This window comes from Anopheles ziemanni, chromosome 2, assembly GCF_943734765.1.
Source record: "Anopheles ziemanni chromosome 2, idAnoZiCoDA_A2_x.2, whole genome shotgun sequence".
In the NCBI taxonomy this organism is placed as follows: domain Eukaryota; kingdom Metazoa; phylum Arthropoda; class Insecta; order Diptera; family Culicidae; genus Anopheles; species Anopheles ziemanni.
Window position 1 is genome coordinate 61,896,479 of NC_080705.1, and position 139,200 is coordinate 62,035,678.

At 41.5% G+C, this 139,200-nt stretch overlaps 12 protein-coding genes and 1 pseudogene across 20 annotated transcripts; 5 read left to right on the forward strand and 8 right to left on the reverse strand.

Annotated features, from left to right (window-relative positions):
• Positions 1 to 7,067: 7,067 nt before the first annotated feature.
• LOC131294031 (phospholipid scramblase 1-like) lies at positions 7,068 to 8,544 on the reverse strand. The gene is made up of 3 exons (XM_058322078.1): positions 8,413 to 8,544; positions 8,291 to 8,345; positions 7,068 to 7,540 (listed from the first exon to the last, which is right to left on the reverse strand). Exons 1-3 carry the CDS (start codon positions 8,542 to 8,544, stop codon positions 7,068 to 7,070), a joined length of 660 nt encoding a protein of 219 aa, XP_058178061.1.
• Positions 8,545 to 12,579: 4,035 nt separating this feature from the next.
• LOC131294032 (phospholipid scramblase 2-like) lies at positions 12,580 to 14,562 on the reverse strand. Its single transcript, XM_058322079.1, has 4 exons — positions 14,499 to 14,562; positions 12,915 to 13,411; positions 12,711 to 12,845; positions 12,580 to 12,639 (listed from the first exon to the last, which is right to left on the reverse strand). The coding sequence occupies exons 1-4, from the start codon at positions 14,560 to 14,562 to the stop codon at positions 12,580 to 12,582; spliced, it is 756 nt and encodes a 251-aa protein (XP_058178062.1).
• A 2,651-nt stretch (positions 14,563 to 17,213) lies between these two features.
• Positions 17,214 to 20,204, reverse strand: LOC131294033 (phospholipid scramblase 2-like). Its single transcript, XM_058322080.1, has 6 exons — positions 20,064 to 20,204; positions 19,912 to 19,995; positions 19,809 to 19,851; positions 17,575 to 18,065; positions 17,343 to 17,501; positions 17,214 to 17,273 (listed from the first exon to the last, which is right to left on the reverse strand). The coding sequence occupies exons 1-6, from the start codon at positions 20,202 to 20,204 to the stop codon at positions 17,214 to 17,216; spliced, it is 978 nt and encodes a 325-aa protein (XP_058178063.1).
• A 1,085-nt stretch (positions 20,205 to 21,289) lies between these two features.
• On the reverse strand, positions 21,290 to 22,107 carry LOC131283605 (farnesol dehydrogenase-like). Its single transcript, XM_058312783.1, has 2 exons — positions 21,541 to 22,107; positions 21,290 to 21,463 (listed from the first exon to the last, which is right to left on the reverse strand). The coding sequence occupies exons 1-2, from the start codon at positions 22,105 to 22,107 to the stop codon at positions 21,290 to 21,292; spliced, it is 741 nt and encodes a 246-aa protein (XP_058168766.1).
• A 3,024-nt stretch (positions 22,108 to 25,131) lies between these two features.
• On the forward strand, positions 25,132 to 26,811 carry LOC131282625 (farnesol dehydrogenase-like). Its single transcript, XM_058312140.1, has 2 exons — positions 25,132 to 25,698; positions 26,620 to 26,811. The coding sequence occupies exons 1-2, from the start codon at positions 25,135 to 25,137 to the stop codon at positions 26,791 to 26,793; spliced, it is 738 nt and encodes a 245-aa protein (XP_058168123.1). The 5' UTR covers positions 25,132 to 25,134; the 3' UTR covers positions 26,794 to 26,811.
• Positions 26,812 to 27,341: 530 nt separating this feature from the next.
• On the forward strand, positions 27,342 to 28,563 carry LOC131281009 (farnesol dehydrogenase-like). The gene is made up of 2 exons (XM_058310264.1): positions 27,342 to 27,908; positions 28,244 to 28,563. The coding sequence occupies exons 1-2, from the start codon at positions 27,342 to 27,344 to the stop codon at positions 28,412 to 28,414; spliced, it is 738 nt and encodes a 245-aa protein (XP_058166247.1). The 3' UTR covers positions 28,415 to 28,563.
• A 664-nt stretch (positions 28,564 to 29,227) lies between these two features.
• Positions 29,228 to 30,059, forward strand: LOC131285052 (farnesol dehydrogenase-like). Its single transcript, XM_058313915.1, has 2 exons — positions 29,228 to 29,794; positions 29,886 to 30,059. The coding sequence occupies exons 1-2, from the start codon at positions 29,228 to 29,230 to the stop codon at positions 30,057 to 30,059; spliced, it is 741 nt and encodes a 246-aa protein (XP_058169898.1).
• A 7,871-nt stretch (positions 30,060 to 37,930) lies between these two features.
• On the reverse strand, positions 37,931 to 47,649 carry LOC131281319 (phospholipid scramblase 2). Its single transcript, XM_058310637.1, has 5 exons — positions 47,399 to 47,649; positions 44,622 to 44,808; positions 38,370 to 38,860; positions 38,142 to 38,300; positions 37,931 to 38,064 (listed from the first exon to the last, which is right to left on the reverse strand). The coding sequence occupies exons 1-5, from the start codon at positions 47,525 to 47,527 to the stop codon at positions 38,005 to 38,007; spliced, it is 1,026 nt and encodes a 341-aa protein (XP_058166620.1). The 5' UTR covers positions 47,528 to 47,649; the 3' UTR covers positions 37,931 to 38,004.
• A 2,191-nt stretch (positions 47,650 to 49,840) lies between these two features.
• On the reverse strand, positions 49,841 to 50,461 carry LOC131294034 (putative nuclease HARBI1; annotated as a pseudogene).
• Positions 50,462 to 55,651: 5,190 nt separating this feature from the next.
• LOC131281997 (RNA-binding protein 45) lies at positions 55,652 to 60,358 on the reverse strand. 6 transcript variants are annotated; one of them, XR_009188659.1, is made up of 7 exons: positions 60,280 to 60,336; positions 59,710 to 60,151; positions 58,307 to 59,161; positions 57,681 to 58,231; positions 57,444 to 57,607; positions 56,166 to 56,592; positions 55,652 to 56,107 (listed from the first exon to the last, which is right to left on the reverse strand). XR_009188659.1 is itself a non-coding variant. In XM_058311398.1 (5 exons), exons 2-5 carry the CDS (start codon positions 59,909 to 59,911, stop codon positions 57,533 to 57,535), a joined length of 1,683 nt encoding a protein of 560 aa, XP_058167381.1. In that variant the 5' UTR covers positions 59,912 to 60,151; positions 60,280 to 60,336; the 3' UTR covers positions 57,257 to 57,532. The 6 variants fall into 6 exon arrangements, 1 of the variants encoding a protein (XP_058167381.1); XR_009188658.1 differs by having other exon boundaries at positions 55,652 to 56,592; positions 59,710 to 60,065; positions 60,280 to 60,358; XR_009188655.1 differs by having other exon boundaries at positions 55,652 to 56,592.
• An 883-nt stretch (positions 60,359 to 61,241) lies between these two features.
• LOC131282330 (protein boule) lies at positions 61,242 to 98,895 on the forward strand. 4 transcript variants are annotated; one of them, XM_058311761.1, is made up of 6 exons: positions 61,242 to 61,333; positions 95,346 to 96,348; positions 97,050 to 97,203; positions 97,322 to 97,550; positions 97,658 to 97,717; positions 98,400 to 98,895. In XM_058311761.1, exons 2-6 carry the CDS (start codon positions 96,251 to 96,253, stop codon positions 98,414 to 98,416), a joined length of 558 nt encoding a protein of 185 aa, XP_058167744.1. In that variant the 5' UTR covers positions 61,242 to 61,333; positions 95,346 to 96,250; the 3' UTR covers positions 98,417 to 98,895. The 4 variants fall into 4 exon arrangements, with proteins under 4 accessions (XP_058167744.1, XP_058167743.1, XP_058167745.1 ...); XM_058311760.1 differs by lacking the exon at positions 61,242 to 61,333 and adding an exon at positions 95,201 to 95,222; XM_058311762.1 differs by lacking the exon at positions 61,242 to 61,333 and having other exon boundaries at positions 95,234 to 96,348; positions 97,050 to 97,212; positions 97,322 to 97,552; positions 97,684 to 97,717.
• A 22,116-nt stretch (positions 98,896 to 121,011) lies between these two features.
• LOC131293500 (nuclear protein 1) lies at positions 121,012 to 122,419 on the reverse strand. Its single transcript, XM_058321580.1, has one exon. It carries the CDS (start codon positions 122,159 to 122,161, stop codon positions 121,973 to 121,975), a length of 189 nt encoding a protein of 62 aa, XP_058177563.1. The 5' UTR covers positions 122,162 to 122,419; the 3' UTR covers positions 121,012 to 121,972.
• Positions 122,420 to 123,888: 1,469 nt separating this feature from the next.
• Positions 123,889 to 132,051, forward strand: LOC131283100 (vesicle-associated membrane protein 2). The gene is made up of 5 exons (XM_058312670.1): positions 123,889 to 123,908; positions 125,927 to 126,059; positions 126,156 to 126,314; positions 126,451 to 126,502; positions 131,867 to 132,051. The coding sequence occupies exons 1-5, from the start codon at positions 123,889 to 123,891 to the stop codon at positions 132,049 to 132,051; spliced, it is 549 nt and encodes a 182-aa protein (XP_058168653.1).
• The last annotated feature ends 7,149 nt before the right edge of the window (positions 132,052 to 139,200 follow it).

Below are 139,200 nucleotides of genomic sequence, written 5' to 3' on the forward strand. Positions count from 1 at the left end.
AACTCAGACGATTCACTTCGTAGGTTATTTTGACCGCTACACTCGCTGGTATTCTGCCACTGAAAGAAAGTTCGAAACGATCAACTCTCCCCATCTGTTGCATAGGCCTCCGTCATAAGCTTGAGGCAACTAGCTTGATGGTAATAGAGAGTCAGAGACTTCGACAATTTTGTCCCGGCAGATATCAGTAATCCTTCCCCCTACTTTTCTTTAAAAACCGTTACCACGCGGGATAGCAAGCTAGGAGGTCTACCTTCGCGGGGCCTGTTTGCTAGAACGCGCCGTAACATTGGTGGCTCCAGAGAGGATCATTCACGAAATTTTCCTCAAAACGATTAGATTCTTGCTTGGGTAACCCGGACCAAGAAGAATAACATCAGCAAAAAACTCCGTCGAACATAAAAAGAGTGAAGCTAAGGCATCGGGAAAAAACCCAGTAGCTTGACTACGCCGTTACAAAAGCCACTCAAGTAAAATGTCGGTAGACCCCAAGATGGCACGACGATCAACGAAGTATTTTGTGGATAATAAGAACGGGAATTGTCGGCTTTGCGACAAACCCGATTCAACCAATACGCACATGGTCCAGTGCGACGAGTGCGACCGTTGGTTTCATTTGACTTGCGCAAAGTTAACGAAGTTGCCTACAGCAGAAGAAGAATTTATGTGCATCAAGTGCAACGCCGACCGAGCCAAAGCGGTACCCTTACCACAAGATGAAGCAGGACCGTCCAAAGAAACTAAACCTAAACCCGCTGAACCGCCAATTACCACAATAGCCGACCTGGTAGCAGCATTGAACGTTGGTAATACGGTCACCACCAACCACTTGCTTCGAATGTCGCTCAACGACCTGCCCCATTTCGATGGCAATCCGAGAGATTGGCCGGCATTTGACAAGGCCTTCAAGGAAACCATAGAGGCAGCTGGATTCAACGACTTAGAAAATATGAATCGACTACAGAAATGCCTGAAAGGGGACGCCCTGAGAAACGTCAAGGCTCTTTTCTTCGATCCGGGGAATGTCAACATCATAATCGAACGCTTAAGAACTCTCTTTGGTAGATCAGAGCAAGTCTATCAAGAACTCTTAAGAGAAGTTCAAAGGAAGGCGGATCCGAACCGGATACCAGACTTGAGCCTCGCACTGGAGAATCTAGTGGCCAACATACAAACACTTAACAAACCATCCTACCTTAGCGACCACCGGCTCATCAACGAGCTGGCCAGCAAATTGCCACAAGACAAGCAGCTCCAGTGGCTTAGAAGGACGGACGAACTAGAAACACAGGGAGAGATGCCGACACTACTACACTTTAGCGCCTGGCTGGCAAACATCGCAAGTAACCTTCGTCGACTACCCAAGGCAGTCGAAAAAAGACCATTGAATTTGCACGAATCAACAAAGCCAGAAAGGAAAGCATGTACAAAACAAGAACGCAGCATTAAACAGAAAAAGGAACGAAAAACATGCTCAAACTGCAACGGTGGTCACAACATTCTAAATTGTGACCAATTTAAATGCAAGACACCTTCAGAAAGATATGAAATAATAAAAAGAGAGAAACTCTGCTCAGGCTGTCTCCGATCCAACGGGCACGACGAAGAAACCTGTTGGTACGCCAGGGAATGCGGCATCAACGGATGTACCGAGAAACATCACCGTATGATACACCTCACGACCGTGCAGAATGTACCAACAAACTACCACGACATCAGCCAGAGTCCAACAAACGTATACGTTGGCGTTCATGTTGAAGTAGAACCAGAGCTTCAGAGAAAACAACCTACGTTCAAAAGGCGAGAAAGTGAAAAGTCAGAGAAGACCGCTATGCCTCAAGAAATCATTATGAGTAAAAACTTCAGAAAAAGGGAAGCATGCAACGCAACAGCAGAACGTCTCCAAGAGAATCAAACTAAGGACGACCCACGTATTAATGAAAAGAAAAAGAAACAAAAAGATTATGAAAGTCATGCAACACGATTCGAGGACTTCATCAAAACATCTGTCTCGAGATTCAAAATGGATAGTGCCGAAATGTTAGATGCAATGGACAAGTTCTTGCTCACTTATCGAACTACGCCGAATCGACCACATGAATTCTCATCGGTAGCAGACAACCAGATAAAGAGCATACAGCATTCACCGCAGGCTATCCCATCAAGTATAGCATCTAGCAGAGCTTCAGTATGTACAACTAGGCACAATGTTCAGCGAAAAGACTTTTCGACTGCGCAACTCAACAATCTGCACTGCGCAGCCCAACTGAAGGATGAACCCGCCAACGCCACAAGACAACCAAGCAGTGGAGACAAATGCAAGACGACCATCAAATGTCTTGATGAACCATCCAGCAACGTATCAATTATCAAAACACACGTCGCTCCGGGTGGACAAGTACAATCGGTGGAGGTTAAAACAGCCAGCACCACCCTCAAAAGCCCAGCCGTCGAAGTAGCAGTTGTGGATTTAGAACAAAAAGAGCACATACTTCTACACTCTATACCTACCCCGACACCTCTGTGTGAAGAATCGTCAGCCAAGAAGAAAGTAGAACGAATCGCACCATGCAACTGGGCCCAAAAATTGCTCCTGACACTACTAGTACTCAGCGTCGGGATCACGGCAGCCGTCAACATCAAGCCGGCGAACGAAGGCGGAATCCTGTTTAATCATCTAGGCAGCTGTTTAGTTCAACGAGGAATTATACAAAGACGCATCCCTTTGGACATCTCGCCCAGAATCGACATAGGCCACATACACCAACTCCGCTTCGATCTGCGATCAGTGTACTCAAAATTCGCCAGCAAGAACCAACTACCGGACGACACACTGAAGGAGGCCGTCGCGATGGTAAGTGTACAAAGCAGAGCTGCAGAAAGAGAAATACGCTTTACATCGCGAGTAAAAAGAGTCGGAGGCATCCTAGGGTTTCTAAAAGATTTGTTGGTAGGTGGAAATGACGTGGAAAAAGAAATTGATGAAATGCAATCGGCAGAAGAAATCAAATACAAAAGAATATTAAGCACTATCACAACGGTGAATGAAAAATCTAAAGAATTAGAACAGAAATTCAAAGACAAAAGCGATAATTTGTTATCAAACATAATGCAAGCTAATTCAGAACAACAAGATATCTCCACAAAGTTACACATTGTAGAGTTAATCTTGCTAGCTCATCAAGTAATCGATAATATTTCTGAAAAATACAGGATGCTTAGAACCAGTCCAATTCAAGAAGAAGAACTAAAAAGACTATACAACCAAATAGAGAAAGAATTACCAGAAACCGTTCGGATAATTCGAACACATCCTTCATTCTCCATTGAAGAAAGAGAGCAATCACTGGCTATCATATTAAAGACAATTTTGGTGGAAACGATTCCCTTCGAGGTATTCCAAGCCTATCCCGTTCCAGACAGGGCAAGCAATTCGATCATAGAGATAGAAAAAACGAAAATAGCAGTGAATGATAATTGGGATCATTTCTATCCAACCCACCTAAGCGAATTGAATCAAACTCATTTCATTGTAAACCATCCAATAATTGAAAGGCGTATAGATTGCCTAGCAGAAAAATTACTTTCCGTAAACGAGTCAACGCAGTGTACAACAAAAAAGTTAGAAACACCATATGCGAAATTAATTCATATGAAAGAGGCCAACTCCGTGCTTTACTACACGGACAACATTGAAAGCATTAGATTACATTGCGGTAATACGAATATAACACTTGACAACTATGCAGCAACTGTGGAATTGGATGATAATTGCATAATAGAAACCACTAATGAGACTGTAAAAGCCGATATGTCATTCAAGAAAACAACAAAAACCTACTTTAAGAAGCATAAAGAAATTCAAGAACCGGAAGTTGTCGAAAACACGGAAACAAAAGCCGTAATTGAAAACACGGAAATAAGTTTCACGATGCTCCACGTCACCGTGATCGGAATAATTGCAATAATCCTAGTTATAGTTAGCATCACGATAATAATGTACACGCAAAGAAAATGTACCGTTAGAAAAATAGAAGCGATTGAAGCAAAACAAGAAGAAAATGCAGAAACAGAAATGACCGAGTTCATTAACAAACCTCGATTCGGGCCAAAACTTAGAGGTAATTCACCGAGTTGAATTACGAGGGGGAGAATGTTGCTGCACCAACGAGGTGCTCAACGGAAAAGACTCAAAAACAAAATAAAAACGGCCAGTTTGAACCCGAACGGAACTGCACCATAAAACCCAAGAACCTTATAGCGCTGCCCCCTTGAGTCGAACCACAACATAGGAAAAAACCCACCATAAACTGTAACATCTCAGTACCCGGTATGATCGTTGGTCCAAATAAAACCTTTCGAAAAGGACACGACGTACCGGAAACGAGATGCCTAGAATAATAGATAACAAACGCATAGGACAATTTCGCATCAGTTTAGGGTAGATCAGAAACAATAATTATCGATCGGCGCCACGAAACGAACCCGACATGTAAATTCTCGTTACCTCTCGCGATCCGGAACCCAAATAAACAAGAAAGCAGGCAAAGGGCACGGCGCGCCGGTAACAGAATGTTTTAGGCGATACAACGCATAAAAAAGTGGGTAGAATATTCAGGGAAAAACCGATCGGTAAAAAACCCAAAAAAGGATCACCGATCCTTTTCACCACGCACATACATTTAAGTAATCCGAACTTTGTACATACACAAATACCATGAAGAAATTCTGGTATATAAACAGAAACAAATCATAGAATAAATCAGTGTTAAGTTGAAACTCAGACGATTCACTTCGTAGGTTATTTTGACCGCTACACTCGCTGGTATTCTGCCACTGAAAGAAAGTTCGAAACGATCAACTCTCCCCATCTGTTGCATAGGCCTCCGTCATAAGCTTGAGGCAACTAGCTTGATGGTAATAGAGAGTCAGAGACTTCGACAATTTTGTCCCGGCAGATATCAGTAATCCTTCCCCCTACTTTTCTTTAAAAACCGTTACCACGCGGGATAGCAAGCTAGGAGGTCTACCTTCGCGGGGCCTGTTTGCTAGAACGCGCCGTAACAATTCTTATGTTGCATTTTCGTTTATTTATGGGTGGAAAACTTTTTAGAACCAGTTACTGCTCTTACCCATATTTGGGTGACGCGGTACGGAACGTGTTAATTAAAATGTGTTTATAATATTTGTTGAATCGATTGTTTTCAAAGGGCAAGCAAAAACTTAGCTTCCCAAATAACTTATTTTTAATTGAACTATAATTTTTATGTTGCATTTGCATTTATTTATGGGTCAAAAACTATTTAGAACTAGTTACTGCTGTCACCCATATTTGGGTGACGCGGTACGGAACGTGCTAATGGACCGGATGGTTACATCCATTACTGGCGAGATTTGAGACGTTAGCACGATTTTTCTCTAGCTGCAATTTTGAAGGTGATTCCGTCATGATTTGGGCTGCGTTCAGTGGTCTTAGTAGAAGTGAATTGGCGGTTATACCAACACGTAAGTCAAGACAACGCCAGTGCATACATCGTGAGTCAGCATTATGCATGTCAGCATTCGTCGATCATCGCGACGCGGCCTCCGGATCATCGCGACGCGAACCACCACATTATGCTGCGTTGCAGCTTCCCATAGCGACGCGGACCACCCGCATTATGCAGAGTCGCAGTTTTGACAACAAGCAATGATACAGACCGTGAACCGATCACCAGTTGACCTGTGGTCACAGCTTTGCGCAACCCCATGCGTTTTTGATCTGTCAAACGAGCACAGCTTTTTGCCAAAAATAATACTTTAATGTTTGAATATACCTCTTGCCTGAATTACTCGACGGTCCAATCCACAGAACGAAGCGGAGCTGATGAACGCCATCGCAGGAGCAGCTTCGTTAATTACTCCATCTGATTGCCCAGGCTATATGTGCAATATGTGGTCATATATCACAAAATGCATCAGAAAGGAAGCAATTAGGGAGTAAATATGCACCAAACACAATGTACAAATGTAAATAAGAATGTTTTTGAAAAGGCGATCTTTATGAAAATAAATATTAAAGCTCTTTATGGAAATTAATATTTTCATTTACAATTTTCAGAAAGAATTTCCCAAGACATTTTAAAGAACTTTCCAGCTAAACAAAAAATATTCGAAAATATTGATACGTAACGGAAAATTCAAACCACGAAATGAAGCATCCACCTCTACAATCGACTCTTTGAACAAAAGCGCTCACAAAAGGCTCGGAAAAATGACTGCCGCTAAAAGGTGCGGCGAACGGTCTAATAGGTGCGGTCAACGCGCAAAGGGTGCTCCCATTATCTTAGAAGGGTCTGTCATCTTCTTAATGCTTTGGCTGGAGTCGCTAAACGACGCTTGCGTTATCTTAATCCGGCGATCGTATTAATGTTTTGGACGGTGTCACTAAACGCTTTGGCCATCGCGCTAAACAGTGGTAAAAGGTGTAAAACGCTCAAGAAGAACCTGTGATAGCTATCCTAGGGTGCAGTGTAGTTTTACTTTCATACTCTCATATTTTCAATTCACATGGTAATTATGTCGCGACACTTTTGTTATGAGTTTTGTGATGAATAGTGCAGTAGTAGTTGTTGTGAACTCCTTATCGGTGTATGCTTGCTCTCCACTTTCTTTTTTGGAAATTGCTACTGCCTCCTGGCACTAAATGACTGCTGAAACTTCTTTGTTGCATGGAATGAAGAGCATCAGTTGGAAACAACTTACGCTTTAGTTTACAACCAGAAAGGGCGAGGTCTCGTCTTGCCATATTTCCTCTCAAAATGCAAATAATGCTAAAAAATCGGAAATAAAAGGATATGAGTCATGGGAGTCGAACAATTTATCAACCTTTCAAAAAAACTTACTAGCAAAAATAATGAACCCAGTAAGGTAGCCTTAACTCTGACATCTAGATCCGTTGGGAAGGTGATGCTGAAGTATTTCTCTCCAACACACTTCTTGGTCAATTTACCGATCTCAGTGCCATCCATTCCAAACACCTGCGGCGTAATTATAGCTCGATTTTAGTTCGTCGCTCTAGAGCCCACTTAAATGCCAACTTCACTTACGAAATATATTACATCCGCAGTCAAAGAAAAGCGGCCAAACGGGGTTGTGTTGCGGACGGTCAGCACCGTCTGGCCATACTGATCCATTATGTTAAACTCGACATTCCAGAGCGTCTGCTTCTGCTGGATGGTGCCGATCATAGCACCGGACTGTAATGATACATCCACCTTCTGCAAGCTACGTGGGAAGCAGTAACATGCGCAGCATTTAAAATCGCGCTGGAAGTGTAGCACCTCATTGTGGAAGTTGTCCAGAACCTTGATGTCGAATGCCCGGAGGGGACCATGTAGCTGTCGAATAGTAACTTTGGCCTGTTCCTCCGCATAGTACACTAAGTTTCCGAGTGTGTTCTTTATGTTGTACTTGTTCATAAGCTCGTTGGGACTGATCCTCGTCAGCGGTGTTTCAAGGTGCACGACCAACCCAGCAGCTCCATACAGGTTTTCCAAACCTGGAGGACAATGGGGTATGACTTGTGGCACAGTCATTAATCCAGCTGCAAATAGAAGATGATAAATCGGTAGTACACCATATTTATACAAAAACAAACATATTCTACCTAAAGACTTTTCCCCTCACATCAGATCTTTTCAACTCGAGCTTCTGTCCCTAAAGTTTATCAAATTTGCCATCACTGTTGTATCTTCATTTTCTCTGCGAAATTGATATCTTATCGGTCGAATATTATTATTGTATAGTCAAACACTTTGTTAAGGAGCTACTTTTTAATTTCTGCAACAAGAGTAACCACAACATATAAAGTCCACAACTTGAAATATATTTTTGTTCCTAATCTAATCCGTGATTTATTTTTGCAATCCCTTTATTTTCTCGACAAAACTTGGAGAGGATAAAAAACCCATGTTATGTTTTACCGATTATTTAAGTCATCATTATGAATTGAAATTATTTCATGATGAACTGAAATGATATTATGTTGCGTTTATAAGCATTTGTTTCTATAATGACAGTAACCTATTCATTGACAAATGTTCACTGTACCAATACTACTAAAATCTCACGGTTCTGTAGTGGTAAATAATATGTGAATAATAATAAAGAACTGTTTTATTCAACAGTAAGTTCAGAATTAAAAACTTGGAGTGCATTTATACGAATTTCTCGCACTGCATGTGGAAATTATTGCTATTGACTTGTGAGAAATATTGTTAATCATACTTAGAAACTAGCTTGTCCATACCCGGTTGCATCTCCGTGCTTGGTTGTGTCGTAATCGGCGGACTCATTCCGATCGGCTTTAGAACGAATGCAGGAAAGAATTCATTATTTTAGAATTTTACTTGATTAAAGAAAACAGCTTACCGATGGCTGAAGTACCACATTCGGTTGCAATAGTGGATTGTTCGGTTCCTGTTCGACCGACGAATCTTGCTGATTGCCTACCGGTTGAGACGGATTTTCTTCGTGAACTATTTCATTCGGGCTAACCGACATGTTGGAAGATGTTCAATATCCTCTGATCTGAAGTTATACGAACAAAAGGTAAATGCGTAAGATAACACTATTCTGCCGTTGGTTTTCTTTGGCTTATTAGAGTACGGCTCATACAGTAATATCTCCAGAACACAATATGTTTTGTTTTTCTGCTACAAGGTATGAAAAATGAAAAGAAGCAGGTAAAAGAGTAAATCAGGCCCCGGCCGCCATGTTTTCCATCGTGGCTACACCTCTTGTGGACGTTTAAACTGAATGTATGCAATAGGTGGTACATAAATTCGTTAATTTCGATCAACGAGTATTTAAACTGTTGTGTGTACCGTTAATTTAGGCTGCCCAATTAACCTAGGGGTGCGGTATGCGGGGGCCCACGGGCCCCTCTTATTTCACAAATTTATAACAAACTCCCTTTTTTGGTAGACCTAGGTACGGGCGGGCGCGGCGCCATTTCAAACTCATTTCTTCAGTCCAACTCATTGGTTTATGATGTCCATCATGCTCAGTTTAACCGATTAATTCAAATCATTACAGCTTCTAACGGAAATTCAACGATTCAAATATTCAAACTGAATTGATGTGCCACCTATTGCATTACTTTCAGGCGCAACCGTGGAAAAAAAAAGTTGTCGATGTTAGGATGTGATGGGGAGGACGGGGGGTGGGGGGTAGCTTCATTTGGGATTTTACCGAAAATTCTTGTTCGCATGTCACTGATGATGCAGACATGCAAGGCATGCATGTTAGGTAGCCCAGAAGCACACGAGCCAACACTACTTATAGCTCATCCAAAGGTAATCGTTGACTCGAACGCAAATGCGAGACGATTGCAATTCACTTTTATTTTTCGTGTAGAGAGTTTAGACAAAATAATGCGCATAATTTTGCTCGGGTTCTTATTTCATTTGGAATGCCAATACGCCGTCACGATATTGAGTGGCTATTTCATGACGATCTTGATGCAAAGAGTTTAACACATTCAAGTGCAGGATAATATATGCCAAATCGCAAGTATCAGTGATTCATCTTACAGTTTGCTAAAACCCGTTCGTTCAGTTGCTTGCTAGTATGAAATAACCATCTACACCATTACATTCATAACCACTACACAACTATGACTCTTGGTGTGATGCAACGGAAACATACAGAGCTCTATTCCACATTGATTTGTTTTTAAAACTCGACTGCTACACCAGCCCTTTTCCGTTGCCGAACTGCCTCCAAATATCACATATCGGCACTACGCATTAGGATTACCTTCAAATTGTATTTCAATAATATCAAGTGAGGCTGCAACAAACAATAAATTGTTTTTCTTAAATCGTTAATTGGACGACACGATCATTTGGTTCATAAAAACACGTTGTACCACCGAACTTTTTGATTAACTGATGGTATCCATTACTTGCTTATTTTCTTGGCAAACGCAACCGTTTGTTGGATCCGAACAACCGAGTATATCTTCCAAATCAAGCAGTAAGCTTGCAATGCGCTGAACAAAGTCCGTCAAAACTCACTTCCCTTTTGGATGCAGCCCGTGACTCCTAAAATGAACCACCAATCCAAACTCTACGCCACAGACGCCCCACAGGTACACTGTACGCACTCTTGGTGAATGAAAATTCCCTGATGTTCGGACTGAGAAAAATCAAAACTGTATTTACCTACGTTACCGCGGACGTCAATGGCACAACTAAAACGGCGCAAAACTTGCCAGCTTATCGCGGCTCAATGGGTTGGCGACGTCCGGTAAGATCGTGACCGGGAGAACAGCACAAGTGCATCTTATCTTATTTAGAAATACAGTAGACTTTCGATTGTCCGCGATCATTCCAGAATTGTTTATTACATTTTTTCCGTCTATCACAAACTTATTCAATGACTCGGTTACGAAAAAAATTATACACAGAAAAAAGAAATTCGATCAACTGTGCCGGGTGTAAAATAGTTCATTTACATAATGTGGAAAATTGAGTTTTTTGTTTAAATAAACAAAAAAATAATTTCCTTTTCAAATATTAATTTGAACCAATTGGTGAATGGTTGTCCCATTTGATTGATTATCCACAAATTTGGCTTACCTTTGGTAACTGCGATACTCATTGCCGCGAATGGTCGGGAGTCTACTGTACAAACAATAGTGCAAGTGTATGCTTTCTGATCTTTACGATGTGTGTATATGCACGCCATTCGCGGTTCCTAGAAATGTTGGTACATTCAGATTGAGATTGTGAGACCATTCACAAATGATCAACCAGTTGGAATCGTAAGCTGTTTACACGCATACTTACGATACACACCGTGACGATCCACGCGAGCACGATCGTAATAAGTTTCAGTTTATTCAGCATATTAAATTTGCGCGATGCAGTTTTATGTCTATGTGTGTCCCTGCATGTGCATGAAGAAACAACCGATGCTGTATGAAAAATTATTCAATTATCTAGAACAGGGGTCGGCATACATTGCCTAAAAAGGGCCAGATGATTAAAAGGAAACTGAAATCGCGTGCCAGAGGCCTTAAACACTGACTTAATGCTTTCAAAGTAGTACCCTTTTTAATAGAGTATCATCTTTCTAAAAAGTACAGTTACTTAAAAAATGGTATAACGGGAGGGTTCTCGTTGAACAATGTTAATCTTCGTTTTTGGCAAGAAATAAGCGTGACATCGTGAACAAATCCGATAAATGTGTTTTTTTGTATGTATGTTGTCTAATTTTCTTATGGCCCGGATGAAATCAGTTGGCAGGCCGGATTTAGCCCGCGGGCCATACTTTGCTTCCTAAAAAAATAAATAAATATTACTTAGTTTAATACTTAACTAATAATACTCACCCAATACCATGTCCGTTTGTATGCACGGCTGAGTCGTGATCGGCAAGGTTTGGTAATGCACAGGAAAAGTCCATCAAACATCCCTTCACTTTCGATGGGTGCTTATTTTCTAACAGTGACACCCACAATTGTTACGAATAAGCCAAAATAATACTATTTACACTAAATACTAAAAATACTAACCAAAATCAGGACTGAATTCCTTTGCGCAACTGCCGGATATCAAAGGCACAACTAAAATAGCCCACAACTCACCGCGTATCGCGTCTCAAGGGGTTTTGATGATTATGATTTGCGTATAAACGTCACCCATCGATCTTATAGGGTGCCTAGGAAAATTCTTAGTGCACCAGCTTAAAATTATCAATATGGTCATAATGCTGCTGTTGAAAAAACAAAAAAGTAGCTGACATTTCCACGTGTTATACACACTGACTGCACGATCATGTAAGTTTCTACTGGTACTGTAAACGGATCCTGTTCATTGAATACCTGTAATCAAAGACGAATTTTGAATCGTAAATCATGTGTATGAATTAAATTGAACATCTTGTTCAGTCATAGCTGGCACAAATGATGCAAATAAACACGAAATACGAAACTTTACCATATGAAAGACCTTAATGATGAATGAGTTTTAATAGTTTAATTGATAATACGACAGGAAAAGTAACAAGTGAAGTCAATATGAAACTTATCTGTCAAAAATATGTACCTCTGTTTGCTTAAAAACATATTCAATGTTTATTTTCATATATTTTCAAACAGTACATCAATTTATCAGTATAATGGCATGACCATGATATTCAAATTAGTGGCATATTTAAGAGTAAATGGATATTCGATTTGAGTTTTTCCCATTACACTTGAAGACGCCTTCAAGTTCGGGCGTTACCGGGCAAGTTAGAAATAAAACCAAATACTAAAAAATTATCATGGCATCTACAACACCCTAAAAGATCATGTGGCTGGTTCTAAACCATCATAGTGGCTTAGGATAGGTAAAACTGCAGGAGATTAAGGTTTTAAAAGTAATGCACAATTAATAATCATAATGTAAATGTATGTTGCTGCACTTTCGATTTGAGCCACTTGTGTGTCCAGACAGTTTGTTTCCGATGGTCTCTTTGCGATGCTTTATTAATTGGAAAAATTCGTATGTGCTGCTTCTTAAGCTATCCTTAAACTTTTCTGATAGCTTACAGACATAGTGGGCGGGGTCTTTGCTTTTTATCGTACATCTCGAAGAACATGTAATGCTTTAATGGCAGAAACATAAGTATGTAAGAACTGTGGGTTAAACATTTCTCCTCCGATCGGTACCACTTACCAGCAAAAACAATGTTCCCAGCAAGGTAGCCTTAACCGTGACGTCCAGATCCATGGGGAAGGTGATGCTGAAGTATTTCTCTCCGACAAACTTCTTGGTCAACTTACCAATCTCTGTGCCATCCATGGAGAAAACCTGCAGATAAATTAGAGTCAGTTTTTAGTGCGATGCTCAACAACGCAATTAGATCCCAAGTTGACTTACATAAAATATGACATCCGCACTTTCGGAACAGCGGCCAAATGGGGTACAGTTTCGAACGACCAGCACCGTCTGTCCGTGTTGATCTTTAATGTCGAACACGGGATGCCATAGAGTCCACTTTTGCTCGATGGTGCCGAGCACCGTCCCGGAAGGTAATAATATCTCCACCTTCTGCAGGCAGCACGGGAAGCAGCAACATGGGCAACATACGAAATTGCGTCGGAAGTGCAGCACATTGTTCTGGCAGCTATCCGTCACCTTTATGTCGAATGCGCGAGTGGGTCCCTGGCAACACCGAGTACATCGACTGGCTTTCTCCTCCGCGCAGTAGACTACGTTGCCGAGTGTGTTCCAGATCTTGTACTTGTTCACTAACTCGGTGGAACTGACAAACTCCGGCGGTATTTCGAGGTTCATGACCAGCCTAGCTGCACCATACAGGTTTTCCAAGCCGGGTGGACAGTGGGGAATGGCTGTCGGTGTAGGCATCACACCAGCTAAATGTAGAAAACAAGAAGAAAATCATAAATTGGTTCTTAAAAATAAAACAAAAAGGATTTCTTCACGAATTGGACCTTCTTGAATTACTTCAACTTCTGTCCCATATCCCTATGAAGAGTGCTATTCAAATTATGCATTTCTACGATATGGCTTTTTGATAAACAATTAAATTATTGATGGTTGAGATAAAATCAAGATCCCTGAGCATCAGTGGTTTCGACACCATGAAAAAGTAGAACGCGAAAAATCAAATCTGAGGCAAACTTGTTAAGTTCGCTTTGTGACCCCCTAACTTACGACATAATGTGGAATTCACTTCACTTCACTTAGAAATTTTATCCGAATTTAGCTGGTTAGATTCATCTATATATTCTTGTTTTTTGGGTACAGAGATGGCACAAACAGGTCAATGAGAGTTATTCTTGGCTGCAGTCGGTATATTTATTTGCTGGTGATGCCGAATATCGGGCATTGTCAGTGGTCTCACCGGGTGGTTTACTAGACTATGGTTTTTGTCTATGTGAAATACTAACTGATTGTTTTAAGTAATTAGTCAATAGCTTGATAATATTGTTTTGGTTTTGAGATTTGTATTAGTTGTAAAATAAACTATGATAAATAAGGTTAATTGATTTCAGACTTGCGCACATAAATTGGATCTTCGAAACTGGATCATGAGACTGATTAAAAGAGAATGATAGTTGATTTCATATGGCATGCAACCTGTTTTCTGTGTCTTTACTGGCCGGTCTACTAGCGTTATCGCAAATTTGACCTTATTTTTCATGGCTTTCAATTATAAACACGAGAAAAGCCATGACTATTTTTTCATCACTCTCAATTCTACCTACGACCTAAAAATATATTCATGAATGCCAATCAATCGAAAAGGTTTGTTTGTTTTTTCACTACGGCTATGCACGCAATGTAAAATTGTTGTCTCATAAGGCAACAATTGATTGATTAATTATCAAAAGTATTATATACGTTACACGTTACACATCAAGTACGTTAACTAGTTGAGACCAAGTCACGAATATTGATAGATACTGGTTTGAGAAAAATATTATTTGTAATACTTACTATTTTGCATGTCCACCCCCGGTTGCATCCGAATGCCCGGTTGCGTCGTGATCGGTGGACTCATTTTTTATTCGGATAAGAAAAACAATTCTCCGAGATGGTGCACTGTTGTAGTAGTGGATATCTTGCCCGACAAAAAAATCTTGCTTATTGCCTCCCAGGTGTTTGCTTTTCTTCGGGGCTAGCCAACAAGGAGGTAGAATTTCTTATTTGGTTTCAGAACTGGTTGAAGAAAACGCTTTTGAAGTTGTAAGAATCGTAAAACCGGTTTACCGTTACTCTATTTCACGCAAAAGGATGTATTTCAGATTTAGCCACCTAAGAACCTCGGTACGCACCAATTCCATGTGGATGATAGGCAATGCACCGCGTAAAGCAAGCCGAAACGTTGAATATGAGGTACTCAAAGGTACTCAGTAGAAAAATAAGTGTACTTTTATCTGCTCTTATCTATTCTTATCTGCCCATATCAGCTTCTCCTGCCGAATTGGCTCAACCATACGCTTTGCTTGATACATAATGCAGCTCGAATAAAAGAATGTTGAACATCGTACAAATTTCAGGTTCGGTTCTAATGATAAATGGCTACACTTTCGGGAACACCCACAATGTCCTCTGGAAAATTAAACTTCCAATACCGGACGGGTAAAGTTAGCACTAAACACACGCTCGAAGAAGTTACAAACAAAAACTGAGGCTAGATTCGCTTGCTTGATGTGATCGGCGGACGTCGAAAAATCAACTAAAATAGCAAAAATGCTAGCTGTTATCCTTACCCTACCAAACGAGGCACCTGATAGCCACGAGGCTAACCAACCTCATGTACCTTCTTCCTCCACATAAAAAAATCTTCATACACACACGTACAAATTCCCCTTTTTGTAAGTACATCGTCTCATGAAGTGTAAATGGCAGTACTTCAATAAAAATTCAAACCGAAGTTACCTACTTACCCCGTTGAAATTTTATTCACTTATGCCAATTAAAAACCATCAATCAAAAACAATTAAATAAAAATGGAAAGTCACTTGTATCTGTAAAAATATATAATAATTGTTCCGGAACGATAGTAAGCCCCCAATAACCATTTATGTCTTCAAATTTGTGTCTTGCTTATTTTTTACCGGGTACGTCTGTAATTGCATCAGCAACAAAATACCACTATACACATTGAAATTTAAACATTACCGGCAAAATGGAGACTACGTACAATTTACGCACGATTCCGACAGACATCCACGGAACAACTGAAACGGTCTAAACAAGCCGGCTAATTACGTTGGAAGTTGGTAGATCCATCGCAAAACAACTTTTGCTACGTTAATATTGTACACAATGGATTATTCCTCCGGGTTAAGCTGCCGACGATGAACAGCATTCGCAAAATGTTAACTTGAGTGTGCGATACTCATTTTTCCGGTAGTGCTGTTCGTTCGATTTATTCGCTACGGACAAACCCTTATTACAATTTTATTTTTTTTTTTTTTCATATTAACTAAGTCGTTAATGCGCTTTATCCTCAGTAGTTTACTCTTCGAATTATTTGCGTCGGATTTTTTATTAAAAATATAGCGTTTTCAACACCGCGTTGTCCAATGTTTCTGTAGTCTTTGTTATATTTACCTTGGCACAATCGATGGTGCTGTACGATAGTATACTTTTAGGAGACTGAATGCTTACAACATTTCACTTGTCCGTAAAAATTATTGCACATTTAAAATTCATGTCCCATCAATCTCCGTTTTATGCAAACACGTGGCGGAGTGATTTTTAAAGATACTAAATGGTTCAAAAGCAAAACGAAAAAAAAACTGAAAGTTAATATTATGAAATATATATTTCTCTTTATTCGTTTTCAAGCAGATGAAATACAATTTTGTTTTTTAACGTGATTTATATATTTTCAAAAAATACGGCAGCTTAGCGATACAATGTTTTCTGCGTGACATTGAAATCGGTCAATATTTTGTGGCGTATTTCCGGTAGGTAGATAACCGTTCTTCTTCTTTCTTATTAAATCATTTTGGCAGTTTCCAGATTTTTGTTCCATTGTAAATATTTCTTGCAAATTTCAATTTCTATTTGTTTATCACTATAGTTTATCTGTAAAATTTTGAATTAAAACCAAGTTCGAAGCTTTTCGTATGGCAACCTAAACATTGATTGAGTATTCCACGTCTTCTCCGCTCACTTACGCTAACAAAAATAGATGTGTATGCATCTTTGAAATAGATCGAGTGAATGGTTTTTAACCATCATAGACGTACATCTTAACTAATAGTGCACAAGGTTAGCGTTTCAAAAGTAATTATAAATCAAAATATGCCCTCAGAGTAAACAAAGTTTGAATATAGTTTCATGCACTTTAAATCCGAATTTCTCGACCTCCTAAACATCAATAGTAGCTAGTAGAAGCACTTGTAAACTTGTCCAAAGCTGAAACATTCGTCATAGTTTAAATTCACAATTTGTAAATTTGTTGCGGCACTTGTATCCTGAGTAGTAAATGCAACTCCGTTTCGTCACTTGTTTGTCCTGACAATTCACTTCCGCGACGTTTGACGATCCCTTATTAATTGGAGAAACTTTAAGATTCTGAACTGGTCATCGAGTATGATAATCGACATATATAGAAACTCCCATGTGGTATGGTATGAACGACAAAGCATCAGCTGATAGCGTCTTCTCAAGCTGCTCTCAAGCGTGTCCGTCTGCTTACAGAAGGCCACGGCGGGGCAATTTCTTCTTATCGTTGCTCTCGAAGAACATGTAATCCTGTAAAGAGCCAAACGACAGGGTTTGGAGTTAAGGCGGGTCAACTTTTTACCAGCCGATGAGACTTACAATTAAAAACAGCGCGCCCAACATGGTAGCCTTCACTCTGACGTCCAGATCCATCGGGAAGTTGATACCGAAGTTGTCCGCATCGGTAAAGTGTTCCTGCACGAATCCGGTCCACTGCTTGGTCACTTTACCGACCTCCGTGCCATCCTTGGAGAGCACCTGGGGGGAACATGGAAGTCGGAGTAGTTAGTGTGACGCTCTACCACCGACTGCGGATCAAATGTTCACTTACAACAAATTTGACATCCCCACACAGGGAACACTGGCAGCACGGACCGCGAATGATCAGCACCGTCTGACCGTGCTGATCCTTAATGTTGAACTCCGGGCGCAGCAGAGTCCACTTCTGCTCGACCGTACCGATGACCGTACCGGGCGGCGCCGATACCTCCAGCTTCTGCAGGCAGCACGGGAAGCAGCAGGACTGACAGCGGAGATCGCGCCGGAAGTGCAGCACCTCGTTCTGGAAGTTATCCAGCACCTTAATGTCGAAGGCGCGGGCCGTACCACAGCACATCCGGTTGCAGCAGCCGGTGTCCTCCAAGGCCCAGTACACCTTCTGGCCGAGTGTGTTCTTGATCTCGTACTTGTTCGCCGTCTCGAAGCCGGTGAACGCCTCCAGCAGCTCCACCTGCTGGTGCACGAGCAGCTGATCAACAGCAGTCAGGTATTCCAAGCCGGGCGGACAGTTGGGTATGCCTTGCGGAATAGGCATCCATCCAGCTGCAAGCGGAAAACGATAAACCATTAGGCGAACCATTCCCAAGCACCGACTTTCAGCTTAAAAACAAATCTTATTCTACACCACACAGCCACAGAGTGCCGGACCTTTTCTCCTCGTCCGTGATTAATTTCTCGAAGTTCTTTCCCCTATCCTCGGGTGCCTCCAGGACACATTCCCTCGATCCATCCGGCGAGCGCTTCCCGAAACGCACTCTTCGAAGGTACCGTCCACAGGTGGCCATTTTCTTCTCCAGCACGTGCCACACTACGATCGCCATCCGTCGGGCGACATAATCCTTTCGCTTCCCCGGTCGCTGCTGTCGGGTATTACCCGAGCACTCTTCCTCGTCCCTCACACACAACTGATCAACCGAAACGCAGCTGACGAAATATTGCTGGGCACATTTCTTCCCCGATCCCGGAGCCATCCTGCGCGGGCGAGTTTCACGCGTCCACTGACTGTCTTCAGCGGCCGACCGGGCGGGTTTGTATTCGCCGTTGGATGGAATCTATCAATTATTATCGGAAGTTTCACATTTAAAACACCCCTCGAAACAGCGCACGTACACCTTATCTTGGTACACCAGCAAAAGTGGTCCCGCGTGTGGAACGGACGAGATGGCCTGTCTTGCGAGTCGTTGAGGGATTGTGTGTTATCATTGCCGATTTTTTCCCCCACACGGCCGTATCGAGTGCATTGAGAAACAATACAAGCCATTTGACGGACGATTGTGCACGGTAGCTTGGTGTTTTAGATGTTTCGATCCCGGATTAGTTGTATAATGGTTGGCAAATGATTTTATAATTTGCGAAAGTACAGCTACTTTTTAAATTATCGTAAGAAAACATTTACAACCACATATGTAAATGATTTGTTACGAAATGAGACCATTTAATAGAATAAAAAGAACTGTTACATTTCTTTTGTATTCTCTTTTGTGTAAAGTACTAACTCTTAACTAAGCAATAAAAGTGAATCGATATGAAGTTGCCCTTCAAAAAAATGCATTTGAGGAGAAACCATAAGCTACTCGATAAATCCTTCGAATAGGAGCTGGCTCAGTTGAAATTTTAATCTACCTCATGTTATAAAAAGATCACCATAGAGTTTAAAACTAAAAGTAGAGTAATGGAGTTGTATAGAAACGCTCATTCATGATAAACAATAATGAATATATGAAGATTCAATAAATGGAACAAATATACTAAGGTTTATGAAGCAATGAATTCAACATTTTACATACTAATGTAGTTCAAAAACCGACGTATTTTTATTTGCACCTAATTCTATTCCTATTTCTATTTAGGACATGTCAAATGTAATATTGTTTGATACAAACAAAAGACGAAAGGGTATCAAACAATTTAGGAAAAATTTAAAACACAAAGATTAGAGGCTTTGTAGGATGAGAACTGACTAAGGATTTGAAAAATAATTCTAACATCACTAAACAGTGGTGAAGAGCGTAACCGCAGCATAAACGTCGGTTGAGCAGCTAGCAATGATTTAGAACCGTTCTTCAAATCATCAATATATGTCGTGGATTAGTCTATGAAATAAATTTAAAAAAAAGTTATAAAGAAAATTTTTTCGACAAAACGAGTTTAAACTACAAGGGTAGTGTATAAACAAGGATGATGTTATACACATGTCACTATGGTATTTGAGTAAAATTTATGAATACTTTTTAATTAATCTGCTTAACCATTAGCTTTATCTTTTTAGAAAAGAACGATACTTACTGACTTGCTGCTGGCCAAGCACCGGTTGCATGACCATGCCGGGCTGCATCACCATGCCCGGTTGCATCTGCATCTGCATGCCCGGCTGCATCTGCATCTGCACTCCCGGCTGCATCATGATCGGAGGACTCATACCGTTCGTCTGCGGCACCGCCATGTATCCGGGCGGTGCTGGAGGTCCTGCGTTCTGTAAAAGCAATCCACGCGAAAGGAGTTTCAACTGGTGTAAGAGGAAAATGCGCGCTACACCCTTACCGCTGGTGCCGATGGATACCCCGGTGAACCCGGTGGCAGCAGCGGATTGTTCGCATCCTGTCCGACCGACGGATACAGCTGATTACCGCCCGCTTGCTGTTGCTTCTCTTCGAGGGGGATTTTTTCCGGAGTAGCCGACATGCTGCTGGATTTTTAATGTCCGCCGATGAACTGAAATGGGGCGAATAAAGAGAGAATGGCGCAAATTAACACTAATCTGCCATTGACCGATGCACTACGGTGTGGTATTTTGAAACACTGGTGAAGAAACATTTCCAAACAAAGATTGCAATGGGAAGCGACACCGTACACCCGATACTGCAATCAATGTTTTCCTTTTGGATGATTTGTAGGTTTTGTCTGTCTTTTGTGATAGGTTTTTATTGTGCAACAATAGTACTACGATCACATATCAATGTTGTGACTATTTAGCAATTGCAGCGGCAGCCCAGGCTTACGAGAGGAATTATTTCTCCAGCTCACTTCAGCTTAGTCGCGTTAATCGTCGCACGTGTCTCAAGTTTGCTCAATGATTCAGCAGATGATACTAACGACCGGCCGGTGAACGTTAGTAGCTTCACGTGCTGTTGATTATACAATCGAGCCGATTAAGTTGAATATGCGTAATCGTGGAGACTCTTCACACGACACGTTGTTGAAGTGCATTCACAACGGAATGTTCTTATCGTTTAGTTTTTAAGGGCATAGAAAAATAATAAAATACAGGTATGTAAATTTAACAATATAATCCAATCCATTCATAAGTTTGTTGGCTTCTTCACAAATGTCATTAGTAAAATGAACAATCAATATTTATTAACTGTTTATTTTGTATTCAAATGGTACCCGATGATTCGCGTTTGATTTATTCATTTTATATTTTATAGACAAACAATTTCTGATTATCATAAGATAACGACGCGATCTGTCAGTGTCTTGTCAAACACACACAAGAAGTAACCAAGAACTCAGACCGCGTCGTCATGTATCCGCGAAGACCCTTGACGGATCGCTAGCGCCGTTTTAAACGTCGATGAAGTTCTCGAAGCGGCTGGAACTCTTTTTCCTTTTTCCCATATAAGGTTTACATGCAATTTTTTTTATAAAATGTTATATTTGGGTAAAATAAAATATTTAAAAAAAATGTGCATGTAAACCTTATACCAGAAAATTATTTGGAAAATGTTGGATACCACAATGCCCAGAACGTCCAATCGATTTGATCACTACAACTTTTCCCCCACCGGTTGAATGATCACCTCATGCACCTGCACGTGCGAGGGAGTGCCCAGAGCGTACAGGATCGCCCCAACAACGTCCTCCGGCTCAAGCATGGGGAATTCATTGACTGGGAACCCATCCGGGATCATCTCCGTCCGAACGATACCCGGGCTGATGCTCTGCAAGGATGCGGAAAACATATAGTACTGCTTTTGCTTTAATATCCCAGCCTCCGTTCCGCTATGCCAAGACATACCGTGACCTTCACCTTGCTGCTGTCATGCCGCAGCTCGTTGCGCAGCGTTTCCGTTATCGCCGTCACGGCGTACTTGGACGCACCGTATACGTTGAGGTTCGGCAGATCGATGTACTTGTGGCCGGCGATGCTGTTCACGTTCACGATGTGGCCCGCAACCGAGCGAGCCTTCATCGAGCGGTGCGCCTCGCGGGTGCACAGGACCAACCCCAGCACGTTGGTGTCCAGCACGGTGCGCAGCTCGGCCGTATTGCCGGGTGTCAGCAGAGTGACCGTCGGTTTCGACACGCCGGCATTGTTGATCAGCACATCGACACCGCCGAACTGGCGCGTCACGAACTCGAACGCACCAAGAATCGATCGCTCGTCCGTTACGTCGCACGGGTGCGCGTGAATCCGGTGGCCCACTTCCGCCGGTAGACCGGTTCGGAGTGCTTCGATGCGTTCCGCGCGTCTCGCCAGTCCCACCGTGATTAGGCCGGCACGGGCCAACGCCTGCACTGTGGCCGCACCAATGCCCGAGCTTGCGCCGGTAACAATAGCAACTTTTCCAACCCAACGCTCCATCTTGGACGGACGTTACACAGACTTTAACGCCACTTCGCACAAATCGAAGGGTTTTTATATGTAAACGAAGCAATACATATATATCTAGCAACTATCAAGTGCTCGTCAAACAGGGAACATGACGGACGAAGGTCCAGCGATGGGAAAACAACGCAGTAAACTTGGCCTTGAAAAACATTCCCTAGTCATTAAACATTAGCTCACATTAGCTTTAGCACTAGAATACATTACTCGAGCTTTTTTGCTCTACACCGACCTAGCAGAGTGATTGAGAGGTGCATCAACAGTTAACTAATATTGTTGTGAAAGCAACGGCCCGTTCGGGCGGTTCAAAAGAAACCGGTTGGAGCTATCAGGAAAAGGCTTAAGAGTTGTGGTGAGATGCTGCGTCCGTTAGCTGGTCAAGGATATACTCTAGGACCTAGAAAGGAAATAAAAGGGACTCCAGCCATCAAGAAAACACGTGTAAATTTTTTAACACTCGAGTCACTTGAATCGGAGAATAAAAAAGGACAAGTGTTTAGAAAGTAGAAAGTAGAAAAGGACAAGTGTTTAGAGAATAGAAAGAAACTCGAAACGAAAACTGTTGCAGGACGCAACAAATATACTAAAAAGTAGCCGTTCAAGACGTCGAAAAAATTTTTAAAAGTGCGGTCAAAAATACCGCTAAAAAGCATTCGGAACTGGTCAAGTTAATTCGTAGAAATTGTTTTCTTTTAAAAAACCTTTGATTTTAAGAAAAGCCTTGTTTTTGGGGAAATATTTAGTCTTTTTCGAAATATTGAAAACGAAAATTTCGATCAAAATGACCGCTATTTGGATTCTGGTGTTAAGTAAAAAAAGCCAGTTGAAAATGATTGCTCAATTACGTTTTATTAAAACCAGCTTTCTAATAGAGCGTTGATGATTTTGTTCGGATGGCCACGATCAACGATACCGAATGGCAATGGCTATCTTTTCTAAGTTATTCTTAATTATGTGGCCAGTTGAATCAACCTTCTGGTCGAAAAACTGAAATAATTAAGGCAATTTGCCTTCTTCTGCTTCTGTCGTATTTTGAAGTCCCGCAGTACGGTCCGTGACCAGCCTTCCAATCAAATGTTTAACCTTTCTCCATGGATGACAGAATACTAAAATATCCACATCAGTTGAATTCGTCGAACACTAGGTATCTCACAACATCCAACATGTTTGCTCCAGAATAATGGCTGTGCAAACAAACCGTCAAACATAGGCCCTTTACGGTTTTGGCCATAACAAATTCACTTTTAATAAAACAAATGATTGCTTATTTTATTTCATACTTGGTCAATAAACATAATAGCTAAACCCAACTCCCTTACAAGTATCCAAGCGTTTAAACAAGCATCTCGATTTAAAACGGATAACGATTTATTACATCTTTGAAACTGTACTGTATCACAACATTTGAAATTCAAACTTGATGCTACTTTTGGAGGAGTATGGTTTTGTTCTTCTTCCTTTCCATTAAAAAATAATGCTGTTATATGTTTCGTCTCTTGTTTGGTGTAGTAAATATTATTCCACCAATTTGAAAGGTATTGAGGGTCTCAGTGATCATATTTAGGATGATCTTTTAATTATTTCAATGTTGATCGATTTCATTCATTCGATTTTCATAGGATACAGCAAAATTATCCACAAGACTTTGTGACTGCTTTGCACATATTTCTTTCCTGTATTAAACTTTAGCAGCCACCAAATTGCAGCAATATTATATGTATGTTGTGTTTCAATCCGATACCTATGTAAACCCAATGTAATAGAAATATTTTGAAAATAAACGAAAGAAATAAACAAACTGTAACTGTAACTGTAACTGCTTGGCAAACGATACGAGAACAGCACTTATCCTTAGTTGTTTGACCTGGACCAGCCAAATTTTCGGTTAAAAGAATGTACATGTATTATAGGAATTATTTGCTCATGTCCACAGCGAGTTCGAGGCCCCCCCTGCGGTCGGTTAGTCCGCGCCGCGTAAAACCAGCCACAATGGAAACACCCGGCGCAGAGTAGGTTTATTTCGTTTGCTACTATTTAGCATAAACACTTTCGAACCATGTAATTGTTTACACAAGCACCGCTCGACCGTTAGACGCCGAAGTAAACATAAAAAAAGGAAGCATGATTCTCAATAATAGAAGAAAAAAACTATTTTCCTCTCCAAACAGTTACCCTGGAAGCATCAGAGCATACATTCGGGGCAAGCTACGGTATGTATGGATACATGCTGGTAATTAAAACATGATGGCCCACTGACAACGACCGATGGTTTTAAATTTGTTGCCGTTGTGTGCGTTGCGCTTCAAGCTCGACAAACGTGTGAATCTATAAAAGGGCGTTGAAAGGTTTAAACATTTACGATCACGGACCCTGGCAGTTCTCAATTGGAGAGTGTTTTTGAAAAAATTTTTTATTCTGGGGCCTTCGTAATGTGATTCCAAATCCATTTAATTTTATTTTAATTTTCAATGTTGACATGATCTTACTTTCTTTAAAATAGTAATATTTTATTAATATGGTTTACAAACCTAAAATATGTTACTTGAAATGTTGTTCAAATCCAAAACAAAGAGATTTTTTATTATTAAACCCATGTGTCGTATCAAAACGTATGTGTCACCCCCTTCTGGTAGTCTCCTTTCTCTTTCTTTCCAGCGTTACTTCAAATCACATGCATATTCAAGCGAATATATGCATATATTTTCAAATTGCCAATCTTGCCCCAACCATACTTGGCATAACTCCCCATGGGGCCTTTATCGCTTTCACCCGGGACATAAACTAAACACGACTGTAACTCACACTAGCAGATGCGTAGCAGCGAGTAAGCGGCTAGATAAGGTTTCGAGTTCACATACGGTTCTTTGATTTTGTTTTTTTTTTTCCTGTACAAATCGTTCCGAGCATCTCGGAGCCAGTCGTAAATCGATCGTCGAGCTGATCGGGCGCAAACGGCAAGTTTAACATCTACACACGCTTTAGCGGAAATATTATACCAGAACGATGGACCGTTGGGTAGGAAAAGTGGCCATAGTGACCGGTGCTAGTTCCGGCATCGGTGCAGCGACCGTGAAAGCCCTTGCCAACGCCGGGATGATCACGATCGGGCTGGCAAGGCGAGTGGAACGAGTGGATGAGTTAAAAAAGGAACTCCCGGCCGAGGCGGCCAGTAGAGTCCATGGATTCCACTGTGACGTCACCAAGGAGGAGGACATTCTGGCAGCTTTCGCCCACGTCGAGAAGGTTTTCGGTGGTGTGGATGTGCTGATCAATAATGCCGGAATAGCGAAGGGAAAGATCGGCGTCCTGCAGGCGGATAATACCGCAACGCTGCGCCAAGTGGTCGATACGAATCTGATGGGCTTGGCCCTCTGTAGCCGGGAAGCGTTCCAGTCGATGAAACGACGCTCGGTCGATGGACACATTGTGCACATCAACAGCATCCTCGGCCACAACGTTCCAGAGAACAACCTCAACATATACGCCGCCACCAAGTACGGCGTGACGGCACTTACCGAAACCATGCGCCACGAGCTCCGATTGGCCGGCACTAAAATCAAAGTCACGGTAAGTAACACAGTTGTTGGTGTGTGTTGAAGTTACGATCCTCTCTTATCTTAACCAGCTGGCGGGCAGGTGCGTGATAAGATTGTTGTATTGTTATACTTATCAAGAACATTTTGTGTAGTTTTTAGGGCAGACTCTAGTGATAACAAAATCATATCAAAGAGCTCCTCAGGATTACCTGTTTGATCGTCAAGTTGGTTGCTGTCAGACGAAACATAATGAACCGATACAAACATGGATCTTTGGGTAGGAGAAGTGGTCCTAGTTCTGGAATCGGTGTAGCGACCGTAAAAACCCTTGTCATCGCAGAAATGATTACAATCAGGTTGGCAAGAAGAGTGAAACAAATTGAAGAGCTTGAGATAGTATCTCCCGGTTGAGGCAGCCGGTAGAGTCCATGGATTCCGCAGTGATGTCACGATATTCTGGCAGATTTTGTCCACGTCACAGGTTTACGGGGGAGTGGACGTGCTGGTTAATAATGCCGGAATGGCAAGAAACAATGACGGTATACTATAGGCGAATAAATCGACAGTGCTTCGATCGATCGATAAGAATCTGATGGATTTGGCCCTCTGCAGCCGGTAGGCGCTCCCATCGATGAAACGTCGCTCTGTCGACGGACATGTCGTGTATTTAAATAGTATACTCGGTCACATGGTATTGGCGTTCAAGAGCTAGCATATAATCGTCAACCATGTATGATGTGACGATACTGACAGAAACAGTGAGCCACGAACTGCCATTAGCAGGAACTAAGATCACAGTCACGGTGAGCACGAGTGTTGGGACGAATGTTTGTCAGTTGCTGAATGTTATTTGCAAAATAAATAAGTACGATATCTTAAAGATTTCAGGTACTCTCTCTATGACGGAGAACATTTTCTCAAGTTCCATCTGTTTGTATTTTCTCATTTGCAGAGCATCAGCCCGGGTCTGGTTAGGACGGAGATCATTTCCGATCCCAGCTCAGTCGTAGGGTGGCCCATCCTAGAGCCGGAAGACATTTCGGACGCAATCCTATACGCCCTGGGAACACCGCCCCGCGTGCAGATTCACGAGCTGACCATAAAACCGGTTGGTGAACGTGTGTAAGGTGACGAACGGTGCTAGTCACGAATGTGTAGTATTGTTGGTCAAGTTTAAAAATGTAGATTTACCAAATTTTTAGAAGAATTTAAAGTAAATAAATAGAAGAAAAATGCCGCGCTATACTACAGACTATTATTTTGCTTCGACTATTGTAAAGGAAATCAACACTACTACTACTCCAATAAGACTCTCTGATTACATCTGATAGAAAACTCATCTAGACCATAAAAACCTGAACAGTGAAATCATGCAGGTGCCTGCAATGCAAACCGACGTTTGCCTCCCTTCTACACCCAGGAATGACGAACGCAACTCACCGTGACGTGCGTTGCACGTTGCTCACAACCCCAAAGTGTTATCGATAACGCACACTGAGATTAGATAGTGCAGAGATGTAATTTGCTTGTCTAAGTTTTACAGTCCATTGCTTAGATGAAGACGCCACTATTTAGGCTAGTCATCAATCGTCCGTCGTGGAAGAGTGATCGCGTCTCACAAGCGGTGTGCCTCATTTCAAGAAAGCACAACAAACATTCCCCAACACCACAAACATGGACCGCTGGGTAGGAAAGGTAGCAATAGTAACCGGTGCTAGTTCCGGAATCGGTGCAGCGACCGTAATAGCCCTTGCCAACGCCGGGATGATCACGATCGGGCTTGCGAGGCGAGTGGATCGCATTAAAGAGCTGAAGAAGCAGCTCACGGCCGAGGCGGCCGGTAGACTCCACGCGTTCCGCTGTGACGTCACCAAGGAGGACGATATTCTGGTGGCGTTCAAGCACGTCGAGCAAGTGTACGGCGGTGTGGATGTGCTGGTCAACAATGCCGGTGTTGCCCGAAGCACGATCGGTGTGTTGAGCGCGAATAATACACAGGCTCTGCGCGACGTTATCGATACGAATCTGATGGGTTTGGCCCTCTGCAGCCGGGAAGCGTTCCAGTCGATGAAGAAACGTTCGGCCGATGGACATATCCTGCATATCAACAGCATCCTCGGCCACACGGTACTACCGATGGGCACGCTGAATGTCTATCCGGCGTCCAAGTACGGCGTGACGGCACTCACGGAAACGATGCGCCATGAACTTCGGTTAGCGGAAACCAAAATCAAAGTCACGGTGAGTGTCAATATGTGTCTTATCTTATCTGACGCTTACCGAAGCACAATTGAACTATTTGAGTGATTCTTCAAAAACCATCATATTCAAAGCATTCGTGTGAAGGCTCTCAATTAATTCTTATTCAAGCATAATATTCAGTTCTTATGTCGTTCAAATGGGACATTAATTTATTTCATTGCTAGTGTTTTGTCTATCCTTCGTAATATGTATTGAATGATCCTCAAAAATCGACATACTTCAAAGATAAAAAAGCTTCCATTTGCCAAATAATGTCCGTATAACGCACCCATTTCCGCCGTTGCATAATACAATATCTGCGGTGTCATTTACAGAGCATCAGCCCGGGTCTGGTGCGAACGGAGATTATCGGCGACTTCGCGGTCGACACAGTGCCGATTCTCGAGCCGGAAGACATTGCGGACGCGATCCTGTACGCGCTCGGCACGCCGCCCCGTGTGCAGATTCACGAGCTGACCATAAAACCGGTTGGCGAAAGTATGTAAGGCGGTATCGGCGAACACCGCCAGCATCCACAATCGTCCACGCACGGTTACCCGGTTTCGCGTGTACGTGTATGGGTGTTGCATATTTTGGGAATTCGAAAAAAGAAAATGAGAAAAACTCAAGCCTCAAAAATGAAAGAATAAATAAAAACGCGAGAAAAAAAACCCCTGAGTGGTGAATTTATATGCAACGAGAAGGGAAGATTCTGCTGAAGTCGGTGCGACTTTCTATAGACGTTTCTTCACAACTCTGCGCCATCCGATGAAGGTATTCTTTTCTCACAACGCATCCACTTTCGGCTGATAGCATATTTCATTTTTTATACTAAGTAGGTGCTTAAGACTTAAACAACTTTTAGACGATTTTTCTAAATTGTGTGATTCATCCAAAATGCGTAGGCGACCAGGTTAATAAAAGCGCTAATGTATCCCAATCCTGTTCTACGTCAGGTTCTTTTCATTTATACATGTAGTTTGTATAAATTAATTAAATTCCTCAAAATAATTGAATCGAAAAAGAAGCTTGAAATCACTCAGGTCTCGTGTTGAATCGGAATAAACTTAAATAATGCCCAGGGTAACAGTATACAATCTCACCTATCTCCGATAAAGTTTAACGAGTTTGATGTTTAATCTTCGACTGGATTTTTCGATAAGTGGATCGTTTACTAGTTGCATGCATAACAGAGCCGTTATCAAAATCTCCTTCATCGGAGATAAGATAACTGTCATCAGAAGGTTAGGGTTCTATGCGAAAGTTTATACAGTTTAGTGTAATTTGGATAACGTCGGTCGGAAGTCTTTGCGGAAACGATGGATCGTTGGGTAGGAAAAGTGGCCGTAGTGACCGGTGCTAGTTCCGGAATTGGTGCAGCGATCGTGAAAGCCCTTGCCAACGCCGGGATGATCACGATCGGGCTGGCAAGGCGAGTGGAACGAGTGGATGAGTTAAAGAAGGAACTCCCGTCCGAAGCGGCTGGTAGACTCCATGGATTTCACTGTGACGTCACCAAGGAGGAGGACATTCTGGCAGCGTTTAAACACGTCGAGAAGGTTTTCGGTGGTGTGGACGTGCTGGTCAACAATGCGGGTGTTGCCCGTGCTTCAGTTCAGCTTTTCACGCCCAATAACACGGCGGAACTGCGCCAGGTGGTCGATACGAATCTGATGGGCTTGGCCCTCTGCAGCCGGGAAGCATTCCAATCGATGAAAGCACGCTCGGTTGACGGACACATCGTGAACATTAACAGTGTCCTCGGTCACACGGTTCCGCCATTAGCAAGCTTCAACATCTACGCACCGACCAAGTTCGGTGTGACGGCACTCACGGAAACGATGCGCCACGAGCTACGCCTGGCTGGAACTAAAATCAAAGTTACGGTAAGTGGAGGTCTTAGACGCTGGTATTGACTCTCCAGTACTTTCCAGTACTGTTTAAACGAATCAAAACACCCTGTCCACTCGATTGTAGAGCATCAGCCCAGGGCTCGTGAAGACGGAAGCCGTTCCGAGCGCACTTCTGAACGATGACACGCCCATCCTGGAGCCGGAGGATATTGCCGACGCTCTTCTGTACGTGCTCGGTACCCCGCCGAGGGTGCAGGTCCACGAGCTCATGTTGAGACCGGTTGGTGAGATGTTGTAATGCAGTGGTCGCCAACCTCACCACATACACACACGATTGTGCGCAGGGACGGAGTAAAGTGAAATTTGCAGCAAGAAAAATATTGTTCAACTAAAATACACCACACTTCAACTAATCGGATTAATTTCCAACTGTAGTAGTCGAATCTTTTATCAAACAGTAATTAATTTTATGTTTGGGGAGCTCTTTTTTGGTTTGTACTTTTACGCAACCCAACTAATATAGCCAGTTGAAAAAAATAGTAGCAATGATCGAACCATTTTTTATCATAACCTTAAAATATCAAAATACTTTCTAACAAAAACGATTAATTTGAATCATCTCATATGAAATGTGTGACTTTACCGTTCAATCATACCAAAACACACTAGAAAAGAATTGAAAATATGTTACAACAATATTGTTACAGAGTATGATATAAGAATTGAAAATATGCTACGAAAATATGTGAAAACAAAATTTACTTAATATTAATCAAGTTAAAGTGCATTATCATTCGCATGGTAAAAAAGGTGCAACCTTCCCCATCCCCTATCGCTACTTGCTTCCGATTAAGAACCGCATTCTGGCGCTGATAATAAAGTTACACGGCATATGTCGTGTTGTTCGGTTTCATTTGCAACTAACTGGCTCGTCTGGCGGATCGAAGATAACAGCAAATCTGGTCCCAGGCAAAAGACGCCAAATCATGTTTGTGCATTCCAAAAACAAAACACCGCCTAGCAGCCCGATGCTGTACCAGTAATGATTCTTGACTTCTGGCCAGCAGCATTTTTTTTGCAGATGGTTTATGAAAAAAACCTACAAAAAAACGATGGTTTTTGAGGCGATAGAAAGTGAATGTAAATGCTTAACCTTTCGCTAGAAGTTCCCCGCAGGCAATAAAGATAACCTCCGCATCGCACCGCAAGTGGATGAAAGTGAAGCATAGCAAGAACAAGAAACCTTCCATTACTCAAACGCAACAAACAAAACACTGCCTAATATTTTCCCGCCGCTCGCGAAAAAGGGGGCCGTTTGGGATCTAAATTATGAGCAGCACATTTTGCTTTGGCACATTTTTAAACTACGCGCGCAGCAAATTCGGCGCAAAAGCACATCCGCAAAGGCGTCAGCGTGGCCGCCGGGTGCAAGGCCGTGTCGCTTTAATTAAACCGAAAAATTCCTGCACAAAGAGAGGAAAAGTGTTGCTGAGTGGGAACCATATGGGTGCGTATGGGTGTATGGTTGTGTTTTTCTTTTCTTCATCCCCCTACCACGCCTCGCCCCAGGGAGGCACAGGCATCGTTTTCCAACCAAACCCCCAGCCCGACCGGGCGGAAGCATAACAGCATGTAACCTTCAAATGTGCACGAATATCCGAACATGTGCCGGTTCTCAACGGGCGCCACAGGGTTGGTTGCGGTGGCCAAAAACGATAGATGTGCCGATTACCGATTGGAACTGCCATAGTGGTTTGCATAGTTGTCTGTATGGACGGTCTGTGCCTGAAGTGTGCAACTATAAGCTGGACTCCATTTCGGCTGTGTGGTATTTGTTGCTTTTTTTTCTTTTTCATTCGGCAATTCGATTCCCATCGCGTGGAATATAGGGTGTGGTCCATTCGCTACTGGATTCGCTACGCGCGCCATCGGTCGAATCAAGCTGTCCATCACCGTTTGGGACATGTCCACGAAATAGTGGAAAACTAGAATAGAAAAACAACCCGACCGAGGAGCTGTCGTAGAGGAGTTGTTATCCATTTTGATAGTTCACGGACGTCGGCGGGACAGTTTGATGGAAAATCAACACCATTTTCACAAGGTAGGGCAGCAGTGGGAAGAAGGAGAAAATCGTAGCGTCCAAAAATCAAGAATGACGCATAGTCGTAGTAAATACAACTTCCTAGTTTATACTGGATTCATCTATAAATCTTGCTGGACACTATCGACCCTCACCAGAGTAAATAAGCAATAAACTAACCAGTATGTTGATGCGTAATTAACAATGATTGGGTCAATGTTATAATGTGTCTTATTTGGTAGTTCGCTAAATATATGATAAAACATGTTTATAAACATTAACTTCTTAAGAGTATCAGAATATGACAGAGTGTATTGATTAAAACACGTAATAATTATGTTATTCACTAGCATCGTCGACTTTCGCCAACGTAAATAACCTATGTTAATCAGCGTATTGATGCGTAATTAACATTGATTGACGCATTGTACCAACATTTATTTTGTGGCAGTACTGTTAAACTAAAAATATTGACAAACCATAATTTCCAAAGAGTTGCAAAAAAAGAAAACATGACAGAGTGCATTGAGTAATATATATTAAAATATAATTATGGCATTCGATCACTCGTATTTGCTTTGTTTTTAACTGATCGAAGTAATCCAATTTAATTGTTATAACCAACTTGCTGATGCTTTTTTCTTTGTCGTTTTTTTTACCAGAAAATATTCAAATCTTCCTGCCTGCTTGTTCAAAATCCCCCACCAAAAACGAACCCAGTCCTACATGGTTGAAAAGACGGAGTTAGGAAGCAAAAAATTGGTCGCTTTGCACAAGACAGAATGATTTATGCACAGGCCACCCTAGTCCTGCCTGCGCCTTTTGAGTGAATGTAAGAAACACCCGTCCGTCGAGTGTTTTATTTTTTGTTGAAAAATTTGGTAGTTTGAATATGCGTGCGGGAGAAAAAAAAAACAAAACATATATGCACTCACTGGTTGGCCATGTGGCCATTTATGGTGGATGTTTTTTTTTATTTTAAATTGTTATTTGCATTTAAACAACGTTAGTCAAAACAGTTGGCACAATAATATTGGAAAATTACACGACCACCTACCTGTTGCGAATGTTCCACCAACTGGTTACGTTTTGCTCGTGATAGATGTTTTTTGTGAATAGTTTGCAACTAACTCGCCAAAGTGTCACTTGGAAAAGTTCGCCAAAAATCACTGCACTTTGGGGGAAACTTTATTCCCACCGGCAACGCCCACGAAGATCGTACACCCGAAAAACCGTGGGATAAGCAAACTTAAAGTCACCGACCAGAGCACAAGAACACTGCACACACTCCCGGCGAGTATAAAAATTCCTCAGGAAAAGTATAAGAGGGAAAAAAAGCAGTAAAACCTTAGCCCGGGCGCACCGAAGGAGAACTGGATTCGCTTGCGTTACCGACGGACGTCGAAGGCACTACTGAAACGGCCCGAAACTCGCCGGCTTGTCGCGACCCAAAACGGGGACCCGGCGTCTCGGCCGGCCGGGCAAAAGAATCGCGGCGCGCAAAACAAGCCGAAGCCGGAGATGGAAACGCGGCGAAAGAAGAACAACACACATTAAATGTACGCCAACGAGACGCACTTTGCGGCGGATGCCACACGGACGCACTACTACCACCACCCGACGGCGCAGGCCAAGATGTGTATGCTCGCTGATGTGTGGGGCCCATCGACGGGAGCATAATCCATGGCAGCATCAACATGGAGCTCGCCTGATTGGAGCAAGCGCCATTTAATGGATGATTTGTTTGTTTTTGCTTCGTACTTGTAATAGATAATGTTTACAAAATTTCATTTAGATTTTTCTACAAATAAGACAGTTTCGTAAAAACCACAAAATACAAAATTTGTTCGTTTGTTTGTGGAAATTTTGGAAGTAATCGTATGTTTAGTTTAAACCTCGTTTTACTAGTTGTATGCAATAACTTCTTCCACATGTCCTTTACCAGAAAGAGTAAAAGGACCAATCGATGCAAACGAACACCGATTTACATCGAAGGGTTCATTATTGGCAAACAAGATCTACTTAGGCGCGATCCCCAAAACTTATGCTCCCCCGAAACGCTGCATCTGCGTGGCCGATGGTGTTGGTGTGACCGGACCGAGCAAGTCCCACACCCGCTGGACCAGTATCAGTGTGTGTTGTTCCTATTCCAGTAACAATTTTTTTGTGTTTTCCAAATTTTTTTCCCCCCGAATTCGCGATGTGCGATTCCCCAAAATAAAATTCACGCTTCGCGCACACAAAAGCCACAGCTGAACGTGCGGGTTACGTTAAAAACGCGGAAGTAAGAGGAAGAAACATCACGGACAGCACGTTAGTAGTTAGGGAAGGAGCGATAGAGCGAATAGCATTTCCACCTTCACCCACAACGATCCCCAAACCAAGCGTCATAATCATCTTCATCTGGCGGCAGGTCCGTCCACCCACAGCCAGCGCCATCACGGCCACAACAACCACGACGGGCCTACCTACCAACCCAGCTAAGGTCACATTCGCGAATATCAGGAAGGCAACGCGGTACGTTCTTTGGTAACGGGGCCGCGATGGGAAAGCGGTACGATCCGTATCGTTGCAGTATTGATATCAACTGAGAGATTGCAGTTTAAACATTTTCGCTTACCAATTATAAGTTTTTCTTTTATAAATTACGTCGTCGTACCTTAATGTACAGTTAAACAACAAACCCAGCACAAGATAAAACTTAAAAAGTTATCCATTAAAAGTACCATTGAATGTAACAAAGAGAACCATTTTGTTGAACTTCAATTGTACCAATTTTTATTTCTATGATAACTAAGGCAGCCTTTTGTCGAATACACAATTATTGTAAAAATAACAAAATAGAACTAGAATTCAATGCAATTAAAAAAGCTTACCTAGATTGCACATGGCAACGGATTATTTTCTTAATTCCATCCAGCGAGGTCGGAATAGCACCACCGCAAACAAGGACTGTAGTTTTGAGCTACATTGTTGAACTATTCGAAGTCTCTGATATGGCTGTGACATAGTGAAAATATAAGAACCGGATTGTAATGTATAAGTGCATAATATTATGAACTGTAATATACCTTCTAGTGCTGGAGAACTATTTTTAAAGATCTGTTACCCTTTACGTCCAATTAATCATTCAATTTGAAAAATACTTCTATTACCAACGTGACAAAAGCAACAATTTATTGTAGGAGGTATTTTCTTACAAGGATTTACTTTGTCCTCTCTTGGTGGCTTCTTCTTAGCAACGAAATCTTTCTAAATTTCTACTAAATAATTTTCATAAACTTCGTTAATGAAATTAGAGCCTTCTTTGATCGCTCGCAGCGACGCTAGGCTAGGCCTCGTATGCATACCATGGTTTGTCGCTAACGCGCTAGCGCTAACAACTTCATTTAAATGTTCTAATTTCTGAAAAAATTCCCGTGGTACGATCACACTCGATCGTTAGGTGGATGCAATCGTCGATTTCGTTAGCTTCTCCACCATTTCGGGACGGGACCGTCGTACACGATCGCGCGCTGGTCGCCGAAAAGGTTTGCAATTTTGTATGGTCTCGCGTCCATTGCGAACCGTCGTTTTTTGCTGTGTTTTAAATTTTCTTGTCCACACCGTTTGACGATGTTGCACAGTCGATTTTTTTTTTAAGGGAACCGATCGGCGACGATAAAACATAAAAAAAAAACTGAAAACAAAATTAAACCCATCGAGAGCGTCCCTACTGATGAATTTCGAACAAATGGAAGAAGTTTCACGCTGCAGCGTGTGCCGAACGGATTCCTACGCGCTGCCCTTTTCTGATCGAAAACCAGTATTTTTGGCAACCAAACCAGAAGGAAGGAAGGGGCACACAAAATGTAACTCAAATAAATAATAATGAAAGCATCGGGTCCTGGCTCCGACTCGTTAAAGTTGTTTTACCTTCGCGTTTATGTATGTGCACGAAGGAAATACACGCTCCGAAAAGCATAACCGGCTCTTCCGCTGGTACGGAGGAGCATGGTAGAAGTTTTATTTTTTTGTGCCAAGAAACATTAACGTTGTCGGGCAACCCTTTTTAGAAAGGGATTCTCCTTTTGATTTCGATGCATCTACTGCGAAACATATATGTATCGTCCCACTTTCAACGGTTGGGATAATTCGAGAATTGCGTTTCTCGTTTGTATGTTATCTGGGGGTTGGAGGCTGATTAAAACTTCATTCCTCACATGGTCTGGATCCGGTTTAAGCCCGCTCTCTGACATCTTGATGCAAACCAATTGGAAAGATTGTGGCGTAGGCAAGAGGATACGAAACCAAAATCTACCATTCGAATAAACTATTCAAAACCATTGTATTAAATTTTTCTAAACACAAAAGGCTTCCACTGCTTTATAACATCTGGGATGCGCTCGTGAACCTGGTAAGGGAAGCGTTACCAAAAAGCATAAAATAAAAAATAAAAACTTGTGCTTTATCTTTCATGTGTTAGTGAAGGAAACTCAACTCCGAACAAACAAACCCCTCGCAAAATGCAACCGACCACATTCAATTTAAACAACTTGCCTCCCAAAAATGGCATGTTCGCATTTGTTCGCACACAAAAAGAAGCGTGTTTCCTCTTTTTGCTCAAGATCCCACAACACATTGACACTCTATCGTAAGATGCAGATATGCATACATAATGAGGGAAGCCGACGAAACGAATACACAAAATATATAAAAGAATCAAATATCATTATTTTGTATGGGGTTGTCAAAGGAATTGTGCCAGTGTTTGCCCGTTAAGTGGCCTCCCTAACTGTACGCCGAAGGTACAATGCGGCAATGCGGAGTAATAATAAGATTGTGAATCAACAAGTGAAGTGGAAACGCATTGAATGATTGAAAAAAAAACTAAAGGAACTTTAAAATATAAATACATGAAAAAGTATGTTACATTAACTTATGAGAAAATTTTCTTTTATTTATATACTTCACATTTCGTGATCGATACATTCAGCTTAGATTTTCGATAAGCAACATTTATTTCACCACCACAATAATTCATAAAGATCCTAACAAATATGCTAGCGAAAATCGAACCTTGCTCCGCAATAAAAGTTACTGAATGTTTTCTGCATTGATTGTGTCCTAGTGATTTGGTTTGGCTTTAAGATCCTGTGCGTTTATTGTAAGTAAACGCATGAAAAATGGAGATGAGCGGTAAGCGCACAATTCCTTACAGTACAGACTACCGTACCTGGGGTTTATAAAAAAAAAACAACAGTAACAAACATTAGGCAGCGATTGCTATAGATTTACATGTAATGTATTTGTAGGACTGTGTACTGTGCGACAGTGTTTCGTTGTACGATAAATACGATTAATATGAATAAATGTTCATAGCTTGTAGTTCTGCAAAAAGTTTTTAGAATCTTAGGATCCTCGTTGGCCCTACTGTTTTGAAGAATTTAAGATTATTTTAGTAACTTGTTGTTATATCTGATCCTGGTACCGTTGAGTTTTAGGCAAAGTTTGGAGTTCAAAAGGCAATATGTTCCTCCTTTGTAATATAATAATGGAAAATTGTTACATAGTTTCAGAAAACATACCCGCGTTTACGGGAACCTTTAGTATGTGTAAATCGCTCCAAATTACTTTGAGTCCTCACGCACATGGTAAGCCTTGTTGCCAATGTGGAAAACAACCCCTATCCCCCCAACATTTCCTTTGCAACTCTTTAAACAACACTAATAAACAAAACCATGTGATCCAGAGCCAAAAAGAAATTGAATCAACTTTGATATTGAGAGATTCGATTCTTTTTACGCTTGTCGATAAAATCATGTAAAAGTTCTTTGGTGCCGGACTTAAGAACGTTTTCGTTAAACTCACCACTACCTCTCTTTTTCTGGTTGTGCATTTGGTACGTGCGTGTGTGGTTCGGTCTTTCGATGATGGCTCTCGTCGTAAAAACGTACATCTGGAATCACAGGATGGACGAACTCGGGTAATGGTGGGCAGACTTAAGTTTGTTAAGTATGTATGGTAACAATACGACTGGGAAGGATGAACGATGATGCGTGATCATCGTTGAATAATTCTGCCTTGGAACAGAAAAATGGCTCTTGTACGGGGCGGCTCAATTCCAGTTTTAGGAAGCACCGCATGAAAAGTAGTAAACATACACACCACGGATTCAACAGATCTAGAACATTCCCGGCCTGTCCTGTTCCTTGTTGCCGGACTTCTCGAAGAACATATAATCCTACGGAGAAAAAGAGAAAATCATGTACGTCATTTACCAGAATTCTTCTTATCGCATGGGAATGAGCTTATGCTTACGATCAAAAATAGTGCTCCAAGCAGGGTTGCCTTTACCCTGACGTCCAAATCCATCGGGAAGTTGATGCCGAAATGATCCGCATCAGTGAACAATTCGCGCCCTAGCCCGGACCACTGCTTGCTGATCTTACCCACCTGTGCACCATTGGTGGAGAGCACCTGTTTGTACGGAAGAGAGATTTCATTAGGATTGCACCAATGACGTACTAAACTACATGAGACGCATACCTCAAACTCTACATCACCACAAATGCTGAACGTGCAGAACGGTCCGGAAATTTTGAGTACCGTTTCGCCGTTCTGATCCTTGATGCTGAACTGCGGCGTGAGAATGGACCAGTCCTGCTCGACGTATCCGATCACGTTACCGGGCGGTGCGGTCACCTCCATGGTCTGCAGGCAGCACGGGAACCAGCAGGAGCTGCAGCGCAGCGGTCGGTTGAAGTGCAGCACCTCGTTCTGGAACGTGTCCATGATCTTCATGTCGAAGGCGCGAGCCGCCCCACAGCACATACGGTTGCAGCAGCCAGTGTCCTCCGCCGCCCAGTACACCTTCTGGCCGAGTGTGTTCTTAATCGTGTACTTGTTCGCCGTCTCGAAGCCGGTGAACGCCTCCAGCAGCTCCACCTTCTGGTGCACGAGCAGCTGGTCAATGGCAGTAAGGTATTCCAATCCGGGCGGACAGTTCGGTATCCCTTGCGGAATAGGCATCCAACCACCTGTTATTAAAGTAGATCAAAGAAGTACACAAAATATTAGATGAGTTCACATAAAATCTGGCTTTAAATAAATTGTATCTATTTGTACGTAGCACAACTTCATACATAATACTTTTTAATAACTAAACTTGTCGGTACACAGTATGAGGGGAGCTTTCAATTGCATCAAGCGTCTCCAAGCAAGAAACTGATAGTTCACACTTTTTCCTTGAAAAATTAGTCCAACCAAACTTGATAACCTAAATAAGTCAACTGCAACATAAAGCTACAAAAAACTGTAATCCCAAGCATATCGATGGGATGGATGGAGCCGATCACCGAAAGAACCAAAGAAGAAGAAAAAACAACATATACAGAAATCGTTACTGACTTAGCCGTGAGGTTCAAATTTACAGTGACCGGCACGGAAAAGTGCCCACCTCGATTTTTTTTCATTTTCGCTCAATATCTTTTTCGTAATCCAACTAAATACACTGCAAATATTTTTTGTATCTCATGTTCTTTATGAGATTCACCTATGAGCTAGCGACAATAAACATATGTTAATTTTGAGAAAAAAATTATTAAAAACTTGTACCCAAAAAAGCAGTGACAAGAAAAAGTGCCCATTTCAGTTATTCATTAGTATACACAAAAATAAGTAAAAATAAATGTATTTTGATATATTTTAGTGTTCTCTTTTAACTTTTAGAACCAGCTGAAGGCGCTTTGGCATGCTTTCTACTAGGATTTTTAGTTTTTGGGGATTTTATTCTTCTCAAGCGCGCATCAGAGCTTCAAAATTGTCGTTTTTATTCGATACATCAGTTTTGTCCACCATCGGCATCGAGAATTGCCCACAAATTCTTAACCTCCGGGCTCTGAGGAGGTCATTTCAACAGTTTTGTCCGACAAGACGGGAAGAAAGACTTCGTCTTCTTGGCAGTATGTCGAACTTGGCCCCGCCGGGCTGCGTGAAACTTGCCCCCGCCGGGAGAACGAACTTCTCTTCAAGGCCCGTCAGGATCAGTGAAATCTCCAGATTTTGTTGCAGGATGTTTATGTTTATGTTGTAATCTGCAGTTTTAACACCGTTAATGTTCCCAAGGCTCCCAACTCCACTAGACGAAAAACAACACCAGACCACCATATTGCTCCCTTCATGGCATACTGTGCCCTGTATGAGGCGAACCTGCAGCATTGCCTCCTGAACCGTTTTCCAGTACTCTAGAGGCATAGCAGCATGTTCCTCAGCAAGCTTAAGACGCTTGGCCTTATTGGTCATGTCCATATAAAGAAGCCTCCTAGCAAGTCTGCTCTGTAACCCGTATGCAACAAGCCGACGACGGATAGTTCTTTCGAAAACTGATGAGTGAAGTGTTTCCATGACCTCTCTGGCAGTAACTTTTGTATTTTTTTGATTTCACGAATGATCTTAGTGTCCATGCGTGCATCTGTTTTGCACATGTCTCCCCTACCAGGGCGATCCGCCTACGTTTAAAATTTCATTGTGATTTTTCCTACCGCTGCCTTGTGGATTTCGTGCTTTGAATGAATTACTTTAATGTAAATGAATGTCATAAAACATATTTTATGGAATGTAATTTATTGTAACACTCAAATTAATGAGACACCAAAACCTGATATTAACAAATTGTATATCTACAACCAAACATGAATTAAACACGTGATCATACATGTATAAACATCAGAAATGGTGCTAACAAACCTAAAAAATATTAAAACGCAATAAATTGGTTAGCCCTCAATGGAAAAGTTTATGCCAAACTCGAAATTTCGAAGTGGGCACTTTTTCTTGTCACTGCTTTTTTGGGTACAAGTTTTTAATAATTTTTTTCTCAAAATTAACATATGTTTATTGTCGCTAGCTCATAGGTGAATCTCATAAAGAACATATAAAACGAGTTACAAAAAATATTTGCAGTGTATTTAGTTGGATAAAGAAAAAAAAAATTGAACGAAAATCAAAAAATTTCGAGGTGGGCACTTTTCCGTGCCGGTCACTGTATGGCTTAGTTCAGTTGGCAGGTAATAGAATAAAAAAAACATAGAAATCCCAATCCCAAGAATGAGTAAAAGAGTTATTAGTTGCCAGAAAGATTTGAAACCTTATCGAGGAATCGCATCCTAAAGACGGATTGGAGTCACAACCAGATACAAAAACATCATAAACACACTTTCTCTCTAGTTTATTTACGTTCTTTATTCCCTTTATGGGATTTGGGTCACTGTTTGAGATTCGAATACCTGATTAGGTTTTGCAACCCTAATTGGGATTCGATTTGTTAGCTGAATAAAAATCACTGTAGCCACTAGTGACTCTTTTTCTCACTTTTGGGTTTCGAATTCCTACTTCGGATACGGATCCTTCCTTGGGATTCGAATCGCTATGGCGACGAGAAATCTTCTTTTCTGATTCTCTAGGTTGGGTTTCAAATCCCAATCCGTGAGGATCCGTCAGAATCAAGCAATTCAATAGCTCTTACTCATAACGCACATCACTAGTCTGAATACCGTGACCCTTTCTCCTGAAAAAAAACCAAATTTAAAGTAAATCCACAACCGAGGGATGAGGGATATTGATTAGTATTGTAAGATTGCAGCAACGACCTAACAAGTCTAAATCATGCAACCCTGTCAGACAAAATTCGAGTGACGATATGCGTACGATATTGAAAGTACGTGCCATCAAACATGTTTGTTTAGGTGCTCAGGACAGACAGTGCAGTTGTTTGGATGTTTCCTTTTTCCACAAATCAAACCATCCTCAAACCATGACACGACGATTTCTGGGTTTTTTTATGAAAACGTTTTTAACTATCCTTTCACAGGCAACTCGTGTTTACGGTCAAACACATTCCCATTTGCGTGATGATCTCACGTCCCACATCAAGGGAAAGATAAGATAACTAGCACGCTAAACCAACAGTTCCTTCCAACGCGGATCACAAACCTGCGCTCCTCGTCCGTGATCAGATGCTCGTAACCCTTCGCTTTGGCCGACTTTCGAACGCCCGGAATAAACCGTAGTATCCGGCGGATCGATGCCTTGCCCTGGCGGACGTGCAGCTGCCGGCCGAGATCGAACATCTTTTCTTCCAGGTAGCGCAGCAGAAAACGTGCCCGGTGTTGCGCCGAACTGCCACTCCTAGGAATCCTTTCCTGCGCCACACTTTCCGCCACACTCACTACTGAACCGAACTCTGGCACCGGCGTGGTCAACACAGGGTTTCGATCGAAAGACTCATCCATTTGACGAACCATAGTGTATGTCGAACTGAAGCACTAAATCACTGAACTGCAATGGGTCTACAACTAATCCTCTCGAGCTCTCGCACAGGAATGAAACAAGGTTCACACCTCCCTGGTGGATGCTGTAATGTCTGAGACTAACCAGAGTCACTCCATACGAGCAATTGGATTTAATTTGACCTTATCATTGCCTATTAGCCTGCACTACAATAATCTCCCGTCCGTTCGGTTATGTTTGGATGCCCTGCTTGCAGCAACACAACCGTTCGCCCGGTCGATCTCCACGCTACTCGGCATGATCGTATGCAGGAAGATTCCCAGATCTGGTCGGTTCCGCCAAACGAGGTGATTTTATTGTACCCAACAGGGAACGTCTTGATAAGAGCGCACTGAAGAAGGAGAGCTTGATATCATAATTTAAATAAGGCTGGATGGCATTGTAAGTGCCCTCCGCGACACAGAAAATCTTCTACCCCGTGATCCTGCAGTGCGCCATGCAGAGTAAAAAGGCAAACATTCTTGTTATTGTGAGATTTATTTAAAATCTTCGATCCATTCCACTGGCTCTAATCAGCGACCCGACAGACGATGGACGTCCACTTGCAGTAGAGAACATAGATAGTGAGTCCCGCGGGAGTTTACCCGTACGATGCAAGAGGGCATGCATGCGTGCATTTTCCCCTGACCTAAAGGGTCGACGAAGTCCATGAGTGGAACGAAACCGTTGGTAAAGGGTTATTGAACCAATTCTCAGTGGTTACCTTATCGGGCGATGTTCGTTAGCAAAGATTCCTCTTTTTACACCGGTTGATGAAGAGCAGGGGTGTCAAACGGAAATTATATTCAACGTCAAAGGCGACACGACACGTACATTTATAAACAATCAAAGGTTGCTACTCATGCTACATATAAGTCCAGTATGACGCTCTGTTGAAAATCATATTTTTTAGGCGTCAAAAAATAATATCAATAGCTCCGGAACATGACGCAAGGTACCACAAAGACTTTAGGTGGAGCCTGAACTGTGCCATTCACTGAAAATGTTTGTTTGTATACTAACAAGTAGACTTATCCATTGTTTTGATAATCTACTCAATCCAAATAACCATCCGTTTGAGTAAGATAATGTCCCAAGAGCAAAACTATTTCGAGTGATAAATAACTATTTAAAATCTAAGTAAAAACATATTGCTCCTATCAACAGATCAAAGGTTAAAACATGTTTACAAAAGTTTAAAAGAGAATATATAATATGAAAAATTGTAAGACAAATAATTCTAAGTTATAAACACATGGGAGGCAAGATATCTGACGACATTCTGAGAAAATAATGCCTTTTTCGACGGGAATCCATACTAAAGTAGCCAACATATTGAATGAAGTGAATAATTTACGACTGGAGTTGTGTAATTTAGATTCAGATGCATGAATCTGAATGATTCTTGACCTCGTAAGAGATTCATGAATCTTTCAATGCAAGATTAATCAATTGATGAAAAGTGATAAGCCAAAAATGGGTGGAGGGAGCCGTTTTTTTTTTTGCTCGCATGATCGACGCCAATGAAAGTATCGTGGCGATTCGCGAAAGATCCATGAAAGATTCATGAAGATTCATTAAGGTTTCGAAAGATTCATAAACGTTTGAAGATTCGAATCCCAAAAGATTAATGAATCCATCGCAATGAATCCTAGGTGGAAGATTCATATGCATGAATCTCGTCAAAAGATTCATATGAATGAATCTCGCCAGAAGACTCATAAGGCACAACACTATTAACAACCCCAGGATACCAAATGGCGCGGTTCAGATCCTTTACATCTTCGAATGACGTTTTGAGCAACCGCGTTGTGAAAGCTTTCGTTTACTTTATTATACGTTTAAATATGTTGATGTACTTTTCTGTTTCAAAGGTCTTCACACATCTACATTTCGGGGGCTGTTAAAATTCTCCCTAATGCATTAACAGATCCTTATGGGATCGTGTATGAAAACATAACAATATTGGAAGTAAATAAACATAACGATTCTCTAACCTAATGTGTAATTCTGATATTATGCTGACTAGACATGACCTGCACCACCGATCTATCAACTGTTTCAACATGGTGTTGACTCTAACATACGCTCCATACATTGCTACACAAGCTTTATCAATTTTCTGTAAGTGCACACATGCTCTAAGCGGTCACAACAGTTAAGGTCCGCCCTTGTGTCCGTACATTTGACTCATTGAAACTAGCTATTGTGCCACGTCTGTCCCCCTAAGCCATTTGACCTTATCTGTTACGTTTCCGGTTCCCCTTCGGAGGAAATTATGTCACACTGTAGTTGATTAATCGGTTACGTTTGGCTACGCTAGGCAACGATGCAACGAAACATTTCGTTTAGGAAAATAAATATCATTCACCCATTGTATTTTATATGGCTTTGCGAAAGCTTTGCTTCGTGAGAGGCAGATACCCGGACGCAGAAGTTATGCTTCTAGCTTAATTTATACAATCGTCTCACCTGGTGGCGCTTGGATCATCATTGGCTGCGGATGTCCGGGCATTCCCGGTTGCACGATGACCGGCTGGTAACCTCCTCCGTATGGCTGATTCGGTGCGTACATCTGTGGTGCCTGTGCGTATCCCTGTTGCTCATATCCTGGCATCGGTTGCCCATATCCGGGCTGTGCCGGTGGATACGGGGATCCCTGCAAGATCGGAAGCGAATTAACATCTTTCTTTCAATTGCTTCGTTTCGGGAGGCAGGGAAGGAAAAAAGAGACCGAGAGGGAAAGGAAGATGCAACGCAAGAAAACATGTAATTACCCAATAACCTCCTTGCTAATGGAAGCAAACAATTGCGAAATGAAGTACATCCACGACATCGAAGAAACGTCCAACACCGATAAGAAATGGATAAGACATTGTAAATGATAACAGAAAATACTTAAAATGAAAAGAAAAGCACGTGCTAATCGAAGCTCACAAACAAAATACAATCCTCATACAAATACAATAATCCTCAACAATGAAGACATTGCAATACAAACGTAGTTATCGTTATCGCAACGGATAACGGAAACCGATCGGTTGCATAACTGAGCGTGATAAGGTGTGTTAGATAAGCATCTAATTGATTTGAAGCGAAACTAGAAGATTGAGATGCAACAATAAGTTAATACCCACAAATTAGACCCAAAGCGGACATCAAACAAAAACCTTAGCAATAAGTATGACAGCAGGGTTAGGCACAATCTATCAAACCATCACGCATGTTGTTAAGAACATTGTAAATTATCTTGGTTTACTTAAAGCAACTAAATAATATATAACAATATAAAAATCTACCGTCAAATGTGAACCTCACACACAAACCATTCTATAAAACAAGCACTAACCGCAACTTAGTCATAGAACGGATTTGATCTTATTTTTCACACCTCACCTCTTCTTTTTTGTGTTCCATGGGCTCCTCTTAACACGATCGCGCTAAAAACGGTTCGAAAATGCACCAAACCGTACCGATGTGGGGTGATTAAAGTAATAAATACTTCCGGTCAAAGTGGGAGAGCTAGCAAAAATTGAACCAATCGCAAAGCGATGAAAAACTCAACTGAACATATCCCTCATCGTTCGAAAGCTATGCAACCACCATCACCACACCCGAGGCAGCCGATACGAGACAATGTTATCAAACATTCATACACCCCAGCGTTGTTGACAAACTCTGTATTTTTTCGTGTAGCGCACTTCCCGGCGAGCACGAAATGGTGCGTTGGGCAGTACATATACCATTTGTATAGATAATATCCCCTCTATAGGATGTCGATGGTGTGGTGTTTTAGCCAGTGAATCATCGGATGAATAAGTTTTCCGAGGATCGTTGTGAAATACTGTTCCGTTTGCGTCAATCTAATGCCGCATCCAATCATACAACTTATCTGAGAGACTTATAGGAACGCATATGAACTACTACAAAAATCGTCTTCTTTTCTGCACCTCATCATCAATCTGATCAATCAAGCATACGGTGATATTCATCACACAGGTGAAGATCGCGTGCAAAAGCCCCACTTGCTGATATCACTGAATTATTATCTATCCATCAGCCAATGTTCTGGCAATCCACTCGCTATGCTCGAATCGCTGTGTAGGTGCACCATTCAGCGTGAATCAACGATCATCAAAGCAGTTTTTGCTTCGAGATTTGAGTTTGTTTAATTTACGGATCATGGTACATCAGCGGCTACACACACACAAGCGTCTCTGCAATGCGCAAATGTATGCAAATAAAATGCACTCCGGTAGTAAGAGGAATTTTAAGTAGTCAAGCAAATCGACTATTTCTTTTTTATTTCCTTTTAAATGCTGTAAAATATTACAATCGTCTTCTTGGCTTAACGACCGCCTTGGTCATGCCTTCCCCCGTTAAAAAGTTAACCACGCTAATTGAATGAAGTAAATTTTCTTGTAAAGTTACATCTTTTAAGTATTTCAAACAATATTGCGACGGCCAGTCAGCCGGCCTTACGGTCCTTGGCCGAAACTTCAGCCATAGCCAGCAAAATCAATCGTGTAAGGATATTTTTCAGTTGTTGTGAGGCATTCATGACCAATAAAATGTTGGAATAGGTCCTACCTTTAGGTGTAGTAAATGTGTTTTCGATTGGTTGTAGTCGAGAGGCATAAGGAAGGTTAGCAGTGCGGAGTATATCAATTATATTTGACCCGTTCAACTTCTCCGATTCTCTTTGCGCAGGATTTACTGTGGCCAGGTATGTCCAAACCACTGACTAAATTTAAAAGAAATGCTGTATTTTCAACAGAAAGTTGTAAGCGTTTTCCGTTTTTACATGAAAAGTCGATGAAATTTGTCTATTTTTTTAATGCAAACCTTCGTCAGTCCTGTCGTACAGGGGAGGGTCTGATTACGGTTGGGATTCAAATCTACGCCATCGAGGTGGTGAGCCGCAGCGCTTTTTAACCGCTACATATATAAATATACTTTTCGGCGTTACATATATAAATTACCTTACATACATCATAAATTACCCGAACTACTTGACAAACATTGGAGCAGAATTTCATTAACACATTCCAACACCATTTGCATACTAATGGTATACAATAACATTAAAACGGAAAAAATAAATGTTCAACTCAACTGTTAGGTGTAACTAAATAACTAACAAGCAAAATTAAAAGAATGCATGAAACCAATAAAAAGATCACCGGTGAGCATCGAAACGAAACAAACATAGCGTTATTGAACATGGAAACGAATTGGCTCAAACTTACCGTGCCCGGTGGGGGATATTGTGCCGGTGGATAACCACCTCCTTGTGGCGGGGGATATCCTGCACCCTGGTCATAGCCCTGGTACTGTGGGGCGTACGGAGCGTACGGGGCCTGCGGCTGTTGCTGCATATCGTTGCTCGTACACGGTTAGTCGGTTGACAACCGAGAAGAAGGTGGCTCAAATTCCGCACAATCAGTACACGAATGGAAAAATCAACGGGGTATTCTCACCCCTGACCGGAAGACGCACGTGCGCTGTGGAAGATACAGGAAAGTAAAAAGAGTGAGAGGGTAAGATAAGAGGGTGAATTGTCAAATAGCGAGTAGCAATCAGGTTATTTTTAGGATGTTGGGAAAACCATGTGATAACAAATGCATTTTTTTCGATCTTCGTACAGTGCAAAAGTAAGCAAAACGAAGAATATTGTACTAAATCCATCGGGAGGTAGGATTTTAAACTCAACTGTTTGCTAGTGTTTGCAACAAAAATATGGTAACTAATCTTCAACAATCTTATCGCCTCTGTATATCGTACGAACAATGCCAAATCGCATGAAACGCCCAAGTCATCTCTGAATATTTGGTAAAAAATGAAATAAATAATTCGTTCAATAATGTCAAATTAATGTGGTGCGAACCTTTCCAAACATGTTACAGTTAAAATAAGACAAGAAGCCTATCAGTATGAAAAACAAAGGAATTTTATGGTTTTGTATAAAAAAGTTATGTTTCGAAAAGTTGGGGTTGGGTATTATCCCGTTTAAAGTATCTTTTTTTAACGTGAAACATTCTTCAAGGCAACTAGCATAAGTTAGGAAGATAAATATCGTTTTTCAAATTCGGTAAATTAATCTGTACACTATATATAAAATATCATATAAAACAAAAATTAATTGAAAAAAAAACAAGTTTATAGCAAAACGGGTAAAAATTGCTAGACTTTTGAAAAAAAAAGTTATACAAACCAGATTTTGTATACGTTAAAAAATGTTAAATGAATTGGTTGTAGCCAAAAATTTCAGAAAAAATGTATAACAAAAAACTTATTTGGTTGAGGTCCTGGCGTATTTAATTAGGTTCATTTAGAAAAAAGTATACCTATTAATGGTACCTATCGCGAACCAAGTTAACAACCGGTCGATAAACATATCGACCGATATAATGACAGTAATGGCGGAATGGTATCGCAACGCATCAAATTTATCAACCCGTAAAAACGCGTGTACAATTGCCATGGCTACCGTACAAATCGTGGGGAAAAAATCGAGCAGTTGTTAAAAAAGTCTTTAATTTGCATCGCGAACGAAACATTTTTTTTATATCGACCGATATATTTAACTACTGCCTCAACCCATCCGATATACTGAAAAGAGCTGTTGACCGTGGAAAGATTTATTTTAAAAAATGTAAAAATGTTATTCTGTGTTAATTTTTTGCTCTCTTATTATTTTTTAACCACTTTAGTCCATCAAAAAATTTATTTTTCTGGTGAAATTTTTTTTTGTTTTAAAATTTGTTTTTTTATTTAACCGCCTACACGGGTAGTTATTGTAGTTTTATATTCAAAAAACAATTGATTGGATTGTCGTATCGGCGTGAAACTTTTAGAATGCCTAGAAATAGTAATTTTCTATCGTTTTGCTAAAAAAAACGTTTTTAAACAAATTTAAGTAATTTTTATTTGCCGTTGTCGGTCGATACCCCTCAAACGTTCCGTATTTCTCGTACTTCGGACCAATTTTAATTTTATAGAGATGTCGGATCGATTTTATAATTTCAAAAATTCATTAAGTATATTAATTTGAGGTTCCAAAAAATTTCAACGGTATAAAAAAATGAGTATTTTTCTTTTGTACAGTTATGCATTGTGTTCCCTGTTCTTATAGATTCACGTATTTTGTTTTTTGGTTCCTGCATTAGCACCCGTATCGTGGAAGGAGACACCGTTTTCGCAATTTCCGTTCACTTCCTGCTTGCCAAGAACATCTCTAACTGTTACACCACTTCGCCTAAGACAAAGTTTTGTGATTGCCCAGTATTTTTCATTGGGGCGAAGCTGTGGCAAATTTGGTTTTGGTATAAAATGAATCTTATTGACCCTGTACCACTCTAAGACAACCTTAGAATTATGGCAGGTCAAAAACTTGATAGAAAAAAGTACGTGAATGTATAAGAAAGAAATAGAAAAATAGAAATATTCGTTGCTTAATCATCCATGGTTTTAAAGGATAAGCAGAGTCCCCTAAACAACAATAAAAAAATCATAAATATTGGGTACAAGAATATCATATGTAAATAGACAAACCCAACAGCTTCATCGTTCGGTCACCACTGTTTCATTTTTCTTCTAAGTATAAAGATATTGGGCTTGTATTGTATTATCTACAAATAGGATCATTTGCCTGTGGTCACATATCTAGAAGATCATTATCAACAAGCATTTTATAAAGAAGTGTTAAATTTAATATTTACCATTAAAGCGTTTAAACTGTAAAACCCTTTTCTATTCAAATATTGAATTGGGTTGTCGTAAAGTGCGACAATTCTGATGTGAGTTCCATCGGTGCACATAACTACACAAGGACAGGTAATTTTTTACAAAAAAATCTCCTGGCGTCTGCTTTTTCGTCGGCAGTCATATCCATGGTTATGAAATCCGCTAGTTCACGTTCCAACGCGGCTAGAGTTTGATCTAGCGTTTCAGAAAAAGTAGATTGGGCAATTGCCATAGTAAAATCGATACCAACACTTAGTTAGTACGACCCTTGAGCAAAAAATCTTTGTTCCACAATTTTTCTTCCGCCGATAACCCACGCTTATGCTTATGCTAGTTCCACTTTGGCAAGGATTTCTTCAAACACCCTCTTCGGAACTCGGTAATTGTTAATGAAGCTGAAAAAGGAACATGTTAAAACAGTGGCAACGATTGTTGAGCCAATACGCTTACGTTTTATCCGATAATTCAAGCGGATCAAAATGCTTCTTCAATCGCCTACGGTATGCTGCTAGATTTATCTCCTCTTCATTCTCCGCATCATTTAAAAAGAATAATGAATTTATCATTCAAATCTTTTGGATGCTTCACGAACTAAAATGCTTCTCGATACGATAGAAGTCGCACTAATTGTAGCGTTGTTAAAAGTAAACAAACTCTAGGTTTCCATGGTAATTTGACAGACGGCGAAACTACTCGATAGGTATTTTTATGGGTTGTTATAATTTTACCGACTGCTCAGTTGAATACATTCGCGATACCAATTCGAGTAGATAAATTTATCGGTCGATATAATCAAACGGGTTGGTAAATTTTACCGACTGCTTTCGCGATAGGTACCAATGTTCGAACATAAAAGCAACGAGAATGAAAAAAGGGTTTGCTTTATTCTGCGTTATTTATGTCCTACTATTTAACATATATTGAATTAAAGTAAGAAAGTTAAATATTGCAAATGTAGTAAGTATATCATGAACAATTGATCCCAAAATTAAATTCATTTAAATGGATTCAATTAAAAATCTATTTAGGTTCAAACGGACACAATACTTTGTTCAATAAATAATCGTGATAGCAAACCTATTGGCCACGTTTAGGAGTTACAAATGGTGTTAATGACATTATTTGCCTTGAGTATTTTCCTACCCCAGAAGCCCAAGCGATTGAAAAGAAAACTTGATTACATTCGCTAGCCCTACCGGGCCGTAAAGACCTTGTCCCACGAACGATTTCCACGTTGTTCCACTTCTATTCTCACGCACTTCAGATCTTCCATAACTTGAAGCCAGTCGAGGGGGTTCTCCGGCTTCCAAACCCTCGGCCAAATAGTATATTGATCCAAACTATGTTGGCTACCCACTACATCACGCAAGGTTCCCAGCTCGGTCGCCGTGTAGCTGTCGGCAGAAAGCCGGCTCGCTTCCATTACAGCGAAAGTGAACATAAACTGACACTGGCCGCCAAACTGGCGCGCCATTACGTCATTCAGCCCTCCTCCACCCCGGGGCCCAACTGCGCGCGCGTGGCCATATCTAATCGGTGCACCACCACTAACGCTAGCCAAGAAACGACCGTCAAACACAACGGGACCACCACAACACAACTGCCAATGCAAGTCGTCGTATTAAGCGTTATTTGTTTTTTTTTTGTATCTTTTTTGGCGGATTTGTCCGCGTACGAGATGGTTGAAAGCCGCACAGAACCCTCAACAACGGTTCCCCATTTAATTTTGACCTTCGAAACGCGGGTTAGTGTTCGTGTTCGAAGCCACATCGCTCCCACTTTGCGTTGCATTTGCCAACCGGAGGCGCCTCCCTTAGCGCCGGTTATTCCGACAATCTGCCATCCTACACATTGTTTGGCAGCAAGCGAAAATTAGAACAACACAAGGGTGAAAGGTGAAAGTGGGATAGATTACGGGGCACACACCTCATTGAGGCTTGGTGCCGGTGAAAGTAATGACGCCGGGGAGCGTAACAATCAACCGGTAGGACTTATGTTTCGTGCGTGACCAACCGATGGTCCAATTGGAAGAGGTTCGTTTGCCGTACTTTCTATCGGATTTGGAACAACGTTGTCACACACCGAAAGGACGTCTCTCCGCGATCGATGGAAAAAGTGAAAGTAAGGGTAGTTTGGCCGGTCAGTCCACCCGATTTGATCAATTACCGCCAGCCATGACGTGGAACATTTGCATGCGGAAATGGTTGGTTAGGTTGACAGACTGTAATTTTTCAAAATAGTTTTTTTTTCCTTTTACACGAATTCTGAATTCATCCCTTGATATTCGGTGTTGATAACTGTTACTCGTGTAACGTTTCCCAGAACCTACAATAATAAAAATATTAGCTTCAAATTTGAATCAGTTTATGCAATCATAGACATTTATGGCATATTTAATTTTGTCTTATTAATACCAAGCTGGTCCTACAATATTTTATCGCCGTTTAAAAGGCAGATGAAGTACCGAATGAATATTAAGATCTTTATAATCATACATTGTATGAAAAGCATAACAAACCAAAGCATATGAACCAGCATTAAAAAAAGACGGCGCGTTTCCTCGCCAGAAAGAGTGGGCTGCCACAAGTGGTCGTTTGCTTAGCTCTTTCCAGCCATAACGAATACTTGCATCAACATTCTTCCATCGCAGCAATGTTTGTTTTTGAAAGATAATTTGTAAATACGATAGCGGAGGGGTGAAATAACGCGTCTGAAGCAAAAACCGACGGCATAGCGCATCTTGTGTTGGTCGTCTGGTTAGAAACTCATCTCCTCTTACAACCACGGCTGCCAATTTTTTATTTTACTTTTCACAGAAACAGAAACCGAATGCGATGCGATGCAATGTTGCAGAAAAAACATGCCAATGCAATTTCAAATGCAAACAAAAGGTAAACTATTGCACTTAGCGTAAGCAGTATCCTTATAAAGGTAGGTGAGTCATTAGGCCTTGTTTCCTTTGCAAGCCAAGTAGCACGGAGGCAAATTCTTCGAATCTAAAATAATCACTTTAACGAAAGGGGAACCCTATTTTACGCCGTATTTTTAGCTCCGGAAAGGAAGCACCGGCCTGGCAGCTGCTCCCGCAATGGTACATAACCTACCGTAAAATTTAAATAAAGGAGGATCATTTCAATCAATTGTTTCACAGTACCTTAAAAATGATGTTGTGTTTGATGTACTACCCGGTAATAACCAGCATCGAAGCGATCCATCCAAGCTCAATTAAGTATCTTCAATTCACAGCGACAAACAATTCCCAACAAACTCACAAACTTTCGGCAGATTCAACATACACAAATAAACACACCACTGATCCACCTTACTTCTTCTGATTTACTTTCATGCGTTTTGTGGCGCAAGGCCTCAATATTTTGCAATTTTCTATTGCAAATGATCATAAACACTAACCACGACTTTTTTTTACATCCACCACGAATGCTTCGTCTGCTTCAACTGGTTGCACTTAATGTGCTGTTGACACTTCGCCGTTTTGTTCCGAAACTGACAGCAGACCTGAAAGACCAAAATATTTACCTTATGACCAAGGTTAGACGAACAAGCTTCTTTGCACAACATGGTCACAATTTAAAATGATAGTTGAAATAATTTTAAATTGAATTTTAGTAAATAGGCCAATTTTTAAAATAGCTGATGTTTCAAATACTTGCTTCGTTCTAGTATCCTTGTGGCATGCTCTCGTGAACACAACAAAATGCCTTTTCTAAGCAGATGATATTCAAAAACAGTAGGAAATTTAAAATTTGTGTAATTCATTAAAGTTGAAGCTGATACACTTTCTCTTATGGTAAAAGGTACAGCAAACGAAGCATAATCGCTTGTGTAATCATGATCTTTGTTCGTTTACCGCGATCCTAATAAACAATCTTCATATCTAGAGTCTGGATTTAATAGTCACAACTTACCATCATGAAGAACTTTTCAACAGAAAATACGTTTCTCAACTGATAAAACAAACTTAAAAAGTCATACGTAAACTCCTTATATTAAATGGTAAATATTGGCAAATGTTTATTTGAAAGTCGACGACATCTTCAGGGAACGAATAATTACCATCCTCTGGCAACTGTTCGCTGAGAATTGTATGAAGTGATGATGACAACTTAAAATGGTAAATTTGCGATGTGGCTAGCGTAGAAGATATAAGTGAAAAAAAGTAGCGAAGTAGGACTATCCTGTTGTCTCTCGACATGAAGGGTAGGAGGAGGAGGGGGAAGGATCTTTCCTTCTTAGGTGTGATTGGAAAGGGGGTAAAGCTGTAGAAGATAGCGTAGATTGATATTCATTTGTTCGATTGCCCACTATTTAGCGCAGCACTGCACGCATTACCCTGTAGAGAGGCCGACCGTAGCTTAGAAACCTACACGACATACTTAGTTATCAAAAATATAGTAATTTCAGCACGCTCGCAACATATTCCTTATAACCTATGGTACAAAGATTGATGATTGATTGAAGCAAATTAATTAGCTTAAGCCTGGTGGAGCAACATATAGGATGCTGAAATCGAAAATTCCATTTCGGGATCATATGTATGTTTTTTTTAAACAAGCAAAAAGAATTGGCATGAAAGGTTTAGGTAAAAAGACTGAGCACACACACTTTGCGATTCATGTCGAATGAATCCATATTTGTGAATCTAAACTGCAATGGATTTTTTTAGCTTTTACAAAATTGTCTTTCTATCGAGGAAAACAATCAATACACCTTAATGAATAAACTAGTACGCGATACACGAAATCTCGAGCGAAACGACAAAAATCTAAAACTAGAATGTTTTTCCGACAGCTATAACTAAAAACTAAAACGACACAAGAAGGAGGGCGTCAAGACCGGTCGCGAATTCTTTGTGCATATGGACAATTTGCAGAAATGGGAGGCAACACGAAGATTCGATTATGTAAAACAATCCAATTAATAACAGAGTGCTGTACACATAGATTACAAAAAAGTCGTCTACAAAACGTATCCGACACGTTAGGGTGCAAAACGAAACAATCGACATCGACATGAAAGAGGAAAAAAATGAACAATCTAACGGCGTGTACCGTTTACATCTCGCACAATTATTTGGCAAAAACGCAATCGTGGCTCTATCTCCTTAACAATAATCGCTCCCAATTAATTTACAATTTGCATCAATAAATTTTAATTTTTGTTGCTGCTCTACCCGTTGATCACTCCTTCCCGTAATAATCTCGATTGTAGTATGCTCAGTAATGTTGTAGAAAGAAAAAATAATTTAGCTCTGGAAAGCAATAGACATATTACAGCAAGGTAAACAAGTACATAATACACACGCTAGAAAATTAAACAGAGATAATAAATTGTGCCTATTGTTTTTGTCATGTTGCAGGTCCATCATGCTTCATGTACGATCGAACGATCTCTTATCCTAGTCTTCAGTAGTACGGAAATTATTGCCATCGTCTACCAGCGTCTACCGCTGGTATCTATCGTTTTCTGTCGTGGAACTGCCCCATTCGTCCAAACGTTGGATGCGCTACCTTCTAACGCACGTTGTCCTATAGTCTCTCCCTGACACGCGTTATTGTATCAAGTGTTGTGTGTCGTTCTCGCTTGCAAATTTCGTATTTCTATCTGGTGTCACCGGAACGAGCTCGCCGATACGCTGAGAATAGTAGTATTTTTTTTTCCTCGATACTTCTTCCGTCGGTATCGGCCTGTTTCTGTTGTATTTTACTACTTGTTTGCTCGTACCCGTTACGTTTCGTATTTTTGTAGAGAACATACTAATCCACCGGTTAAATTGCATGAGTTAAGAATCAAAACTCTAGTTACATATGATCCCAAATCTATATCCCTCATTTTCGGTACAAGACTTCGTTACGTAATATCTGATAATCAGCAAACCTTTTCAATAAACAAGATATAAGGGGGATGTGACGTGATGATAGAATGTGACGTGATAATCGGTTTGCCTTCAACAACAATTCCCAATCGCAATTCCCCGTCTGGTTCGTACTTTCAACACGTGGCGTCGTCCCGTGCGTGTGGTGTCCAGGTGGGGTCCAAGTTGCGGTCCAATGTGAAACGTCCGGAAAGGTCCTAGTCCGGCAGAGTGGGGTTCAAGATCAAGTAGTAGTAGTGGGTCGGAGAGAACAGGAAGGCACAGAAGCACCCGCGCGCGCTTGGCCGATCGATCCGTCCGAGTTCTGGTAATGTTGCTACTACAAGTTTTCTTCGTCAGGGTTTTCTTTTATGCATGTGTACTGAGAAGGGAGTCACCTTTTTTTTGTTCCGCTGGTGGTTGTTTGGTGTCCTTTTTTTGTTTTTACTAGGTGTAGTTTTCTCTGTGTGGGTCCACTGTTGGGTTCTGGTAGTGTGGTCCGGGCGAAGCTTGCTGGCGTGAGTATTCTGCACGTTCCCTTCTGTTCTCAATTTATCTGTCCACTCTCGTACGCTCGTTCGCTTTTGGGATTGTTCAGTTCTAGTAGTAATAGTTTTAGTAACAGTAGAAGTGATAGTAGAAGTGCTCAACTCGTGGACAGTACTTCTTGAAGTATCGAATATTGTTCTAGTAGTACGTTCTTGTAGTAGGTAGGTACGTTACAGTAGCAGTAACACTAGTATTCCTCTCGTTTCATAATCTCTGTTTTCTGGCTTTTGTTTCTGTTCATTGCGTCTCTTGCGTTTAAAAAGAAGTGTATGAATTCTGTGGAAAACAAATTAGGTTACTGTGTTAAGAAGATCAACTTTAAGGAAATGCATATGTGAAGAAAGGTTATGTGCAGTTACGTACAACATAAAACGACATAAAACACAAGAAAGGCGGAAACGAAATCTTGTCGGTTGACCAACCGGACATGAATGCCGAGTTTTGTTAGAAATTGAATTTGTTTTATGAATGTTAAGAGACCACAAAATGAATGAAGTAGTAACTAAAAACAATGCAACTATTTATTTGAAGACATAACATTTGTTGTGTGTAAGTATAATACTCTAAAGTTAATAAATAAAGAAAACCAAGTAAATTTGAGTTTAATATTGAGTTTTTCAGAACACAAAAATAAGGAAATGTTTGAGATATACGACAAAAACATGGTATGAAGGTACGGACGAAACTACGGGTGGCAATACTCTCTCTGATGAAGATTTATAGAAGGACCGATTAACTAGACAGCTAAAAGTTAAAATGGTGTTAAAGAAATAATAAATTTATTTTTGAACACAAAATCAAGACGCCGAAAGGTATTCACATCTTCAAACCAAATTATTCATAATGAAAATGAACATTATTTTATATACACTATTTGATATCCTTCCAGTGCTCTGAACATAAGAGTTTCATACAATGCTAATATATTTCACAGCCAGATGGCAAACTAGCTTCAATTGAAGGTATAGTCTGTCAGTCTTAAGCAAACGGATCAGAAGGATTTTAAATCTGTTTATGTCTATTTGTCGCGTACAAGTACATGAACCAAAAATGTTGTGCTTCCAAGCAGGTTATCCATTCGAAACACAATGTTACTAAATATGTTGATAAGGAGAAGTAATATTTACCAGAATCCTGAAAAGCACGCACGCGTTGGTGTCAGTGTGTATGTTTTCTTTTCTTTTACACGCAGTTACAGAGAGGCCGCCTTCAGCTTCTACTCGTTTTCCATACGCTCATCGTGGCGCATCCGTTTCCGCCGATCATTGCTGGGCTCCTCGGCTTCCAATACCTGAAAATTAAAGCAGTGCAGTTTAGGAAAAGCTCCAGTGGAATGCGCGCTGGTTTTGTGATATGATGGGCACCTTCAAACGAACGCTCAGAATCTCAGCTCCGTGCAGTTGCTTGATCGCCTTCTTGGCCGACTCTTCCGAGGCGTACTTGGCGTAGCCGCAATTTTTGTTCGGCAGCAGATAAACATCGATCAGTTCGCCGAAGCGACAGAATGTCTGCTTTAGCACGCTCGTCGGCAGCGCCTTCGGAATGCACACGATGAAGCAGCGCTGAGCGACCTCGGCGTTCGGGTTGGCCATCGGTTGCGGTGGCGGTAGGGGTACGCTGCAGAATGCCGCCTCTCTGTCCGCGGCAATGGAACAGGAAGTTACCGGCGCAGCTAGAGGACCACCGCCACCGCCACCCGTTCGCGCCGAAGCATCTACGACGACGCCGCCCCGGTTGGCAACCATGCCACCTCCATTGAACGGATCGATCGTGCACATTGTACCGACCGTTTCGTGCCCGAGTCGAATGATCAATCGTTCGCCCGGTGGATACTCGAGCCCGTGGATCTTGTCTCGTGCGTACATCGCAGACTGACCGTTGTTGTACACGACGGTGGCCGTCACGTTTCGATTGTCTACAAAGGAAAGTAAAAAGAATCACGTTATATAAAACTATTCAAATAGTTGGAACCGTTTTCTATGGAACTTACTGAAATCATTATTGATTTGACAGTAGTCGAGCCCGGGAATGATATCGAACAGACGCCACAGCTGATCCTGGTTCAGTACCGGGCTGCACAGGACGGTGAGGGCCGTCTCGTTCCCGTTCGAGACCATCGCATTGTTGTTCGAACCGCCGTATCCACTGAACGCTCCGAACTCGGCCCCACCACCCCGACGGTCACCGCCACCGGTTCGTCGATCATTCGCACCACCCGCTCCCATCGCGGCGAATCCCATCATCGCCCCCGCGCCACCACCACCACCACCGCCGCCACCAACACCCGGACCGCCCGTTCGACGGTCGTCGGAGAATCCGTTTGCATTGTTCGAACCGCCACCGTAACCGCCGGTGCCTCCGCCAGTGCCGCCTCCACCGCCAGTACCACCACCGCCGCCGCCACCTCCTCCCACGAACCCGCCAAAGTTTTCGTTGGACGATACGGACGCATTACGCGGTGGCTTCGGTTCGGCAAACACCGCCTTATACTTTGGATCGCAACCCTCGAACGCTTGGGCCGCGTGCAGAAACCGGCCAAACTTGACGTACGCGAATCCCTTCCCTTCCTTCGTCACCTTGTCACGTATGATGGTGACTAGATCAACGGTGCCGTACTTGCCGAACTCCTCCCGGAGTGCATCCTCCGTCATGTCCTTCGGGATGATGACAAACAGCCGCAGGTACTTTTCCTCCTCGTTTTCGGTTTGCTTGCGTGAACCCTGCTGCCGATTGGCCGCCACCAGGACCTTGATCGGGCGTGTATTGTCGCCGACACACTTGCCGTTCATCTCCTCGAGGGCTCGGGCCGCGTCGGATGTTTTGGCGTACTTTATGTAGGCAACACCTTGCGGGGGACGAAACAACAGTACACAGATGGTGAGTGAGATGAATAGAGAAGGAAAGCGGATACGTTTCCGTTTAAATTGTTTTTTTAGACGCCGATGAATGTCAAACGCAGTTCCGTCCTTTCGGTCCCAACAGAGACCGAAAACGGCAGAGAGATCGAAACCAAAGAGAGAAGGAGCGAGTGCGCAAAAGAAATTGACAAAACCAATGAAAGTCCGCCAGACATAACATCTTTTCGATGCGAGACGTTTCGGTTTCGTTCGTCTCTCCGTCTTCGTCTTGTCTTGAAGAATTACAAATTCCTTACCGTGCCCGACAGTATCTCCTTTCTCCCACCCTTACAACTACGAGCAATTTTCCTATTTAACTTGATTTTGCGTTGCACCGAAACGGTGCCACAATTAGAGCGGTAGGCAAAGTAGGCGCAATGCGATTTCCATTTTTCAGATATCGTTCCGTGTACCGAGTGTGGCGGAAAACATGAACCAGATAGGTACAAGTAAACGCATCCCCCCACCTTCCCAATCGATTGGTCCATTATCTTACCTTTGCCTTCGCCCGTCGAGCGGTCCTTGACGATCCAAATTTCCTCAATATCGCCAAACTTGTCGAAATGTTCGCGCAGGTTTTCCTCCGTAACGCTTTTGCTGCAGATGATAAACAAGCGCGACATAGGCGGTATATCGGCGGGGCTCTTCTCGTCGGCGAAATTGTTACGGCTCGATCCGCCAGATCGTCGGTCAGCCATGATTGTCTGTTTTCGGTGCGTCGCTGCTTACTGGTCGGTCGGTGGACCGCGATTGTTACGGGGTTGACTTTGCTTCGATTGTGACCTCGCTCTGATTTAAGATGAGCTTCGATCAAAACCTACTTGGATAGGACTGCCGTTCTGCATACACGAGCTAGGTAAATAGTTGGCGTATGAAATAACACGCCAGGAAGTAGAAGAAAAGCGCACATAAAGCACGGGCGCAACCACCACGGGGCACTGCAATTCGTTTGTTATTCTTTGCCAACACACAACACAGCACGGCTCAACTGACAACAACGAACACTGATATTGTTTACCATACACAATTACTGGACAGAACAAACGAAAACATTTGTTAATCGTACGGAAAATACTGCACTTTGTGACTGCTGCATTCGTTTTCAGTCGCGGGCACAAAATGCTATGACAACCGAGGGATCTCTTTTTCACGACTGCGTGACGCTTTGCAATCACTGTCAACAGTGTTCAAAGTGAATATTGAGAGCCAGGTTAGCTAATACCATTGACGTGGCATCCATGTGCAAGTGAATATTTGACAATCTATACGTACGTTGAATCGTAAATACAAGCCGACCCAAGTTTTTCGTCGCAAAATGGGACTTATGGCCTCGACGAAGGCCTCGGCCAGTGCCCAAAATTGTTTTTTTTCGCGTTTATAAAACCAATTTCAAAGTTTTCAGACGCAAACAAAACCGAAAAAATGGCAGAGTCGACGCGGCGCGTTGAACGTTGAGAAAACTGACAGTTTTCGTCTCAGTAATCATGATGACCTCACTTGCTGGTTGGGAGGTATTCAGTGCTAACAACCTCTACCATATTCGAATAATTTTCCATACATTTCCATTCTTCATCCGGGTGTCGCCGTAAATCGGGGCCAGCCTGTACTTGACAAATATTCTTGTGAGACTCATTGCATTACTTCAGGTGTAAATAAGGAAAAATAGTGCAGCCATGATTTGAAAACGGATCTCATTTGGAATTGTATCTAAAACTGAATAAGCAGCTGACAGAGCCAACGATTGTGTTCCCGGTTGACAGAAATTGACATTGTTGCTGGTACTATGTAGTTCCAGCAAGAGTCCCAGCAATCTGCCATGGAAAAACTTGCTGGTACTACATGACAGCTGCAAAAAATTTGAATTTTTGTCAACCGGGTTGCTATCATGACGTCCAAGATGGCGCTATGTTGGTCTGTCAAGTTGCGCCTACGTGAACTAACCTTGACAAATATTGCTTCGTTCTGGTTACCTTGCCTTCGACTTTAGTCACAGTCGAGTCGAGCAATCGGTAGGAGTGAGCTTCGTTTTCCATCGTGTCTTCTGCGACCTGTTCGATCTGATTAGTGAAAATTTTGTGTAGAAGTTTCTCTATCATCATCACCGATTTGCTGACGAGAGGGTAAATAGCTGGGCTTAACTTTAATCAAAAGTGGTGTGAAACACGAACAAAACAGGTGATCAATGGACGGACGGTCAGTGCGAAGGGAAAATTTCAAAAAAACAATACTTTCGTGACTTCGTTCCTGTTGAACTTTTTTTTTCTTATGCACCTTACGGTGCCCCGATAGTGTTTAGTGCACTTCTTTACAGTCAGTTTAATTCGGACCTCGAACACCTCTGCTCAAACCTTTGTCCCGTTTTATGGTGAACAGTGTTAAGTATTTTGCGTTTTTTCTCTAATAGCTAACCAACCAGATGAAGAGCAGCTTTGGTGGCGATGCACTTCATCTTCCCGAACACAGGTGTCATCCATCGGAGTAAAAGCACAAAGCTTTTCAGCTGCTGCAGAAAACGTCGGTATCCCCACCGAAGGAATGTTGTACGATTTTAAAAGACTTTTTGTGCACGGTTCGGTCTGAAATTTATGCGATTTAATTCGCTCTTGTCATTCGGGACCTTTTCACCCTCCCCCATCTACATACACGCAGGCTGTTGTGTTTCTCTATTTTAAAATGTTTCCATTTTCTTTGATACGTTGCGAAAAAAAACGCACGCACGCACGCACTTGCACATGAAGACGAGCATGTACACCCGTCTCGCTTCGTTTGCCTATTTGACCGATAGCTTTCTCAATCGTTGCTTCTCTCTCGCTCTCTATATTTTCCCTTGGTTTCCTCTCTCTCTCTTCTCTGGCGTATCTCTCTTTGGGTTTTAAATTTGATCTAAGCACAGGGACGACGAGAGGGCAAAAAGCAATTCAGCTGGTTCCGAAAGGAATAACAGAATAGAAAAATATGTTGTTTCAACGAAAAAAGGATTTTGTCAGCAATTACCTAAACTATTGAAACTGTTTTCTTAAAACAATTTGCTCACAACAAACAAACAAGGTCAGAAGAGTTATTTTAAAATTTGTTAAAACCAGTTTACTATATACTTTCCCAACATACTTGATCTGATCAGGACGTTTCTATTACTTTGAATGACGGGATGATTATACAAAACATGTTTTCTTTTTACCAATATTCCGTTTCATAGCGAGTGTGGTGCTTGGTATCGTCAGTGTTTTACTTCGTGAAGAATCTCGTGTTATTACGTTTTCCGTCTTTCCGCTTCCGATCTGCACGGAGCCTCTTTCCGTCAAGGGTTCAACGCATCGATCCTGTTGGCGCCTGTGTGAGTGTGTGTTCGTGTACGTGTGTTTGTGTGAAACTGTGCCAGATAGTGTTCTCGTACAACAAATCTCCTAAAATCTTCAACAGATCCGGCCCGCATCGTGTGTGGTTCATTTAATTGTCTGTTGACAACGGAAAATTATTTAAAAAACGGTGCTTTTCCACGTGGCATTCCGAGCTGCTGCGCTTGAGACGAGTGAGTATATTATCCAGAAAACCCTTCCTATTATTTGTGAATAATGTTTATCCTTCAGGGGCAACAAGAACACCTTCGCAATTTGTGTCCAAACCGCCACCAAATTTTCGTTTAACCCAAGATAATATTCTGCTTTCCCAATAACCATCATGATCACGTGTATCGTAAAAAAAGTAATTTAATCAAAATGTTCGAGAGGTTATTGAATACCTTAGAAGTCGTTTGATGGCATCGATTAGAGAAACTGCTTTTGGGGGCATAATGGAAAACGATTTTCCTAATCTCACACTCTCACGTCGGCATGCAGTAAAAAGCTGCACTTGAGGTGGAAACCTGGTGAAAAACAAGAAAATCCTCCACCCAACACCCAAACCAACAACTCTTCCGGAAGATGTTTACCTTCATTAACCCTTCCACCGGTGCGGCCGCCTCAAGGAAACCCGCTGGAAAATGGTGCATCATGGTGTGCCTGGTTGTTCTTTCTCCAGCCTTCCCGCGCTTGCCCGCCTTTCTGCGCGCTTCAACTTCCGGTTTATTTGTTCGGCATTTGTTTGCCAGGACCTGGCGTTCGTCCGGGGCAACTTTTACTCCATGGCATGTCCTTGCCCATCCGTACCGCTGCCTTCTGCCGCACCACTTTTCAAGGTGGTTTGTTTTCCGATGGTGGTGGTCGACAAAACAGGGGGCCACGGCTTGGAAGCATGTAAATATCCTTGCACAGCCTTTCCACTGGGTGCGATTTGGGAAGCAGGTTTTGTGCAAACGAAGATCTTAAAACTGTTGTTGTTTCTTTAGCCTTACCTCGCCCGTTGCCCGTCTCCCGTCGAAGGTCCTTCGAGAGGTTTCGAGGCTGCCAAAATGAATTTTCTTAGCTGTCACACACATTCGCACACATGCATACGGTCAAATGCAGATCGACGAGGGACTTTTCGCACGCTCGCCACACGGAATGCACCCGAAAAGCGTCATAATGCATTGGAATGTGATTATGCCGAAGGGATGCTTCGGGGATACTGGGCAGCAGCAAAGCGGAATGGAAACAAATTATTATGTTTTGATCCTTGGGCATTCCCTGGTGCCCTCGCGGAGACGCACCTTTTGCGGCCCCTTGGTTTTGCACAACGGATACAAATAGTCCCTTTAGGGGCATGGGAAGGCATCCATGAGAAACGTATTGAGCGGCGCAGGAAATCATTCACACAGTTTTGTCCGATTTGCGAAAACAAGGGATACTAATTGGCTTTCAATTGCTCGCATTATAAGCAGCACAGCAGGAAGAAGCTGTTTTTTATTCAATCACATATGTTTTCCACACTTGCAATAGGTGCAAATATAAATAAGGTATAAAAAATTACTCAAAATTATAGTTTATTTGTAAAAAAATAAAGAATTACTTACATTCATCGTCTATTTGCATAAAAATGAAATTTTTGAAAATTTATTTTGTGCTTTTCGAACATTCAGGTGTAACATAGAAAAGGGACTCGACATCCTGTTTTCTATAGTTTATTTATGTCGTTAGACATTTTCCCCCAAAAACAATCGTGGTTCTAACAATCCGTGTTTTGTATCCTCCATTTCAACACTTTGTTTTCAAGCAAACATGTTCGTGTGGATGTGCTTCACACGCAATGAAACCTTGCTTTTAATGCTTCCGATTCGTACCCGTCCCATTAATGTCGAAACATCAAATAAACACGAGCCGTTTGCCATTAGTTGTTAAACGCTATTCGCTTCCTTCACTGATTTTGTGTTTTGTTCTCATCGTTTTTTTTTTCAACACATTTAATCGGTTGGAAGGATGTTCGTTCTTGGACAAAAGATGTCTAATTTGTCTCATCAACAATGTGCTTGCTCTTGTGCAATTGATGGTTCTTTCCAATTAAGCACTCATTTAAGAAAGCGATTTTGGTGTAATGATGTTTATGGTAAATGGTTTACAAGATTACATAACGAGATAGCATGTGACGAATGAAGCAATAGAACTACTTTTGATTAAAGTGCTTCTTTTAGAATTTACATTTTTTTATTCATTTATTTATTTATTTATTTATTCATTTATTTATAATGTTTTTTTAGAATGTACATTTATGTTGATTTTTTGATTCTTGATTACTGGCATCTGATACTAAAAGTAATCAAAGTGCAGGATTCTTCCTGTTTCATCGATTTTGTTTTACCGTAAATATTGAAATGAGTCAAATCGCTGCTTCGCTAATGGATATTACAAAATTGATTACCGCTTTTCCTAGCGAGGCGACCTAGTTTTCCACTCCCTTGTCGTAGAACAGATACCGAGACGGGCATTCAATGAAAATAGTCTCCACGTGGAGCAATGCGAAAAGGGTTTCATTTTTGCTGAGTATGGTTTTCCATCCGTAGCATTTACAATCATCCAGCAATGGAGAAAATTTCCTTCAATAAACATAAAAAATCGTAATCTATGGTGTTTATTTGCAGGAATGAGCTGGACGAGAGTGTAAGTTCTCGTTTTCGGTTGGTCTTATGTCCCCCCGTTTTCCCTCAACAACTCCATTCCATTCGTTGCTCCTTTGGTTCTGGAACGAAATGAATTGCATAATGCTAATTCCTTCACAAAACCTCCGAACCGGGTCAATTAGCATCGGAGTTCGGGGATGCGTGGCCTGTGTTTTCCAACATTTATGTTCAATGACTTTTAGTCTTCACCGCCACTGCTCGCCCAGGAAGAATCGGCGGTGGTGGTGCCCGTTGTTCGTGCCACGATTCTTTCGCTGCTATCATTCACTATGCTTGTCACGAGAGCGGTCTGTGTTCCACGGGAAGTATTCGTGGGCAGCCCCTGTGTCGCAGTGAGCCGTGAGCAAAAGTTACATACACCGTGAGCGCTGGGAGAAAGCGCGTGACACATTTTCGCGATCCGGTTAAGAGATCATATTAGATTCGCGCACTATAATATATAGCTCGCAGCTTCCGAAGTGGAGAGCGAGAGAGAAAGAGAAGGAGATGGAGAGAGAGAGCATTTTTGTGCCGAGAGTGTGCATCGTGCTCTGCGAAAGAAGGGCCAACGGCAGCCCAGCTTTAGTCGGATCTTCTCAGTACTCAGCGTGCCATTGTATCGACCGTATTGTTGACCGTCCGTCGAGTCGCGTTGTGTGTCCACTATTGTCCACTGGGAAGCGTTGGGTTTTTCGTTTTTGAATTCATCTCCCCCGGGGGTGCTGTTCGAGGCCAGAGTCTTGGCGGGTATACGCTTCCTTGTGTGTGCGCGTGTGTGCGACAAACTAGTGCGGTTTCGAGCTACTACTACCACGCAGTCCACGAAGAAGTAGTGCTAGGCTCTAGCCGAGTGTTTCCGTCGCTTTGCCTGTAGTTGTACGTGCGTTGTACGTGTGCGCCCAAGGGTGGTATCCCTTCGCTGTGAAGTAGGTGTGTGTGTGTGTGTGTTTGCGTGTGTGTCTGTTTTTGTTTTTAAAAAATATAAAAAAATGTATATTTTTCCCTCCTCCCCCACACTTTACCGAAGGCGTTCGCGAGCTGTGCGTGGGGTTTCAGTCGCTTAAGGTTGTGCGTTATTAATGCTTGATCGGTGTGTGACGGTTGCCTTATATGTGCCGGCCCCGCTCTAGGGAGGCGTGAATTCCATTGTATGCGCTTGCAGTCCGCCAAGTGTCGCTTATGTCAGAGGAAACCATTGACAAATGCACCTAAAAGAGAACAAAGCTAAACTAATCATTCGAACGAAAAATAAGAGGACTGGGTGTAATACCACAGATGAAAACAACCGAAGAAACATATGATCGAGCAAACAAGAGGGAAGCAATAAGTATCGAACGACAGCGACAAAATGAATTACCCCGCGGCGTAAACTTCTCACAAACGGAGCACCGACGGAGTGTTCCATGTGTTAACCCCTGGGTGATGTACTTCCCTCTTAGTTGTGCCTATTTCGGATCGATTGCGGAAGCGACTTGTCACCATCGTTCTTCCTTCGAGGAAGGAGCGAAAACATTAATTCACCCATTAGTAGCATCCGTAGTTTTGTTGATTCTGATCTCGAGCGCTGGCAGGAACGAAAAGGCGAATGAAAAGCAACCAGCTGAGAAATCGCTTATGTTTTCGGAAATAAACTCTTAACCCTTTTTTTTGTTTTTTCGGTCGCTTATAATTTTCTTCGCGGTGAAAGTAGCGAAGAGCATCACGCAAACGAGAAGACAAAGAGAACAAAACAACCAGCTAAACCAGCGCGTGTGTGTGTGTGCGTTTCTAGGCAACCTGTCACTGGCAGCGTGCACCTGTGTGCTCCGTGCACGGAAGGTGGTGAGAGTTTTCTTTTCCGCCGACTTGCTCGCGCTTTTGCCGACCGATTTCGGCGGTTTATTTCATCCGTGTGCATTTCCCTTTCCTTTGCTTCGGTGGTTTTTGATTTGCTGGAAGCTTGCTGTCCTGCACTCGGCAAGTCTGCGAAATGAAGCACTACTATTGGAAAAATCTTCCAACGTCTTACGCCTACTACGTTCTAGCATCCGGGTACTATGTCCTGGCTTTGTCTCCCCAGAAAGGCAAGGACTACTCCGTGCAGTCACTGATGGTCTACCGAGGTAACCATTTCTTGTTGGCCTGTGAGTGCAAGTTGGGTGACGTGTGTGTATGTATGCATGCGATGGTACGTGTATGTGCGCACACACTCCGGTGATCGGAAATGGCCCGGTATATAAGTGCGCCATGTGCATTTTACTGCCGCCGACCATTGCCGCCTGCTTCGTGGGGACGCAACGCAAAAACACATCTCTCTGCGGCGGAGAAGAAAATCGTCATTAGTTTCGATCCAATGTTTTTGCCCCTCAAGCAGCAAAATGAATTTTCTTGCTGCCGGTTGGCGAACGCGGAGCGAAGGGGTGTGACGCTAGGGTGGAATGGTCTGCCGACCGGGAAGTGGTTCCTCGGTTAAAATGAAGCAAAATAGTGCTTGCGTTACCAGACGAAAACGAGCAAACGTAAATCAGAAAGCAGCGGCAGCTCGCGAACCCGCGAAGCCCAAGCAAAAAGTCGTTGTTTTGCGTGTACCGCCTGCCGGACGAATGGTTGGGGTTTCGTTTTCTAACGATAGGTAAACCCTTCGGTGCCAGGAGGACATTCTAAATGATTTGCCTTTACTTTATTTTGTTTCTCGCGTCAATACCTTTGCTCTGTTTGAACCATACAGTTGGCAACAAAGTTCCGCACCCTTAGGTTGATTGCGTAGCCGAAATTAACGGTACACACTACGGTTCAAATACTCGTAGGTTGAATTTAACGAATTAATGTATCACCAATTGCATACATTCAGTTTAAACGTCCACAAGAGGTGTAGCCACGATCGAAAACATGGCGGCCGGGGCCTCATTTACTCTTTTACCCAAAGTATATATTTTCAAATTTGAGCAATAGACAATATGTTCAAGTTATGACAGTTCATTCAAAAAAGCCCTTTCCGGACAACAACGTTTTAATTTTTTGCGTTTCAAAGCCGATAATATTGGAGGTTTCTTCCTGAACAGTTAACTTTTATTTTTTCTGCCTAAAGGACCCACGTCTCAAGTATCACAGTCCTTCCATCACACTCTGCACAACTTCAATTATATCCTTGAAATAAATATGCTCAAAGCGGTAACGCGATGATATACTACGGAAGAAAATTTGGGTACTAATCTCCAGTTTGACACTTTTCGATTTAAAATATGATTTCAATATAACTTTAAGGGGATTATAGAAGTTTTAAAAAATCTTGCTTTTGTATGAATGAGTTTAAAAGTCAAATTATTTAAATGCTAAAAAAAGCTGTGCCTACGATAAAAATTGAACCCTTTAGGGTGTAATCTAGCAAATTTCGAGATGGGCACCGCCCGGTGCCCGATGGGACCTGGTCATGTCATGCGAATGCCACCGGACGACCTAGCCCGTAAAGTCCTTTTAGGCTGTCCCCAAGGACAGAGGAGGCTTGGTAGGCCTAAAATGAGGCGGAGGGATGGCGTAGGTGAAGCCGCCAATAAAGCCGGGATACGGAATTGAACCAGTTTGACGAGCGACCGTGAGCGGAGGCCAAGTCTGCCATGAGCCTCCTCAATAAGTCAGTAAGTAAAGATGGCAAACTTCCTGGAAGGTGCGCATTCCACTTCTTTCTACTTACTCAGCAACTAGAATTGTTCCGTTTGTGCCGGCGGATATTCAGTCTTCTCATACATCGGAGGGTCTAGTCTTGGTTGAGATTCGAACCCACACCGGCCAGGGAACGCCTTTTCTAAGTGGCGAAATCGCTCGGTTGTCCCGGACCCGCTGGTAAATCCCAAATTCATGTGGTGTGAATAAATTTAGATTACAAACGACACACCTTCTGAAAATTGCCAAATAGTTGCTGCTGAAGCTGAAAGCTGAAAACCTGCCTTCAGGATGGGATGGTTTGCCTGTTGATTTCTTTAGTTTTAAGTTCGTTTTTAAAAAACAAAACAATTTTTGTATCCAAGAAACGAAGATTTTTGTAACAAGACCAGCGTTTTTACGTTGACCCACAATGCTAAGGGTTAATTTGTTCACTTCCTGAGTCCCAAACCGACCGGGCGTGTGCTATGTTTCTTGTTTCTTCTCGTCGCGGCAAATTTTTGGGTGCGATCTTGATGTGATGTCTTATTATCGTGTGACGACTTGTTCGCTTTTTTGTCACCTCACCCAGGCGCAATCCATCTTGCTGATGATGCAGCGCGCACGGCGTCCACTACCCTGTGCAGTTCTTTTTGTCATCCTTCTCCTTAGCCATTTTGTCAACCGAACACAAGCGAGAATCGCCAGCACCTATTTTTAAAAATGAAATTAGCCATAAAGTAGAGGAAGAAAAGCGACCAACAACCGCAACAACACACCATCGACCCGACTACGACGATACACACAATCCGGCGGATGAGAGAGATTCGATGCAAAAACAAGAGCAGAAAAAACAACATCAAAACAAGAGAAAAAACATTGCCGCTACGGATGATGAGACAATCGGTTGATGATGTTTGCTGGCGCTGCTGCTGCGTTGCTTCCGTCGGGACTCCAAGGGGACGGAAAAAACGGGAGGTGCGTTTTGGGGACACTTTGCGAGACTCGACAGAGAGTTAGCATTCGTGCTGGTGGTTTTGTTGGGGCTGTAGAGTGTCAGGTTCGATGTTATTTTCTGTTTTAGCTTTGCCTATCGTGATCAGGAAGGCTTCCATACACAGTGAGAGTAGGCAAGTAAAGGCCAGAGAATTTGACCATTGTTCCCGTCTCTCGGGCAATCTCTATTGCGGATTGCTATTAGACGGCGACGATAGAAAGAAAGACGCACTGTGTCGGTACGAGAGAATGAATCCCGGAAAGAAAATCTATGGTGAGATTTTCGAAACAGTCCTCCTTTTCACACGCACGTTTTACTCGCTTTCTAGTCGTAAGAGATGCAAGGGAAAATGATGATGCGTTTGTTTTTTGCTCACTAATTTAATGGTTGCTCAAGGTACGGGGGAGTATCAAGCGAGAGGTTGTCTCACTTTTGACAATTCACAACATCTCACGTCGAGCTGGCGACACGCCGGGAAGGGAAGTGGATGCAAGTGCACGTTTCTTGACACACTGCTGGCGACAAAACGATGTAAGCGAAGCGCAGAAAGCCTGGGGCACGCTTTCCGGGGCTTTTTTGTTTTCCTTTACCACTGCCCTGATGAGAGCAACTTCCCTCGCTCTGGTGGTGGTCGGGAAAGATAGGTAGAAAGAAAAACTTTCCTCTCACCGAACCAACCCGGAGATCCTTTCGGGTACACGAATCGGGATACACCTCCCGTCGCCCGTGACGTTGACCTGTGTGTGTGTGTATGTGCGCGTATGGCCCGGAAAATTTAATTTCGTTGGCCCATTGTTCTCTGGTTCCTTGTGGTGCACGAAAACCGACCGCGACCGGCAACAAGGTATGTTAATCACCGGGAGGGCGATCGCATACTGCTATCGTTAGATTTCGGTTAGCACACAACGATACCGTACCTGACATTCACCGCAAGGACCAACTTTTTGGGCGCCATTTTTTGTTGCTGTTGTTTTTATTATAATTTCCACGAAACTATGCGAAACGTGCTGCTTCGCCGAGTCTGTCTCTTCTCCTCCGGGGTACCCTGCGCTTCGCAACTATGTCGACTTTTCCGGGCGGCCGGAGTCGGAATCGAATATTGAAATTCCGAGCTCCAAGGAGAGAGCGCTTCCTCTTGTGGCGGGATATAGATGGCTAGCTTTCCCCGCAATCTACGTACGACCAGAATTTTCCACTTTGAGCGAAATGGAAACGGCAGCAAGTGCTTCAACAGTGATTGCACTGGAAGAATGGTTGTAGCAAGTTTCCACAGTTTCTGTTGGTGACATGCAGCGAGAAGCGTGTGGTGCTAGTAGATGAGAAATTGTGTAAAATTAAGCATTTAATATCATTTACATCATATCACCATCACAAGCTCCATAGATCCATATAGTAATTTAGAAATTTTCAACATCTATGTTTAATCACAAACGATGTTTTGTTTTTCATAACAGGAAACAATTTTAAGGAAGGGTTACATGAAGCTATCAAAACGTGTTTGGCTCGACAAGCTTTTGCAAACCCGTTATTCGGTCATTTATGATATTTTAGCTATAAATATATCGAAGTAAAATGGCTTCGCCTGAGTGACGTAAAATATGCATGCGAATGTGAAAAAATCATTGTTTACAAAGATGTTTTAAATTTTTTAATGAATTTGCGCAGCGAGTGAATCGTGCGATTTTGTTGTTCGGATTTTGCAAATTATACAACTTCTTTCTATTTTCACACAAACATTACCTCAAATCTGAATATTTGAGTTCGTTTTCGTTGTTTTTCTTAGCAAATTTGAAAGTAAATTGTTTGCACAGGAAGAAAGAGCGTCTTTTCTGATTGAGTTTTTTTTTCGAAAAATTGAATTCCTTTCGTCATTGCAGATGGTAGAGAATTTATCCGGTGCCTCATTGCCGAAGTTTAATTCCGAATAATGATCTTAATTTCCCCGCCAGAACCCCGTTTCGCTTCGTCTCGAGTCGCGCCGAAGCCGACACGGGGCCAGAAGAAAATCGTTCCGCCGAAGATAATCAGAAGAAAATGGAGTGTCTCATTAGGCTCTCCGCTATTGTGTAACGGCTTCATAATCGGTGTCCCGTACCAGGTCTCTCGGTATCGGGTACCGCTGGCTACCGGAACATCACATAACCTGCCCGAAACATATAACCTACATTTCTCGCCGCCACCTGAAACACACACACACCCCTCGTCTGCCCTTTCAGGCCAAGAGGAAACGTTGGAAGCTTTCATACTCTTTCCAGCCGTTGTTGTGCTCGCTCACTCGCTCGCGTACTCGGTTTCTGCTCGGTATCTCAGTTCCACTTTCAGATCAAGCATCGTTCTGGGCTTTCCTGATACCAGCTGGGTCGACGGTGACCAATCGATATTTTCTCGATGGGTATGATACCGAACGGCTGGGTCTCTGCAACTTCCACTCAGCAGCATTGTGGCCATTGCGAAAAAGCTGGTCCCGCGCCTCCGACTGGCAGTGACGCATGGCTTTCTAGCTGGAAAAACGAACTAAACCATCCTTTTAAGGTCGAATAAATGTTTGCGGATCTTGCCGACTCAACCTCAAATTGATTGTTTGAACAAAATGAGGTGCAGGAGTGTAGAGATTTTAAATTGCTAAAGTCATCCCAAAAGGTCCCGCAAAAGTACATGATCATTGTGCGTACATTTTAACAAATTGACTGTCGAACGTTTTTAGAACACTTTTTTAGTACAATAATGTTTAATAAAATTTGTCTTTAATATTTATTAAAGATAATTTTTAACTTTTTTAGTACAATAATTTTTAATAAAACTAGTCTTTAATATTTATTAAACCGACGGTTTTTGAAGGCAAAGTAAAGACTTAGCTTCCCAAAGAATTGATATTAAATATTACTATAATTATGTTGCATTTTCATTTATTTTTGGGATCAAAAACTTTTTAGAACTGATGACGGCTGGCTTTCAAAAATGATAAAATTAGCTGCAACTTGAAGCATGGCAGTCAACGTGTTAATCGAATGAAAGATTTAAACATTTTGCAAGTTCACTATTAACTCGATGACTGCAACGTCCCCCGTTTTGCGGGCATAGTAATATTGTAGTTCACTGATATAGAACTAACCTACAGAAATAACAAACATATATTCTTTGGGGTCCGCGACAGCCGACAAAAGAAAAAAATCTACTAATCCCTTAACAGACAGGCATGACCAATATGATCGTTTCGCCAAGAAGAAGAAGCTTATTCTTTGCATGGTTTCCTAAAAACTTTGGCTTGAAGCATTTTATAACCAAATTTTGTCAATACGAACTGTACTAAAAATGTACTAAAAAGGTGGGACAGTCAACGTGTTAATCCGGGCGTGGGTTAAAAATATCCAGACCTACTGCCGATTTGTCTAAGCGGTTAAATATGCGCATGAAGATAATACTTCTTTCTAGTGTTGTGCTTAATGAATCTTTTGGCGAGATTCATTAATATGAATCTTTTACCTAAGATTCATTCAGATGGATTCATGAATCTTTGCGGATTCGAATATTCAAAGCTTAATGAATTTTTCGAAACCTTAATGAATCTTCATGAATCTTTCATGGTTCTGTCATGAATCTCCCCGATTCTGTCATAGGCGTGGACAATGAGACCAAAAAAAAAAAAAAAAAAGGTGGTCCCTCAACCGACTTTTGGTTGGTGACTTTACATCATTTGGTGTGTCTTTGGGATTCATGAATCTCGCGGCGAAAGATTCATGAATCCCTTATAAGGCAGAGATTCATTCAGATTCATGAATCTGAATCCGATTTACACAACTCTACTTCTTTCACAACTCTTCAACCTTGTCGCATTTGATAACAATTTGTTTTTTACCTAAATATATTCTCAAATATCTGAAATCTTCATAATTTATGCACAAACGGCTATCCTCCCATTAACAACATTAATTCATGACCAAAAACCTAGTGCCCCGTTCTTTTAATTTCGTTTAAATTTGTTATCTCAAAGATTGTCGAAAACAAAAAGTGGCCTAATATTTGAAAACAAAAGTGGCCTGTCGCTTATCGCACGCTGCAGTCACAAATGACACCCATTAGGCTCGCGTCGAAAAGACCTCCCATGCCCCATGTAGGGAGCATTTTCCCCCCGTGAAGCATATCTTATCGTGTGCGGTAGCGATAAGGGTTTAATCTTGCCTGTTTTAATAAAGTCGCACACAGAACCCGAATCAGTTATCCGTGGCGGGATGCCGTTGACGTTGATAAATTTCCCCATACGCTGGTATCTGCGCTTTTTTTTTCGAGCGTTAGATGACGGCTCCTTGGCGGTTGTTCCCTCCATCGTTCGACGGTCGTACAGCGTGTTTCTTGCTCGCGTTGTACCATGTCGGTTAGGTTTATTGCCCGGTACTTACCCTTGGTACGGATGATTGGTGCGTAAGGATTAACCAAAGCTCTTTACATGATGTAATTTACAAGGTTTCCTGCATGGCAGTTAATTTTGTGCTTTACTCTACGCGGTTTTTAATGCTGTTCCCTCTCCGGGAGATAATTGCTATTAATTGTAAGGAATTATCTAACCTTAGTATGTGTTTCTTCATTGGTAAACAATATAAATAGGCTGTATACTGTTCTGGAGTAAATTAAAATAAATAAACATAAGGCACACTGTTGAGCATTGTCTCGCTTGCGGAAGTCGATTTGCAAACTTGTTCTAGCACCCTCTATTTTTTTGAATCTTCACACAAGTTGCAGTTAATTTATAACACATCAGTGTCCCGTGAAGAACACCCGTGTGTGGCGGTTGGAAACAACCCATAGCCTGCATTTTCTGTACGCTGACACTTGATGTGCAATTGATGAGCGTTTGCAAAACAAAGTTTTACCGGTTCAAGAAAACGGAGAGACATCAGGACGACGGCTGCAGAAGGAAGGAATGCCAAGCGCCTTGCGCAAGCATCAACCGGACCGAATCGAATAGGTTTATGTTTCATTTAGTTCCTTCCTACAACCGACCGCCCGCTCCTCGGTTTCGCACGTGTGCACGCCATTGCTTCGACGGCGGTTGGTGGCCGGCGAGGGGAAAATGATAAACACTTTTTGGTTGATTTTTGCCCGAAACACAATTAAAAATAGCCTCTCGCCAAAACGGTGGACCACAGGCGGCGCACTCGTCGGCGCAGTGAGAATGCAAAAGCGGCTGGCACTTTGCCGCGGATGATGGGGATGTTGTTGCTTTCGATTGTGTTGAACGGGGCGACATCTTACGTCGGGAGTGTATTTTCTTTTTCTTGTGTTTCCCGCGTGGTGGGGGCGGGAAGCGAAAGACAAGTAGAATGTCGACTGGGGCCGGGTGCTGGGTGGGCAATAAAGGTGATGAAAAGATAAAGGACTTAAGACGACGACGGCCTGAACGAACGATACCGAGAATTGTGATGGGGATGATGAGAGAAGATAAAAAAATAATTTGAAGAGAAATGCAAACGCAAAAACGATGAGGGTGGTTTTCCTTAAAAACGACAGCCTGTAAAAATAAACAATGGAGAAGAATCGAACGTGAAGAAATGTGAAGCGTTGAGGAGTACAACGCGGAGTTACTTTGCAAATGATCGAAGTCAATCTTGAGATTGTGAAGACTGTGAACCTAAAATGTTTAAATATAATGTTCATTTTCTAAAACGAAGTTGTATTTTTTTAATGTTGCCAATATCATGAACAAGTATAGCTGGATGAAATATTCCTCGACTAGGGCAATAGCATTTGAAAACATCCTATGTAGGGCTATGTATATGATAAAAGGCTTTTCTTATTTGTATTGAGTGTTTTCTTCGACGATATAGTCGTTGCTTTGCTACCTATCTTTGCCTATAAACCACCCATGATTGCAGTAGCGCATCAATACTTCTCTCTTTGATGCATCTCACTTTGTCTCCAACTCATCAGCTTTTGTCTCATGTTCATCGGGTTTTTTTTTATTTCTGATATTTATCTGATATTCTTTTATTTTTATAAAGAATGATGTTTGTACTATTAACTATTTTATGAAGTTGCATTGAAAAGGATAATAATTATTATTTTGTATTAAATTTAAAAAAATATTAGTAATTAAGCAGTACTGACCAAACAAAACAAGTGACATTTATCAGCTATGCAAATAAGTTGAGTTCTTCGCTTCTCCGAAAATCGGAAAAATATGCATGATAATAGGCACATGTTTGTTTTAGACCATAATTTATTTTTGTTGATTGTTATTTGTAATTATCGTGGAAAAACAAATTATCCTGTTTATTTTTATGTTTTCGGCAAGAGACAAAAGCTAATGAGTTAGAGACAAACTCAGATGCGTTAGAAACAGAAGCTGATGAGCTATTTCATTACTTGGTGCATTGGAGACAACAGTTTCTGATGTCGAGATAAAACTTAGTGGCATCAGCAGTAATTGTTGATGAGTGCCAAAAATAAAGAAATGATTGTTATTGGTGTGATTAATTTTCCTCGTATTCCCTTTGTTAATGTCAGTTTTTTTTTTAATTTATGCTAGGTTTAGTAATTAGGTCCGGAACTTTCTTTCCGCTGTTAATACATTGAATCAAGCGAGTTTATTTTAGGTGAAACAAGTCGTAACGTTTTTCCAAGGCTTGTGAAGAGTGTGTTGTAAATAATTGAGTGTACCAATTATTTATTTGTAAAATCTAAACCCCTTGCTGGGTTCGCTACGTTTGACCGTGGGCAAACTTGTCCGCGAACAAGCCACATTTTTTCATGCAGAAAACACAAAAGCCCGAAAGTGCACTTGGGCACTTGTAAGCACCGGGATCGGAAGCGCCCGCGAACGGGAAGGAAACATCGTTATTTAACGAACCTATTCGTTATAACTTTCCCCATTCGTCTAGGACGGATTCTTGTGTGATTTTTTTTTAGTTTGTCTGTCCGGTTTTGGTCCTTGGTTATCGTTTCGTTTCGACCGATTCGCGTGTTTTTGTTCGGACCGAACCGCTTGCGACGCTGAGTTATGCTAAAAAAGGTTATCTTGCACAATTTCTGCCATAAATTGCCCGGCAATTAGATTGGACAGCAAGAAAAGAAAATTGAAGGATAAAAGTTGGGCACAAATTTGAAACTGTGATTTTGGTTGAAGAAAGCAGTCCGAAAGTTGTTTTTGGTCATGTTTGCCTGTTTCAATTATTTCTACTTGTTTTTAAAAATGATTTATATCAACATTTTTCACTCGATAACTTATATCTTGATAATCCACTTTTCTTAGATCATGAACTTGTAAAGTTTGCACCCTTATGCTGCACCTGCTGCAAGTAAAATGAACACGTTCATCTGGTGCATTCGAACAGGATCGGATGAAGCACACCTGATTGCGCGCTCAGCTGACGGCTCAGCTGTGTTGTTGTGGCCACGGAGAGAGCATAAAGTGGTCGGCGTAGCGAACCACTCATCTCTTCGCCGATCAACAACCTGCGCACCCGCGGTTTGCTGAAACTCGCTCGAAAGCCCCCCAGGCGGTCCCTCGAAAGTTTCTCTCCTCCCGAAGACCTCGACCGGGTCCGGGTTCGTCCGCAGTGCTGCCCGCGATCCGGTTTAACGTTTTTGGGTCGCCGGTGGTTGTTGAACGGAAGAGGCAAACGGAACGAAGTGGCTCAAAGGGTTTTGATAAATGAAGGCTGGCGGGCGCCGCGAACGATTAGAGAGACTGTTTTATGGTAGCAGATTTTATCCGTACCGCGTGTAACATTTTCCAGCTCCAGGGTAGCTCGGTTCGTTGTCTATCTTATCGCTAACCATTTTCGTTACATTTTTTTCTTAAACGCAATACTTTTTCAAGCTCGTTTTTGTTTGGAGTGAATGATTACAGTAATAAATTTAAAATGTTCTGTTTGCGTTTTTTTTCTGCTAACTTCCACGGTCCTTGTTAGAATTTCAAACTGTTTTGGAAGTTTGAAACATGACACTTACATGGGCCCGATTTATGTTATTAATTGTTTTATTTTATTAAGCTATTTATCGTATGTCGTTAACTCTATTTTTTTTATAAAATCGTGTAATGAAAATAATCGAACTAAGGGAAGTTATTAGCTAACTTGGTTTTCTTCGATTTCGGGTACTTTTTCAAAACCACACTGTTTGGAAAACTCATTAACTCCAAAGATATATAAAAATAAGAGCCCAGTTCAGCGGGAAAACCGATTCTTGCGGTCGGCGTGTTGATCTCTGGAATGTGCATCGACATGCCCGCCGGCCAATATGCGTGTGTGCGTGAGTGCATGTGGCCGCTGCGGCGGGGTTTCCACGTCCCTCTTTCCCCCCGGGGGCCTCTTTGAGCTTATTCACCTCCATCCAGCATCAGGCATGCGCAAGAAAGTTGCAAGTCCTAGGTTATAAATGCTTTTTTTTTCCTCTTCTCTTCTCTCTCTCCTCTGCCCGTCCATTCAATCTCCGTTCCAGCCCCGCAAAGGCACGCACAGCATAACACGTGTCTTCGAGTGTTTTGCTCTCTGGCGTTTGCTGCTGCGCCTTTCACTTTTCATCGGTCGATCGAGTACACACGACGCGATCGTCTCGTGATCGCATACCAGGATCGGTGTGTTGCGATGTTGCGGGCGTAGGAGGAGGGAGGGCGAAGGGAAAAAAGGCAGCAGGCGAAACCCGATGGCGCGATTGATGGGAGCGATTGTGGGATGCAGTATTTTAATCATCGCGGGGTTTGGTTTCGATTTGTGTGTGTCTCTTTTCGACAATATTGCGCGCCCCGTGATTAAATCATTAGCTGATTCATCGTTCGATGTTATCAAGTGTTTTTTTGTATTTGCTTCCTTCCTTTCGACTGTTGTTTTCTTCTATTGGAATGCGTAAATCAAACGGAAGTATTCCAAAGCGCTACGCCAGCAACTGTGAGACAAATTCAGTTTCTATCATCCCTATCTACTAGATAATCCAAGGCGATCTTCTTTAAAATATTATACCGTGAGAATTATGTTTTGTTTTTAATTTTGTAGGATTGAAAAAATGCCAAAAATGTAGCTTAAAATTGCAGACTTGAAAACATATAAAAGAAATATATTAGAAATATATAATTTTACATTTAAAGTGGTTTATCAAAAAATAAAAAAAACCCGTTTTGGTTTAAATACTATTTCTAAATAGCAGCATTGATTTAACCTAAAGTGGTACAACAAAAAATGCCTTTGAGGAAAATATCAAATTGAAAGGAAAAAATAACAACAAAGATCACTTTGCATTTAATTTGAATATGCTGTTTTTGAATAATGATTCATTTTCTAGCTGAGCGGGAAACATATTCGAAAAGACCCCTCGGCTATAAAAGGCTTCTTTAAACCTCAATTAATTCCTTAATCGAATGAGAAATTTTTAATGTTCTCCCGTCGAACGCCGAATTGCTGCAAAAATACTGTCACTTTCCTTCGGCTTCCATTAGAATAAGAAAGCCCCAACCATCGTCTTGCTTGATGGATGAAGCGAATTTCAGCTTAGCTCACTGTTACCTTTGGCCATCAGCGAAACCCAACCATGGGGGTGGGGTAGGGGCGAAAAAAGGTTTTCGTTTCGGTTTTTTCCCCCGTTTATTCTATCGTGTACAAGCGAGGAAGTTTGCTGCTGCCGGGACCGGAAAAGATGGGACCGAAATGGGACAATTAAATTTTCATATTTTCCCCCATCCCTTTCGCCACCTTTTTGGGGAAAGGTGAGGTTACGCTGTGGATGGATTTTGTGTTTTATTATCATCATTAAACGGCAGTACGTACTCGAGGCAGCCGGGTCGGGTGAAAAGCTGCCGCTCGCGAAGTGTTCCTTTCGTCAGACCGGCCGTTTTTGCACGCCTTGCTCTGCTTCGGGAATAGCGTGGTCTCTCGGGCAGGTCCTGTTTGTGACTGGCTCCAACCTGGTCATCACGCCGAAGATGGACCGCCTGAGATTTGTCCGGCCTTCTAATTTTATTATCGTGGGGGAGGTAGAGTTTGCTTAGTGTTTCCCTTTTTCCGTACTTTTTAATGCGAAGGGGAGGCGGGCATACGATGAAAGTAAAATGGCGAATGAGGCGAACCTTAAATTCCCACCGGGGACTAGGGAATAACCATCATGCGGCTGTGGAAGAGCCTTTTGTGATGGCGATGATCATGATGATGATGATGATGATGGTGATGCGAATGTTTGACGTTGGGGCCGTAGCAGAAGAAGGACGAACAGAAGGTAGTGATCATCACCAGGGAAAAGGGATCGAAATTCTATTTACATTTCCTGTTTTTCCTCGGTTCCTGATGGGGGGGAGGTGGAGTTGGTGAATTATCCTGGCGTTGCAATTATTTTTCCACTTTTCACAGTGTTTACTTGGGCCCCTTCCTTGGTGCTTAACTTACCCGCATAGTCAGTTTTGTGTACGTTTGTGCTTTTTTGTTTAATCTTTACGGGTTGGTGGATTACAGTTTGTTTGTTGTGCAACATTTGTGGAACTGTGCAGAAGAGTGGTGGTGTACAGCGGACACGGACCAATGATAGGTTCATTGGTTGTCGCTTTTTCCCTCGGGCACTCCACTACAAGCCGAATGGTATTATAAACTTCTTATGCAACGAACATCTTAACCTACTTTAAAGGTGTGTAAGGTAATGTGGGGCAATATAACCTGTGGAAATCTTTTTTTTCATTTAGTTCATTCAGCAAAAATAATCTAACTCTTTACGAATCGATGCTGTTCTACTAGCAAACAATTTTAAAACGACGTTAAAACTATCATATTGTTATAAAGTTACGAAATAAAGTTTTAAAAGTACTTTTTACAACTTGTACTTTACAATTGTTTGGCAAACCAAACCAACACCAAATACTAGTGTAGAACACACGCCGTTACTTTTTATCTAATAAGAGTTATTTATTAGGACTTGAAAGTTTTTTAGTATCTACAATTTCAATATGAGGTAGACTTTGTCTAGAAACCTAGTTAAATGTGATTCCACCTCCAAACAAATACGAAATATCGATAATGAATCATGTGTGCGTTGTGAATATAGAACCTTGAACGTACAACCTTAAGCTAATTTAGTTTATTATTTATAACACCGTAACAGTGTTATATTGAATACGTTTCAGATCTTTAGTGTTTTACTTAACGTTTACAGCAGTGCTTTCTACTCCACATAAGCTGGTGCATATTGCCCACTGATGAGGATGTATTCATTCTTGTCTTCATAACCAGAACTTAAGAATTATGTATCCAATTCTTTTCAGTACTCGTTAAGTAACATGCACTTTATGAATTGTTATTGCAATATTTTAGGTCAACACTTGTTCTAGCTTAAACTATCGTAGGGAAATTCCTCATGATTTCTGGCATAATTAGCTTTATGTTGTTTTCTTTGTAAAATCTTAATGTAGAGCCCTGAAATTTACATAGGATGTATTAGACACGCCGGTGAACATATTCTTTTGCTTTATTTTGTGCTAAATGGCTTAATTCAGTTAAAGAAGTGCCGATGCATTTTATTCCATCGGTGCATCATGCCACACTTTCCCCTATTTTATTTACTTCGCGTGTGTTTAACGACTGGATTGCTTCTGTTTATCATTGCTTTCTGACGGCATGATGCAAGTACAATTTCGTCGATATCGTCTTATAATGTGGTGCGATGTTATGTTTGGCAAATGTTGTTTTACTCGTAATTTACAAAATAAATGGACTCAATGGACAATACATTTCTTAGATTTAAAACAAATTCGTTTTCAACTTATTTAAAAATGAAAAATAATACTTCTGCGAAGATCCTTCTATAAATCGTACTGCAAATGTAACGATTGTTAATCTTGAACTCACCGTTAACACGTCATATTTGTATTTTCGCTTCGTTATATAGTTCAATGCAGATATCTATAAACGAATCTTGTTTGCCTGTTACATTGGTCCATTTACAGAGCAGCCATAGATTAATGTTACAAAGAAAAGGTTCTATCCTTGATAAAAACCTTCCTTGAGCTGTTAATGGAAGTGCTTGTTGAAAAAAATTAACGCCTCACATTACCGACAGTTATCACCCTTTAATGCTGTTAGTTCGGCCAACGCTTCAGTCCACGTGGTCGAATGTTGTTCACGAAACGCCTTGAGTGCCCGCCCATCTGGGCCCGGGTGGTTCTTCTTTTTATTATTTCTATCATGTGCTCGTGTTTTGTTGTTCGTTGAAAACTTTCATCCTCTTACGATGAGTTTCACTGCTTCTCTTTTTCGCTCGCGTCAAAGCCGTCCGTTTTACGCGGCTTCATTGGATAACTTTTACTTTCCACACTTAATCCACTTGCCGCAGAAGATGCTAGGCGCGAGCGGTTCGAAGCTCTTATTTTTATCGTGCGGACCCATCCGCACATTGATTCGAAGGGGCATCGCGTAAACCTTTTCCCTGACACGCTGTGTTGACGCGTCCTAGCAAGACACACACAGACACCTGCGCCATCGATTAGGGTGGTAAACTGGATTGCCCTGCCAGAAAAGGGGTAAGTTCCACCAAGCAGAGCGGAAGGGTCGAAGGTGGGCGCGAAAGTGAACCGTCAAGCGACCGGAGCCAGAGCTTTCGGAAACTCCCTTAAAGCAATCAACTTCGAGCGCTTGTTATGTACACCCTGCGTAGGTTTAGTAATCTTTTTGCTTTTCCGTTTGCCCTCCCGAACGTGCCTTGTCCTACTTTGTTGTTAGATATCCGTTTTTTCCAATTTTTCCGCCATTCATTCCTTAACCTTGTAAACTTCCCTTTATTCCTTTAAACGAGAGTTTCCGGGGAACAAACCTCGCACGCTGCCAATGGTGTTTTTCTTCATCTCTTCCCGCTCGATTAGTATTCCTTTACCAACCACCCCCGAATCAGCCGGGGTACTTCCGGTTTTCCGTTTGCGCTGGCAGGGCTCGATTCCGTGTTTGTCCTTGCACGCCACGCAGCATTTACGTGCCGTATCTTCGCGTTCTATCTTCGACAGCATTACTGTGATGTTCTGCGCGGCGGAGAACGGTCGGCATTCCGTCGGGAAAAGGGGGGAAAACCAAATGCTTGTCATGATTTTGCTGTTGTTTTGGTTTACTCTTTGCCGTCCACGACGCTGTAAGTACACGCACCGGTTATTGTCGAACAGGAATCTTCCTGTTTGTACGCGTTTGCGGGATGGAAAAATTGAAAAGAAAATTACCATTCGCATTATCATCGGCGGCGGCGGCGGTCCTTTCAAAACTCAAGATCGTGCTCTCCTGATAAAGGGGGGATTCCGATTTGCGTGCGGAAAAATTGATCGGGAGAAAAACAAACACCCAAAAAGGAGAAACCCTACTGGATAGGCACATTTATGCGTTCGAGAATTCAAGCTGATTTTCACGTGAAGGACAAGCGCACATGATTTGGAATATTACAAGCCCCCGAATGCACGAATTAAGTAAAAACAAACTAAACAAACAACATTCACCATCAAAGAGGATTTGGGTAGAGAAAGAAAAAAAGGAAACGCGTATCAAAATGAAGCCTGTGAGGAAATTCATGTGCGGAAAAAAGGAAATCAAAATTACGCTAAACATTGGCTCAATAATGTTCGGCAGTACTGTTCATGTGGTGGCTCCCCGGGCTACCCGGAAAAAAGGGTTTCCACTACGGGAAACGAGAGACTTCCATCTTCAGTTGAAGGCCCTCGGTTGCGGGAAGGGAAGGAAAGGGAAGGAAAAGGGGGGGCCCGCAGTTAAGAGAGAATGCTTTTCCGGCGACGTGGCGGCACCGACAAATTTTCCCCTGAAATTACAGCACCATCGAGGGCCAACACACGCACACTGGGCTCGGTGAGGTGGGATGAAGGCGAAAGGGACGAGTTTAGAATGTTCCGAAAAAATGTCATTCTTAGAGATTTAAGTCGTATCTACATTAAGATTGAATTCAATTTAAATTGCCGTAAACCACTTTTCTTGATTGCTTTATCCAAGTTTGCACTATGAATTTTATCAAAAAGGTATTTTAGTAATTTTTGCTATTTTGCTTATTTTCTTTCTATCATTTATCCTACATACAATAAATATGTTATAAAATTTTGCAAATTTACAATAAATATGTAAATTTTGTTAAGGTATCAGGTATGAAGTGGCATGAAGTGCTATCGGAATAAAATGTTCTGGAATAATTTTTTTTTTATACTTTTTAATCAAAACAAGACTATCATTGTCTCCTATTTTTTCCTGTTATACATATTTATCCTGTTTTCGGAATTATTTGTGTTTTATCCCGGCTTTTGCCCGAGCGAAGCCTAGTGTGCACTGTGAAGAAGAACCGTACGGGAAAAGGAGTACAACCCTTGAGCTCCTCTAGTACACACAGCAGACGAGAACGAACACTTTCGGCCGACTCCATCGGCAGCATAACTTTCTACGTCTGTGGTTTTTCACGCCGCAAAGCGAGATGGAGCTACAGAGCCCCCCTCCCCCACCCTTTTTGAGGCCATTTGTTCTCGAACGGACGATTTAACGCTTTGGTGTAATTTTCCGACTGGCTCTTTGCCCAGCGCCCAGCGGTTCCCGGGGTGGCATTTTCCGGAGGAGCTACCAAGAGATCGTACCAGTCGATAGTGGTGGCGACGGGCATGCCATGTCCCCCCGGATTCCGCCCCGCCGAATGCCGAAAAACTAACCTTCGCCACCTTCCTGCTGCTGCACGCCCAGCTCTCCAAGGCTGCTGTGGGAGCACCATTTTACGACCACCATCCGTTTAGGGGGTCGGCGCATGTGAGCACAAAAGGGAGGGCAGGCTAGAGCACGAGGAAAAGTATGTGTATGCGTGTGTATGTGTGGGTGAACGTGGGAGGAAAATGAAGGTCTCGGGATACAAAGAACAACAGGGAAAAGGCCTGCTTGCCGCGGCTGGTGTTTTGCACCATACAAAGATGTGTGTGAGTGTGTGTGTGTGCGTTTGTGGGGTGGATTCTACCCGTGTCGATGTGTGTGGCAGGGAAAGTTACATCTCCGAACTTCCCACGGCTAGTATGGGAAAGCTTTTTTTAGCGCAGAAGGGACTTTTCCTCTAACGCGACGCCGAAAAGAGATAGATGCGTGCACGAAATCTATAAGGAAAAGTGAGTGAACAAAAGAGGATAAAGATAAGGACGAGATAGAATGGAAACTAGAATGCACTGGATACAATAAAGAGTATTCTTCCCTCTACACCCAAAGAGCCCGTCTTGGTAGGGCTGATGGGGGTTTAAATTATCGATTTTTCGTACGCCCGGAACGGCGCTTGTAACACACTTTTACAGCGCGACGCGAATCTTCCAAACGGATCGATTCCGGTCGCGGTCGGACGCACGCGTTCGTGCCATAATCGAACCGGAGGCAAGGGCCGTTTATGGCTAAACGATTATGGCACCCGCGGTACGGGGAAGGCAGAAGGGTGCGAACGGTGTTCTTCCTGCATGAAAATCCCGATCCGCTTTCCGCAATTCGCCCGGGAGTTGCTATTTTTCCACTACGAAAAGTTGTCCCCGACGAAGCCACTTTCCAGAACGTCACCCTTCCCGCCCCATTTTATGTCCTTTCTCTTTCGCCTTCCTGTCATTCATGGTTTCCCCGTCCTGTTACGATGATTTATTACCTACTAAGGATTACATCAACAAGCATTAGGCGACGGGTAATGCTAAACCACAGCCCCCTTTTCCTAGGGGTGACGGCCAACTCGCGGGAATAGTGTTGGCGGCGTTACCTTCCGTTACCAAGCGTTACGCTCCGGCTCCGGGAGTGCGCCGGAATTGGGGATGGAATTTATTACACCGGAAGGTCCTTGAACAAAAAAAAAAAGAAGAACCGGAGAAATGTTTCTTTGTTCGGGCCAAAAATGTATGTCTTTTTTTCGGGATGAAATTATTTGTGGCTGCTCGCTAAAAGAGTACGATCTTCGGTGTTTGATAAGGCGTGTCGTGTTCTTCAGCGGAAAACACGGAAAGGGAAGGATTAATTTACGGGAAATGATATCCGATACGAACCCGGAGTTTAATTTTTCACCAGCCCAAAACCGAAGACAGCACGACCCGGAAAACGGTGAAAATATTAAAAGCTCTCCGCGTCAGGATGAATTATCAACGCCGTGATGTCCCGGGCGATCGCTTTCGTGACGGGGTTTCCGTGTCTTTCGGGGGAGAGGGAAAGAAAGAAAAATGTTCCTTTTTGCTGTGTCCTTTCTCGCCATATTCCACCGCCACCGGCCTTCGACCATGTACTCCCTTAATTGCGTTCACTTTGTTAACACGCTGGAGGATAAGGAAAATTCGATTTTCATTACCGGGCCGGTCATTTTAACACACCATTTCCCGACCACCATTTGCCGGCGACTGGTGTAGAGCAAACAGCATCGTCGCTTTTCCGGTCGCCCGCCCCCCACCCCGTTTGGGCCAGGTGATAATTGCTGCTGTTACCGCAATCTGGTGCCGTGCTGTGATCAAGGGTGCGAAGATGGGTCGATTCATTTGGGCCTGAGCGTCGTTGTTCGTGCTCCGTTTTTCGCCACTTTTCACCATTCAGTGTAGAACGACAGTTAACGCCACGTGAAAATGGTCCATTAATAATTACGTTAGGTAACCTTCGCCGTCCATTACGCGCGTTCAGGTGTACAATTTTTAATTCGGGCTCACTTTTGTAATTTCATTTAAAAAATGTTAAGGTATATTAATTAATGTTTATTATAAACATGTAATAATTATAGATAGAGCTCTTTGTTTGATGTGGTTGATGTGAAAAATGGCGTTAGTTTTCATAGATAAGGAAACGCTAAAAATGTTTGATTTATTTAGTGTTATTACTTATGAATCTCTTAGGGAGATCCATTCATATAAATCTTTCACTCAAGTTTCATTCAATACGAGTTATTCCTTTGCATTTTTCGGCTCCATGAAGCTGTTCTTCGAAGCTTCATAAATCTTTGGGAGCCGTGAATTTCTTCTTCAACGATTCATTAATCTCAAAATTAAAGTAAAGAGTCAATGCATCTCTATCTCAAACAACTCACTTTAGTTGTATTGTATCCAACTTTCCTAGTTTAAATGTTTGTCTAGACAAATAATTTCATTTTCGTTTTTACTTAATATCTGTCATTTGTTCTATATTTTTTTTTTATTTAGGGAAACTCCCTGTTTCCTCTGCAACACTCATTGTCGATTTAACCAAGTTTGACTTGGTACAACCCGAAAGCAAATAACTTTGTTATGTACCTTTAGATTAAGGTTTGATATATTATTGAATAAAAAATAATAAAACAAGATGAATAGTTCGGTTTCAGGTGTTAAGGTATTTCTATCAATCAATTTTAAGTGAGTTATAACGTTTAAAATTGATTAGGGCAGCACTTGTTGCAAGGAAATAAATATTTAATCCTCATTTTAAGCAACATTTCCCAATGGCGACCACGTCCTTCTCCTCGTTGTAGATTCTAAAAGATACCATTTTCTGTTTCGATTTGCAGTGAAAGTTGTTTCGAGTATCGTTTACGCTTAAATCTTCTGATCTAGCCATTTCGCTTGATTTCGCACAGGCTCGGAGGAATCCGATCCGAACGACATCCCCGCCGATCCTTCCCACCGAATCCCTCCCCAGCGAACCGAAAACGGAGAAGTTAATTTGATTTGATTTTGCCACGATGGAAAAGTTTGGAATTACGGTAGCTTCCCCTTCCCCCCAGACCACTTGGCGTGGAAAGTTAAGTGGAAACTACAAATGATAACAACGGTCTGCCAAAAACTGGTGGGATAAAACCCCACGACCAGGATAAACTTAGGCCGGTTTTTTTTCTCTTTCTCTCTATCCGTTCTTTCCCTTCGGGCGTCGACGGAAGGCTAATTCCATGAATAAATAATCCTTATCCCCGTACTTTTCGGCAACACCGGAGCGTGGGGTGCTGGGATTAGACGGGCCAATCTTACGATATCATGTTTCGGGCGAAACGGGCTCGCGCGCGGCCGCGTGTGTGTGTGAATTTTGGTACCGACCGCCGGATGATGTCACTTTCGCCCGGAAAAGCCCACTCGCCAGCGGCTTGCACTTTGCCTGAACGATGAAACCGAACGTGGCAGGGAGATTAATTTTTCAAATATTCATATGTGCAATTTTCCCCATCGAGCGGAGTGTTTCTGTGTCGTGCGCTGTGTGTGTCAAATGCATATATTTTTCATAATTCATTTTCCTTTCCCCCCAAAGTGGTGAGGGGTGGACAAGAGGTTGGCCTTTCAAAATAATTCTATAAATGAGATAAGCATAAAGGCGATCCGACAGCAGGACAATGGTGATAAGATCTGCTGTGTGTGAAAATCTTCGCCCCGAATCCCCGCAAAGGAACATCGGAAACGGATTCTTGGTCCGTTACACATTTCACGTGTCAATCAGGGGCCGAACCGGGGCTGGTTTCTTCCGCCGATCCGTTCTTTTACGGTCACTAATTTCTGGGCCGGTTTCGATTCCTTTGCTGGCTCCCAAAAGTCCAGGCTCTAGCCAGCCGGAACCGGACGGAAAGAGCATCTCGTTTCCGGCGCAAATCGATCGCGTTCGTTTCGGTGGCGAACGGTTGCTCGTTCGCAATCGTTCTGGAAATTATGGCACATATATAGTATGAATAATTCAATACGCCCCCTGCTAGCCGTTTGGTGGATGCTGCCGGCGCTAGGCGTCGATGGTCATGGTTATATAAATTTATAGCCCCATACACACACACACACACACACACAGACCGAGCTCCATTTATGTCGTGCAAATGCACGTTCGCACAAAATCACCCACCCAATGGTTACCGGAATGGGAAAAATTCAAATGATCCATTTTCAATCTGCTATCGCGAGACGAGAGTGCGCCGCGGATTGGAGTGGATTTCTTTTATTTCCACGGCGATTGGAAGCTCAGGGTCGTCCCCGCCGATACCAGTGTTTCGTAATAACAATTTGATCTTGGGCCATCGATAGCGGAGGGCTTTTCCTTATGCCAATGTAAAGTATCGATTGGATTCAGCGGGTGCTGCAATTGCAATTTTCAATGGATTTTCCCCTTACCCGACTGTTTTCCACCTCGGCTGGACTCCTCCTGTGGTACAGCGACAGAAGGCAGAAAAAGCCGAGGGATCCTTTATGGAGCTCTGGAGCCGATCTATTCCAAGAAGGACCTCTATTCCACGACCTTCTTGATTTCCTGGACCGGTTTGAATCATATTTTCTGTAGTGTCTATTCATAGTTCAATAGTAATCCAATCGGTCTGAAAACCGATCCTGAAAAGAAAGGATTTTGCCGGAAAAACTATGATTTTTAATATTGATTTCAAGATAAAGTACCAATATCTAAAACTTTAAATAAAAATGTTCAAAACCGTCACGAAATTGAAACCTTCCGGTGTCCGGGGCGATAATTTACAGACTCACAAAAGGGTCCCAAAATGGAAAATTCAAATGTTGTCTTCTTTTCGGAAGTGGGTCGTTTTGTTCACCACATTAGAAACTTCGTTCTGGTTATCACTGAAAGTATCCAATTTGATTGTAGAGCTCTTCTAAACATAACACTAATTGAAAGAGGCCATGTAAAACAAGATCCTGATGAACCGATAGTCAATTATGTTCATGTAATCAATATGGTCTTGATAAGTTGTTTGTTTGCTGCTGCTCATAAGCCTATTTAAACATTTAATGCTTCCCCGTCCCTGTGACACGAAGTTCTTAAGCATTTTTCGAGAAGCGGTCTGACGATGTAAAGCATCCTTCCTTTTGCCTCTACCGGTAGACACACTCCCCGCATACATACACACACATAACGAGCAAATGGTTGTAATAACAATTCAATGAGCGTATCAAAAACAGAAAACTCATTAAAAGGTTCCATTTCCACTTCGCTGCTTCCGCAGTGCGACCGATCTCCGCCGGATAGGGTATGTCCTAGTATGTTTGTGTTTGTGTCGATTGTGACAATAGTTTTCCCACAGCTGAGTCCGTCCTTCCCACGAAAGCCAGCAAGTTGCCGGACGGTTTTTTTTTCTTCGACTTTTCCGCCGAGAGTTTCGGTCGCGTCATGGTCCTTTTACTTGCGGAAGACAGCATCGTCACCCACGCGGTATCGAATACCTTGATTTTCTATTTCTGGTAGGCAAACATTTCACAGACGGCTAGCGGCCGTCTTGTCTGACGTTGGCAAACCTCTTTCCAGCATCCGTTGGGGTGACAGCAAAACCAGAAATGAAATAAAAATGCACACTACCGGGTGCGCATGTTAGTTTGGAAGACTTTTGCCTTCCGTTCCAGCGCGGACACAAATCTTTCCGAAGCCTTCTGGGTCGAAAGAGAGCAGAGCTAAATGCAAAACGTGGCCACATTGTTTGCGCTCGCTCCATGGGAAAGTTCTAGCAAGTATTCCACCACGAACGGAGTACATAAGACATCCCTCGGCCGGCATCCTCGAGTGGCGGAAGGACTCGATCCGTAGCAAGTGTTCGCCCGAGCGTGACATGACGGTAGGCCGGGCGCTGAAGGTGACAGTATTCAATGCAAAGGCGAAAGGACTACGGCATGGTGTTGTAGACGCTGGTCGCGGCCTAAATTAGAAAATTTGTGGAAAATCTATTTGCACAGCAGCAGGGAACAGATGGCAAATGTGACACCGTAGGAGCCCCGAAGCAGCTAGTTTATGTGCCTAGGATGGTACATTGGAACACACACACAAGTACACCGGCAGACATGCAGCTCAGGTTATTAAATTATGTCCGCTTTGGCACCGAGCCTTCTCTCTAGACCTTTGCTTCTCAAGTATTGAACATACGGGAGTCGATTCTATGATACACACATTAATTAATTGTTTGGTCATGATAATGCATCATTTGTGGCCTTTAGTATTTGTATGTTTCATGAGGTTTGGTGACTCGTTTTGGTAATGAACTACTTCTGACACTTAAGACGAATTTTTGAACCACTGAATCGGTTAATTTGCTAACCGATTTTGGTACAAATGATTTTTTGAAGTCAATATTTGATATCCATTTGTTTTATTATTTTGCGTTTACTATATCTAAATATGTTTATCAAGCGATCCGTCTAACTCGTTCGTGGTTCGAAATCACGAAATCACGTTTTGTGGCAAAACATTTTTTTTAATATCAAGAAATACGTAAATTATTTATAGAACAGTCTTAAAGTAGTTGCGGTCAATTTCTGGCTATTTTACTAATTCGTAAATTGACAAAAGTTGGCACACATCGATGTTTGAAGTGTAAATCTATTTGTTTAATTATTTTACTTTGGTAATATTTAGCAATCGATCCATTCGTTCGTGTTTCAAAATCACCACATTCTTTGGTAAGAAAAGCTAGTTTCTTATAGACTTTTGATAGGAAATTTGTAAATTTACTGACAATTCGTGGCTATTTTAATAATCTCACAATTTTGACTCACTCCCCAACTAATCTGAGTTGAAAGTTGCTAGGCAAATTAGCCGAAACAACGAATCAAACAACGTTCCGGTGGACATTAAACACCTGAATGGGTAAAGTTGGGTGAAAATCGATGCCTGGATCAGCTCTCTGGCTCAGTGACATCTTTATGGACGACACCAGTGGATGGTTGTTGGCCAGAAACCAGACTACCCCCTTCTAATAACACCTCGCCAAAGTATCCCCAACAGCTATTCGCAATGAAGCAAGTATGTTTGCGAGAAAACATGTGATCGAAACAATAAAGCCGAATTTCAAAAAGGGTGTGAACTTGTAACCAAAAACCAAAACACGTACACCCAGATCAGGCAAGTGTGTGTGTGTTCGTGCCGTGAGCCAAAAATGGTAGCAGCATTGTTCTCGTCGTTCAGATTTGGCAGAATCGATCGTTTGCTGGAGGGATTTTAGTGCTTCGAACAGGGATTTCGAATCAAATTTCCAATTGAAATATTTCGGAGCTTTTTTTTAAAGGTCCCTCTTATGTGCTTTCGATCTCATTTTGTGCACTTCATTCTATTCTGTTAATACGTATCACTTTTCGAACCGGTCCGTGCCTACCGGATCGCCTGTTGGGGAAGGTTATTGAGGCATCAGGGTTTCGACATACACACAAGCTGTTCCTCGTCAAATCTGGACTCTGGGCTTAGCTGCGGTGGATCACTTTCTGAAAAAAAGGATTTCGATTTCTACTGCTATCCTACTCTTTCTGCATTCGGCACGCATCTACCGGAATGACAATACGGTGCGGGGGCGAAAGTTGCCATCTTTTGCTGCTGTTCTGTTGCTGACGCCGATGCTGCACTGATGCATCCGGCGAAGAGAACTCAGATAGATGCACCAGCATCGGTATGACCTAGTTCTCATCATCAGCCGATTGTTTGCTGAGAGGAGGAAACACCGTGCTGCTTGCGCCGGGCCAGGGGATGACGGACGAAACACCGAGCGCCAAGAACTTGTCGCAGTGTTTTCCCGGCCAATGCTTCTACCATTTTCCACCACCACCGGCGGCGTTATGTACCCGCGTGATTGTTAAACGCAATTAGTGTGCCATTTTGTGGCGCTGGCACAATAAATAACGCCAAAGGTGACTGCAGACTGTGGGTTGTGGGGGAAGGTGGTTTTTTGTGACCGGGGGTCCAGAGAGAGCGTTCTGTCCCGGGAACAACGCGCCCGGAATGCATTCATATAATGTCTGTGTGTGGAAAGGTTCTAAATTCAGCAGCAACATCCTCACGAAGAGAGGCGACAAACACTCCTGTGATTAGCTGAAGTTTGCCATTCACACGCATTCGGTAGTAGTGTTGCTTCGAGTAAGAGTCGCTAGGGTCCGGTGGTAATTAGTTTATCGACAAAAACGAAGCTACACGCACCGGGAGAAGAGCTGATGCCATAGTGATTAGCTGTTGCAAAAGGAAGACGAATCGAAAGTATATTGAATTAATGAAAGGAGAAAACATGTCACCAATTTAAGAGAAGCAATTGATTTTTTTGTTGTGTGAGCCAAAGGACTGCATTGATTTCTAACTTTGCTTTGGGCTTTGTGTAGAAACACCGTTAAGATTCGTTTCTTATTGTAGCAAAAGTAGAACAATCCCAGAACAAAGTTTCATGTTTTTGAGAGATGAATCGAATGAAATATTGTTGAAAAGCAGCTGCAATAAATCGGGAAACACAAATACCCGAATATTGGAACAAGATATTAATCAATTTCGAAAACCCAAAAATTTTCGGCGTAACATAATAATTATGAAACAAAATATAACTTATAATTTTGCTAGTTTTTACGCACTACCTTCTAATAGTGACCGTTTGTAACAAAACTCAAAATATCGCAACGATGTAGCTTGACTTTGGCATACATTCTGGCGCATTACACAGTTTCAAGTCATATAATGGAACCCTCGAATCAGTTGGTGGAATTTTTCAAATCGATACAAGAATAATTCAAGCCCATCCTGGAAGTTTGGAATAATGTTATGTTATCTAGGGTTCTGTAGAACCGTACAAGTGTCATGCTGTTGGTTTTCATTGCGTCAGCTTCGGGTCATACACTTTCAAATACGGGAGAAAAAAGCTAATGAAACTGAATTTTTACATTCTATTTACCTTTGATACTATCTTTTTAATAATTTTTAATCGACCGGATGAATGGATGATAATGTTTAACTGACCAGATATTTAAAAAAATTAGGGTTTTTAGGGTTCAATAGAACCACATTATGGGGGTCCACGACAGGGCCGGGGCTCACCATCTCGACGACGTGGGTTCGAATCCCAATCGAAACCGAATCCTCCCCTGTACGAGAGAAGAACTACAGTATGATTGCAAACTTCCAGAGTCAGCTTGTATTATTCCTTTACCAATTTGAAATATTCTCTCAACTGATTCAAGTATTCCATTGTATGAAGCAAAACGCTGTACATGTAACGCAAGGGCAAGCTATTCTCTTTCATTATGAAACGTAATATTCGACTGTTTTCAACTAAACAAAAAAACAAATCTCTCTCGGTTTTGCGTTCTTATGTTGCAAGACAAAACATTTAAACTACTATTCAAACTTTCAATTACTTACCGGGATCGGAATCAACATTTCTTTACGTCTAACTGGAAACGAAATATTGATTTTTGTTTTGCATATTATGTGTAGACAGGTAAACTTCAAGCCCGAGATGATTAAAACTTTAATCACCACGACCCAATTGTTGTGTTTTGCATTGTTCTCAAATCTTACCCAGCGTGGAAATGATTCCGTAAGGAATTGGTGTTCGGTTTGGATGCCTTAAACAATCATTCACCATCTTACGTTATTGCCAGTGTGTGTATGTGTCTGTATGATTATGCTACATTCGACCCATCCTTATTTTCGAAATGAAAGAAGACCATGAGAGTAAAATGGATTTTCGCAGTCAGGCCAGAAAAGGGCCCAGCCTTGCGACTGTGACTGATGGGCATTCCACAAAAGACTCCTTGGCTGACTCTGCCTTGGTCGACAAGAAAACCGGCTTTTTAGTCCTTTTTTCTCTTTTTATGCGTCCTGCGTGTGTGTGGACTGCGGAATGAGTGATCCATTTCCCCGACCGGCATGACAGGACGGCATAGCCCGGCCTGGCCCTTTGGGGCTCGGAAATGCTCACCCCCCTTATTTCGTCCGTGACTTTGTCCACAGTAAATAAGGTGTCCTCACTTTGCCGCCATCATGTGTCCGTTTGAAGGAAACGTTCGTCACCCACAAGCGTATAAGCGTATAGATTTTCTCGTGATTTCCTTTCGTGTCGTTTGCATACTCCCCGTCTCGCAGTTGGAAGATGGGAGGTGGGGGAGGCACCCTGGGGATGGAATGATTTCCTTGTAAACATGTTGTTTTACTTTAGTTTTGTTTTCCTGTTATTAACATGACCCGCTCCCATAGTCGCTCCGTTTTCATTGGCTTTTCCCTTCCAGTCACGCATCCTTTTCCATTTCCCTTCGTTCCCCCATGCACCTGGTAGTCGCGTTTACTTACGGTGTCCTTGTTTTATTCACTTTTCCTACCGTTCGTGTTCAATTGTTGCAAATTGTTGCCGCTGTTGTTGTTGTTCTTGTTGTTCTTGTTGCTGTTCTCGTTGATGTTACTCGTTGCTGTTACTGTTGTTGTTATTTTACTATTGTGTTCTTTTTTTCTTCTTCCTTTTTTCTTACCCCTTCCCTACCTCTTTCTCTCTCTCGTCCCGAACATCTTACACCACCTTGATCATCCCACCCGAATCGATTTGTGGGCTCTTTATCTTCCTGTTTTTTCCACCAAATTATCTACGTATAGACTACACCTACACAGCCTAGATCTCGTATTTACGCATCGCCATAAGAGGAAGCAAAAGAATCAAATCAAACAGTTCTGTCGAGTGACGTGACGCCATAGGCAATAGGAGAACATAAGCAAAAATAAAAACCATTCTCGAGGTTCGGAACTCCACCCATCGATCCGCAGTTTGCGCAAAAAAAAAAGTGGCTAGCTGAGAACATTCCACACAAACTCTATCCACAATTCTTCTATTTCTTGCTCTCCCCGAACCTGAACAACAGATCCATCGAAGGCAAAAGGAGCAAACCAAAACGCAAGCAGTGACAAAGTGAAGAATCCCGAGAATGCAACAAGGACTGTAAAAGACCAACTGAACTTGGACGAAGCTGTTGACGGTGAATGTGTTACTGTTATATTGTTGTTGTTACTTGAAATACCGGAAAAGGAAACCATCGGACACAGCGTGGGCCAAAGGCTACGAAACGAACTCGCACACCCCAAAACCAACCCAAACCAACGGAGAGAGCCCGAAAGACTCACGGCGACAAAGCGGGGATACACAATCACAAACGGTGGTGCCAGCTGGTGACGTTAGGACAAGTGATCTAAACTTCCGACGAGAAGTTACCGCACAGAAGCGTCTAAATATTGTCTGCAAGACAACCGAGACTTCACGAGAGAGTGAAGGCGCTCCCGGGCTGGTTGACTGAAGGTTGACTTTAAGATGAACACATTGAATCTGACATAATAACGCAAGCAATAGGCGAGATACGCACGAGAGCCAATCCACTGAAAGCTTCAACGAAAGCTCCCTGTGAAGTACCGAGGCAGTTTTTCTTTCCTGTGGAAACATTCAAACTCGGACGGAGAGGAAAGAAAAGATACAACGATCTTGGCTAGGTTCAGCAAAATCCTCTTCATTGATTTGCTCGCAGAAAAAGCAATAAGGCTTATTATTAAGCATCTTTAGTGCTATCTGGTGGATTCTTTTTTACGCGAGAGCAGAAAAACCACCTCCCACACGCTCCCGTTTCTCGTCCCGTCCTAGTCCCCCCTTCCCCCGCCCAAAGACTCGCAAGCATAGGACAGCCCGTCGCTGATTGTGCGGCCACACACTTTTCTCCGGCGCGAAGGTAAAAACCCCCCCGGCCTCAAGACGGATCCGTATCCGGCAGCGCTGCACAAAATGTCCATACCGAATCCGGCTGGACAGCTCGACGGGGCCCTGGCGGCTCCGAAGTACGGCACCCTCATACCGAACCGGGTGTTCGTCGGTGGCATCAGGTAAGTGTTGTTGTTTTTCTTTTTGTTCTGTTTCTGTTTTCCCACGGCTGTTGCCGGTGTTCCGGTGTTCCGGTTCCGGTGCGTCCGTGTTTCCTTTCGCCTTTCGCGTTCGGTTTTTATTTCTTTCTATTGTTTTGTTCACTGGTTGAATTCGTTACTGCGTGTAACCCCGGTGTTCCTTACCCATTGACACACCAGAGGGGGATACACCTTACATTTATTTTGTGTTCAGTTCGTCTTTGTACATTCGAGTTCATTGCAGTTTTGCAGGTTTTTATTCAATTTTTAAACATCCAAACGGAGCGAAACCTTTAACTCCGATTGCTTTCGCATAACGCTGTTTGTTTCCGTTCTCATTTCGCGATAGTTGCGTGTATTAAGGCACCATTAGTTACAAAATTGTTGCATTTTAAATAGACCTTGTAAACCCAACACTGGCATCATTAATAAAGACGCTCCGGCATTTTATCCCGCTGTTGCGGCGATAAGCATTGTCTTGGGCAAGAAAATGGAAGAAATATATAACCTTTTTGCCAGGTTATTTCATCTGTATTGCATATAATTTTATCAACTTCATATCGATGAAAATTGGGAAAAGGAACGAGTTGTGGATTGTGTGTGTGTGTGTGTGTATCGTACTGTGATAGAAAAGAAATACTGCAACACAATCGTTCTTCTCTCGGTATTTCTTCAATCCACAGTGGCGACACGACGGAGGCGGAACTGTGCCGTCTATTTTCATCGTACGGTAACGTCAAGTCGACGAAGATCATCGTGGATCGGGCCGGTGTCAGCAAAGGCTACGGGTTCGTGACGTTCGAGACGGAGCACGAAGCACAGAAGCTACAGAACGATGTGAGTGAGGTTGAAAAATTGTTTGTTGCTTTTTCGCTACAATAATTTATACGATTTTCTTCCACAATTCCACCGATCGCTGCGTTGGGTTTTGCTCCGACCGCTTCCCGCCTACTAGTGTGACTGCATCGTCCTGCGGGACCGGAAGCTCAACATTGCGCCGGCCATCAAGAAGCAGACGATCTGCGCCACGAACGGCGCCGTTTACTATGCCGCCACCCCGCCAACACCCGCCATCAACAATATTCCGATCGAGCAGTTCGCCACGGTCTACCCGCCAGGTGTGCCAACCATGTACCCTCCGACGTTGCCGTATCAGCCGTTCTATCAGTACTACAGTGTGCCAATGGTAAGTAAGCTGACCCGTGCTGGCAGGAGGAGCATCCTCTTGCGAGATATGCTCGTTTTTTGTGGAAGCAAATTTATCTTATTCGCCGTTCTTTTTCCTTCCTATTGGTCCCCAATGCTTTCCCCCCACAGAACGTGCCCACCATCTGGCCTCAGAATTACCAAGGTGAGTAAAGTGCACGGAGAGAGCCGTCTTACCTGTAAACACCATGTTACTTTACAACAACAGAACCCGTTTGAATAATTTCAATCAAATTTCAACTCATTGTGTACCATCGTGGTCAATTTAACCGCTCAGATTCAAAACGCACTTCGTCATTTTGAAAAGCTTTTTCTGATCTTTAACCGGCCGATGTTATAGTAAACATATTGATTAGCTTTTAGCTTTTTTACTTTTTTGATGCACCATGCCACCACTCGGTTCTTCGCTCAGTGTAATGGAAAAACGATCCGTCCAAAGGAAATCCCAAAAAATTGATCGCCCCGACGAATCGGTCTCGTTGTAACTTCGATGTGCTGTATTTTAACATTTAAAAAAATGGCTCAAGAAGTCTTTTTGAATTCTAACAAAACCATATGCTCTGGATTTTTATTAGTCAAACGCAGTGTTTGTAATATTCATCTATTTTCTAAATATAACAAAAAACATATGGTATAATCTTCAATTTGACCGCTTTCGGACGATCGGTATTCAAATTATTGGATATCTTCAAATGATAGTAAACAAAGTCATATCTCTACGACTTCGCTGGTTTCAATCATATTTTACAGTTAATAGTCAAATATTTTCTTTCTCAATGTTTAGCTATTTGTGTACGAATTCTAACACAATTTTCGATTTCCCACAGGTATCTACCCTTGTTAAGCGACGGTGGAAGGACGTGGACGTTCAATCAAACCGTGAAATCGTTAGCGAAAGATGCAGCGGAGGTGGAGCAACAACAAAAAAAACTAAGATAAGACTATAAGCGACATGTTGAACGTGAAAATCAAGCTGTTAAGTAAGCAGACGCGCAGCAGAACGGGCGTTGGACAGCTGGGAAAGAAGAAAACAAATCTTTATTTATTATCATGAGTAATATTTATACAAACCACGAAACGAGCAGACAGGAGGACGGGCATGTAGCGAAAGGAAACATCACAATCTATATAAGTATAAATTTGGTACTCTCCGAGGACCCGATAATAGGGGGAAACTTATAAAAAAAAAACTAGCAAAAACTGGCAAAGTTACGGCACGACGATAATGTGACCAGACGGCTAGGAAAGGACGATGGGGGTGGCGTACAACGAACACGACGTACGTATGCAATAATCCATTGATGGAGTTGATGTGCGGATGATGGGTCTCCGTTACCGAGCAATAATGAAACACCGAAGGAACTTCTTTCCTGAGAAATTTGTTATTTTGTTTTCATCAGCTGGATTAATTTGAGATATACAACCAAAACGCACACGGAAACCGAAACTACTGTTACCTTTACATCGTGTAGATCGCCCGAATAACAGTCTTAAAAACTAATCCCGTCGCCGGAGGGGTTACCGTGTTGGAAACGATACCAAAAGGGCGACAAGGTATCCGGTAGTGACACTGTAGCATCATCGGATTAGGATACCGTGGACGCACGCAAATGTCACGAGTCATCTTTACCAACACCGGTGTCGGAAGGAAGCGAAAGCCAAGCCGTCAACCAACCATCTTCTCCGAGCGAATGGCGGGCATCCTATCCGAGCAGCAACTCGTCGTCGTTAATGGCCGGCCTAAGAGGATGCTGCCCGACGTCGATGGAAGCAGATGGTTGGTGCGTTGATGCTGGCGATGATCAGGAGTTTGCTGCTACCGGTGATGATGATGATGATGATGTGTGGAAAAGTTTTGATAATGTCCCCTCTCCATTTCCCATAGGGGATATGAGCAAAAATAATGCAACCGTAACGCAACGGTGGCGCAGAGATTGTATATAAAGGCGCGAAGAGCTTAGTTGTAACCGATGTAGGCATTCCCTCTCGTCCACTTGTTAACATCGTCTACGTGTCCGGCGCGTAGTTTCTTGCAGCCCAGACCGTGCTGGAAGTCCTTCGGGTCGGATAGTAACAGGGCAACGGTGAGTCGGCAAAAAGCAATGGCATCGAATGAGTTGACTGGATGGAAGGTACGCGCATGGATGGACGGCGGAACCATCCGTTCGCGATGCGAAAAGTATGCCGAACATACCGCCGTAAGGCTTTTAAAAACAAGGAAAACAGTAGAATAAGAACAAACGCTCTCCCTCTCTTCCGTTCACATTAGAAAACTCACGTCAATGACAGCGAACGTAGTGGATGGGCTTGCACAGACTTTCCACGGCCCCCGAAACGATGATAGTCGCACTCCATCAACATTGTTTGCCGACGTGCAAAGTAATTCAAAAGCGTGAGCCTTCAGAAAAAAAGTGTGAGCGAACAAAAGGAGAAGGGGGAGTTAACATAGAAACACATATTTCCTCGCACAAAAGCAGATCCGACCCGTTCAGGAAAGGATGTTAATGGCATAGGAACCGGAAAGTTAAGGAAAAAAGTAACGATAGTCCAGAGCAAGAAAAGAACAACAGCGAAAATAAAGGCTCGAAAAAAAAACAATACGGAGAGAGGGAAAAATGTGACACAAAAATCGTTAAACTTTGTAATGCTACCGAAAAAAGCACGAACACATCATCAACGGAAACGAAATACTCGGTGAGGAACCGGCAACTGCATCCTCCTCCCTCCCACGACAACCTGCGACCAGTTTACACTGATGTAGGTGAATGAATAAAGGGAAACATTTCTCATTCTCGGGCAATCTTTCACGATAACAATTATTATTGTTGCCGTTGTTCCTTTGCCAGCTTCCGTGTGCGTTACGGTTACCGTTTGAGTTTGGAAGTTGAATCGTATGGAAAAAAGGGTGCGCACGCAACAACATTTTTCGTGAGGATAGAACTATTCGTTTAATTTGCCACGTCGACTGTGAATTCAACAAAGCCGAAAGAGCAACTGTGCTTGAAGAATGATATAGTAATTCGCTCGGAAAAACTTATTGCATTATCGGTCATGCCTGGAAGTTATTCTAAATTCTATAGAATGCAATGCAGTAGCAATTCGAAATTCTTCGAAACTCTTCGAAACTTGTGAAGACATATTTGAAAGGGGGTTCATGAAGTGTGGCTTTGTTTACCGAACGCTCCTCTAAGATAAGGCGATAATAAAAATTAATATGAGTGAGAGTAGAATGCGAAACGCATAACATTTACCCGATGTCTCGCCTTTCGCACACGCTCGATTCGAGAGACATTGTTATTGTTCGTGATGCGGTAGAAAAATAAAACCACAAACATACGGCGGGGCATCAGCAATACAAATGTATCACCGTTTTGGGGTGAATTTTGAAAATAGATTTGCTTTCCAGTTGTTTAATGGAAGAAAATGGTTATAAATCTGCATGCATCGTTCATGCGATGTGTGTTGTGTACGCCGCCAGACAGCTTCCGTTCCGTTTGCGTCATTCTCAAAATACATCAACACGGTGGTCGCGCCGCAATTTTTAGAGTATTCACAAATACTTAAAAGCAATCAGAACTATACTAGATGTATACTGATTAGATTTGGCACAAGATACTTTTACTGGAACGGTACTTTAAATCAATAATTATAGAAGGCCTGGAGGGTAACACAAACAAACTACACAAAGCAACAACTCAATTTCTTCAATTATACAAGAGCAATAGTAGCGACTACATAAACATTAGTGATATCCACAAGCGTAGACTGGTAGCACGAAGAAGTACTGTTCAAATCTAATAACAATTAACAGGTCTACACAGGGTAGCAGGCGAAATATGTAGGCAAATTTTTCGTTGGGAATAGAGTTATTTTTATCGATACTGTGCGAATGATACATGTGAGTTCGTTTTTTTCAGGCGGTTAAACCTATTTGATATGCATTAGAATGGCGTTTATCCCGATGCTTTTGCCGGCAGCGGAAAGAAGAAAAGAATCGATCAATCTTGTCGGTATGAAACTCTTGGGAAAAAAGGCTTCCTCTAAATGAATCCGTGTTTCACATCGGTGATTCTGTGTCCACTCGGCGGTCTAGTAGGCTACGTGGATGGTGATATTCTGATAGCGACGAGATTGTTTTCTTGTTTGTGTGTTGTTTCTGTTCCAAAACCAAACGTGCATTGCCACCAACTCCCACTTTTTACACGCTTTAATGTCGTGTCGCAGATATTGATTGTCGGGAAGTGTTAATATAGCGTGCACCGAAGTCCGAGTGCGTACTTAGAAGCCAAATAGCTAACATAGGAACCCCCAGCCCAAAGTCCCAGAGTCTTGCCATTCTGTCCGTTTTCGTTGCCCATCCTGAGTTTTTTTTTAAGTTTTAGAGCATGTGCGTGCGTCGATCGATTGCTGACGATTTTTACTTTTCAGCCAATCGTGCAGAGCTGATGCTTTTTTCGATGTCACAGTATAGTAGGCCGGTGTAAAAGAGTTAGTTAAGGAGCAATCGAGCGCTCAATGAGACATCGTCGACATACATGTGTGCGTATTAGAAAGTAGTGAAGATCGCAGACAGCCGGGAAAGCGATTCGCAACAGTTCTTTCTTGCGTTGGGAATTGCTGTTTTAGACTGAAGCCTGATTGTAGAGAATGACGGCGGTAAGACACACCACGACAGGCGCCTATTGTTGGTTGTTTTCTTCGCGTGAAATAATTCTTGCGGCCATGCCATACCGATAATAGGGTTTCATCAGTTTACGCATATCGTATTTTGGTTTGTTTTCGTTTCTCATCTTAGTATTTATTGAATGTCATCCATTTTGTTCACTCATCGTTGATTAATGTTTACGAACAGCGTTGTCTGTTGTGGAGCATACCCTTGTTAAACATGCGCCTCCAAAGACACAAGCGTTGAGCTGTCGGTGATCGAAAGCTTTGTAGATTACATGATGTTAGCGACAAACTGTTATCTGTTAAAACTTGTCCATTTTTGTTGTTTTCGGTAATGTTTTTCGTATTTGGTCAACCCTGTTAAGTTTTTCATTTTGAAGTCCATTCGGTTTTCGAATTTTCATCTTAGGATCCAATATAATTTGATTTGTTGATATCTTTTCACGAACGAACAGAACATCTGAAAGTGGCGGCTCAATTGAATAAAAGATACAGCGGGGCAATAGCAGCATTTTATTTGCCTTACGATCGTTTTCATGGGCAAAGATATGAAACCTCTGTGCTTCGAAAGTCATAAAGCAACACAAGCGAAGCGTACTAAAACCGAAGATTGTTTTTCTGGTGTAAAACATTCAAGTGGCCACCAAAAAAGTGTAGCAAAATTATGAATAAAAGAGTTAGTGCATGAAAGACTGTAGAAGAAATAGAAAACCGACACTGGCGAAGGACACACACACACGAAGTTGGATAATGTTAAACCATGCAGCGATATGCAGAGTGCATCAGATAAAAAATAACTCTTTATTATTTTAAGAGAAAACCTATACGGGAAAATAAACATACTAAGAATGAAAGTAAATGTAAGCAAGAGAAAAATGAAATAACAATAATAACTTAGTAAATAAAAACAATATCGTAGAGTATCATAACAAACACAATCTAAACAAAAAGTGTAGCGATAAAAACGCCATGCAGGCAGTAAAAACCCATGATAGGTAAATGGCAATGATATTACGAAGAGAATATGTATAAAAAGAGTAAGATTATTCGATCGGAAATGTATTCCTAAATACGGGAAGACACACTTTTCTTAACCGTTGGTCATGTCGATGGAACGATTAATATTTTTTAAATGTCCTGTAAAAGTATGGCGTCTACTGAAAGTGGAAAAATGGGGGTAATTGTAAAGAAAGCATCATAAAATCATTCAATACACATCACCAATAATATGATACATCGAAAGAAGTAGCTAAGCATCTAAGCCCCACACTGTAGCAGAGTGCAAAAGAAAAGTTTGTGAGCGCGTAATGATGAGATCGAACCTCCCACACACATATACACACACACACAACATAAGCAGCATTGTTTGGAAGAGCACACAAAGTGAAGCAAACATGACATCATGCATGCAAAGACTGGAGCGAAAACGCATCGACGTGGTTAGGCAGCAGCTCCATCGGAATCCGGATGTGGTCAGGCTCGTCTGGTGGGTTGGCGCCAGCTCGGTACAACCCCGTTAACATCCCAAAACGCACACATACACAATTCGTACACCTCCTCATCAACACATGCGCGTTAATTGCATTGAAGGAAAAGAATCAAAGGTTTCAAAACATGCAAAAAGCAAGAAATGTTTTGATAAAAAATTTATTGTTATTGTTGAATCAGAAGGAAGCTAACATGCAAGAACGATTTAGAATACCCGACAACAGCGTGCGGTGGTAGAAGGACGAAAGAAAGCAGTAAGAAAAATAAACTACCAAATCAACCCACTGAGTGAAGACCTTTTCGAGGAAAACTGGTGTCAGAGAGAGAAAAAGATAGAGAGGATAATATCGGGATGGGTATATCGTGTCGCAAAGCTGTTGAATCGTTCAATTGAAAATGAAAAGCAGTTGCAATAGAAGCTCTACGCTCCTGGAGGTTGTTGATAATTCGTTGTTAACGATATTCTTGACATCGTTTTTCGATTTTGTTTTGCGAATGAGCAACACATTTGCAACCCTTACCTTTTGCATTTGCAGAGAGCAGAGAGGCAGTGAAAAAAAAGAAATAAACAATAAAAAATGCGACCTATAATTGCTTAGAAGCAACGGTAGATAAATCCAAAATCCTTGTGATATATGTAGTTGCCAAATGAAAAGACACACCTATCGTTCGAGAAGTACCCGGCTGTCGAAGGATTGCAAAAATCCAGCATCTTGCTTTTTTTGGCTCGTTTTATCTTCATTGTGTTTTGTTCATGCATTTGACTATTTTCGTCCATCGTGTTCTTTTAATGTTTCTTTTTTCAATTATTCTTCTAGTGCCATTTGTTAGAGCAGATGGAGGAGATACCACTTCTGTGGTTTGGTAAATCGAATAGCTTCCACGATTGTTATCGTTTATTCTTGTATATGAATGACTTTTGCGTTGAGCAAGTAAAAGACAAATGGTTGAACAAGGTCTGAAAGATTCAACTTTATTGTAGTTTTGAAAAACATCGATGTTCAATCAATATGGTTTTCAACGCCTTTCAATGATTTATTCCGCATTCACCGCAAAAAAGTACCGAATACAGATGGTTGTAGTTCATCCGGGCACTCATTTTAAGCACATTCAAAAAGCAATACCAATCGTTCAGAGATCATGCATAACAGCAAAAATTCCTTGGCACAATAACAATCGCAAAACTAAATTTAGTGCTACTGCAAGAACTGCATAAATGAGTGTCAATTTGGAAGTTGTAGTCAAAATTAAAGAAAAACAAAAATAGCACATACAGTTGTGATTACTTCCAAGATCACTACAGCATCTCTTCCTGATCTTTGAGTGGTATATGAGCAGTCTTGCAGTGATTTTTACAAGAGATATAAAATGAACGATAAATCTTTCGATCACGCCAACATAATATACGCCAGTAGATCGTTCAACGGAACAAATAGTGACTCTGAAGAGCTTTCGTTTTCCTTCTACTGAAGCTTGCCACTTCACATCGGATGCCCTCAATATAATGGCCGAAAATTATGTTCATACACAATTAACTATTCAGTTTAGTGCGTAGTGTGCCTATGGCGTGAATCATAGATCTGTGGAGTGAATCTGATCTGAGACGGATTGCACTGGCTGTCCCGTATTACTCCGGCTGCCTGCTACTAATGCAAACGCTTCTTCTCTTTCTGCTATCGTATCGCGAAAGTGGACCGAATAAAAGGCAAACATCATAAGCACACGAGGAACGGGTGTTGCGATATTTTCATCTCAAGTCATTCATACGTCGCGCGAATTGAACGGTGTTAAAACGAAATGCTCTCGTGTGTAGTCCTTGTGTGTGGATTATACAGAACCGGTGGAAAGGGTGAACGAATAAAAAACAAAACTTTAAGAAAACATTTGAAAAGACAACTCAATAAACCTTCATCAAGTAGTGGGTTCTTCCGTAGAGGCGTCATTGACGAATACTGAAAACGAAGAGAAATTTTAAAAACGAATATATTATGTGCTCTATTAAAAAATAATAGAAAAAAAACTAAGAAAACTTAGCCAACAAAAAACATTAATAATATTATCTCTATTGAGATATAAAAAAATATATTATTTATTTAAAAAGGTGAGAGTTATGAAATGTGACTAAACACAGTACCGCGTGGTGGGTTGCAGCAACAGTGCAACACTATAAGGGATAAATGTAGCCAGAGAAGATGGTAAAGAAAAGAATGAACTAAAGTCTAATTTATTTATATAATATATTATATACAGATAAAAGTAAGCAATAAAACAAAAGCAGACAACCGAAAAGTCGTAGGGCACGAAGAATGAATCCGACAGTAAATGAGAGTAATGAAAAATGAAAAAAAACCACGCAGACAAACGTGAAGATGCATTATAAAATAATTAGCATAATCAATATATACCAACACTTATATATATACAAATAAACGATGCTAGACAGTAAGACAAAAAACAAAATAAAGCACCTTTAATCCTCACAAGAAGCGAAAACCATTCACTACGTCAACCCCCACAAGCCCACAAAACACAATACAATGGTCGAAGACTTACTGTAACCACTTCACTTCATACATGAACAAACTTAAACCAAACATAACTACTAGATGGAACTAAGGTATAATGAAAATATACACACACATAGACACATACACAAATGAAAACGAACGTATTGCATACAGCTTACTGGGCGTTTCTTGAAAAAAACACGATGTGCGAGCGGTTAAACGCTAAACCGAAACGATGATATTTTTTAAAATATATAAAACATATATACATAGATATATATACCACATACTAGATTGGAAAGGAAACGGTTGCTAGGAGTGGAAAAAGCTAACGAAGCGGGGGGATGATTTCAATCCAAGGAAATTGGTAGTAAACCATGGACGCCTAACACAATTTAAATTCTACCCCGGATGAATGAATGACTAACACATAGAGCAAAATAAAAAAAACAGGATAGTCAACGGATGACGATAGCGTATGAAGTAGCAATGCTATGAAACGATAACGAATAAGTAGTGACTAAAAAAAGAGTAACATACATTTATACAATAAACGATGGAAAAGAAGAAAACATTTGGAGTGAAACTTAAAAAGTAGCAATCGAAAGCAAAAGCATATAAGATATATACACTATATATATATGAGAGAGAACATTCGGAGGCAAACCAGAAACCATACACTAACATGTACAGAGCGTACTAGCGAGGAGCAAAACTAATGGATGAAATATATTCAAAACTGTCGGTGATATTTTTAGATTATTGATAGCATGAAAGAGTAGTAGCAACAGGGCAAGTGGCTCATAGAAAAAATCAAGAAGACGGTGAAACGAATAACTTAATAATAAAACAAAAATATTGATAGTAATAGACACAGAAATGGCTAGAAGGAAGCAACTCTAACATATATGTTATATATATACACACAAATCTGAAATTTGTACGGAAGCGGGTGGTACCGAAGAAGCGTTGAATGTTGAACAAATGGTAAGCCAGGGAAAAGCGCATACCCGATAGCCAGATTGAGAATGCGTTTTAGCGAATGAAAATAAAGCAATTGAGTGTGACTTTCAGCATTGTTCGGTTATTTGAAAGGTGCTCTGCTAGGTCAGAATGTGACTGGAACACAAACACACACACAATTATACAGGGCGAAAATGTCCAAATTCATCTGATCAAATGATTCGTTGCATTTTTCTTCGAACAGCACGGCTACTTACTATTTTTATTTCTCATCGGTTAATGTTGTTTAAAGTAGAAGAAATCTTTTTTTACAAAATTTTCCAATATCATTTTCATCTCTCTCCTTTGGTACACGAGGACAAGGATTTTGGCTGCCTTTCTTTTGCTGGCTTCTCTTGCGCTTTTATTTTGTTTTTATTTCCCTCATAACTAAATCAAGCCCCAGTAGCTTTTACTGTACGCTTTGTTTCTTCCTTCGTTGTCATCGTTTTTTTGTTCATCTAGAAACTCCGTAGTTATCAACGTATGGACAATAAGATTGCGAAAATTAAACTAGATAAACGAAACGGGAAACAATGTGAATCAACTTTAGTATCTAGCAATTGGAAAAACGAGAAAAGTCATCCGGAAGAGTATGTATTATATTACCTTCTGTTTTTTTAGGGTGAAACATAACCAGTTTGGAAGAGCAACGGTAAAGTTGGATGAGAAAGCGTAAGATCAAATAGTGTGCGAAGATCAAACATGAGTACCATACGAAGGCCACCTATACATTACACATCGATACATTATGTACACTTATATGTATACAAAAGACAAGAAAATCACGAGATACTTACATTGGGACACTCACACAGTTAGTCAGAGTTATACAGATTTAGTGGGAATATATTTGGGTGCAATTTTCAAATGGTTGAGCTTATATGGCAGCGTCCCAAAACGGCAGTGCGCAGTATAATCATCACATTTTGTCTCAGCTCGATCCACCCACGTGGTCAGTCTGGGTTCAACCCGTTTCGTTGAGAATCTACAGTCTGCGTAATCAGACAAAATGGATGGGTTCGGCGAATTACGTTCAAAAAGCGTTAGACCGGAAGAAACTGATCCGGGTGGAGCATTTCCGGAAACGGTGTGTATTTTTCTTGCTAGTGACCTTTTTGCAAAATCATGCATCATCACCAATGATGCACAACACAAAACAAACATAAGCAAATCGGAATTCGGAAAATTCTCTTATCGGATCGTTGCGAGCGAAAGGACGCAACGATTCCACCCGAAAGGTGTTACACGAGTCTTAGAGATAGTTGGTTAAGGATGGCTTGAGAGAAATAGAAACGTCAAACGATGGGGAAGGGATAGTGAAATTTTAGTGGCAATTCTACACTATGTAACTTACTAGACAATTTAGGTAAAGACGGTAAGAAGTTATGAGAGCTCTTGAATTATGCAGGAAGTTTGTAAAGTAAACTGTTATTTATTTGCTCTCTGTTTCCTGTATTTGTTCCATCATCTTATGAGCTTATCGAACAAGACACAATTAATTATGTACGCAGAGAGAGAAAGGGAGAGAAAAAGAGAAATTAAAGAAATAACCTAAACTACAATATGAAAACCTACTTTTTGTTATGATTTAATTTTAATTATTTATTTATTTATTTATTTATTTATTTATTTGTTTATTTATTTATTTATTTATTTGTTTATTTATTTATTTTATTTTATTTATTTATTTATTTATTTATTTATTTATTTATTTATTTATTTATTTATTTATTTATTTATTTACTTATTTATTTATTTATTTATTTTTCACTCTTCCGAAATTTGAAACGTAAAGTATCCAAGATAGGTTTTATAGCACATCCTTTTAGACTAGCAGGACTCAGATTGGCTGTTCCGCAAGCTTTTTCGAAGTATGTCTTTTAGTTTGAGTTTTTTTATATTGATTTAATTTAGTTTTGTTTTTTTGTTTTTTAGATACCAAATCAATCTCGACTCAGCGAGCACTAAGTCAATCGAAAAGCAATCCAAACTCCTCGTCCTCGTAATATATTATTATTATACAACTATTATTGGTGTCCGGTTGAGGCAGATGAAAGCGCTGAAGTGAGCACGTGGTTGAAAAACGCGATCGGACCGCTGTACCGTGATGATCGAATGGGTATGTTACAGTGTGTTCAGTGGTGTATGATGAATCTAGTAATAAGAAACCTCAACCCTCATACTATACTTGTGCCGGAAGGATGAATGGGTGTAGCGTGGTATGAGGAAGGGGAACATTAAAATATATCCGTATGACACACCTCGTCGTCGACGAACATACGGCAAAGACAGGGGATAAACCCCACGCGAAAGGGAAGGAAAGGAACTTCATTTGGAATATTTTAACACATAAGTACATATGGTTGTGTCAAAATATAAAAAAGTAGTTGTAAATGCTCGAACTGTAGCAAAACAAAGTGAGATCTAATAGGAAGAAATGAAAATAAAAATGAGCAAAACCAAAACGTTAATGTTCGGTCGAAGTGCCACTGGATTGTCCCGTTTCACCATAACGGTGAAAACTTATCAATCAATTTCATTCATCGATTTCACTCATCGATTACGTGTAGATTCATTCAAAAATCTAACACAGACAAATTAAATAAAAGTGTTTTACAGTCCACCAGAAATTTACAATTTCATTTGAAAACATTACCATTCGAAGGTTTAATGTAAGTGAATGATTTGTTTCTGTGAAGTAATCAGAGCAATATTTGTTGTTATTGTTTCTTCTGCCAACAAATTAATACTACTTTAGAGAATCATGGGACGTTTTGTTGACTACGTTTAAGTGGACGCTTCTTATGTTAGTTGAAGAAATACATTTCCAATAAAATTGAAGTACACCATGCAAGCAATATTTTGAAAATCTGTTGTATCATTTGAAACCCCATAGCTATACAAATAAAGACGAACAAGCCTTCCATACCTGTTGGCCGAGTAGGAATATCGAATAACGTAGTGTTCGCTACGACACTCACTGCATGTATTGCCAGCGAAAGGAACCCTTCATGCGTAATGCCATGGTCGTGCCGAACATGGCTCTGGCTTTCTCTTGATTTTACTGTGTCTTCGTAGAACGGACAGCAGAGGGGTTAGGGAGCGAGAACTGGCGGCGCAGCTGATGGGGCCGTTATTATTACAATTATTATAATGATGACTACTATTATGAGCAAGTAAAACAGAAGAGAAGAATAATGTGATAGATTTAAAATATATATAAAAATATATACATACCTACTGTACTGTACACTAGCATTAAGAACATATGGAAAATGAAGCACTAAAAAAAGAAAAAAATACAAACAAAACCTAAAAAAACAAACAAAAACTGGTATATATACAAAAAAACTATATATTGATAACGGTATCGCAACAAAAATCACAGCAAAAGAAACAAACAGAATCTAGTGAAAAAAATAACGAACGACAAAACAGAAACATAAAAAAAAAACAAACTAGCTATATGTCGGTCGGTGAAAATTTTACTCTCCTTATATGAAACATATGCAACAGAACATTATACACGTAACACACTCACACTATGTCGACAAAATGCTCTTGATACTTATTATTATGATGATTATTATATATATATACATATAGATATATACACATACACGAAATCTTACACATATGTAAAAGATCAGAGGAAATGTATCTTAGCGTCAATACCTTTAAAACAAATGGAAGGTACACGACAAAGCATTATAAAAGGTATGGCAGCACTATAGGACGTAGTCAGGATAAGATACAGATGAAAACCCAGAATGAACGGAGGCGACGAATGCGCCTACAAAACACAAGACACATAATAATTCAAAAAGATTTTGTAAATGATTTTGATTTCTATCTCGTATCATAAAAAGCAATACGCCTATTACAATATGTTAGTTTTTTTTAAATATTTTCTACATTATTTTTAGTTGCTATTAAATGGAATGTATTGCCATCACTGAACAATTTCTTCATGAAGTGTCAATTTTAATCTCAAGGCAGAAAGCCAACTCTACGAGTGCCGAATGAAGTATGATGGTGCTTCTCAAAGTCCGAAAAAAGATCTTTTTAAGAGCTACAAATCTGGGTCGTTATGTGGGCTATATTTTTTACATGTAAACCTCGGTCATGTTGTGTTAAGTGCAAAAAACAACAAAGCACAACATCGTAAATCATGAACATAACCGAAACATCGGTAAATGGTGGGCATAAAAATCACAGGAATTATCGAAACCAAATTATAATTAGAGAAAAGTAAAGTAAACAATAGAGGAAATGAAGCATTTAGCAAAGAGGGTAAAGAAATTTTAACGAGAGCAATTAATTCAATGCAATTACTATTACCTTTGTGGCTCCGAGTATTCCTGCGACTATAAAATTTAAGAAATATAAAACTATTCCCAACTGTCATCACGAAATAGAATGAAACGGAAAACAAACTGTAGCAACTCGTCTCTATCATTGAGGAAGTAAACTCTGGTAAACAAAACACAATTAAGGAAACTTTTCAGCTAAATAGTAAACAGCGATTACTTATGCTACAATCAAATAAAATCTTAGTTTAAACAGCCTAGCCAATTTTTCACGACTTAGGTCAAGATTCTTAGCTCTAATTTCATATCAATGCTACTCAGCAAATATTAAACCTTGAACAAATAAATCAACAACCACAAGAAAACATTAAGCCTAATACTACAAGCCGTGGTACGTCTCTATATAAAAATTAGAACAGAAATAGCTGTAATCTTTCTGTTACTTAAGCATGATTTATTTTTTCATAAGAGTAGTTTTTACTTTTTCTTAAAATTTTGCTTATTTTAGGGCTATGTTCCGGTCAAGGCGTATGAAGAAAATTAAGAAATATATTCGATATTAACTTCATTGAAAAAACAATCGTTTGCTGCTTTCAATTATTTAGCAAACCACAGTTCCTTTCTGAAGATTATGATGAACTACTTATTCTGAAGAGATGAAGCGAAAACATCAACCATCACATAACCCCAAAGACAATTTATCTTAAACGATACATCCACAATTACGAAAACAAAAGATAAAAAAACAAAATAGTAACGAATACTCTTTCACTCTGCACTGTCGGGCTCTTTTAATCTAAACTTTTTAAAAGATACAACAAACATAGCAAATACAAATAAAGTAAAGAAGTACGTAAGAAAATTACTACGCTAAACACAACACAAGAAGACAAGTAAGTTATGAAAAATCAATGCAACCAATCACGAACAACAAAATCAAAACTATTTTCCTCTATGTCAACTGAAAATTTTAACACGTGTGCGGGGACGAAGAAGTTAAGCGATGACGTGACAGTAGCAATGAATGAACACAATGGAAAACAAACGTCAATGCTTTTCATGCATTTAGTTGCATTTATCAGTTGGCTTGGAATTTAAAAAATGTGCAGGACAATTATGAGCATCAGCAGAAAGGCTACTATGAGCATTCCAAAGTATTGAATCGCGCTCGGAAACATATTTAAATTAATCGTTATACTAGCGATTAAGTTCACGAATGAAAGAAAATTGGCATGATAAGCGTGAAAGAAGAGTGTAATGAAATTACCTTATTATGATTTGCCAAAATTACATGGTCTGGAAGCATCTTGCGCTTATGTGCAAATTTCCTTTTTTCTGGACACATTGGAAAGAATATAAAATAATAAAGGACGAACACTAGAAGGAAACATTTAAAAAATTTAACAGGAGATGGGATTTTGCAAGTGTGCATGATGTCGAAGTATTGAAAAATAGGAAATCATACACATGAAAAGGCTGTAATTTTAAGAAATATAAACAATATAAAAAAGGAAAAACCCGAAACGAGAAAGTCAAAACCCGATAGCATGGAAAGGCGAAGTTAGAAAGAATGAGAAAGATACAATAAAAGAAAATTATACATAGATTAAAAAACAGTATGCTAAGGAGTACTATTAATTCAGTCAATGAAGAATGAGAACCGACAAATTCAATAAAAGTATAAAAAACAAAACATGGTATATACACAAATAAATATATATATACACTATTACATAAACACTCACATACACAAGAGACGAATAACCGAAGTGGTCAAAGGCTCTGAAATTAAAAAAAAACTCACATACACAAACACACTTGACTAGCATCTCTAGTTTGCATAATGAAAGCATATTGGCAGGTGAAGAAAAGCACAGAGAGTCAAATATCGGGCGCACCTTCGCACCTGCTCTGCAGACATTCAACATTGAATGAAAATAGTGAAACAACAAACAAGTGACAAGTGTTTCATCCAAAGCCAAACTGTCACCGAGGGCACCTGACAAAAGGAAAGTTGTTCTTTAAGAGGGTACGAACGAACGTAATAGGAAGCATAGTTGCGGGTGCTAGCTAGTGGTGGGCGGTAATGGGTGATCGCAATGCTGCTAAACGGCCGTTAGGCGTAACTGTGAAAATAATGTCAAATGTATTTAAATGTAAGAGAACAAGAAAAAGTCAAAATAAAGTCTATACATCAAGAGAAACGACGAACAGAAAAGATAACCGAGCGGGAGTTTGCAATCGTTTTTGTTATTTCGTTTTTCTACTATCATTAAAAGCTAAAGAATTTGATTTTTATTTCCTATTGGGCATTTAGTTTTAAAGATGCTTCAAAATAAAATAAAACCTAAAACTAGTTTACAGTTTTGGTAAGTACCAGGCGTCTCCATTGCGTCGTTTGAGGACTTAAGTAAAATATTGTATTTAGTTAAAACTATAAACCTATAGTTTTGTTTGTTCAAGTTATCGAGCAAATTGGCCGTCTTTTGTTTATTTTTTTTTTTTTTTTTTGTTAAATAAATGGTATGTAAATGCAAATCTATACACAAATTGCAACTAACAATTTGATGACTAATGCCTGTAGCCGTCTATCTCGCATCGGTAGAAGTCTACTGTGGGAAAAGCGCACTCTGTCGCAAAAAGCTTCCATTGCACGAAGAAGCTACATTGGACAAGCGGAAAACACAGTGGTCGAATGTTTTCCCGTGTGGCATATGGAACGAAAGGCCTCCATCGCGCGTCATCGGCGCCGTTAAACCGAAAGGTTTTGAAGAAGCAAACAAATTCCGTTCCAAGAAGCGTTTACCCGCTTCAGCGCCACCCCATCTTCCACTACTTGGACCAGCGGCCTGAACCTGGAAGTGTGTTCGGTTCCGTGAATCGAGCCCCATTCATGGGCTCCACAATGTACGGCCGTGTTCGGTGCCAATCTCCATTGACCGAGCCACTCTGTCCGTGGGTAGAGCAAGAGAGCGAGAGAGAGGGAGAGCGAGTCCAAGCAGTCCGGTATTTTCCGGCCCGCATCAAAGGAAAGTTCCACGAATTCAGTGCTCGGTGACTTGAATTTTCCTCGCCTTCTCGCTGGAAGGCGCCTAGCCTATCGGGCCTTTTAGCCCGACGCAGTAGGCATGCGCTGGAACATCCATTTTCCAGGCTCGCGCGTCCACCCGCCGTCCGCCCTGTCTCTCGCCTGCCTGCATCCGGCAGCAAACGGCAACCGTGGCTTCGGGTCGGGTTTTCGCGGCGTTGCGCTCGCAAACGGCATTTGGACGTCGTCTAGTCGAGAGTGGTAGCTCGGTGTCTACTGTTTCCCGCAGTGCGTGTGTGTGTGTGCGTGTGTCTATTCGAGTGCGGTCCTTTTCCCCCCTACGTGTGCGTGCCTGTGCGAGTGATTGTGAGTAGGGCAGGTGCCTTTAACCAGCTAGTTCCCAAGACCTCTTTTTCTCGTCCTGACACTCTGATCCTCTGGCTTGGTCTGGGATTGTTACGAGTACAATCGAAGCGATTTCGTTTGATAGCAATTTGTGATCACAGTAGCAGAACGTTTTGTCGATTTGGGTGTATGAGCCACGTATAAGAAACACACAGAGAAGCGAAAAAAGTGCACTGAAACCAAAAATAAAAACTGCCCAATTCTTGGTTCTACTCGGCTCGACTGCAACATTTCGTCCTTCACCGTGCAGAGAACAGTCAAACAGATAAATCGATTTCCCGTTTGCGTCCTGGAGTGGCAAGCAAGAACAAGAAAAAAAGGAACACACACTCATCGGTCAAACATCTTCCCAACAGGGAAAGAGGAGCGAATTTTCTTTCAATTCCCGTCGTGTGTCACAAAGAAAATACTTGTCTTCTCGTCATTGTTTCCATAAGGCATACGTGTGGAAAATTGTAAAAAAATGTGTCAATCTGGTTTCCTTTTCCCCTTTGTATCTCCTTCATCCATTCCGTCTTCGGATTGTGGCTTTTCACGCCAGAAAAAAAGCCTAGATTACGATGACCATTGTGATGTACAATGAAGTGGGTGTTAGAATATGTGGTTCCTTGCGTGTGTGGTTGGGGTATGTGTGTGCCTTGCCCTTTACTCTTGGACGGTGCAATGGGTTGTATGTTTGGAAACTCTGGTCAACTTTTCATCCCGAAGCTTGTGTTCACGTGGCTCGGGTGGAAGAAGCGTTTTTCATCTGCGTTCAGGACGAAATAGCATATCACTCCGGCACACATACACAGACGCGTGCGCGCACACGCATTCGCTCACACAACAGGCCATCTATTGTTGCCCGTCCCATTCCAACCGTAGGCGGGAGTGAACAGGATGGATTTAGCGTTTTTCTTCCACGAACGTTTACGTTTCGATTTTTCCTTCATCCTGCTCGCTCACTCTCCCATCATAACACTCACACACGAACATCAGGTTACGATTCGATCCGCATTGTCTGCCCACACACGGCTGACGTTGTGTGTCCTCCAAAATAAAATAAAATGCCACTGTCCTGGTTCAGAAAACATTGTAGAAGCTATTATTATTTTCACCCAAAAGTTAAGCTTTTTTGGTTAAGGTTTGTCAAGCTTAAACTCGTGACGTGCCAAGATTCGTACGCCCTGATTCATGTTTTTTCGTTACGCTCCGGTCAGTGCTGCTGGTCGATGACATTTCGTGCCGAAAGCGGCTCATCAGCGTTACGACATTTCTCACTCGCGCTCTGCTCACTCGTGAGACGCTTTTATGGGGCATGGGATTTTCATACGGCACTAGGCTGCTCCATTTGGTTTGTGTTTAATATTTTCAATCTCGTCAAATAATTGTGTATCATTAAGATAACATTTTCGTGATACCTCTTCTTTTAAGTTAATTTGTCTTCATTTATATGGATGTTCCTTAATGCTCGCCGAATCTAGTTTAGTAACATCTTTCTACTTTACTCTCTTCCACATTGTTTCCATGTGTCATTTCTTTAGTTTGTCGTTCGATTGGCTCTCACTTTTTCATATCTTTCTTGCTATCTACTCTGGTGTTTTCTGAGTTTATACTCCATCTCTTTTTATTCTTCACGATAATTTCATACCCTTCGTGTTCTGTCTTCACCTGCCTCAGAATCCACCGAGTACCGCTTTCCCCAAAGTTGAGCAAAACTTAAACGTTGGAAATCGATCAAAGGCAGCCAGCATAAAACGTCAGTCAGCCAGTAACTGAACTCTATAACTTTCGTTTGCTTTTCTTTTTCCTCCCACTTCCTCTGCTTGCAACGGACAGATTGAGCAGAAGGTTTATCCCAATTGTGCGAAGCAATAGTGAATGTCATCCGACAGCTAGCGACAGCGCAGTGTGGCTGGCAGGATACACGGCAGTGAAGGCGTGAAAATCGGAGAGACCCGTACACGACACGACAGCTCGAAAGTGTTTGTGAATGTGTCTGCTCCCTTCTTCGAGCACTTCGGTGAGTTAATGAAGTGCAAAGTGGCAAGTGGAAAGTAAAGGTGCGAAAACCGCGTCTGCAAAGCGGGCAAAAAGCTAAGAAGAGTGGAAATTATACCAAAAAACGACGCGTAAACGGTGGCAGTTGGTGTTTGGATAGGAGAAACCGGTCTAAAACGAATAGGAAATCGGATAAATCAAATCCCGAACGTCAAAGGATATCGGCGGAATTGTTCTGAAGGCCCCCACATCGTACAAAACTATCACAAAATTAAAATCACTGTTGATAGAAGACCGTTCTATTGTACTGCCAACAAGGAAGACCCGTGCTAAACACTAAACCTAACGAAAATGTAAGTATTCAGAGGAAGAAACATCCAAACAAATTACCCTACTGCATACAGGCAGCTGTCAAACTGGGAATACTGTGAAAAGGGATTGTTCATCTCATATGTAACTCACGTCTATGGTCGAATGGTCGTGAGGGTACTTTCATATCATATTCTATAGTTCTATAGGATGTTCCATCTACATTTTAATCGACTTTTTTATATATTTTTGTATGTTAAGATGATTGCGTCATGTCATTCAAATTGTCCATTACAGGAATCTGTTAAAGAGTTTATAAATTTCAAGTGACTCGAAAAACTCTTAACTTGCTAAACAAAATAAAAAATGCATAGGCTGAAGAAAAAGATATTTTATTTTCTCTTTCATACATTTTTCAACGTTCGCTTTTTACTATTGAGATCGTGAGAAAGGATCCGTTTAACGAACGTGTTGCTGTTCCTTGCTTGCGGCCATCCTAGAGGTTTAAGCGTTTTTACTCACTTTTTTCGCATCTGCTATAGCGACATTGGCAGTCGTGTGAAAAATGTTTGTATGTGTGTGTGAAGGTAGTGTTTTTGTGAAAAGTTGTATGCAAGCGAACGGCATCCGCGATGCAAGCTTCACGGTCTACTCGGATCGATGATACTTGCGTATGTGGCGATTTTCCAATGCACTTTTCGCTCTCACTTACTCTTCCACTCGCTGGATGTGCTTGGGAAAAGTGTTTCGCACTCGCATTATTTTCAACGCTCTTTCTTCTCTCGGCGTGGAGTCGGGAAACGTTTACTTTCTCTCGCAGTTCCATTTTCTTTCGCCCTACAAATCATTGTGAGAAAAGGGGCGAACGTGAAAACAAATTCTTTACTGGGGCGGGTTGCAACCAACGATCAATCAATAAGACCCCAATCGTACTCCAAAACGACACGGTTTCGTAATACGTTTAAGAAATGGCTTCAGGCACATCTTTCCCCGATAAGGGCACCAAATAATTTGGTCTTTGGGAAATGCACGACCGATTGACACGTATCCTATTTTTGGCCACAAACGAGAGAGATGAATTTCCCCTGTTTCACATACAGGCATACAGCGAGTAAACCAGCGTGCTGTTGCACACGTGTGCGATTGCAATAAACGCCATCGGAGATTTCTGTGGTCGAAATGGGCGATGCAGCATTTCTGCATCTTCGGGGAAAATTAGGCAATGAGAAACCGAAAGAGGTATCCATATTTTCGGAGTGAACCGATAAAACGGTTCTGGTTTGAAAGGATTTTGAATCCAATACTATACAACTATGTTTAAAATCGAGAATCAATCACAATTTTCATTATTAATGTTAATGTAAATTTTAACAGCCTCTCAAATTTCGTTAAAGACAATATCCAATTAAGCGGCGATGTTAGTAATAATGCTCAGAAAATGTGTTCTGTTTTATGGATCTTTTTGTTTCCAAATACTATTTCATCTGCAAACTATTCTTTCAAAAAAAAATTCATACACAGCTCGCGAGAAACAACAAAACGATACTCGAATACTGGTCGGATTTTCTAAAGTTTTGTTTCAAGTTTGATGGCTTCCAAAGAAAAAAAAAACAATTCGTCCAGAACAGACGGTATTTCGACCAGACAAAAAGGGCAAAGAATAGAAAGTCTTTGAAAAAAATGGCGAAGCTGTGGCTTTATAAAAATTAACCACCAAACTAACCGGCCTAAGTATTTTTTTGTATTCGGAAAAGGCCCAAAAGTAATAAGTTGTTAACGGAATATATTGAGAAAATTACCGCTTTTTTAATTCCATTTTGCTAAAGAGTTTTGGAGGCGAAAGGAAAACCAATTCAGTCAAAGCAATATTCTAAACATATTCTGTTTCAAAATAAGTGACACAATTTATGTGAAGAAATTGTTAATTCAAAAACAAAAACAAATAACCATATTCAATCTCGTTACAGTTTTGATATCCTACTAAATTGTTGACCATTGTTGACCATGTCTTTCAGGAATCACTAACCTGTAATTTGTTAGATGCTTATAAGCCATTTCTCGATTTCGATTGAATATTACGAACCTTTCTGGTCATTGAACCTTCCTGGTTATAATCCGTTCGTCAAAAAAGCTTGATTTGTTTCCTGCGCCTGGTTGACACATATTTATTCCACTACGAAACCAGACGACATCTAAATTTAATCTCTATGCATTGCGTGTCGCATGGCACGTAGACAACTCCACTTCAACCCGTTCCAACCTTGTCGCGCTCCACAAAACAAACGCATTCAAACACAAACGATTTATCGAAAACGCTACCGCTGATGTCGAAAACGCAGTCTCGAATGTTCTAGAAACAAACCGTGTAAAGCAAACAGCGGTTTCGGTTCACCGACTTGAAGTGTGAAACCACGTGTTTCGGTATGTAACGAGAACGTTTTGAAGAGCTGCCATTACGCGAAGGTTAACAACAGGGCTTGTTTTGTGGTTTGTTGTTTATTTGTGGGATGTTACGATACTAAACTCTAATAAACAAGTCAATTGTGGGCTTCTTGCTCAAGGGCATATGGGGTTCAAATGTAGCGATCATTTTATATCATTTTTTGTTTCTAAATTGCTCATCAGTCTTTGTATTTGTTGTACATTTTTGAGGATGTCTCAAAAACAGTAAACCTCATTCGCACACTTTGATCCGATGCATTTCAAAATAGTTACACCTTCGATTCCCATACCTTGGGTAAGCTCGCTCCTCCCGGAAGCTTTCGCCTTTAGGTAGTTTTCGCATCCCGCGATTGTCAATGTAAGAAGATTCCATCGCATTCGCGTTCGCTCAGCCCTTTGTGTGTTGTCCGGTTTTTTTTCTGACTATTTTTGTCCGAACATCGCGCTATTCCTTTGCCGGGAGCGGTTATTAAAAATGCTGATTGCACAAAACGCTTATCCGGCGGGAGAAGGGCATCACATAAAAATAGGCCACACTGGCGTTATCTTCCCGTGTTGTGCCTTTTTGTGTGTATTCTTCCACCCGTAACACGATAAGGGTTATCACCGGCGACCATCGAATTCGAGCAGGGCTTATGGAAGTTTCCTTTTTTTTCTTGCACATAAATCCAATATATTGTAACTACCGATTAAAACCGTTCCCTGCGCAGGCATGGGAAGCGCTAACAGTAAGAGGAAAACAAATCCAAAAACAACTTATTTCTTCCCGTCATACCACCCGTGTTTTGGCGGTGCCACTCCTGATAACTTTCACCTCACCTTCTTCCGCGCGTGGGGCGATAAAGTTTTGTTTTTACCGGGGTTTTGTTGGTTTGCTTGTTTTCTTCCGACCGGCTTCCCGAAGACACCCGGTCAAGAAACTTGACGCGCAGTTTCAAAACCCCGAGCGCCGAAACAAAATGTGGCAGGGAAGGTGACGCGCGTCGGACGGCACCACGCACGGTGTGTGGAGGGGTATTTACACACACGCCACACACACACACACGAACACAAAACGACCGAAATCGTTGTGCAAGCACGTCAGCTAGAAACATATGCTCGCGGGAGTTTAGAGGACTTTAGAAGGCCATAAACCTGAACCTAAGGCGCAGTAGATTGATAAACAACATTGAATGTAACGCTCAGAGCCGCAAGGTAAGAAGTGTAACTCGTTGGAGAATGAAGAAGGCAATCAGATGACTCCCGCATACCCCAGGCTAAAGCATAACAAAAGAAAGAAGGAAAAGACAACAACATATGGTTTTGCAGTATCACGCACCCGGCATGCAACGGAGTATTCGTTCCATCCCAAGGTGCCTGATAAGGGCTCTCTTTATTTTAATAGTATCTTATATCTAATTTTTAATCACACAAAGGGAGAAAAGTAATTATTATTCATTAAACACAGCTAGCCTTGGCCTTGTGTGTTCGAGCGCAACATGGCCGCGCACAAACAGCTAAACCTGCTTCGACATTTTTTTTCTTCTCTAGTGTGCTTCAACACAACCAAAGTTACAACTTAATAGCTACGCAATTAAAAAAAAAAAAACCTCGGCGATAAAAAACTTGTGACTACCGCTTTTCACCGGGGCGATCCTCTACCCTATGGCTATGCCCTTCCGCCTAACTTCCTCTGAGACTCGCAGCTGATGGGCGGCTTTGCCGTGTGCCTGCTTGTCGTATCCTTTCCCATTTGCTCGAGAATTAGGCCGCCCCGTCGCTGTTGTTGTTGTTGTTGTTGTTGGTGCGTGTATGCTCAACTGGTTTCTGCGATGCGTAGACTAAACGGTGTTGCAACCGAAGCGCCACAAAACAGCAACGCCAACAACGCCAGGGCACGGCAGGGTCAGTCGATATATTGCGTATTCCTTCCTGAATTTTCTAGCCAGTAGCAGCAGCAGCAGCAGTAGTAGCAGTAGCAGCACCCACGGTTCGCTCTACCAGTTGTTGTTTTTTCTGCCCCTCTCGCTCGTTGCCTCTTTGTTTTTGTCTGTTGCTCGCTACCATCATCAGAATTCCGAACCTGATGACCACGGCAGTGGCGCACGCGTGACCGGGAGACAGGAAAGAGAAGCGAGAAACGAAGGTGATCCGGGGTGGATGCGGGGGGCGAAATCGAAAGGATAGTGTGGAAGTAGGCAGCACGGACGCGATCGATGTTGTACGCGCTGGGAGAGGTCGCGGGGCGGCCCCGTTCTTCTCGACGACCATCTATTCCCCTACTTCGACGGCGTTTTCTTGTTTTGCTCCGTATTTTTTAGCTTGGTCACAATCTTGCGCGAATGGCCGCTCGGATCGTTATGGTTGGTGTGGTCGCTCGCTTCCTTCTTGCTTCGCTGCTTGCCACTGTGCCCCGAGTGGATGTGCTTCTCCAGCTCGATGTCATACTGATCGTAATCGTCCGACATTTTGTTCGACCGTGTGTGGTGTGCTTGTTAGAATAAGTTCTACTACTGCGGTGTAATGTACACGAACTGCTTGGTTGATACTCGCGAACAAAGCAGGCCTGTCAGAGGGCTTGTGCGAAGAAGAATATAATCCACTGTGTGTCGCAGTACAACACTTCAAGGTTTTGCTAGGGGTACTATTTGTTACCCGATGAGACGCCCTCACTACTTCTCGTAGGTCTTCACTGTTCCGTTGGCTAACAACGACTGGTGCGCTTTGTGCGATGCAGCGCTACTTTTTTGTACCTCCTACTCCGATTGGTTAGCATGATTTCGATGGCCGCTGTTCGGTTGTGTTGGTACCTTCGCCACGATGGATTCGCTGGGGTTGGTGCGAACCCAATCCTCTCTCTTATTTTTATGCGATCCGTGATGTCCCAAGCAACCAGAGTTGCTTTATGGGAAGGTCGATTTCCTGTACTATTCGGAAGACGAATAGCAGTAAACTTTGACAATTTGGGGTTTTACATTTGATTATCTGCTTTGTAGTTTTTTATCGTTTTCCGTATTTTGGAGACTTAGGATGTTTCCTATGCTCATTCAAACGATGGCTGCTTTTTATTCAAAGCGTCTCTGATACTCTGATGTTTTTCTTTAATTTAAACACCCAAACTTCTTGTTGAAAAAAGTTTTTTTTTACTGTGGTAGTTTTTAAGTTTTGGGGGGGTGCCCATGGCGCAGCGGTAGCGCGAGGAAACACCACACCACAGGTGTGGGATCGAATCTCGAGTCTGGCACCCTCCGGTATTACGAACGGCTGACCACCAATCTATAATATACCGTCTTTCGGTCACACAAACTCTCTTCGGAGAGAGGCCTTGTCCCAATAGGGGATGTCGTGCCACATAAAAAAAAAAGTTTTTAAGTTTAAAATCTCGCTTTTCATAATATACTATTATTAGCCGGAAGATTAATGAGACTTATTTCAGTTCCCCGATATCCGGGGAGTCGAAATACTCCAATTATAGTGAATTATCCATGAGACTTGTGGCCCCAGAGTCGAACAGGTGTAGACCAGCAAACGTGGTATGGATGCAATGTAAATATCGATTTTTCATTTCCATAGGCCCCCAGAGCCATGCAACGAATCATTGGACACAGTATGCGTCTATTCGTGACGGTGGTTACTTTCTGTAATGCTTTATGAAAAAAACAACGGGTATTCCTAAAACGAGGGGGAAAATTGAGGAGCTTTTTTTTATCTCCACAAAAAACCTCCATAACAGGCACATTCGTTGCCACTGTCATCCGACAGCCCATCGCGGCATCGACAGGGTGGCGCATTGTTTTGCATGCGAGTCGACACGAAAGCGTCGCCATGCAGGCGCGTCACCCGGACAGTCAATGTCATCCACAGTCAGACCGGAGAGTAAATATCCTTGCGGCACGGTCGCAAATAGAGACCAGCTGTCGTAATGAGCCCACCGTGGAAAGGGGTGTTTTTTAAAGGATCTGTTTTGCGTGTTTCATGGCGAGTAGAAGGATAAAAGGATTTCCATAGCAAAACCCCTTTATTCAATTTTCATCATGCTCAAACTGTCACTCCATTTGTTAAGCCATATAATTTTAACTTTACTAACACTGCGTTTTCTTCTGTTTGAATAAAAACAAACACAACCAATTTCAACACAAATTTCACAAATAATTAACCATGTGATGCCCGACACGACAACACATTGCACACACAGATGAGTGGAGAACAGACAGAGTAAGTCTACTAAACCTGGATCGTACAGTTCAAACTACAGTAAACAGTTAGCATGAACACAGCATTTAATGAACAGCATAAACAACTTTATTACACTGCTTTTTTAGTTTAAACGCAGATTTTATTACATTGTACACACTCTTCTGCCGTTACCCAATGCCATTACTGGTTGCTGCAAATCATGGCTTCCATTTTGTTACAGTTACTAGTATTTATGTTTTGTTTTACAATTACTATTTGCATGTAATTTTAATTAATTCTTCTTTAAATAATTTTTATTCGATTTGAGACAGGAATAGTAAAATAAAACATCTTATAAAATAATATACTATTACGGCTTTGTGAAAAACAAGAAAATAGTTGAAAGTTGTGGTTCGCTGCCTTTTATTGCTGTTGTGACATTTCTGCCCCACCATTAACGCTACAAATCCTAGCTGCAAGTCCAAAACAATTTTAATTGACTACATTACTGCGTTGGGCACTCCGGTAACGTGTTACTAATTAAGGTAAATTGATTTATTCAACGAGTGTTGCGGAAGTCCTTGAGTCGCGATAATAAACAGTCGCTCGCTGTCTTACGGTAGATTTTATTTTTATCACCCATCGTGGCTTTCCTTCCACCGATTTTCCCATTACACAAATGTACCCCACCACCGGGGACGCTGCGGTGCGGCCAGTGGGTCACCGGGTGGGCAGGAATGAAATAGGCCATCGGTATTCGGTTCGGTCCGCACGCCGGGATTACCTTTCCGCTTCCGCCTCGAGCGCGTGGCCGCTTTGCGACTTTCCACGGCGCGGTGGAAATGCTTTTCACTTTGCTTTGGCTCCCCCCAAGTAAGGATTTCGAATTATTCGGGTCGGCACAGAACGCCTGACGGTGCTGGACTGCTGCCAGCGCATGCGTCCTGCGCCGCACTCTATTGATTTCTTTGCACTATTATCTCCCATTCCGGTACATTCGTAACACGAACACACTCCTATAACACATTTTTCACACTTGTTGTGTGATGGCCCGTTCCCGGCCCGTGCTGGTTATGAAGGGATGCAAGGTGTGGAAAGTAAATTCTGCGGAAATCGGTTCTCGAAAGAGGCAAGTGGACTTACAACAAAAAAAAAAAAAAAAAGAAACTCTACCAAAGGAGATACAAAATGCCGCAGGAAATGTAAACGGAAGTTACTACCTTGCGCGAACGATGAGTGGAGCATCCTTCCGCATTACTGACACTCGTCATTAGCGCCACAACAATTGGCACAACTAGCCCGGCTTAAAATGTTCCCTGATACTTGGCGGTCAATCAAGTTTTTTTTTGTAGTCATCCTTATATTTCCATTTCCTCAAAGGTACCATATGCTCTAGGTACTGTTATACTTTGCTCGAAACATTTTTTTTACATTGTAATTACAATAAACATGCCTCCACAATTGTGCTAAAGAAAAGTTACTCAGCCACGGCACCCACCGGTGTTAGGAAAGAAACAGCTTAATTTAATTAGCTCTTGTTTAACTCAATACACGACAAGCGGATTCCGAATTCCTACTGCGCACCAACAGGTAATGTACTTACATATCGTTTAGCGGCCGATTTAGTTTCTTGTTGCGTAGTTTATTTTTCCAACACAACCGATAACATAACAAAACACAAAATAGGCATACTACTAAACACAACTGGCAACCAACGTTCCAATAATTAAATACGTGCAACAATTTGAAAGTTGGTGCCTGGAGGGATCCAATACGAAAATCGATTAAAATTCCATCACGAATCCTTTCGGTTTGCCGTTGCATTTTGTTCCACGTTGGATGCAGCTGCACAGTGATACCGTCAGAGGGAACTCCGGTAGGAAGTATGGATTAATTTCAAACCGTTGTTTTTGTCGTTCTTTTCCTTTAAACTTTCTCTGCAACCGTTGGAGAAACTGGCTTAGCGACATACTGGAGTGACTGTTATTGATTTTTTTTTCTTCTCCCTTCTTCTCCTTCTTCTTTCCCCTATTCGATGTTTTCTACGTGCGAACCAGGTCGGGCCCAGATGGACTCGCACCGGGAGCGGCAGGCGAGCCGGGAGCGGACGGAATCGTCGGAGGACCAAGGACACCCCAGCAGATCGCGGCACAGAAGCGACTGCAGCAGACGCAGGCACAGGTCGATGAGGTACGAGAGAGGGGGGAAGGGAAAAAGACAGCTTCCTTGTCTACAGTTCAGAAGGAAAATGGTTCTCATATACTTCGCTAATACACACACCCGCAGGTTGTGGACATCATGAAGACGAACGTCGAGAAGGTGCTGGAAAGAGATCAGAAGCTCTCGGAGCTGGACGATCGAGCCGACGCGCTGCAGCAGGGTGCGTCACAGTTTGAACAGCAGGCCGGCAAGTTGAAGAGGAAATTCTGGCTACAGAATCTAAAAGTGAGTGTTCTCCTCGTATATGTCATGATTTTGAAGTTTTGCTTTACGTTTTACCATCTTGTCAGTAAGTTTCATGTTTTATTATTTTCTTGCATTAACTTAACTCCAAACTAACGGCCTTTCTGGTGTGTTTTAGATGATGATAATAATGGGCGTGATTGGTCTCGTCATACTCGCAATTATTGTAGGTAAGTGAGCGTACGTAACCGGTGAACGGTGCAAAATAATTCCCAGATACAAAAGTCCCTCCGATTGTTACATTTTGCAGAATGATTTTTTTTTTTTATTTTCTTATTTAAGATTAATTTAGTCCCACGTTCTTTTTCGGTTTAATCTTACTTTAGACTTTGCAAATTTTTCACTTGCGCATAGGCATCTCGAAACATAGCGTGCCGTGTACTAAAAACGTGTCCATTTTGTACTAAAAAGCTGTCTCCGTCTCATCTTCATCCCGTTCTTCAGCGAATTACATGTAGACAAAATGGCGGGCACAACTGGAATGGCGAAAAGAAACATGGCAGCGAATAGTGTTACTATAAATGAATCGATAAAAATCAAATACGCACAAAATATCAACCGACACACGATCGTACACGAATGACGGAAAAAGGGAATTTAAATTTGTAAACAATAAAATAAATAAAAACCCCGCGAATTGCTGATGATGTCAACATGTTCCGGTGCCCCTGGCAGAAGACACGTGCCACGCCATACCCAAGACTCGTTTGAAATTGTTACCTCTCGTTTTTTAGCTTTACTGTGAAGAGATCGATCTGCTTCTAAGCTCGAAGAAAAAAAAGCTAGAAAAAATAGCAAAAGAACATCCAACGGACCTGTTTAGAAAATTGAAAATGGAGTTGATCACGTGTATTTGCAAAGAAGAAATGGTCCCAGCAAGCTCGTCCTGCTCGATCTGGGTGATGTACGAAAAGTAACACACTATTCTCATGAATGTTGGTATTTGGAAGCGTCTTTGGAGTGTGGCTTTATTGATTGATTGCTAGCTATGTCGGTACCCTTGGGTTTCGTCCGTTAATTTTATACCCAAGCGCATTCTCAACCGGCCTTCCCGTGTCCAAGATCGTATGCGTGCTGGAACGAAGCGCATGCACGTTATACTATGCCTTCTCTGTGCTGACTGTGTGCTTTAGGAGAGCCTGGCCTGTACTATGTTGCGTCTTGTATATTAAGCTTCTATTCTGTACCTCTTCAAGAAGGACCAAGCGGTTCAGTTCACCTTCTTCGATTCTACTGCAAACATCCCCCTTCGTATTCGTAAAATGTTCGTATCAAGTGCCAAATAATACTGAAGCAATGTACCGCGACGTACCTAAGTATTCCGTTGCCGGTCAGAATAACGAACCCAAACGCCCCCGTAGTGTACAATTACCACTGTTCGAAACTATAAACTGATGCTGATCGCTTTCTTTCTTTCTTTTTTTCTCTTCTTTATTCTACTTTCCCCTTTTAACGCCACATTTACAGCAAGAAATTAAGAACGGCCAATGCGGAATGCAAGCTTACCCAACCAATCTTAACTCGAACCGAAATCGAACGAGGCTTTCACGAAAGCCTTGTGTACCGAAATCCGACGGCAAAATTATTTTTGGGCAACCCAGCCCCAGCCCCGTTATTATTCCTCAACCTATTCGACTTCATCCTGTTCATCACCAAAAGTCCCCAGATGCAGATTGTTGTTCGACAATTGTAACCGCGCGACCGTTGTCCATCTCTTAGTCGACTTAGAGTTGTGAGGATCATCATCATCATCTTTTACCTCGTTTGGATTTCACCACCCCTTAGACTGGTGTATAAATTCCCACGCCCCACGTTTTTCCTCGCCATCCATCGTCGACCGACAAATGAGGAAAAACGAAACCAAACCCATCTATGCTTTGACGGCGGATTGAAGAGGTTGAAAACAGTATCTAACTAATATAACACTGGACTCGGAGATTGTGGACGATTTGTTTTTGGCTCGAGCGACCGACGACTCTAACGAATGGCGACTGGACGAAGATCGTCGGTGATCGTCGGTGAACGAATAGGCGGAGAGAAATCTCAAAGCGAACCAGTGTACTAAACCATATCCAACGTATATTCCAATATTACTCACCATTACTAAAGTGCGTTGTGTGAGTTGATGGTCCGAACCGAATGAAAACCCCCCTGATTAGGAAGGAACAGTTTCCTGGAGGGACAGTGGAGAGGAAAGTTTCCGCCAACGACCAGCGGGAAACCATTTTGGAGCTGAAAGATTGTGTCAAAATTGATTTGCCGGTTGCACGAAAAGTTCATCACGTTCACGATTGTCAACGATCACAACGTTCTCCTGGTGCTTCGACGTGCGCGTACTGCTTCGATCGGTCCTCCTTCTATCTGTCTTGCTCGCACTCCCTCTCTCTCTCTCTTTGACTCTTCTGAGCGTTTCCTGTCCTTCGAACTCCGTCGAATCGAAGTATATTGGCATGTCCATGTTAAAAATAGTAAAAACTACCGAACCATAATCCCAAACCTCAAACATTCGACATTGGACGATCGCGATCGATAGCCGCCATCGGGTGAGAACAATTTGACTTAATGTAGAGCCTGCCTTCCTAAATGATCAGTATTAGCGTCCGAAGCTACTCTTTCCCTCGCGCACTGTGGCTGCGTACTGTGCCTAGCCCTGTGGTTCTACCATGTGTTACGTTGTAGTGTGTGATAGTTTTAGCTCTAGCTCGTTCCATTCGTTCCAACAAACGTGTTCCAAAAACACAACCAGTAGTAAATCACGATGCAACGTATCTCGCACTTAGTAATGCTTTTAGATTTGAAAACGTTGTGCACAACTATCCCGAGAGCCAGTCAAGCTTGGGGGAAGTTTAGATGTAATACATTCAAGACATATCAGATTATACATAAATATTCCCGGCCTAGGTTTATGTTAAATTTTCTTCGGTTTAAACGTTTATTTATAGTAATTAAATTGTATTATTTCAAAAAATTGTTGCGGTAACAAATGCTTGTTGGAAAATTTTTCAGTAATCAAATTCAAAGATTTTAGTTTTTAATGAATGAAATGAAAGTAGAAACATTAACGAATACTGGTATATGCAAAACAATTCCAAATTTATTAAAGTCCTACCTTCTAGAGTATTCCCCGAGTAGGGCTAAGGTAGAAACTCCTTAGCCAGCATGATTGTGTTACAAAGGAACCGTTTACGATATTCCCAAACTGCTTTGAAGTAGCTGTCGTTGTAGAACAGAAGCTCTGTACTAACTCGATGTGCATGAACATAGTTTCGTTAATATTCTACTGATAATAGCACATAGGAAAAGGGTTGTTGTAAGCTAGGTTCTAAACAATTTGTGGAAAGAAGAACATTCATTTGCATTATGCTTTATGCGCCGGATTGCATTTTAGTTATACAAAACACGTGGAAATAGCTAAATCCGCCAACGTTTGCTATAGCTTTACAAGAAACAGATTATCAAAATTTTTTGGCTGTATTGGAAATCAATCCGGCTCATAAATTGTAGCACAAGTGCGAGTTGTTCTTTTTAACGAGATGTCTCTTGCTCATTTAAAATTTGTTTCTTTGAAATATTCGGCCCAAAATTGTATACCAAAATTCACATTTAGATGATATAACACTACAAGAATCAACAATAGCCAACTCAAACAAAACACGTACACTAAATTGAGGCATTTACCTTTTTCGATGTTATTTCTTTCACTTTTACCTTGTCTATCTCTTCCTCATTTATTCAGCTTTTTTTCAAAATGTCACATTATATTCTCAAAACTTTTTAAGACATTTATGTATTTTTTACACGATTTCATTCTCTAAGTAATAGTAAACGATAGAATCACAGTTTCTTCAACACATACTCAACGCAGTGCATTTTGAACTTTACAAAACCAGCAGCAGGCAACATAACAATAAAAACGGCATACGCCAAACGACAGATCTTGCCGATCGACACGACAGAGAAACTGACATTGCAAACAGGAACAAAAAGAAATCAGACGACACAATATTCAGTATCCGTCACCCATCAGCGTAACCACATCTCTACTTTTGGTGTATTATTTTGGTCCCTCGGTAACACTTGGTTCTGGCCGCAATCTCATGTGTTCCCTCGATTAGAAATCTATCGTCTTCTAAGCCACTTTCTACTGCAGATGCTCTTCGCAAACTTTCGTTTGTCACACCTCTCCGTGTAATGCACTATGTATTTCTGTCTATCGGTGGGCTTCCTCTACCTATTTAAGCCACTAGGGCACCCATCAACATATTCCGGCTGGGCCCTGTCCTCACCTTAGAGTTGTCCTGTTCCAATGTGTAGGGGTTTCTATGGTTTTTATCTTTCGTTTTATGTCGGGTGCACCCTTTGTGATGTATGGATTGTGTTAGCCTTGGGCGTGGGTTGAATCGTTGTAAAATATTAGATCAAAGTAAGCAGTAACTATATGCCGAGCGGTTTGCAGCGAACCGAATGGTTGCTAGGCGGGTACAACAACCGAAGGAACGTTTGCACACTACGCTTGGTAGTCATGTAAATTTTTAGTACAATTTAGTACAAACTGAGAACTCAAGGGTAACATCAATGTGAATGTTATTCCATGTAAATGCTTCTTTCAACATCGTAATGTGCTTCTTTTCTCCGGAAATTGTAACCGCAGCATCAATCGGCTCAGTCGAATTTGTAAATTATGAATTGTTTAACCACATTGTAAATGCTTCAGTGGAAAGTTAACATAATGGTCTTATTGTGCGCACCCGTCTGTATGCCTGTGAGTGTAAATGTGTGTATACAAAGCCAATCCGATTCCAAAAATCCATTTTCCTAGGCAAAGCGTGCCTCAAACCACAATTGGTGATTCTACAATGGCCTTATCCCTTTGGTCAGTTATGGCGACATGGCGAAGTCACTGGACTTGTAATATTTCGTTGCATATGATAATATCTGGTTGCATGTTAATATTTGTTGCCCCCCAGTTTGACGTAACAGTGCCTTTTGGTAGTGTGATTAGGCAGGTCACCTGGGTGTGGGCGATTATGTCATCCACTCTCGGTTCAAATAAGTTTCGGCAGATTTGAACTATACTGAAAGATTTTAAATTTACTATGCATGTAATTGATTGCTAATAGAATCAAGAAACATGAATCACTTTCAAATAAGTTAAACACGCCAAAGATAGGATGTTCAACACAATGGCTGCACAATGAGCAATTTTTTCACTTGGACGTCATACTCGTTTGACAGCCCATGACTTTGCCATGTCGCCATTGGTGACCAATGTAAGAACGTAGTAAAACCCCCGAAAATCGCCATTCTCCCAGATCCTCTTCCTCTACTACCAATGTATGCAGTGTGTGCGTGGGTGTGTGTGTAGTATATTTCTGTTTGTTCCACTTTGGAGCCATACAGACCAGCAACACATAACCATCGCAATTATGTTTGTGTGTGTGTGTGTGTTCGGAAAATCCGCCTACTAAGCCATGAGTACTAATGCCGAATGTTTTTCGTTCTCTTCATTTTCTGCCCACGTTCGGTTTGCGTAGCGAAATTCATGCCAGCCGACCAACCGCAGCAGAATATGATGATGATGGGTGGCCAGCCGATGCAGCAGATACCGATGCAGCAGATGCCGCCGCCAGCTCCACCAGCGCAACCGGCAGCCCCAGCAGCCCTGGTGCAGGACGTGTCGTCGCTGCTAACCGGCGAATCGCAGTACATCAAAAATTAAACGAAACCAAGCGAGGAATGGAGCGAAGGAAACGTAAACCAAGATTGCGAGAACGGCTGCATGGGCAGACGGGTCGAAAGAGCTGGGGAGCGAGATAATATGCAGTGAATGAGAAAGGGGTAGGCAGCATACGAAATTAAACTGCAAAGCAAAATTACATACTACACTAACGAACCTGCTGTTGTTGCTGATGGTGATGCTGCTGGCTATCGGATACATTTAGCACCATTCCTTTCCATCGAGGCGTAAAAGAAGGGCAGCTGCAACAGGGTGAATTCCTAACTGGAAAATACATCCAAACGAGGCTGAATTTAGGCAACACACTTCCAAACAGAAAAATTCAATAGAATATCCATCAAAAACAGAAATAGTGCAAAAAAGAACATAGCAGAACAAGACAAACCAAGGAAATAAAAGACACGCTGGTGGAAAGAATAAAAGGGCGAGACAGTATGGGATGGGACGTGTTCGGACAAACTAGACGCTAACAGGACAGATCAGATAGGGACAGTAACGGCGCGTAGAAGTGTTAGTCTATATGTTTTCTCTTTTCCAATATTAAGGTAGGCAAAGTAAAGTAAATGAACCCAGGATTGGTTGAACAACTTGAGCGATTTTATTTAGAAGTTTCGTTATGATGTTGGGAATGGAGAAGAAGGTCTAGAAACAAATGAGAAACGATAGGTTGTTTGTTGTTTATGTTATGGAATGCATATTTCCGCATAAGAAGATGATTTGCGCGTGAGGCGTTTTCAATTGGATTTGGGTGTTGCCAACATGTCGACACCCATAAGTATCAGATAGGTATCGAACCAAGTATGTTTGAACGTATGCTCTGCATTAGAGCTTCCAACGTTTTTAAAAGTACGACTCTTCTAGTGTACAACATGCAGATTAATCAGCAATTTTAAATTAGTGTTTGGAAGCTTTTCGAAAGACACAACAATCAGGATGACTATTTTTCATGATTAAGCTAGCCGTTCCATTTTAAACAGTGAGATTAAATCGATTAAGGTTTTCGATTTCTGAGAAATTGGTGGTGAAGCTCTTGATGTTTTCGGAGCGTTGATAAAATTAGATCGCTCGTGCAAAATGACGAGCATTCTTCAGCATTTCCTTAAATTGTGTTCCAAATTTGAATCAATACGGGATAGGGAATGGATTTGAAACGCACATTTGAATGGCGAGAATGTTTCCCACAAGAAGATTGATTTAAATTTTGAATTTAATTGCCGTCGAGCGCGCTTTCGTTTGGAGGAAAACTTAATTTTCGATTCACATTTCCTATTCCACACCTGCATACATTCCAACCCTGGTCAACCATACATATATATATATTAATATCTAAACCTCCGAAGGAGAGAATCACAGTTCATTAGTAATCTAGAAATGGGCCCCGGTGGGAAGCGACTCATGTAGGTGGAATTTGCGATACAATTAAATTAAAGAAAATGTTAAAATTTTGAATTTTAGAACAAAAGAAACTACACAGAGAAGAGGGTAATAATAAAGAGAAAACAAACCCCCCAAAACAAAAACACCTCTCATCTCGGCAAAGGGGATTGTAGGATCAGCATCGCAAAATGAATTACTTAACGGCAAACCTTATACTTATTGTTGCTGCAACGTTCGAATAGTAAGAGACACCAGAGGAGTAAAAGGAGTAAAAGTAAAATTAAAACATACGTTATCCACCATCCTCCCCAACCCCTTCCGTCGCAGTGGGTCGGGTTACCATCCCAGCACTACCCTTTCCGTAAAGGAGAAGTAGAAGAAGAAGAGATCATGTTATAGCAACAAGCAACGAAGCAAGAGCATCAATGTCAGCTAAAATATTATGCAACAATAAACTTATTTCAAAATGGATCAAACTGGCGAATACTGAGAGTTGACCAAGAACACAAAACAACCCGAAAATCAGATCATGGATAACGTCCGTGTGTGTGTGTGTGTGTATGATCGGATATGAAAGAAACGAAAGTAAATTGTTTAAATTGTTTAACGATGATGGTTTCGAAACCCAATTCCTTGGGTCGTATTTTTGCTCCAAAACTTTTCGGCTTACTTGTAAAAATTTCAATAATGCTTCCAGCGGCGATAATTTTGTGTTTGCGTGTTCTCACAGGATGTAATTAACACGAAACGGTGGAAACAACCATCTTTCACTTCCGCAGCAAATTGAGAACTAGAATGTTCAGACAAAAAAACAAATCAATATGGAAAGATTTTATTCTTTTAATTTATAAACAAAATATATTCTCCACCAAAACATCAGGTAGCATAACGTCGAACAACAAGAGTGGGAGTTCGATCATCTTGAAATGGAAAAAAATGGCTAGAGAATCAAAAAAAGAAAATGCATTCAAACATTGATAAGATCAAGTTGTTTGATGAAAATAAGTAGACGGTAAAATAATAAGTTAATTCAATCATGACAAGCAAACTGGATTAAATAGAAGGCAAGTATCCAAGAATAGTATGAGGCATACTAGCATACGTTACGTACATAGTATTGAAAAACACACGCACACACGGCCATAGACATAGTGGTTAGGGCACCCAGTCACAAAACTGGACAAACGATGGTGAAAATCGCACCGTCAGTAACAAGCATTGAAAAAACAATCGGAAGGAAATTCTTCGTCGAATTTCAGACAAAAACTCCAAACACGCCAGCAGCTCGTCGAATCTCTCATAGTGAAAGGAAAACCAGGTACATAGTCATTATATGGTATAAAAACTTTGAATTAAATAGAAACCGAAAGCTACCACAAATAAGGACATTAGGGAATGGAAAAATGAAACAAGAAGTTATGGAAAGAGTGTCGGAATCGGTGACATGCCGTGGTTTGAAGGAAGGAAACAAATCGAACCCGACTAGTAACCGAATCTGCAGGAAAATAAAACTAGTCCGCTTAACACCACGGCTGGAAGGGTGGACATATTCACGCTCCTCGGCAACGGCGGCAACGGAGAAGGGGACAAATAAGAACAATGAAAGGTTAAAAGGGCGATTGGCCGTGGAACTAGATGAAATTGAGATGAAAACAAAGACGAAGAAAATGGAAAAAGGGCATCCACTTACACACCAAAAACCCTACTAGCAAAGATTGTTTTGGTTTTCACTATTTTCTTTAGAATAATAATCTTGAACTACGAAACAGCTCGGAGCGAATCGGAAGAAAAATTATGAAACAGCAAAACCAAAAAAATGAAGAAATGAAAAAAAAACAAGGGAAGGCTGCAGAATTCGAACAACAATGACGAAGTAAAAGGGAAAACAAACGAAAACAAATAAACAAAGAACACACACATATATATACATTGAATGGTAAAGTGCGAACGGAAGGAAAAAAAAACTAAATCATAAAAACATGGTAAAACTAATAAACAAATGGGAAAACAACATATAAATACAAATATATATACATAGCTTTGAAAATTGTAAAAACACACAAACAAAGAAGAACTACAAGGATACAAAGAACAAAAAAAACATGTACGTGCTTCATTGTTATCTATACTTCTGTACCGTGGTGCAGTGTGCATCGGGAAGAGCTGATCGGTGTTTGTATTTGTTTGCCAGTTTGCTTGATCTTCATCGGTAGAATGAAAGTAGGTGGGCAAGCGAAGCTTACTAAGCCCAGGGATCATGTTGCCATGGCAACGGTAACGCCAACGTAACGTGATTAGCTAACATTACCAGCATACAACTGAAGGTGAAAGAAAAACTATCCCAAACAAACAAACAATCTTCAACTGAATAAAAATAAAAGCCGCCGTCGGATGAAAACCAATACGCAAAACATGAGAAAATAGAAAGGCGCGTTGATGGAAAGAAAAAAACGGAAATGAGTCGTCAAAATAAACGAAGAGCAAAATGAACGAATGGGACGGAAATCGGAAAAATAGAAAAAAGGGTTCAATACAATACATGCGCAACGTAAGGGAATCTCGCAGAACAGACGAAAACAACAAAATATTGAACGATGAAAGTATAGATAATAATGAACAGAGAATATATAATTAATGATTAATAAAGACAATTAACTAGTGTATGTAAATAGCTGCATGCGCATGTGATTCGTGGAATATCACCGAGAATGCAGTATTACATTTTTTTCAGAAACTTGCAAACAAAATCGTAATAATTTCCCACGGTAAGTTAAAAATGGAGATTTTCAGTCTAAAGACTTGCTTGCTACTTCCTATAAGTCTTATCGTTATTTTTATTTTTTTAGCAACGCTCATTTTGTGGGTAACAAATTAAATTGCCCCTTATCAGATGCTCGCTCTTCAAGCATAAAATTCTTCTATTTGTTCGTGATTATTCTGGTTCATCTTTCGATGCATTATCATGGTCTATCCGTTAATATTTATCCTTCCCTTCACGTTCGCGTTTTTGGCCACAATCACAACAGTTTGACCTAGGCAGAATTAAATTACCTGAACAAGTGGATATCGGTAGCTACTGCTTAAAAGAAATATGGGGGTTTGGTTACAATGACGGTGATTGGGTACGTTTGTTATAAATTCAAAACTAAAACTGCGAAGGAAAATGCAGGAGAAAGTAGGGCAAGGCATTGAGTTAAATTAATCGGAATGTTTTGAGCCGAATTTTCGTTCCGCCGATTTGGCTCGAGGTCCTTCTGGGTGAAGCAAATTGTATGAGGTGTGAAGTTGTATCTGTTTTTCCTAGCTGCATTTTACATCAACAAGGCCGGTGCCGTACTATATTCTCTTTAGTATTCGATCACCGACAGAAGATAATCGTGTTCACGGCTATGCTAAACACGATTACGGACGATAGGGGCTCATTTCGCTTCGATGTGTTGAGTGTGCGATTACAATTTCAACAATCGAGTTATATAGTAGACTGTAATGAAGGTGAAGCAAGATTTTATTCTTTGTCTGTCTGTTAGTCTCATCGGATGTAATCTGTGTTTCTGTTCAGTACGTGTAATAAAACCAGAGTAGTGCAGTGGAAGAGAATCAAATAACCAACACGATGGAGAAACATTTACGTTTTCTTCATTCTGTCCTTGATTGATATTTACTTATCGGCAACACTTCACCAACGAGCCGAGTCAAAGGCAACAAATTCAACAGCCACATGACTAGAAAAAAAAGAACAAGTGTTGGTATGTAGGAGAAAAAACTAAAACTCTGTCAACTGAGCTCTAAGTAGAAATTGCAACAATTTGAAATCTCAGCCAACTGAGATCTAAGTACAGATTGATTGAATGCAGATGTTCAAAAACTTGATGGGTATAATGGGTATAATCGATGTTTTTCGTTGTTTCAGGTGCTGTAAGGAGCCGGTAGAAGTGGAGGATGTACTAGAAGAGCAGGAGGATGTACTAGAAGAACAGGAGGACGTCCTGGAAGAGCAGGAAGAATTTATGGAAGAGCAGAAGGAAGTTTTGGAAGAGGAAGAGGATGAAGGAGGAAGAAAAAAAGAGAGAGTTATGGTAGGAAAGAGTAATGGTAAGAAAGAGAAACAATAAAACCTTACGTGTAGTAAAACTTTACATTTCCTCTCGTTTCCAGATCTGGAGTCCTTCGCTTGAAGATGTACAAGAAGATGATGAAACGGAGATGTTTAACGAAGATTACCCCCAAGCAGCCTCGGTGCCGAATATTGAAAACGACGCCAAACAGGAAACAAAATCAAGGATGGATGAGTCCGCCTGCCATGGACCAGTTTTTGGCAGTGTTACTTAATTTTTTTAGTAGCTAAAAGTAGTTAAATTTTTTATTATATTAATTATTTTGTAAAAATGTTATAATTTTGTAGTTTAATTACGAACATGTGTTAATGTGTTTAAAAAAAATCAAATTGAATAAAAATTTAAATCGCTGCACAAATGATGTTTTTGTTTTTGATCAATATCATTATGCTCAAGGAACCACGAACTAATTGTGGGTTTGGTTTACCATCACGATGCTCACGTTCACCAGATGTTCCTATACGAAAGCTACTCGGCCAACATAGTCGCCCTGCTGCAGAACTCCTCGACGAGGATTCAATCGTTGGATAATCTGCTCACGTCCCGGCTCAAGTTTGGCAACGGGCAATACTTCACGCACGCCACGGAGCAGACTCGTAGAGCGCTGTAAAAGCAGTAGATCCACGTACCGGAAGAACGTGACATCTTCATCCCGCTGGAGAAGGGTGTCGCCTCAACGAACATGGCATTCACTATCGGGAGAATCTAACTAAAATCTGGATAATTTTGTGAGGCGGTGGGTTGACTGTGAGCCTCTTTGTGGCGGAGTTGATCTACTTCAGGAGTCTGTTGGAAACAACGCGCACCAAAACTAAGTTCGTTTTTCGATACTTCCGAAGGCGATCATCGGGAACAAAGGCGAAGACCTAAGTCCGAAGACCCGAATGAACCGACGAGAAAAATCGTAGAACTGATCGCAATGTGTACTTTGATTTTACTCGTTATTCTTCAAAACGGAATGTCATCAACGAAATGTTTGCACGCCCGGCAGAAACAATAGGTTATTTGGTTTTTAAAATAATTGTATTTACTCAAAAAAGAGAAACAAAAAACATATAGCAAGTTTTGCACATCAACATAAGTTTTGATTTTTCATTTCTTTGTTTTTCATACTTCTTTCGTTTTACGAAGTTCACGTACAAACAAAAGCAAGATACACTACACCAAAAGTCAAATGTCTAACAAAATAAACAAGTTACACTAATAACAAATAAAATCAAAATTAGAAATGAAATGAAGCCAAAACTAATTAAATCTGAGAAAACTGAGTAGAATAATGATACCCTTGTTTACCGGAATAAACCACAGAAAAAGACAGTAAAGTAAACTTTGGCTTAAACTTGGACATATCGTGCTTCTGTTAAAGGCTTTTTTATAGAGTCGATAAACATATTTAAAAGTAGAGATAAAGTATATGCAAAACTCAGAAATTTAGTAAATAACAATATAATATGTTCCGTTTGTCCTATTGTCCGTTTCTTTCATCATTGGTTCATACAGCGTACGCAAGGTTTGTTGATATAATGATTTGTTTTTATTCCAGTGTACAATGATACAGTATTCTTTTCCATTCGATTGTTTCCACCATCGCGGGATGAGATGGGAAATACTGTCATAGTAATTTTAGTTCGCGCGTCTA

Bases quoted from the DNA above. Each gene is read 5' to 3' on its own strand.
- LOC131294031 (XM_058322078.1), bottom strand. From the start codon at position 8,544: ATGTCGGTTAGCCCGAATGAAATAGTTCACGAAGAAAATCCGTCTCAA. The intron at 8,346-8,412 runs GTAAGCTGTTTT...TTCGTTCTAAAG, and splicing joins ATGTGGTACTTCAGCCATCG to CCGATCGGAATGAGTCCGCC. The intron at 7,541-8,290 runs GTATGGACAAGC...ATTGTCCTCCAG, and splicing joins AAGCACGGAGATGCAACCGG to GTTTGGAAAACCTGTATGGA.
- LOC131294032 (XM_058322079.1), bottom strand. From the start codon at position 14,562: ATGAGTCCACCGATCACGACGCAACCGGGCATTCGGATGCAACCGGGG. The intron at 12,846-12,914 runs GTAAGTCAACTT...ATTTATCTGCAG, and splicing joins GTGCGGATGTCATATTTTAT to GTTTTCTCCATGGATGGCAC. The intron at 12,640-12,710 runs GTAAGTGGTACC...CTGCCATTAAAG, and splicing joins TGGGAACATTGTTTTTGCTG to CATTACATGTTCTTCGAGAT.
- LOC131294033 (XM_058322080.1), bottom strand. From the start codon at position 20,204: ATGTCGGCTACTCCGGAAAAAATCCCCCTCGAAGAGAAGCAACAGCAA. The intron at 19,852-19,911 runs GTGCAGATGCAG...ATGGTGATGCAG, and splicing joins CGATCATGATGCAGCCGGGA to CCCGGCATGGTCATGCAACC. The intron at 17,274-17,342 runs GTAAGTCTCATC...GGCTCTTTACAG, and splicing joins TGGGCGCGCTGTTTTTAATT to GATTACATGTTCTTCGAGAG.
- LOC131283605 (XM_058312783.1), bottom strand. From the start codon at position 22,107: ATGGAGCGTTGGGTTGGAAAAGTTGCTATTGTTACCGGCGCAAGCTCG. The intron at 21,464-21,540 runs GTATGTCTTGGC...GCATCCTTGCAG, and splicing joins GCAGCAAGGTGAAGGTCACG to AGCATCAGCCCGGGTATCGT.
- LOC131282625 (XM_058312140.1), top strand. From the start codon at position 25,135: ATGGACCGTTGGGTAGGAAAAGTGGCCATAGTGACCGGTGCTAGTTCC. The intron at 25,699-26,619 runs GTAAGTAACACA...TCTCATTTGCAG, and splicing joins GCACTAAAATCAAAGTCACG to AGCATCAGCCCGGGTCTGGT.
- LOC131281009 (XM_058310264.1), top strand. From the start codon at position 27,342: ATGGACCGCTGGGTAGGAAAGGTAGCAATAGTAACCGGTGCTAGTTCC. The intron at 27,909-28,243 runs GTGAGTGTCAAT...TGTCATTTACAG, and splicing joins AAACCAAAATCAAAGTCACG to AGCATCAGCCCGGGTCTGGT.
- LOC131285052 (XM_058313915.1), top strand. From the start codon at position 29,228: ATGGATCGTTGGGTAGGAAAAGTGGCCGTAGTGACCGGTGCTAGTTCC. The intron at 29,795-29,885 runs GTAAGTGGAGGT...ACTCGATTGTAG, and splicing joins GAACTAAAATCAAAGTTACG to AGCATCAGCCCAGGGCTCGT.
- LOC131281319 (XM_058310637.1), bottom strand. From the start codon at position 47,527: ATGCAGCAACAGCCGCAGGCCCCGTACGCTCCGTACGCCCCACAGTAC. The intron at 38,861-44,621 runs GTGAGACGATTG...CTTTAATAACAG, and splicing joins GATGATCCAAGCGCCACCAG to GTGGTTGGATGCCTATTCCG. The intron at 38,065-38,141 runs GTAAGCATAAGC...TTTTCTCCGTAG, and splicing joins TTGGAGCACTATTTTTGATC to GATTATATGTTCTTCGAGAA.
- LOC131281997 (XM_058311398.1), bottom strand. From the start codon at position 59,911: ATGGCTGACCGACGATCTGGCGGATCGAGCCGTAACAATTTCGCCGAC. The intron at 59,162-59,709 runs GTAAGATAATGG...GTCCCCCGCAAG, and splicing joins CTCGACGGGCGAAGGCAAAG to GTGTTGCCTACATAAAGTAC. The intron at 57,608-57,680 runs GTGCCCATCATA...TTTAATTTTCAG, and splicing joins TTCTGAGCGTTCGTTTGAAG to GTATTGGAAGCCGAGGAGCC.
- LOC131282330 (XM_058311761.1), top strand. From the start codon at position 96,251: ATGTCCATACCGAATCCGGCTGGACAGCTCGACGGGGCCCTGGCGGCT. The intron at 96,349-97,049 runs GTAAGTGTTGTT...TTCAATCCACAG, and splicing joins GTGTTCGTCGGTGGCATCAG to TGGCGACACGACGGAGGCGG. The intron at 97,551-97,657 runs TGGTAAGTAAGC...TTTCCTTCCTAT, and splicing joins TCAGTACTACAGTGTGCCAA to TGGTCCCCAATGCTTTCCCC.
- LOC131293500 (XM_058321580.1), bottom strand. From the start codon at position 122,161: ATGTCGGACGATTACGATCAGTATGACATCGAGCTGGAGAAGCACATC.
- LOC131283100 (XM_058312670.1), top strand. From the start codon at position 123,889: ATGAGTGGAGAACAGACAGA. The intron at 123,909-125,926 runs GTAAGTCTACTA...CGTGCGAACCAG, and splicing joins ATGAGTGGAGAACAGACAGA to GTCGGGCCCAGATGGACTCG. The intron at 126,060-126,155 runs GTACGAGAGAGG...ACACACCCGCAG, and splicing joins CGCAGGCACAGGTCGATGAG to GTTGTGGACATCATGAAGAC.